This window comes from Onychostoma macrolepis, chromosome 01 (assembly GCF_012432095.1).
Source record: "Onychostoma macrolepis isolate SWU-2019 chromosome 01, ASM1243209v1, whole genome shotgun sequence".
Lineage (NCBI taxonomy): Eukaryota > Metazoa > Chordata > Actinopteri > Cypriniformes > Cyprinidae > Onychostoma > Onychostoma macrolepis.
Genome location: NC_081155.1, coordinates 10351165 through 10473060, shown reverse-complemented (window position 1 = coordinate 10473060; position 121896 = coordinate 10351165). Strand labels below are relative to the sequence as shown.

Sequence of the window (121896 nt, the reverse complement as noted above, 5' to 3'; positions counted from 1 at the left end):
TGCGGAACTGTAAACACAACTCACTGCTTTACACTCAATTTCCAAATGATCAACACACTCTTAGCAAAACTATACACATTTATGGCTATTATTTACACTATTTTGCCAACTGTCTGGCACACTGCCACATGTGAAAACTGTTTTAGATAATTAGTTCACTTTGCAATCAGCCTAAGCACTATAAATAAGCTACAGGTAAGCTGTCCGTGTGGAGTACAATGGAGGGAGCATGAAGAGTGAGAAGAGTGAGAATTAGAGGAGGCCGAGGAAGAGGACGTGGAGGTGAAGAAGTAGGAGGAAGAGGAGGAGGACGACAAGGACAAGGGGGTGAAGTAAGAGGAAGAGGACAAGGAGGAGCAAGAGGAGGACGAGGAGGGGGAAGAGGAAGGGTAAGAAGAGTAAGAAATAGAATTACTGATGACATCAGAGCTACAATAGTGGACCATGTAATCAACCATGGAATGACCCTGAGGGAAGCTGGCCAACGGGTTCAGCCTAACTTGAGCCGCTACACTGTAGCAAGTATCATAAGGACATTTCGAAATGAGAATCGGTTAGTACAGTCACTTTGCACTAAGATTTGTAGCACTGCCATATTCTAATGAGAAACACAACAATACCATAGATGTAAAAATACTGAAATCGTTACTTTACAGAATTGCTAGACGACCAGATGCTGGGGGCAGAGGAAGAATGTTCATTGCAGAACAAGAAACCCATATAGTCAATATGGTGATTGCAAATAATTCCATAAGGCTACGAGAAATTCAGCAGCGCATAATTGAGGATGACACCACCTTCCAAAACATACACAATGTGAGCATTTCTGTATTAGGTCGTGTACTTGCCCGCAACAGAATCCGAATGAAACAAATCTACAGAGTACCTTTTGAAAGAAACAGTGAACATGTAAAACAGCTGCGATATGACTATGTGCAGGTAAGCTATAGTATCATTGGTACTGAATCTGGAAGTGCATACTGTAGTGCTGTGCATGGGCCTGCTGTGCTGAATTTGTTTTGTCTTGTCTAGAGAGTGATGGAGCTAGAGGCAGATGTCATGGGTCATGAGCAGTTTTTTGTGGATGAGGCTGGTTTTAACCTCACTAAGACAAGGAGATGTGGCAGGAACATTATTGGACACCGTGCCATAATCAATGTCCCAGGACAACGTGGTGGTAACATAACTATGTGTGCAGCTATAAGTCAAAATGGTGTTGTTCACCATCATGCAACCCTGGGCCCATATAACACTGCACACATTTTTACATTCCTGGACACCTTACATGACATGCTCACTAATGTTCAGAGACCAGAGCAGACCAGATACGTCATCATATGGGACAATGTTAGTTTCCATAGGGCTGCTTTGGTCCGCAACTGGTTTACAGATAACCCACTCTTCACTGTACTCAACCTCCCCCCATACTCTCCATTCTTGAATCCAATTGAAGAGTTCTTCTCTGCCTGGCGCTGGAAGGTCTATTACCGTCATCCCCATCAACGCATAGCCCTTTTACAGGCAATGGAGGAGGCATGTGGGGATATTGACCTGGATACGCCATTCCAGAAGATATTTTCCCTGGTACCTTGGACTAGAAGACATTACATGTGATGTAGACAAAATTTTGTGGCCGGACCCAGAGAGACGACACAATGTAGACTGATTTCTTTTTTTTTCTCAGTGAAATTACTATTTTGTTTTGACTTGGAAAAAACACTTGTGTTTGTTTTGATGTGTGTAAGTAAACACCAGTACTTGAAGTTTGGATCCCTCTATGTTTACAGAACTATGACAAAAGTATGACCTCAAACTGACATAGCCTACCTTGTGCACAGAGAAAGCAAAAGCCAGATGTGTTTTTTATTCATACCATCAGTGTGTAGTTGGTGCATTGTGTGCTTATTAATGTGATGGCTTGTGTTAACTGTTTGATACGAAAATACAATTTTTACGAAGGTTTGAAGAGTTAAGCAAGGTTTATTAGCTTTTGCAAGAAAACATATTTTCCTGACTGATAATAAATTGTTACATTTGAATGGATTCTGTTTACTCCGTTTACTACACGTTGTATCCTTGTTAACCCATATCTGAATCAGGTTAGTAACGGATCCGGCTAACATTTGGCATTAGTTCAAGTGTACTTCGAGTGCAAAGGCCAAAAAGGGAATTTCTATTTAGGTCAACTGAACGTTGTTCGACCAACCTAAATGTGGGTGGGCCTTACCTCTGTTTACTCTAGCTAAGTGCACATGGGAAATCATGACATGACCATACCAAAGCTACTATCAGAGAAAGTCATGTTGGTTGGCTTATATCTGTAATAGTGATCAGGACCTCTGACTAGGGATAACGTTCCTTTATTCAAGTTTATACAGATCCATGGGGACTAAATAAAAGTACTTTTAGAATGAACAAGAATGGGGTGGCTATCTAAATAATATTAGTCAATTACCTCTGTCTAGTGACCAAGACTGACAAGCTTGTGTTGTGAGTATGAGATCTATAGTGGTATAGGAATCCAAATGAACAAGTACAACATTAGAATAATCAGATGTCAAGATAAATTATCCTTTGAATGATTAATAATAATTGCATTCTAACCTAAACTCGAGGTCATAATATAATGGAGTCAGATTAGAATTGAATTGAAATTAAATTAGTTTGCGCACTGAAAAGAATGAACATGCAGGAAACCTTCAGTCATCATTGGATACCTTTGTTGGGCCAACTGGGTGGACCTTACAGTTATATAGAATAATGCTTAGTATTTTAAAATCCTTTAATGCAGCCTAAATCTTTTATGTGAATATTAGATTCCTGTTTACTATATGGCTTAAATACATTTATAAATTGATATGCGTACAGTATAAAGCTTTTTTTAAAATTATTGTGAAATGTGATACAAATATAATTGTCTTGAATTGACATTTACAGTAGAGGCAATTGGTCATTTTATGAATATGGAGAAGTTTTTTATTCAGCAGAGTTGCATACAAAACACATTTGCATAGAAACTGGAAGTTATTATAATCACTGACATATTACCTTAACTTGTCTGACATGTTTCCAAACTCAACATTTACTCTTTGTGTACTACTGATGAAAGCCACTGCGAACAAGGTATGAGAGTTTTTACATATTTAATAAAAAGCTTGTACATTTCAAATGTCAATTTCAGTTTAAGGTATGTAAATATGTGAATAATAGAGAAATATCCTTAAAGATGAGTACATCTACAACTACAAAACCAGAGTCGTACAGAATTAAATATTATCTGATCACTGTTATTCATGAAGTGTCTATGGATCTCTGACACACGATCTAATATAATAAAACTCTTTAATAGAGCAACACACAAACCTCTGTTGGACAACAAATTAATTACAATGAACAATTGATTTGATTAAGGACTATTGTGCATAACTTCACTAACACAGACTGACAGTGACTGTTACCATCCTGTATACTGTATAATAACTGTTGTTAATTAAAGTGATAGTTCACCCAAAATTGAAATTGTGATATTTATCTGCTTACCCTCAGGGCATCCAAGATGTAGGTGACTTTGTTTCTTCAGTAGAACACAAACAAAGATTTTTAACTCAAACTGTTGCAGTCTATCAGTCATATAATGGCAGTCAATGGGACTCACGGCTTTGAGAGAAGAAAAAAAAAAATAAAACAACCATACATAGACAAAACCAAATTATATATAATAAACCCTGCGGCTCGTGACGATACATTGAAGTCTAAAGACATGAAACGATCGGTCTGTGCAAGAAACTGAACAGTATTTATATCGTTTTTAATAGGGTTGTTCCGATTCCGATACTAGTATCGGAAATTCCACCGATACCACAAAAAATTCTGGCATCGGTATCGGCGAGTACTTGAACCCATGTACCGATCCGATACCATTTTTAAACAAGACCTATAGTTATGCGCACTAGCTTTGCTCAACGCTGCAAATCGGAAATCAATTCTTCTTCGCTGCTCAGAATACAAACACAGGAAGTTGTGCTGTGTTGCCGCAAGCAACCACTATTTAGAGAAGCGAAGAAGAAGTATAAACGTGCTAGCACTTTGCCAGTAAATCACTCGCATATGCGACTAAATCTTCAACCTGGGCGACTAAATGATGTCTAATATTAGCCACTGGCTAATAAATAATCAGATTTTACTCGCCAGTGTGTGAGTTGGAGGCTATGTATAAGTTTAGCACAGATATATTGTCACTTTCCGAACACTCTGACTGAGCGCTTCAGAGTTTCACTCTCCGTCAAGCGATCTGTGAGTCTTTTACATGTAGCGCGTCAATTCCGAATGGTATGTAAATGTTATTTTGACAGGAAAATACAACAAAGAATATCAGAGTTCCTTTGGAATTCTTCAGCTTAACTGCCGGGTTCTCCAGTAGTGGGCGGAGCTAATGCGCAAACGACAATCTCATTGGCTGACGCTCACCTATTATCGTCCCTGTTTTGATTTCAGCAAATCAGTTCGAGCCAAGACAACGTGATTAATATTCATGAATCCAGCAGCTCGTTAATCCTTAGTGCGTTTATATTGTTCTCAGTAGAATTCATAGTATGATTATTATTATCTTATCAGTATTATTGATAGTTTTTTCCCCATTTTTACAGAAACACAGAATGACCAAAAAAGCACCACCACCAGTCCTAAGTTCAGTTAAAATGACTAATATGCATTCATATGGTTACCAAGTTTTAATTCTAATTGCTAAAGTTCTATCATTAAATAATACTTGATTATCATAATATATTTATAATGCTTGACTGACTGATGTTAAGAGTGTACTTTTAGATATTTAAAAATATGTGCCATTTTCCAAACATTATATATTATATTTTTTGTTTACTCGCCAGACTATCTATCTATCTATGGTGAAGCACACCATAAAATAATTGTATCAATTCATACAGGGCTAGTAAGTAGTACATACAGCTGTATAACCAGATACACACCCAGGTATCGGATCAGTACTCGGTATCGGCCGATACCCTGAGCCTAGGTATCGGAATCGGTACCGGGAAGGGAAAAAGGGTATCGGAACATCTCTAGTTTTTAAGTCTGATCCGCCACACGGTCCAACTGTCCTGAGCGCATTCACACAACAGCCGGCGAGTGACGCTCTTCTTCTTCTTGCTTCTTTCCAGTTTTACGGCGGTTGGCATCCAGCATATTGATGCATTACCGCCCCCTCTGCTCCTGAGTGTGGATCAGATAATAGGTTATAATATAACAGTCTGTTCCCTTACCTACACTTACATGACACTCACTTAATCCCCTCACATACACACACATACATACCCTCACATCACACTTTAATTATCCATTTAAATCCTGTTGAAAACTCCTGCCTCCCTTAAAAATGAGATCAATATTCTATTCTGTGTCCTATTTACAGTACTTAGTAACCCTTTTAATGTGAACCCCTGCACCCCAATCTCCCTCAGCTTATACTTCATTACCTGCCTCTGTGTTTCATATTTCTTACAAGTCATGATTATGCGCTCCACTGTCTCCTCTTCTCGGCATCCCTCACACAACCCTGTCTGGTGCTTCCCCATCATCTTTAGTGTTTTGTTCAGGGAACTGTGTCCCAACCTTAACCTCGTCATCACTTCCTCTTCTCTCCTGTTCCCGATTTACACCCCATCCTCTTTAACATTTCTCTGTATTTGGTATAAGTGCCTCCCTTTCTCTTCTCTATCCCACCTCTCTTGCCACCTTTTATTGATTTTCTCCCAAATTATGCATTTTACCTCTGCTTTACTTACATTTACCTGCATTTCTACATTCTCTTTTGTTAGCGACCTTTTAGCCAGCATATCCGCCAACTCATTACCAGTAATGCCAACATGTGCTGAGACCCACATAAATTTAACCTGACATCCCTTATGACTAATTCTTGTGTTTAATTGAAGCATTTCATACAAGATATCTTGCCGGGCTTTAGAATGAAATGACCTTAAACTTACCAAGGCTGATAAAGAATCAGAGCATATCAAAACCTTTCCCTGCCCTACCTTTTCCACCCATTGCAAAGCAATTAAAATTGCCATCATCTCTACTTTATATACCCCTAATTTATTAGACATTCTTTTACTAATTTCTACTTCTTTCCCTGGAATTGCCACCCCAAACCCTGTTTCTTCTGTCTCTAGTGAATTTATACAGACGTTGCTAAAAAACCATAGTTACCTTCTACTCTATTGTTAAATATGCTTTTCAAATTAACTTCTTCCCTTGCTTTCCTTTTCTCCTCAAGCACAAACCAGTCTACCTCAGGCCATATCATCTTCCAAGGGGCAATCTCTGGAAAAACTACCGTAGGGCTTATATGCAGATTAAACACTTCTAACACTTTTGCTACATTGTTTCCAATTCGACCAAAGTTTTCCTTTAAATTTCTTCCATTCTCCCAGCAATCCTGCAATACTGCTTTTGTGGGATGAGAGTCACTATGTCCCTGCAATCCAGCCCAGTAATTAGTCATCAATTGATTCCTTCTTAATTCCAGTGGCAATTCTCCCATTTCCACTTGTATGGCAGGCACTGAAGACGTTTTAAAAGCACCACAGCAAATTCTTAAAGCTTGATTCTGAATAACCTCCAACCTTTTTAAAGCCCGGTACACACCAAGCCGACGCCAACAAACTAGTGGCGACGAAAGCAGACTGTGGGGTCGGCTCACGTCGGCAGCATCTGGGTCCAAAGTTGCCCTGACACACCAAGCCGACGCTCGACACCCGAAGGCCAAGTAGCACGTCCGTTCTGCGCCTTTCTCGCGCACTGGTTCGCCAGCTGAACAGCCAATCAGAATGATCAGATGGCCCGACTGACCGACGAGCTCCGACGCCGATTCAACATGTCGAATCGGCCGAAAAAAAACGATGAGGACCAACTTCAGCCGACGGCGCGGAACACACTGAGAAAACTTAGTCGGCCGATGAACAAAAACTGCCCGACGGCCGACCGTCGGCTTGGTGTGTACCGGGCTTAATAGAGACTTAGCTGCGGACCCAACCACTATACTATCATAATCCAACACTGATCTTATCAGAGCCACATATATACTTTTAAGAGATGAACGACTGGCAACCCACTCTCTTCCCGTCAAACATCTCATCACATTAATTACCTTTTTGCCTTCTTCTTGCTTTAAGGCAGATCGCAAACTTATAAGTGCATTACTGCCACCTATCTCTCAAATGGACCATTGACACTCCTAACTGAGATTGTAGATAGAGTGTCAATGGTCCATCTGAGAGATAGGTGGCAGTGCGGCACATCAAAGGTAAAAACCAATATAAATACTGTTCAGTTTCTTGCACAGACCGATCGTTTTGTGTCTTTAGACCTCAATGTATCATCACGAGCCACAGGGTTTAATTTGGTTTTGTCTGTGTATGTTTTTTTCTTCTCTCAAAGCCGTGAGCCATTGACTGCATTATATGACTGACAGACTGCAACGGTTCAAGTTAAAAATCTTTGTTTGTGTTCTACTGAAGAAACAAAGTCACCTACATCTTGGATGCCCTGAGGGTAAGCAGATAAACATCAATTTTTCATTTTTAGGTGAACTATCATTTTAATCTAATTTGTTAGGCTGTGAAGATTGCAGCGGTGATAATGGACAGAATGACTCTTTCTCTTCCTCTCATCTTTCTGCTCATGATTTCTGGTGAGTGACAGTTGTTACAGCTTCACTTTAATTTTATTTATTAATTTTTTTTGCAATAGCAAACATAATATCCCTTGTAGCCCCTATTAGGCAGCCTGACTTTTTTTTTATTTTTTTAGCTGCAGAGATGCTCTCAGCCTGTCAGTCACTTTGCATGTTCATAGTTGCTGAAATTAGGAAGGCTCACATGTCTTTAGAGGGCGGGGTTTAAAAGAGAAAACGTGTGGTTGAAATTAGTTGAAGTTAGCAAAACGGGTTGGATTTCTTTGATAATATAAACTTGTTTATTGGGTTAGTTGGGTTTTATATTTTTGCCTGCATGTTGATGTGCTTCTTGTTCAGTTTTTCTTCATCATTATGATAATTAGCTTTTTTTAAACACCTTCCACACTCATCTGCCAGACTTTTAAAACACTTCTCACTTCATAACTTATTGACATGGTTTAGCTCCATGTGAGAAAACAAGAAAAAGTTTTGCCACCAAAGTTCTGTTTTGTGTTTCAGGAGTTTTTGGACAAAAATTGGAAGGGTTTTATAAACCTGAATCAATATGTGCTCTTAAAGGATCCACAGTAAACATGTCATGCGTGTATAAATACTATGATTGGTATGAATTAAATGACACATTCTGGATCAAGAGATTGGATAAAGAGATGAAAAGTTTAAAAGCATATCCTGAGTATAAAGACAGGGTTGAATACATTGAACATAGACAAAACCAAACTGCTGTCCTCAGACTGCACAACATCACTGAAAATGATGAGAGCGAGTATTGTTTCAGATTAATAACTGGAAAATATAAAGAAAGATGGATTGTTCAACCAGGAGTTCAGCTTAATGTTTCTGGTAATCCACTTCACTCCTTCATTTCTGTTAATAATTTAATTTCTTGGTCCTGGTTAGACAGATGTGTTTCTCCAGCTCTTCAGGTAAAGGCACCGCAGCTGGTGCTGGAGAAAGAAAGAGTCAATCTGACCTGTGAAACCACATGCAGTCTGACAGACGGATTCATCTGGTACAAAAATGGACAGGCTTTAAAGATCCAGAGCGAAACACTCCAGCTTCAGTCAGAGCGCAGTGATTCTGGCCGTTACAGCTGCGCCGTCAGAGGACATCAACACCTGCCCTCTCCTGCTGTCAACATCACTGTCATGTGTGAGTAGATACTTATTCACTCAGATTTTTGAAAAATGATATCAAACAACAGAGTAAATATTCCTGAATATCATGCGGTTGCTGTTGAAAGTTGATCAGAGACAGTCTCAGCCCATCAAAGCAATGTAACTGTACGTACACCATCTGATGGCAAAATACATTACAAATATTTTATCGTAGAATAGATGTTTTTCCAGTTCTTTTTGAGTATTAAGTATTATTAGGTGTATGATCTTTAGATATTAGACCTATTGTTTTGAGTCAGTCCACATAAAGGTAAAAAAAACAACAAAACCGCTAAAATGGATTGCAATCACAATCAATTAAAATCTAATTCTCAGCTGTGGTGTTTTGTAATGAAATGCAGTTGTTAGTTGTTGCAGTACTAGATGAAATTGCAAACACTAAGAAGGGAAAGTGAAATTGTTCAACAAATTATTCAGCAGTTTTTTCTTTTTCTTTTCCCCCCAGCAAACCAATATAGATGGCATATGAATAAGATTACCTTGCTGTTTTACCTCTAGATCCCCAAAGAGTGTCTCTGTGTCCATCAGTCCGTCTGGTGAAATAGTGGAGGGAGATTCAGTGACTCTGAGCTGCAGCAGTGACTCAAACCCTCCTGCTCTGATCTTCAGCTGGTTTAAGGAGAATCAAACCTCAGCTGTTGGATCTGGACAGAGTTTCATCATCTCCAGCTTTAACTCCAGTCACAGTGGACGCTACTATTGTGAGGCTCAGAATCAACATGGATCTCAGAGATCAGCGTCTGTTTCAGTCTCTGTCAAAGGTAGAGCAGTTTGTTTGCTCGGATTACTCTTTCTAAACTGAAGCAAATTAATTTAGTTATATGTTTTACTCTGTTATCTCAGTTGTAGGACATTTGGTGATATTGTACATATTCATTGGAGTGATTTGTGGAGCTGCAGTTGGCATTGTGATATTTCTAATTTGGTAAGATGTCCAAAATCTCTCACATGAAGTATTCAAAAACTTTTATTTACTAATAGATTGGTTTTCAAACCTGTCCTGGAGGACCCCCTGCCCTGCACATTTTGTATTTTGTCTCCTTAATCAGACACACCCAATTTAGTTCTTGCAGTCTCAACTAACGAGCTGATGAGTGGAATCAGGTGTGTTAGACGACAGAGACATACAAAATGTGCAGGGCAGGAGCCTCCAGGACAGGTTTGAAAACCCCTGTACTAATATATACAGTCAGGATTTACAGAGAGTCAGTAAAAAAAAAAAATGAAAAGGCATGGACACATGGTCTTGCAGCAGTTTCCCTTTCAAATGCAACTTTTATGGGAGGAGAGTATTTAAATGAATCATGCAAGGTTATTTGCTAAGTTTGGGGTAGGTAGTTTACTGGTGTTTGCAGCACTATTTAATGCCCCAAAGTCATGTCTTATCCCATATAGGTAGATCTTGGTCATTATGAAAATACATTGTAAGTTTCCACTCCCATCAGCAGTTTTCTGGAATTGCACTCTAACACTAATCTGCCCCGTTTAGTAAATCTGGCCCCAAATATTCTGTTTGGTTGCATTGATTCATTTAAGGCTGTAATCGTTGGGCAGACAAATTGCTTGATGCTGAAAACATGTCACATCTGCTCGGGTCATAATGATATAATACAGACATTTGTTTACCACTGTTTTTATAGTCAGCTGTTTACACTTTGTTCTATGATAACATATTATATATCAGGTTTTCTCAAATCTTTCCCTGGAGGACCAATCTGCTGCAGAGTTTAGCTCCAACCCTGATCAAACTCACCTACCTGTGATTTTTCTAATGATCTTGAAGACACTGATTAGCATGCTCAGGTGTGTTTGATTAGGGTTAGAGCTAAACTCTGCAGGAGTGGGCCAGAATTGAGGATGCCTGTTATATATTCTACATATTCTACTCAGAGTGATATTCATTGTTTTAAAGGAGAAGCAGGTGGATGAAAAAGCGAAATGATTCAATGGAATCTCAGGTCAGAAACGAATTGCGTTATTGATGGTTTATTGATCATGGAAATGAACTGGCAACTCAAAAAGTTGATTTCAGACATTAGTTATTTATGATCTCTCTGTTCTGTTTTAATGGCAAAGAGGAATCATCCCAGACCTCATCATGACAGACATAAAGCTTGTGATGTGACTGAACCTGTGTATGAGAACGTAACGGTAAGAGTTCCTCCTTTATGAAAGATGAAACCTTCCTCACCTTTAGCCAGAATGAATAAAATGCTCTTCCTTGTCAGTGTGAAAATGTCAAATGTCTTGTATGGAGATTCATATAACCCAAAAAGCTTGTTTAAAAGGTTTTCAAATTTGGAAACAGGCAGGATTTAATTTACTGTTGTCAGTGGTGGTTCTAGCCGACATTAACTGGCAGAGGCCACTTGTGCTTTTAGTGGCCCACCTTAACCTTTACCTTCAACATACCTTCAGGATTATTTCAGGTCATTATTCACTGACATGTATCAGCTGCAATCTAGTCGGAGGGTAAACCAACTCCAGGGAAAGGCTAAATTCCATCTATTAACAACGCACATCATGAACTCATCTTTTTAGGCAAGCATCAGATATGGGTGTCATGTCATAACATTTTAATACAACTAAAAATTTTGATTTGGTAAAAAAATAAAAATTAATTAACAGATTGTAAGGTAATAATTTATTTGTTTAAATAATCATGGCATTATAATTAGTAAAAGAAGCTAAGAGTGCAGTAAACTGTAAAATAGCGTGTGCTACAAACCAGTGTGTTCATAATTAATATAATATATTACAACAATATGGTGAGACACACTAGTTTGCAATATCAAGCAGCAAAATGAACTGTTTTGTACAGCTAAAAATAGCTGAAAGCGGATGACACTGAAAGCCAGACACATAACATTTAGAAATGGCCACAACCACACTTACAAGGAAAAAAAAAGATGAATACAAAAAGCGAGAAAAGAACATTTACATGATGAAAGAACTGACTTATCACTGACAAGCGTAGCACTAGTTTAAGCACTCTCAGGAAAAAAAAACCAAGAGAAAAAAAAGATATAACTGAATCGGTTTACACTGCGAAACCAATCTCTTGTATAGTATGTACATCTGCTCTTTGTTGTTTGTTTATCATGAGAGAAATGACAAGAGAGCAGAATTCAGTCAGCGAACAAAACTCCGGTGTTTCAACTCCTCTGAACGCTTCTGATTGGTTGTTGCATTAATAAGCTCAACAGAATAATGTGTGATTTTGTTCTACTCCGTGCTGTAAAAACGTATAAAAAAAGAAAAGAAAAAGTAAGCAGGTGGATGAAAACGATTCAGTTGAGTCTTGGATGAGAGAAAATTATTTTGGTTTGCAGTAGTTTACTGATCATGGAGATGCATTTTTATTTATGATCTCTCTATTCTGTTTTAATGGCAAAGATTACTCATCCCAGACCTCATCATGACAGACATAAAGCTTGTGATGTGACTGAACCTGTGTATGACAATATAACGCTAAGAGTTCCTCCTTCATGAAAGATGAAACCCTCCTCACCTTTAGCCAGAATGAATGAAATGCTCTTCATTGTCAGTTATTCAGTAGACATTTGACATTTTCATACTATGGAAATTCAGTGATACACAAGCTTGTTTGAAACGTTTTCAGATTTAGAAACATAACATGGCGGGGTCGGATTTAATTTTCTGTAACCATAAAATAAATCAAGTTATTTTACACCAACCAGAAGTTTGAACTATATTATTTAAGGAGAAGCAGGTGGATAAAAATGAGCAACGGTTCAGTTGAGTCTTGGGTGAGAAAATAGAGTTTGGTTATCAGTTGTTTACCGATCATGGAGATACACTGGCAACTCAAAAATTCATGATTCACGTTGTTTTCAGACACTAGTTCTTTATGATCTCTCTGTTCTGTTTTTAATGGCCAAGATGAATCATCCCAGACCTCATCATGACAGACATAATGCTTGTGATGTGACTGAACCTGTGTATGAGAATGTAACGGTAAGAGGTCCTCCTTCATGAAAGCTGAAACTCTGTTCACCTTTAGCCAGAAGAAATTAAATGCTCTTTAAGGTCAGTGTGAAAATGTCAAATGACATAGAAAACTTTTCAATGTGTTACTTGAATTTCCAATTTGGAAACTAAATTTCAGTCCTGCCCCACTGCCTTAGAGCTACTTAGCTATACTTTTGGACAGAGTAACTAAAGTCATTTTACACCAACCAGAAATTTGAAGTATATTATTTATGAAGGTTTTAATTCTCATTTTCTTTGTTTCTTTCAGCTTGATGGGAAGAGGCTGTAGAACTTGTGAGCCTAATAAGATACCAAGATGCATGATTCTGTAAAATCTTATAAGTCCTTTAATGCAGCCTAAATCTCCTGTTTGAATCTTAGATTCCTGTTCACTAAAGACATTTATACATTAACATACATGTGAAGCTTCTTTAAAACAATTGTGAAATGCCAGACAAATAAAACGGTCTTGAATTGAGTTTACTTGGGCTCTTGACCATCAAATTTTAATCTTAGCTTTTTTTCTGGCTGCTGTAACTGTGTTTGTAAAGCACATTTGTTATAGCATGAAAAGCCAGGACAATGTGTGATTACGTGCTTTTGATTAATCAAGCCACTATAATGGTTACATCATTATCAATAATCAAAGATCAACCTCTGAATGAGATCAGTGAAAGACATGGTGTGGATTTTTTTTTTTTAACTGTTAGTTTGGTGTTGTTTACAGCTGCTATATGACCCTGAATGAGATGACAAACTGCTACTGAAAAATTTTTCAGTAGCAGTTTATGCACAAAACTTTTAGTACTACGGCAGCAATTAGACACACACAGACATCATTGTTGAGATTCATACACTGATTCTTGGTGACAATCAAAAGCTTAATGCTGCAATTCATGCTGGCTACCAGCACAGTACAGAACTCACCCATGAATCCCAGCATGCATTGCGGCATGAATAAATTATGCCACTGAATTGTCCACTTATTGTCTTTAATTCTTACTATGTGCTTTTATTTTTTGTTGAGTTTTAGTAGCATGTTTTGTGATGTTCAGAGATGATCTGTTTATTTATTTTGTTGATTTGTCACCATTGTTGAGATTCATACACTGATTCTTGATGTCTGTGTGTCTAATTGCTGCCATAGAAAATGTCTTCTGCACAAAACTTTTAGTACTAAAACTTTTCAGTAGCAGTTTGTTGTCTCATTCAAGGTCATATAGCGATTGCAAACAGCGCACACACACACAAAAAAGATATCCACACCATGTCTCTAAAGATCAGCCTCTGAATGAGATCAGTGAATCAAGCCACTAGATAATGATTATATCACTATCAATAATCAATCAAAAGCACGTAATTACACATTTTTCTGGGTTTTCTTGCTATAATAAATGTGCTTTACAAACACAGTTACAACAGCCAGAAAAAAGCTAAGATTAAAGTGTGATGGTCAACTAAAGCAAACCCTGATCACCACAATGATGAGGTCAAACTAAACGTTTTCAATAAAACGACTATTTCTGTCATATGTCTAAACTTCTGTTAATTCTCAAATCATTTTTATAAAGTCAAATTGTAATGTGTGAAGCTGGTAATGCTGTTTGTGGAGTTGTTTAATCAGATCTTGAGAGATTTAATGATGTCTTGTATTTCAGTTGAGTTCATCTAAGGCTGTGGCTGAAGTCAGTTGTAGTTCTTGTTTCTCTTTCATTCAGTGATTCTGCTTGTTAACAGCAGGTGTTATCTATAAGGAGAGTAAATATTTAACTGAACTGTATTATTTTGCACAAGAGACCTATTAGTTTAATTTAGTTGTGTGAGTCACCATTGTGGTGGAGAGTAGAGCCTGTGCTTCAGTCAATGATGAGCCACAAACACTGATGTTCTGCTGCTTTATTTAAAGACAGTAACTGTAGAGTTGTTGATACACTGATGATCTCTTTAAGTGATTTACCACATGCATGTGTGCTATAGCTGATGATAAACTGCAACGATTTGAGTTAAAGTCATGTTTTTAGTAACTTTAAAACTGCAAACACTTAATTTGTAATAGTATATTAAGAAATGTTCCTTCTTAGTAGAATCAAATGAAATAAGTTTACCAAATGTTTACACACCATCATAACAATTTTACAGCATGCAAGAGTTTGCTGTATTTTTTACAGTACAATTGTAAATTTACAAGAGTACTGTAAATCAATAGTCTTACTGGCAACCAAAATTGCCAGTAAGTTACTGTAAATTTTACAGCAATTTTTTTTTACAGTGCAGGCACCACAGCTGGCAAAGGGACATGTCTGACTTTGAAGACCAGCAATAATAATTTTCATTTTGATAACATTAAAGTAACTTTACATAATAATGGCAATATATACTTGTCAGTGATAATGTACAGTATTTGCACCAAAAAAATGATAAGGATTTATGCTGATGTCATCCAAAACCACACTTTGCCAGGGGTGTTTCCAAACTTGGAGGACAGTGTATGTGTATTTTTATTCTCATCCTATTTTTTTATTGTCTGTGTGTTGTCTCTGCTGGAAGCCTGTGACACTAAATCAAATTCCTTGTATAAGCAAGAATACTTGGCAATAAAGCTCTTTCTGATTCTGAGAAATGTGTATTGCCTATTTGATATGTCATGGAAATAAATTATTATTTTTTTAGTATTCTGCTTATGTTTCATATTGTTGTGATGCTCGTTGTCTTCTGCTGGTCCTTTATGTGAATGTAGTTTTTAAAACCACACTTGCATTTGTGAGGGAGAAATAAATGTGACATTTTATATTTTGATAGTTATCTACAAAATGCTTACAAGGCCTAAAATGTTTATTTCCTAATTAGGATGCAAGAATGCTAAAAATAATATTTTTTTTTCTGGCCAGGAAAACTTTACCAGACTGCAGCAACAGTGTACTTTGAACAAGCTTTGGAGCTGTTTGTTCCACCGTATAAGATTTGAGCTGTATATATAGCTGCATTTCACAGTCAACTAAATGCAATAAATATGCCAATCCCCATGGTGTAGTGTGTTATTTGGAGTGTGCATAATCCTACCTGCAAAACTTTAATTTGCAGGTAGGATTGTGGATGGACCTTCAGCACCACATATGTGGACAGCGCCATGTCATACAAACATAGCCAAGTTCATTTGAGGTTTAAAGCTTAGCAGTAGTATATTCAGTAAGTTTAGAGAAAGACGTTACAGACCATTTTTTTATTTCTACCATCACTGTTTTCTGTGGGGTTCTCCTTTGACACAACTTCCAGTTCAATAGCTTTAAGGAGGCACACACCATTACAGAAAAAGTTTCTAAATATTTAGCTGACCCTTTTCAACATATCAGAAGTCTTTAAAGTACACAGTAAAACCTCCAGTGTTAAATCAACACTCCCAGTGTATATATAATCCACACTCATAGTGTTAAAAAAGTAACACTGAAGCAGTGTTAAAGTTAATGAGATAATTAGTTTAGTAATTGAGTGATGATTGAGCATTAATGAAGAACACCTGCTGTTAACAAACTGAACCATTGAAAAAAAGAGACGAAACAAGCAGAAAAACAAGATCTGCAACTGACTTAAACCACAGCCTTAGATGAAATCAACACAAGATAAAAGAAGACATTAAATCTCTCAAGATCTCAGCAGAGGATGATTAAACAACTCCACAAACAGCATCACCTGCTTCACACGTTACTAACCAGATTGACTTTAGATGTTGATGTTTTAGTTTTGTTTGAATTACCATTATCGAGGTCAGTGTTTGCTTTAGTTGGGCTCTTGACCCTTGACTTAAAACACTACAGTTCCTTTGGCTGCCATAACAGCGTGTTTGTTTAGACATGTTAGTTATGGCAATCAGGTCTCGTTGGTTTGACTTCGATAAAGAAATCACCAGCATTTAGTGATGCACATAACTGGTTTCATGCAGAGCATTGTCACTGAGTGATTAAAATTTATTTTGTTCACATAAAATATAAAGCTTGATCCATCAGTTTTAAGATTAATCTGAAAGACTTTTGAAGGTAAATCGGCACTGAAAGATTAAAACTGCATTATCATACAGACATCAAGACTCAGCGTATGAATCTCAACAATGGTGACAATCAACATATTCAGATAAACAGATACTCTGTGAACATTACAAAACAAGCTACTAAAAGTCACAACAAAATAGCAAAACAAAAGGAAATGGTAAGAATAAAAGAAAATACTAAGGCAACTGCATAATTTATTCATGTCGCATTGCATGCTGGGAGCCATGGATTAGTTTTGATTGGTGCTCCCAGAATGCACTGCAAAATGGAGCTTTATGTTGATTGTCACCATTATTGAGATTCATATGCTGATTCTTGAAGTCTGTGTGATGAAGAAAAGTACATTTTCAGTGCAGAATAAGTCTCAAAAGTCTTTCAGATTAAACTTTCAGGTCGTTATGTACAGAATCTCAATAACAAAGTTAACTAATAAATCTATCAGTGACTATACTCCAAATTAATTCAGTTCCTCAAGCCACTATACGCTGATTACATCTTTATAAATGTAACCAACTCCTGATCACATTTTCTATTGGCTTTTTTTCTTTTCGCCATAACTAACATGTCTAAACAAACACGCAGTTATGGCAGCCAAAGGAACTGTAATGTTTTAAGTCAAGGGTCAAGAGCCCAACTAAAGCAAACACTGACCTCGATAATGGTAATTCAAACAAAACTAAAACATCAACATCTAAAGTCAGTCTGGTTAGTAACGTGAAGCTGGTGATGATGTTTGTGGAGTTGTTTATTAATCATCCTCTGCTGAGATCTTGAGAGATTTAATGTCTTCTTTCTTGTGTTGATTTCATCTAAGGCTGTGACTGAAGTCAGTTGTAGTTCTTGTATTTCTGCTCGTCTTGTCTCTTTTTTTCTCTTTCTTTCAGTGATTCAGTTTGTTAACAGCAGGTGTTCTTCATTAATGCTCAATCATCACTCAATTACTAAACTAATTATCTCATTAACTTTAACACTGCTTCAGTGTTACTTTTTTAACACTCTGAGTGTGGATTATATATACACTGGGAGTGTTGATTTAACACTGGAGGTTTTACTGTGTACATTAAACTAATTTTAATACTTGTTTAAAAGTTACAAAGTTCTTTTTCAAAGAGATATTGAAGTCTATGATATGGTTCATTTTAGGTAAACAAAGCAAACATTGAAAAGAAAACAAACCTTTAGTCTCTTCAGAAAATTGGATCATACTCTCTCAATATGGCCATGGGTGTGCATGTTGTGCCAAAGAACCGTCTTTTTGAATTTTGCCATCAACTGATCAGTGTTCATAAAATTCTCAGAAATCAGTGAACTTCACATGTGGCTAGGGTTCGGTATTGTTTGAATTTTATCCAAATTCAGATTCTGATTCTGCTTATTGATTTCAATTCTTATTGATTCCCAGTTTAGATTCCAAAGTTTTAATTTAGCCTACTTTTTGATCATTTGTTTGCAAAAAAAATAAAATAAATATATATATATAATATATGTATTTATATGCAGTGTTTTGACAATAAAATAATGTTCAGATTTAAATACTTCCCTGACCAGTTTTTAGCAGCAATTTACCAGTAGGCCTAAGTTTATATATAGCATATATATATAAATATACAAATACCACAGTTATGGTTACTATAGTAAAAACATGGTTAATTTTCCAAAGGGCTTTAATGAGTTAATACATGCCTTTTTAGAGCGCTTTTAGCTGTGCAGTAGCGCAGACGCTTACATTAGTTTAGTGGGGAAGATCCCGAGGTTGCCAGATTTGTGTAAATAATATCAGCCAAATGTCCATTCAAAGCTAGGAGGAAAACTGCAGGCTTAGAAAAACTGTAACACTTGGCAACACAGGAAGGTCCTGGCAGATCGTAGGCCGGATTTTCGCAGAAAAAAAGGGTTCAGTGAATCTGAAAATGCACACACTGTAAAAACTGCTAAATATAACGACTTTCTACTTGGGGACCTTGATATAAATGTAGTTGAGTAAAAAGTACGATATTTGTCTTTCAAATGTAGTGAAGTTAAAGTCCCCAGTCAACACGTGAGATCACGCGATGATCACAGTGACATCACACCATTCTCATACGGTGATCCTCACAGTGTGAGTAATATATGAACTCATTGTGAATTCAAAATGTTGAGCAGGTTGAGAGGAAGCAGCTCAAATATCAGTCGCTGGGGGACATTCTACTTCCTGTTTCTCAACACTATCACAGAGATATCACAGTGGTGTCACATGATGAGCTCATGAGTGCACGCCCAGCTAACAACTTTCTGTTATAAGAACCTTCTCCAAACATACAACTGACTTCCAGACACAGCCTTCGATGAAATCAACTTAAATAAACAAATCCACAGCTTCACTCATTATTCACTCATGATGTTTTATTGTTTTGTTTGATGTTACCATCATAGTGATTAGTGTTTGCTTTAGTTGGGCTCTTGACCCTTTACTTTATAACATTATATTTTTTGGGGCTGCTGTAACTGTGTTTGTAAAGCACATTTGTTATGGCAAGGAAACCCAAAAAGAGACTGCAACCAGGTGATATTGGTTTGTTATTGATGATAACAACACAGTCATCACCTAGATTCCACATGCAGTCTTGGGAAGTTGTGGCCTAATGGTTAGAGAGTCAGGCTCTTAATCCAAAGGTTGCGGGTTTGAGTCTTGGGCAGGCAAGGATTGTAGGTGGGGAGAGAGAATGTACAGTGCTCTCTCCACCCTCAATACCATGGCTGAGGTGCCCTTGAGCAAGGTACAGAACCCCCAACTGCTCCCCGGGCACTGCAACATAAATGGCTGCCCACTGCTCTGGGTGTGTGCACTTTGGATGGGTTAATTGCAGAGCACAAATTCTGAGTCACGTCACTTTCATAATCATTTATGGAGAATTATAAAAGCATAAGACACAAACATTATTAACTACTCTGATTCTTGATGTTTCTCTTTGTGTTTAAATGACAGTGTATGAATCTCAACAATGGTGACAATCAAAAGCTTCATGCTGCAATGCATGCTGGGTACCTAGTCTCTGTGCAGTGAGTGCACTTTGACCTCACATTAGTATGAGCACACAGTGAGGGCGCTGTGAGGTTACACTTTTAGCTCACTGTTACCTCACATTGTGACCTCATCACGAGTATCCTGTGAGATCATGGTGACATCACTGTGAGATCAAATTGTTGACTGGGTCGCAAGTTTCCAGAAAAAATAATACTCAAGTAAATTACAGATACTCAAAAAGTGTACTTAAGTACAATACTCAAGTAAATTTACTTCGTTACTGTCCACCTCTGTATAGCATATATATAAAAGTATAAATAAAAATGTTGCAGAGAAAATTAACATTTATTGCTTAAATACGCACTAAAGCACATTAATAATAATATTTGCTGTAGGTCAGATTTAATAACAGCTGTTTTAGTAAACAAAAACATTTAAAATAGGCCTATATGCTAAATAAATAATAAAATTAAATAAAATTAAACTATATAGTTTCAGCAAGGTTTTTATTCCCATTATCCACACATAAGACCCCAGTTCACGCTGATGGACTATTTGGTATTATTGTCTTATTTGTCACCGCAGTTGTTCTTTCAAATAAAACCATTTGCGGGTTTGTCCTGTGTCTTACTGAACTACAGTGAATTATCATCATGTCCTACGTTATTGCTTATCCACCGATCCTAAAATAAAGAATATAGGCTACATATAAATATACATTATACAAAACAGCTAAATCTCAAACAGTGGATCATTTTTATTAACATCGCCCAGCTAAAACTGCTCAATGTTTAAGTATGTCTGCTTCGTGTACAGTGAAAGGTGCAATAATATCTGACTTCATTTAACGTGCAACCCACCTGTTGAGATTGAGGACCACTATTTATGTTCATCACACAGAAACATAATTAATATTTCTCATAGGTGAGGCTATTTATAGCAGGTATGACTATATCATGGCCACGAATTAAGAATTTGTTCCCCAGACTGAATTCGTGAGCCGCTCATATTACACAGCTCTGTTCTGCCCGAAGTACTCGGAGATGCCGCCACCAAGAGTTTGATAGGAACTTAATAATTCATCATAAGTTTAAAAAAAAAACATTTGCTAATTGATTCTAACTAAAATCACTGTTGTTAACACTTAATATTTCTGTAGTACAGCCAAACAGCGTAGATCATTCATAAAAAATTTATATAAAGGAATGCTCATGCGCAAACGTCTACACCAATAAACTCTGCTGTATTATAAACCAATGAAATTGAAGGTGGGCGGAGCGACACGTGTCACCCCACCTTAATGTATTGCCCCGCCTCATCGTCCAGGGTGCACTCTGGGGCTACTCAGTCAATCCCAGTTTCTCAGTTTTTGGGAATCATTCAATAGATCTGTTTTGAAGAACATCAGTATTATTTTTGCTGTATCTGTCATTGGTCTGGTAGCATTAGTGCTTTTGTTGTCTGTCAGAAACTGGCATTGGCCCACTTAAACACAATGTATTTGCTCATGATTTTGGTAAATGAGATTTTGGTGCACCACCGTTCGATGTGTTAAACACAGAGTTTAAATCAGAAAGAGGAAGTGAAACTTATCAAGCTTAATCTTTTAAAAACCTACTCAGATGCTCCTGCAGCCATAATGAGCATCTTTACACAGTTCTTTCTCAAAGCAAACATTTTTCACATGTTCTCTCACAAAGATTTAACAATAGTGAACTCTAAAGCTTGTTATTTGTTTGGATCTGGAGACTTTTCGAGTTGTTCTTGTGCAGTTGAGATGGCGTCACACATATCCAGAAACAGGAAGATGAACATTTTATCTGCACTTTCTAAAATGTGAAAACTGTAGCTGTTTGACACTTAAAGCTGCAGATATTTTTGTCATTTGGGCGTTGACACTCAGACATTGACACTGCAGCACGGTAAGACTATTTTTACCAGCATTTAGCATTAGATAAAATAATTCTGTAGGGCTGAAATTGAAATTGTTTGGTGAATGTTGATTTGATTAATGGATTTTAATTCCAGAAGCTCAATATCTGTTGTAGATACATATTAGTATGAAGTATGTAGATACATACTGTGTGAAGCTCTTTAGGCACGGCAAGTTTATTTCATACACAATACCAATTCAAAGTGCTTGACATAAAAATAAATTAAAATAATCATAAAGCAGAGAATAAACATTTTAAAATGATTTAAAATGAATGAAAACAGTTAAGAATAAAAAATGAGGATACTACACAAAATACAGTGCAATCACTCGGATGCAGCACAGTGCTCATTCAGTAATTGCTCAGTGAAATAGATGGGGTTTGAGTCTGGATTTAAGCGTGGCTGCTGTTTTAGCACATCTGATTGTTGTCTTTGCTCAAACTAGCTAAAGACGCTTAATTAAATCAGACACTAGACAGGATGTTCATAAACACAACTCATATCTTTACTGGTCGCTCTCCATGCGTAATGACGTGGCACATATTACACTTGATACGTGACATTTCCCCTTTGCTTAGAATTAAACATGCATTTTAGAAACTATCCAGAAAAAATTGTGAACATATTCAACACAATACCACGTGAGGTCACGCGATGATCACAGTGACATCACACCATTCTCATACGGTGATCTTCACAGTGTGAGTAATATATGAGTTCATTGTGAATTCAAAATGTTGAGCAGGTTGAGAGGAGGCAGTTCAAATATCAGTTGCTGGGGGACATTCTACTTCCTGTTTCTCAACACTATCACAGAGATATCACAGTGCTCTCACATGATGAGCTGACGAGTGCACGCCCAGCTAACAGATTTCTGTTATAAGAACCTTCTCCAAACATACAACTGACTTCCAGACACAGCCTTTGATGAAATCAACTGAAATAAACAAATCACCAGCTTCACTCATTATTAACCAGACTGACTTAATTTCTGTCAGACATCTACAAAAGCGCTTACTGAGAATTAACAGATTTAGATGATGATGTTTTATTGTTTTGTTTGACGTTACCATCGTGGTGAGTAGTGTTTGCTTTAGTTGGGCTCTTGACCCTTGACTTTCTAATGCTATATTTTTGGGGCTGCAGTAACTGTGTTTGTAAAGCACATTTGTTATGGCAAGAAAAACCAAAACGAGACCGCAGCCAGGTGATACTGGTTTGTTACTGATCATAACAGTGCGACCATCACCTAGATTCAGTATGCAGTCTTTGTGAGGAGTTATTAATTATTATTAGTTTTTAATAATAGCTCTGTGATTATACAGTATTGTGGTATTGTGATTATTTTGGTTTGTTGTTGATGTCCTCACCTAGATTCAATATGCAGTCTGAGGTTATATTAATCTAAAGTTTTTTAATAGAATGCTCTGTGAACATACAGCACAGAATCCAACAATCTCATAATAAATTAAGAAGGATTATAAAAGTATAAGACACAAACATTAACTTTTCTCTCATTCAAACACAAAGAGAGAATCACAAGAATCAGTGTATGAATCTCAACAATGGTGACAATCAAAAGCTTCATGCTGCAGTGCATGCTGGTTACCTAGTCTATGTGCACTGAGTGCACTTTGACCTCACATTAGTATGAGCACACAGTGAGAGAGCTTCAAAGACGGCCGTTGTCACAGTCCTGCGACCAAAGATAGCCTGCGATCATTTTCTGACCATGCCAGAAATTCAGCACTGTGTGTTTGCTGCTACGACCCACGTTTATTGACCAGCCAATAAAATTGCAACATGAAATTGTGCAATGACGCTAAAATTTTAAATTGCATACCTCACTCTAAAAAATGCTGGGTTAAAAAGGGACGAACCCAGCGGTTGGGTTGTTTTGACCCAGCAGTTGGCAGAGGTATAAAGTCCAGGGGTCAGAATGTAAAAGTCCTGCCATATGTTTGTTCCACCCATGAACTCTGCAGCTGATTTCACCAGAGGAGGAACCAACTCATTCCTTTCAAGTCACAAACGAGTCTCGACTCAAATGCCAAGTCCTCAAAGAGTTAAAGTTAATGAGATAATTAAGTGACTAATTAAATGATGATTGTGGATTAGTGATGAACACCTGCTGTTATTGAGAATCACAGAGGATCAGATGTTGATGTTTTATTGGTTAAAATGCTGCCACCATCGTGGAGAGCAGTGTTTGCTTTAGTTGGGCTCTTGACCCTTGACTTCCACTCTTAGATATTTTTCTGTAGCAATGCATGTGGTGTTGTAAAGCAGACAGATCAGTGCCACGCAATAAGCAGATGTTAGCTGGTTTCATATGATAAGGTAGTCATCACGAGTCTGCCTGGTTACAATCAAAATAACTTTTTTTTTTCATTTATATATTTAGGTTTTGCTTAATCAATTCTGTGAAACTACTGCTTGCAAACGAAGTGCTGTTCAAGTAGTCAAAGTGAAATAATTTTAAATCTATTTAACTCATATACAAACTTGAACTCTTGTGCTATTTAGACACACACAGACATCAAGAACCAGCATATGAATCTCAACAATGTGAAAATCAACAAAGTGCTTCATGCTGCAATGCATGCAAAACTCCCATCATGCACTGCAGTATGAAAAATTGTCACCACTGTTGAGGATCATATGATAATGTGATGAATGATGTTAATGAATGCCTATTAATAAACTAAAGAGAAACCACTTCATGATGTTCATTTAAATGAGTTTTTCTGTTCAGTGAAAGCTATAGGGGACTATATTATAAGAAATAAGCAAAAATTGCTAGCCAATGTAATCAATAAGTTATGGAACATACCAAATGTTCCTCCTTTTGATATGGTCCTGAAAACTGGTTAATTCTTGGAAGTGTTTAAAGAACAAAGGGTAACAAATCGATTTAATTATATGGTTGTAAGACATGTATTCATGAAAGATTGTTTCTTTTTGGTCTTGTAATGTGATATAAAGGAAATAATAAAATAATATATATATATATATATATATATATATATATATATAAAGTTTTCCTATTCAGAAGCTGAAAGCAAAAGTTAATCTGCTGCTTCAAGGTTTGTTTCAGCAATGCACAAATATTTGCAGTGAAACAATATTGCAATTTCATAGAAGCAGGGGCGGATCTGCCACCCTAAGAAAAATCTGTGCCACCCCAGAATTGTCACAGAATAAAATATAAATGTAAGCAGTGTTTCATGTGCTGCTTTTCAGCTGCGGCAATGACAGCGCACGATGGTTGCACGCGCCCAGTGTAGTCGGCTTCATTAACAAATGATTCTTATGAACCGGTTCTTTTTGAGTCAAAAATACAAAGCACAGCCCATTCACTAACGAATTGCTTTTACATTTGTTCGTGAATCAGATACTGCTTCTCGGTTTATTCAGAAGTCCTCTGAGAAAACTAATCCCGTCCGGATATTCCCCCGACCGCTCGCTCCACTTTCATCATGGATATAGAGGCCTTTCTGCCATATTGGTCAAAACAATAACATGGAATCAATAAGAAGATGACGATCACGAAAACTAATAGCAGAGTTAGGTAAGAATCTTGTATTGCATTTTTCTCGATTGTTAACATCATATAACTGATTTTAGTTGGCCATTTTCCCAAATAATTCAGTTCTCAAAACACATTTCTCAAAAAGTTTAACAATGAGTAAGTTAAACATTAGGCAGCACAACTGATGACACCAATCAGAATCTCTGCATCCTAACAACGGAGAGAGGAGAGAGCTGAACGAATAATATACATGGGTTTTATACTTACACATTCAGTATAATTACAGTACAGTACCAGTACACAGTAAAAAAAATTGCTGTAAAATTTACAGTAACTTACTGGCAATTTTGGTTGCCGGTAAGACTGTAAATTTACAAGAGTACTGTAAATCAATAATTACAATTGTACTGTAAAAATACAGCAAACTCTTGCATGCTGTAAAATTGTTGTGATGGTATAAAAATTTGGTAAACTTATTTCATTTCATTCTACTAAGAAGGAACATTTCTTAATATACTATTACAAATTAAGTGTTTGCAGTTTTAAAGTTACTAAAAACATGACTTTAACTCAAATCGTTGCAGTTTATCATCAGCTATAGCACACATGCATGTGGTAAAGCACTTAAAGAGATCATCAGTGTATCAGCAACTCTACAGTTACTGTCTTTAAATAAAGCAGCAGAACATCAGTGTTTGTGGCTCATCATTGACTGAAGCACAGGCTCTACTCTCCACCACAATGGTGACCCACAAAACTAAATTAAACTAACAGATCTCTCTTGTGCAAAATAATACAGTTCAGTTAAATATTTACTCTCCTTATAGATAACACCTGCTGTTAACAAGCAGAATCACTGAATGAAAGAGAAACAAGAACTACAACTGACTTCAGCCACAGCCTTAGATGAACTCAACTGAAGTACAAGACATCATTAAATCTCTCAAGATCTGATTAAACAACTCCACAAACAGCATTACCAGCTTCACACATTACAATTTGACTTTATTTCTGTCATATGTCTATAAAAATTATTTGAGAATTAACAGAAGTTTAGTTGTTTTATTGAAAACGTTTAGTTTGACCTCACCATTGTGGCGGTCAGGGTTTGCTTTAGTTGACCATCAAACTTTAATCTTAGCTTTTTTCTGGCTGCTGCAATTGTGTTTGTCGAACACGTTTGTTATAGCAAGAAAACCCAGAAAAAATTCTGATTATGTGCTTTTGATTGATTATTGATAATGATGTAATCATTATCTAGTGGCCTGATTCAGTGATCTCATTCAGAGGCTGATCTTTAAAGACAAGTTGTGGATTTTTTTATTTGTTAGGTTGGTGTTGTTGTGACCCTGAATGAGACGACAAACTGCTACTGAAAAATTTAAAAAATGTTTTATGCACAGAACTTTTAGTACTACGGCAACAATTAGACACACACAGACGTCAAGAATCAACGTATGAATCTCAACAACATGTACATGTTTTTACATTGTGCTTATATTTTTAAAAATACATATGTAATTACATTTGTAATTACACTGTTGACCCATTCCTTACACCTTAACCCACCCTTAACCCCTTAACTGTCACCCACAGTTTTGAACAGAGACATTATAGTGCACTATCCAAACTTAATTTTTTATAATTCATGAATGAAAATATTTTGTAACATGATTTTAATGTACCATTTACATGGTAATGCAATGTCTGATTTTAAAATGGGTTTCAAAGGATGAATTTTGAAATTTTAAGTTTTCTACTGATAAATAATTTCTTATGATTTCTAATTCGTGATAGAGAAAAAGGCAACTAAGAAGACTTTCTGTGACAAAGGTCAGAATTCATGTCATGATGTAGATTTTTTTCAGGTGCACTCTTGTCATAAACAGAGGTGTCAAATCCAGGGTCAGAAAGTAAAAGTCCTGCCATGTGTTTATTCCACCCATGAACTCAGCAGCTGATTTCACCAGAGGAGGAACCAACTCATTCCTTTCAAGTCACAAGCAAGTTTCGAGAACCAAATCCCAAGACCTCAATGAGTTGAGGTAATTAAGAGATAATTGAGAGACTAATTAAATGATGATTGTGCATTAGTGATGAACACCTGCTGTTACTGTGAATCACAGAGGATCAGATGTTGATGTTTTATTGGTTAAAATGATACCACCATCATGTAGATCAGTGTTTGCTTTAGTTGGGCTCTTGACCCTTGACTCCTGTGTTAGATCTCTCTGTAGCAATGCATGTGCTGTTGTAAAGCGGAGAGATCAGTGCTGTGCAGTGAGCAACTGTTAGTTGTTTTCATATGATGAGGTAATCATCAGGTGCTTACCTGTTTGCATCCAATATACTGTGTGTGTATATATATATACACATACAACATTTTTCATTTTTTTAATTTATGTTTTGCTTTTGAATAAACAACTCTGTGAAACCACAGTACGCAATGAAGTTACTGCTGTAGCAGTTATAGAGAAAGCATTTTAAGTCTAATGCATTTAAATATTTAAACTCCAGTCCTACTCAGACACACACAGACATCAAGAACCAGCGTATGAATCTCAACAATGGTGACAATCAACAAAATGCTTCATGCTGCAATGCATGCTGGGTAACACCACAGTATGAATAATTATTGTCACCACTGTTGAGGATCGTATGATAAGTGTTCATGTCTAAAAGCCTGAGCAATATAATTCTTAATTTTTTCCAATATTTAATATTACGATGGCATTTGTTTAATAGTAAATTCCTGCAGTTCTGTAACGGCTGAACGTCAGTAAATAAACCAAAGAGAGACACCTTCATGATGCTCATTCAAGTGACATAAAAGCCAAAAGTGTAAGCTCATCTGCTTCCTCAAGCTTTTAATTCAGCAATGTGCAAATGTTTGTTGTGAAGCAATATTTCAATTGCTTAAAAGCAATCCATTCTCAGTTACTAAAAGGGTCAAGAGCCCAACTAAAGCAAACACTGATCTCCATGATGGTGGCATCATTTTAACCAATAAAACATCAACATCTGATCCTCTGTGATTCACAGTAACAGCAGGTGTTCATCACTAATGCACAATCAACATTTAATTAGTCTCTCAATTATCTCTTAATTACCTCAACTCGTTGAGGTCTTGGGATTTGACTCGAAACTTGCTTGTGACTTGAAAGGAATGAGTTGGTTCCTCCTCTGGTGAAATCAGCTGCTGAGTTCATGGGTGGAATAAACACATGGCAGGACTTTTACTTTCTGACCCTGGATTTGACACCTCTGGTCATAAATTAATCTATTACTTTTCCTACATAATTTTTTAACAGAAAAAGTGGTAAAATACCTATTTAGGAGTCTTAGACCTTTCCAACGATATATAGTTTGTCATGATTAGATTAGGATTTAATTGTAAAATAGTGAAGTAAAGGTAGGCGTCCCACAGGGTGGACGGTGACAGTTAAGAGGTTAAACCTGGTATGGGTATACCACCAAACCTATAGCCCACCTATATAGCAGTAAAAGTGTTTTGCAATACAATATGAGCACAATAAGTACACTGTACTTATTTTTTGATGTAAGTACATGGGAGTTAAGGCCACCTAATATAAAGTATGACCCACTCTTCTATATGTACAGTAAACTGTAGCACATGTTGTACACCTTCAAACGTGTGACTGTCAAATTTTATTTGTAACCATCTTTTATGTGTACTGCATGTTTGCAGAACTGAGAAATTACTGCCTTGAGATATAGTCTCGTGTCAGGAGACCAGGAAACTGCTATAGTACTGTACACTGTAATGAAATCTGACCAAATGTGCAGAGGATGCTGAATTTACTTCTTATTTTATACTGTACTGTATTGTGTTGCATACCAAGTTCATATACAATTCTTTGGTATTTGAACTTTTCTAGTGTTTTTCATCTGCAAGATTACTTTACAGTAGTAAAATGAAAATGATCTGTTCCCAAAAGTTAATTGCTGAATTATTATTATTATTATCTGTAATTTAATTTATGTTGTATACTGTAATAGACATTGAGCAGCAAAAATAATTACTGAATCCTAATAATTGTTTTTTGTTAAGTGTTATTGATCTCATGAGTTTTCACTGGGCAGGAAAGTCATCTGTGTATTTGAATTGTGTGTAAGCATTTAAGAATACCTGTAATAACTAGATTAAAAAGTTTGAAAGACAATTTTATGCTGGCTTGTCTTAAAGTCTTGTCTAAGAAACATAAACAGTTTGGTCAGTTAGATGCTAGTTGGTTGCTAGGATATTCTGGATGGTTGTTAGGCTTTTGCTATGCAGTTGCTGGGGTGTTGCTAGACTGTTGATAGTGTTCTGGGTGATTACAGACATTCCCACCTCTGGTAATAACAGAATGGCCGTTTCTCAATATGTGTTCTTGTCTGTACTTGTGTTCTTATGGACTTGTGAAACGTCATCAGTCGTCGCCCAAGTACTGTTCCAATTCAAAGTTTACATCGAGCCAAGTACAGTTCAAATCCCCGGATGTGTTCTTGCTCCGCCCCCTTTATCAAGGATGCATCCAGAGGTGACCTGTGCAAACTTGAGGCAGCCAGGTATCCCAGAATGCATTTCGCACCCATCAGCAAGCGTTAATGGGGAAAACTAAAAATTTTCAAAATATTACTGTTATTGTGTCATGAAATGCCGTTCTAAGAGTATTTAAGCATATAAACCTCTGTTAATTCTCAATAAGAGCTTCTCTAGAAGTCTGACAGAAATAAAGTCAATCTGGTCAGTCTGATGCTGTTTGTGAAGCTGTTTAATCAGATCTTGAGAGATTTAATGTCTTCTTTTATTTCAGTTGATTTCATCTTCAGCTGTGGCTGAAGTCAGTTGTAGTTCTTGTGTTTCTCTTTCCTTCGGTGATTCTTCTTGATAACAGCAGCTGTTCATCATTAATGATCAATCATCACATAATTATCATCTTAACTCCAGCACTGCTTCAATTCTACTTGAACACTCTGTAGTGTGGAAACACATGAACACTGAGCAGTGTGGGGACTTTGCTGTGAATTATTACATAAATCTTACCTGTTTCATTCACGTATGACTGATGCATATGACTCACATTAAGTTTATTGATTTGTTTATGTTAAAACTATGTAATCTAAATGGATGGAAAATTGTTATGCAATTGAATTACATAAAATGTCAATTTAGACCAAATCATTTTTTTGAGTGAGGTTAAGCTGAGCTACTCTAACACTGACCAATAGGAATGCAATGACATTACCACTAACTCTCTCACATAGGCTACTATGCACTGAGGAAAACAAAACGTCTCAAATGCATTAAACAGCACAGATATATTCACTGTTTGTCATGGTGGATCGATTTGATCCATGATTGTGTGAATTTACATGGTCGTTTATAACCGTTTTAGCCCCGATTGATTTGTTAGGTTATTTCAAGTCAGGTTTTGGACTTTAATCCCCGCTTTTCCTCAGGTCTCCGTAGTGTTGTTGTGATTCGCCATATTCACGCGCAGCTGGAGAGAGAGCAGGCGCAAATCCTGGCAGTGGCAGGTCGCAGCGCCACTTCCGGTGGCATCCCCTGATGCCAAGGCAGCTGCCAGAGTTCGTGGCAGCTGCCACTGGTTGTTCCTGGCAGCTGCCACGGTTTTTCTCGCTGTTTTTGCTGTTTGCTCGGTAAAAACTACACTGTTCTCAGTGGCGTGTGGTGGTGTTTTAAATGATGCAAAGTTCCCACAATTGTATTACTATTATTATTATTATTATTATTATTATTATTATACATTTTTATGTATCAGCTGTCAGAGTTTGTGCCAGGAGTCACGATCGTTTGTCGCCATTTCTGCTGTAAACTACAGTTCTATTTTTAACTAAAATATTTGATGATGCATATTATATAGGCTACCAGCAAACAGATGCGATCAGAATATGAACCCAATAAGCTAAATTGCATAAGTAATTTCCCATAAAGAACATACACACAGATAAGGAGTGCCCAGCTGCCGCTAGCCATTACTGTATACGCACATACGCGCGCGCATACACAAACATTTATTTTTTTATGTATTTAATGTAACACTTTAGTAGTTTAGTTATTAACTAGTTGCTTGCATATTAATATATTAGCTGTTTATTAGTACTCATAAAGCACATACTATGCCTTATGCGTGATTCTACATCTTACCCTACCTGAACAGAAAGGAGTTTATTGAGGCAAAAGTCAATAGTATGGTAACAGTGAGAATTGGACCCAATATATATGCACATACACACACACACACACAATATATATATTAAAATAATCATGAGACCATTTTAATTGAGACACTTAAGTTTTATTGATTTTTTTTATGTATTTTTATCATTAACTGATTTTTTATTTATGATCCTGAAGGATCTTTATTCACTCTTTATTAATCATTTCCTTTGGACTGTATACAGTGAACTGTTGGATCCTGAAGGATGAAAAATTCTTAATCAAATATGGCGACAGTAGCCCACTTGTTTTTATCCACAAGTTCTGTCCAGAAGAAGAAGAAAGTATGGTCAAAATATTTGGTGTATATAATAATGTTACAATTAATGCCTCAGACTTGTAGGCCTAGAGCATTTACAGTACATGACATAAATTATCTTTTCTAACAATGAATGCTTTCTATAAATATTATAAATGTATTACTACTGTTTTTCATTATTAAACAAACAGTAAAAATTGTTTGCAACAAAACGAAAATTACACATGGTTTTGCAACGCATAAAAAAGGTATTAAAGTTAAAACATTTTGCTACACTCACCATAGTTTAAGCATGCTATTTGTAGTAAAACCGTGGCTATTCAAATTGTAATAAAAAACATTTCATTTCTCGGTGATCCCACATTTGCCCATTTTCATTTTTGTAGCTATTACAAAAATGCTATACTTAACTGAACTGCCCAATTGCCATTCATCACTTTATTAATTTGCATGCATGAAATGAATGTAAAATAACCTGCCAAAATTTACATAACCTCAAAGCCGCAAGGATAAGATTACTGAATTTCTGATGTTTGTGTGTTGTACGGCTTTGCCTGCCATCAGTCAAGGCAAGGGAGGCAGAGTCTCATTAGAGAAAAAAAAAATGGATGCGAAAATTACAAAAATAAATCAAAGCAAGTATTACAAAATGTGACATTATAAAAACTAGTGACTTTTACACTTTTTAAAGTAATTCTGTCCAACAGCGACACCCGCTGGTAAAGTTAAAAAGAACAGCTGAACATCAGTTGACAAATAAAATGTTTGTATTGTTACTGCCCTTTGTTATTATTTTGGAATGAATGTAAAAATACGTAAAAACACTAACATGATGAGATTTATTGATTTGATGAACAGAATATTACACAGTGTAAAAATACAAAATATAATTGTATTTGGCCTTTTTAATGTAATGTTTATTTAACCAATGTGACAACATTGTGACAACAGTAAGGTTATATATATATATATATATATAAGTCATACACAAAGCCGGAAGGTGCAGAAAGTGCAAGACGAACTCATATAGAAGTAATAACTTACAACTTACCAGGAAATCCCTAATATGGACAAAAGCATCCAGCTATCACTGTGTTTTCTGAATAAAAGGCAGAAACCTTTGGAAACGTGAAGACATTAAAAACACGATTGCCACAATATATGGTTTATTTGTGCTTTTTTCAATCATCTCCAGGTAATAAATAAAGTATATGAACAATTCAGTGCTACTTGACATAACATTTATTACAGAAACTATTCTGCCTTATATGTGATAAAAATGAAAAAAAAAAATGTGTTTGTAGTACATTAACAAATCATTTATTGGTTATTGTCCAACAGTGTATCTGATTTCTAAGCCAATTAAAAGAAAGAAATAAGAGGAAAAAATAAAGTTTCCTATATTCCTATATACAGTATGTATATGTATATATATATACTGTATATATGAAGTGGTATGAATACTTTTGCAAGGCACTGTGTGTATGTGTGTGTGTATATATATATATATATATATATATATATATATATATATATATATATATATATATATAAAACATTTATGTCCGCCTCACTTCTGAAATGATGGAGTACGCACCTGTATATAGTATACACGTGCTTATATACTGTCTACAGCTAAGCACTCCTTATGTGTATGTTCTTTATGGGAAAGTGCTTATGCAATTTAGCTTATTGGGTTCATATTCTGGTCGCAGCAGAAGTGGCGACAAACGATCGTGACTCCTGGCACGAACTCTGGCAGCTGATACATAAAAATGTATAATAATAATAACAATAATAATAAATAACACACTTGTGGGAACTTTGCCTTAATATTTTAAAACACCATCGCTCGTCACTGAGAACAGCGTAGTTTTTACCGAGCAAACAGCAGAAACGGCAAGAAAAACAGTGGCAGCTGCCACGAGAAATATGGCAGCTGCCAGAAACGACCTGGCAGCTGCCTTGGCATCAGGGGATTATTGTGTATTTTTAGAAGATTATAACGGCGCATGCAGGCAAGGATGAAACACACACGCTTAACGTGACTGCTTCGTTTTTACTCACATGTGTCAGAGAGGTAACAACGGAACATTTCCGGAAACACATGTAACAACGCGCATCATAGGAAATGTAGTTAAATAACAGCGTTAACAAAATACACAACATTTCCTCCCCTCTTACTCTTTGAGGTATAACACAAAGATTACAAATTAAACTGTGCCAACTTAAATCATGAATTCATAAAATTCGGTTCCTCTTTCAACATATCTATAAACGGAGACATTTTTTTTTCTTCTTTTCAACTTAGAACATTGAGTCTTTCATGTTGAATTCTTATATAAAATAACATAACTATTTCCCTGGGAATGAGGGTAGACTACCTCAGACCCTAGCTTACCCTTAGGGGATTATTCTGCCCCGAAGCAATAAGGGTAGCCCCTAACTAAGTGTAATCCAATAAACGCTGAGGCGGACGCCGCTCCCTTACTGGATACCGGCGACCTATTAAGTTTTCATTTTCTGTCAGAACAACCGGTGGTTCCTCAACACATGGAAAATTTGAGGTCATGATAGGCTCAGTGGTGGAGACTACTGAAGTTGGTGAAATGTCATCTATTTGCTCGGTGACATCAGTGAAATCAGGACGATCTGTGACTGTGATGGCTCCACCCAGCAACTGATCAGTGTGTCTCCTCCAGGAAAGATTGTCAGCAGTCTTGACCTTATACGACACTGGGCCTGTCTGGGCCTCCACAGTAGCCGGAACCCATTTCGGACCATAGCCATAGTTTCGGGCCAGCACTGGTGAGCCTGTTGAAAAGGTTCTGTCCTTGGCTCGCAGGTTCCTTCGCTGTACCTGACTCTTTTGTTGCCGCAAGACAGTTTCTTTGAGTGTTGCTGGCTTAAGCAGCTCAAAGCTTGTTCTGAGCTCTCTGTTGAACAACAAATACGCTGGCGACACTTTGGTAGTCGCGTGCGGAGTACTGCGATAGCACAGCAAGAAGCTATGAAGGCGTTGATGAAAAGTGCCCTGTCCGAGAGAAGCTTTCAAGGCATGTTTCATGGTTTGGACAAACCTTTCTGCTAACCCATTTGTTGCAGGATGGTAGGGTGATGACGTGATATGTTGTACACCATTTGCTACTAAAAATGTGGCCATCTCATGGGATGTAAATTGGGGGCCATTATCTGAGACAATCTGCACTGGTGATCCAAATCTACTGAAAATTTCTCCCAGTTTCTCAATTGTCTTCTCAGCTGAAGTAGATCTCATAATGGCCACCTCAGGCCACTTACTGTGTGCATCCATGACCACCAACAGCATTTTCTCCTCGACTGGGCCTGCAAAATCAACATGAATGCGATGCCATGGTTTTTCAGGATACTCCCACGGGTGCAGCGGTGCAAGTTGTGGTACATTTCGTATACGCTGACATGAGGTACACGTCCTTGATTTTTCCTAAATTTGGCCATCCACTCCTGGCCACCAGAAGTAGCTCCTGGCAATCTCCTTCATACGGACCATTCCACAGTGTCCGACATGTAGCTGTTTAAGCACTGGCTTACGCAAAGCCGGGGGAATAATCACTCTCCTTCCCCACAATAAGCAGCCTGACTGCACTGAAAGTTCATGATGTCGAGAGACGTATGGTTTTAGCTCCAGGTCATCGCTCTCCCGTTTGCCTGTCATGACCATATCCATGACTTTTGACAGGACAGGGTCATTTCGTGTGCCCTTGCGTACTTGCACAGCTGTTACTGCGGCCCTTTCCACCTGGCTGAAGTAAAAAATTTCAGCCACCTGTGTCTCCTTTACCTTGTCCGCGAGAGGCAATCTGGACAGACCGTCCGCATTCCCATGCAATTCCGACTTCCGGTACTTGATGTCATAGGTGTGAGCAGATAACAACAAAGCCCACCTTTGCATCCTACTGGCAGCAAGAGAGGGAATGCCATGGTGTGGGCCAAAAATTGCAGTGAGTGGGCGATGATCGGTCAGCAGCGTGAACTTCCTTCCGAAAATATACTGATAAAACTTACGCACTCCAAACACAATGCTCAATGCTTCTCGCTCAATCTGAGCATAGTTTGCTTCTGCTTTGCTCAGACTCCTGGAAGCAAACGCAATTGGCCTCTCTTGACCATTAGGCATGATGTGGGACAAGACAGCTCCCACACCATATGGGGAAGCATCGCAGGCCAGCTGGATAGGAAGAGCAGGGTCAAAATGAGTGAGGGCATTTGACCTTAAAAGTGTCTCCTTAGCTCTTATGAATGACTCCTGGCATTCAGAGGTCCACTTCCAATTATTCTCATGACAACAATTTGTGCAGAGGTTTCAGTAGCGTAGCGATATTTGGGATGAAACGTCCATAATAATTAAGTAAGCCGAGGAAAGACCGCAACTGGCTGACATTTTTGGGCACTGGAGCATCCACGATGGCCTTAACTTTGGATGGTGACGTATGCAGACCAGAGGCATCAATGACATGGCCTAGGTACTCAACTGAAAACTGGAAAAATTCACATTTATCCTTGCGCACTCTCAATCCGTATTCTTTTAGTCTCTCAAGGGTAGCATCCAGGTGCTGTAAGTGCGACTCGTCATCCGTGCCAGTCACTAGAATGTCATCTAGATAACACACGACTCCTGGAAGCCCTGCAAGGATCTGATCCATCGCTCGCTGAAAAATGGATGGAGCCGAGGTAATTCCGAACGGTAAGCATTTGTAACGAAATAGGCCTTTGTGTGTATTGATGGTGAGAAGTTCTCTGGACTGTTCCTCCACATGCATCTGTAGGTATGCTTGGTTGAGATCGATTTTGCTGAATTTTTGTCCTCCTGTCAGTCCAGCAAAAAGGTCATTAATGTGAGGCAAGGGGTATTGTTCTGCAGACAACACTGGATTTACAGTGACTTTAAAATCGCCGCAGATCCTTATGCCTCCATCCTTCTTTATAACTGGAACAATGGGTGTTGCCCACTTACTCATACTGACTGGTTCCAGCACACCATTCTTCACAAGTTCAGCTAAGCTCGCGTCTACTTTAGGTTTGAGTGCATATGGCAGGGCCCGGGACTTTAAGAACTTTGGCTGGCTTCCTGGCTCCACAGTCAATTTCACTTTGATTCCTTCCATGCTGCCTAGCTCCTGTTTGAAAACTTCAGTGTGTTTTTGAAGAACACCATCAAGATCCAGTGTTTTAGGTGTCATCATATGTATGGCCGGCCAGTCCACCTTGAGTTGCTCCAGCCAGGAACGACCCATCAACGAGGGGTAATCACCCAGGACCACATACAATGGCAGTTTTTTTGTTTGTCCATTCAGTTCAACTGCTACTTGGGTGAGTCCTTTCATGGTCACTGATTCCCCGGTATAAGTTTTAAGGACCACATCAGGTGGTTTGAATGGCAAGTGGCTCAGTATTTCGTTGTATATCGCATCCGACACCAGCGACACAGCTGCACCAGTGTCGATCTCCATTTTCACTGGTTGTCCTTCCAGCAGTGCTGTGACCTTATAAGCCTTGGTTCCACCTGCGACAGTGAGCACATGCAAGAGAAATTCCTCATCAGATGTTTCCGTACCCTCTTTGTTTTCCTGCCCGACTGCAAATATGCGTTTCTTTTGTTTCCTTCTGAATATTGGTTTCTGCTGCATTTTTTTCTTTTCTGTTTTATTTCTACAAGCACGCTCAATGTGTCCCTTTTTCTTACAGCTGCGGCATTCCATATCCTTAAACCAGCATGAAACAGGTGAGTGTCCAGTCTTACCACAACGGAAACATGGGCCTTTATTTTCAGTTTGTTTTTCAGTCTCCATCTTGTACACTTTATTGTTTGAGCTCAATTGCTGGGCTTCCTTAGCAGCCAATTCCATAGACACACTCAGCTCAATTGCTCTTTGTAATGTCAGGTTGCTCTCGGTTAACAGCCTTTTCTGTATGCCCTCGCAGCGGAGTCCGCATACCAATCTGTCCCGAAGTGTATCGTTGAGCACATCACCAAATTCGCAGTGTTCAGCTAATTTTTTTAGCACTGCCACAAACACTGTCACAGTTTCCCCTTCTAGCTGATTTCGTCTGTGGAACCGAAATCGCTCTGCAATTACTAAGGGCTTTGGGGAGAAATGTGCTTTAAGTGCCCACTATTTGATCATAAGTTTTCGCTCCAGGTCTTTCTGGTTGCAGGAGGTTACGCAGTAGTGTATATGTCTTTGGACCCATCACACTTAAAAATGTGGGTACAACTTTCTCTTCATCAATAGCATTCGCTGCTACAAAGTACTCAAATCTTTCTGTGTAAGAACTCCACTGTTCACTGCTTTCATCAAAAGGACCAATATTTCCAAAAACTGATGCCATTTTTGCCGTTCTCTGTCATTTAACGATCAATTCAGTCACTTATCTGAATCGTCGTCTTTCCTCCCCCTTTTTGAGTTCAGACGTGGATTAGCAGCAGACTCGTATTATTTCGCGTTTTTCAGCGATCTCGCCGTCAAGCCGCTTCATTTCCTCATCTTTACAACACACGCGGAATAACGAGATCCTCGTCGCCACTTTATTGTGTATTTTTAGAAGATTATAACGGCGCATGCAGGCAAGGATGACACACACACACGCTTAACGTGACTGCTTCGTTTTTACTCACATGTGTCAGAGAGGTAACAACGGAACATTTCCGGAAACACATGTAACAACGCGCATCATAGGAAATGTAGTTAAATAACAGCGTTAACAAAATACACAACAGGGATGCCACCGGAAGTGGCGCTGCGACCTGCCCCTGCTGCGCAGCTGTGATGAGAGAACGCGCTTGAGAAACAGTTTCGAGAGGAGAAATCAATCTACATATAAAATATTGGTCACAGATTATTGGTCACTTTCTAAACAATAAAAGGGTAGTGCATCCACTAGTTATTATACATAAATAAGTCGTTTTTTACCGATGCAAATATGTTAGAAACGATGCATCGCGATACAAATACCAACCTGTATCCGATGCACAATTTTTAAAACGATGCATCGCATCGTTAACTTTTTTTTTTTGGCGATGCACCTAGCGAATCGGGGAATCTTCACGTCCCTAGTGCAGAGGGCTTCGGGCAGTTTGATTTTTCGCTTTGGTTTCATTTGTGGAGCTGCACCACCATCTAGTGGCGTACTCTGGATTGGCTGTTTATTAGAACGATGTATTCCTTTTATATTGCGTTCCACCCGAGTCCTCAATGGTCACAGAATTTCCTTTCCTGGACTCAATAGTGTATGGGACTGGGCTAAATGTGGTTATTAGTTTGTCTGTCTTTTCCTGTCTCCCTCGTCCAGCTGAGAATTCTTTGCCCTCGGCAGTTATCATCATAAAGCTTTCTTTTTTTCCCTTTTTGCTCAGCATCACGATCCCTTACTCTTGGTCATTTCGTGGCATGGTAAAATTGGGCAGTTTTCCCCTGATTTTCTGAATAAAAAGCATCTCATGCCTCTCCACCTTGCCGTTTGCCTGTGCCCACCTACTCTGCAACTACTTGGTGTAGTTTTCACGTGCTGGATACCATTCATCTCACAGAATATTTCAAATTGAACAGACATAAACTTTATTCCACAATCTGATCTGAGGGTGCATCCCTGCTGGAAAAACCAGCATAGACCAGCAAGCTGGTCATACCAGCAAGACCAGCATATGTTGTGTTTTGGTGCTGGTATTATGCTGGTGACCAGCATGGGATGCTGGTGGTATGCTGGTGACCAGCATGGGATGCTGGTGGTACGCTGGTGACCAGCATGGGATGCTGGTGGTACGCTGGTGACCAGCATGGGATGCGGTTGCCGGACTCTTGTGAATTACGGGAGTGAATGACGTGCTAGAATCGGTCCGAGTACGCTGGTCTGAGTCCGGTTGCCGAAACTGAGCCGACACTGCCGGCATCAGGCCACAATCACGCCAGCATAGATTATACAATTAGTCTGGATACCAAATGGAAATGTATATGAAATACAAACCAATATTAATTTAATTAATAACAACAACAACAAAATTTACCAAAACAATATTATATATATATATATATATATATATATATATATATATATAGCCTACATGGAAAAAAATCTGTTCATGTAATTAATTGGTTCTCTAAAAACTACAAAAAATGTATTATTAAAGCCAGTATTTTTTTTAACAATGTTGTTTCCACAAATATTACACACACCATAGAATGACACCATATAAATGTAAAAACTATGAGAATTTATTTGAATTTATTATTGAAAATTTGACATCAACAAATGCATAAAAAACACTTTAGAACCTCTAAGAACTCCCAGGACCTCAGGTTTATCCTAAAAGAGGACAGAAAAAAAGGAAAGAGAGATAAAGAGGGGATACATATAGACACAGTTAGTCAGATCTCAGTGAACTCAATGGTAAATGGTAAATTTGGAGCATACCTTAAGAAGAATTTCTTTGTTTTAGGACCTGCTCTCTTCTTCCATGCCTTCTGTTTATAAACTTCTCAGTTTCTCCATCCAGCACACTGCAGTATTTGCAGAAAAATAAATAAATATATATTTATAAAAAATATACATCAGAATCAGAAAGAGCTTTTATTGCCAAGTATGCTTGCACATACAAACAATTTATTTTAGTGTCAAAAGCTTCCAGTTCACAGAGACAACAACAGCACACAGACAATAAAAATAAGATGAGAATAAAAGGCATTTAACTGTTCTGTAGATTTATTTTTGGTACTTAAGTACTTTTAAAAGCAAGTACCTCTGTGCTTTTACTAAAGTAAAATTCTGTCTTTACAACTTTCACTTGTAATGGAGTAATATTTGACCAGCAGTATCTGTACTTTCACTCAAGTAATGGAGTTGTGTACTTCGTCCGCCTCTGGTTTCCATGCGTGACGAAATTTCAGACTCTGTGTGCAAAGACCTTAACAGTTAATAATATTTTATTTCAATATTTATTTTAAAATTCCAGTTAAAGTTTTAGTAATTTTGTTGTGCGTTTATATATATATATATATATATATATATATATATATATATATATATATATTATTATTATTATATTTTTTTCATTAAGCTTTAGTTGTTATTATAGCACTTTAACAAACTTAATTTTGAGCTTAATTTTGTTAAATGTTTAGTTAAAATTTGTTGTGCGTTTTAGTCATTTTATTATTTTTTATATATCTATATAGTTTTAGTGTTTAGTATAAGTTAATGTTTTTTAAGTAATGAATTTGTTTATTTTACTTTATTGTATTTTTAAATGTATTTTATTTATTTATTATTATTATGTTTTGTTTTTGATGTGAAGACAAACTCCTTCATTCTGGCACATTCATACATGATCCTGTCGATCATTCATTCACAATGACTTGGATTGGAGTGATTATAACTTGGCACTATTGAAAGAAAAATAAATATGTATTTAATCATATTTGAGTGATGCATATTAGCAGGTACAGGGTTTATGCAGATTTTATGAAGGTAAAGAAAATGTAAGATTTAAGGGATAAACTGAATGCAGCATGTCAATATGGTCTCTAAATGCAAATTAATAACACTTCAAAGTTTGAAAATACAACTTTCAACAGATCTCCATTACTTTTCATTCTTTTAACAAAGTGTGTAACTAAATAACATTTACTGAACCTTCTGATCACACTTCAATAAACCGATGCTCTTCCTCAGTATTTCTGTCTTGTTTTGCAGTGCACTTTATACAAAGTCTTGTTTTCTGAGAAACTGATCAAAATAAAGTGATTTCACGATCAAAACAAACAAATATCTGCCAATGGGCTCAGAAAAATCTCATTAATTCAAAGGGAAAAAACTTCATTTTGTTCAATTTCAAGGAAAACAGGACTTAATATGTGACCCTGGACCACAAAACCAGTCATAAGGGTAATTTTTTTTAGATTATTTTACATTTAACTATTTGACAACAACTATTTGAAAATCTGGGGAAGAAACTGTTCTTGTGCCTGGCTGTCCTGGTATGTGTGTGTGTGTGTGTGTGTGTGTGTGTGTGTGTGTGTGTGTGTGTGTGTGTCAGTCTGGTATATGTGGCACAAGTTTGCCTATTTAAACATGAAGCTGGTTTTCCTAACTTAGCATAAAGACCAGGTAGGAAGAAAAAGTAATCACAAAAATATTAGAAGAAATGTAGCAGGAACATTATTACACTATTCACATAATATGTTGTGTAATTAAATAATTAAAATTCACTAACAAACTACAAAATACATAACTTTTAAAACAGATCAGATAATGCAAGCCTGTTAAATAAATAAATAAATAAATAACTGCTGCATGACATATATTTAATGAACCTAAATAAAAAAAAATTGAGAAAATGTTTGACAGTCAGCTTAAAATATATACTTACAAAGCCAAAGCCTGTGCTGTGCTGTGGTGTGCTGTGGAGCAGCTACTGACACACAAACAAAGGGGAGCAAAAGAAAAAGCCTCACTCAATATCAGATAATGTTTGTACAAACTGAACATGGCAAATCCAAGATGCAGGATGACTGCTTGACTGATCACTTACAACAATCGGATGACAATCTGAAAAAAGAAAGAAAAAAAGAATAAATATTTTCATTTTTGAAAATAATTATAACTTTACTTGAATATGACTTTTATTTCTTCCCTGGTGTATACACATGCATACAGGTTTTACTTTTATAGTAATTATTTGTTATTAAAAAGCAGAAATATTATTATTTTTACTATTATTATCTCATAAGGATAGGCTACATTGGCTTGTGTGAGTCTTCTGTCTCTCGCTCGCTCTACCACACACGCTGAGAGAGAGAGAGAGAGAGAGAGAGAGAGCGTTCAGTGTGCGTCAGTGTCGCGCGCTCTCACTCAGACAAATCTGTGGGACAACACTGCTTAAATGTGAAAATATTCATTGTAAATGGCTACGTTTTTTTAAACTAACGTTACCTTGACCGACATGAATGTGAAACGAAAGGAGGTTTTCTCAATTCTAGCAGATCTGCGCAAATGACGTCACACAGAACGGCATTAACGGTAATTAACGGAGCTGAAGAGCGGGCCGTAGAAAATAAAGACGGAAAGACTCGTTTGAACAGTGAACAGTAGGCTTATGGTACATTTAAATAACAGGCCGTCGATTTTATACTTGTGTACACAAAAAATACTTTACCTCTTGGAAGCTCTCCCATCAGGCGACGTCCACTCAGAGTCCGGCTGTGCGCGTCACGTGACGACCGCAGCTTATATAACCTCCGGTTCTTTCGCGGGCTTTGCACGTGAGGTGTCAAATAGTTAAAGTTACATTTATATCTATTGATTTTTTTTTTTTTTTTTTGCCAGGAAAAATATAACATGAGGTAATGATTGTAGCCTACATCTTAGATTATTTAAAAAAAAAAAAAAAATTAAATTAAATTAAATAAATTACACACACACACACACACACACACACGTTTGTTTTTGTGAAAAGTGGGGACATCCCATAGGCGTAATGGTTTTTATACTGTACAAACTGTATGTGCTATTGTCCTACACCAACCCTACACCTAAACCTACCCTTTACAGACTTTCTGCTATTTCAGATTTTCAATACACTCCACTCTGTGTGATTTATAAGCGTTTTGAAAAGTGGGGACATGGAGTAATGTCCTGAAAAGTCACCTTCTCCTTGTAATACCTGTCATACCCTTGTCATTATACACATCTATGTCCTGATTTGTCACAAAAATGCAGTAGCCCTTCACTGCAGAACAAAGGCGCATACACACACACACACACACACACACACACACACACATATATATATATTGTTACAGTTATTACAGTAAATAATAATGGTGAATATAATAATGCTGATGACCAGCATGGGATGCTGGTGGTACGCTGGTGACCAGCATGGGATGCTGGTCACAGTAAATAATAAAGTTTCACTCACTGATTTCAGAAGATTTGCTGTGGTACTTTTATTTGGACATAATAAAATCACTATTATAACATCTGAAATCATATTTTGTAAAAGTTTACCACTTCTTACTGAGGTATCAGTTTTTGCAATCGCACACAGTCAGAAAGTGTCAATTTAGATTAAGGGAACATTTTTAAATTACAAGCAAAGTCCATTTGAGGTCAGCCTAAAAATTAATAGAAATATTAAAATAATAATAAAATTGAATAAATAACTTTGACAGGCAAAAGGTTTACAACTTTAAAATATTTTGTTTAAAAATATATATTTTTGTAATTTTATAATTCAGCCTAATTGATTGATTGTGTGTGTACAGTTTTATTATTTTTTATTTTTAATTGTGGGGACCAAATATTCAGATAAGGAGCAAATAAGGAGTAAAACTTGAATTTTTGACATTTTAGGACTGTGACTTCTGGCCCACAGTCGGGCTGAATGTGGCTAAATGTGCCGTTTCTCAACCAGAATCGGGCCAGATCCACAGATCCACAGATCCAAAACCTAGCCAAATCTGGCAACCATTACTGTGCCAGGCCGGACCTGGCTCAATTCTGGCAAGCCGCTGCCGAGTGAGCCGACACTCAGCCGCATTCGGCCTGATTCCGATGCTGAGATGCTGGTGACCAGCATCACCAGCAAGACCAGTAGACCAGCATCACCAGCAAGACCAGGCTGGTTGACCAGCATCACCAGCAAGACCAGTAGACCAGCATCACCAGCAAGACCAGTAGACCAGCATCACCAGCAAGACCATGCTGGTAGACCAGCATCACCAGCAAGACCAGTAGACCAGCATCACCAGCAAGACCAGTAGACCAGCATCACCAGCAAGACCAGTAGACCAGCATCACCAGCAAGACCATGCTGGTTGACCAGCATCACCAGCAAGACCATGCTGGTAGACCAGCATCACCAGCAAGACCAGTAGACCAGCATCACCAGCAAGACCATGCTGGTAGACCAGCATCACCAGCAAGACCAGTAGACCAGCATCACCAGCAAGACCATGCTGGTTGACCAGCATCACCAGCAAGACCAGTAGACCAGCATCACCAGCAAGACCATGCTGGTTGACCAGCATCACCAGCAAGACCAGTAGACCAGCATCACCAGCAAGACCAGTAGACCAGCATCACCAGCAAGACCAGTAGACCAGCATCACCAGCAAGACCATGCTGGTAGACCAGCATCACCAGCAAGACCATGCTGGTTGACCAGCATCACCAGCAAGACCATGCTGGTAGACCAGCATCACCAGCAAGACCAGTAGACCAGCATCACCAGCAAGACCATGCTGGTAGACCAGCATCACCAGCAAGACCATGCTGGTTGACCAGCATCACCAGCAAGACCAGTAGACCAGCATCACCAGCAAGACCATGCTGGTTGACCAGCATCACCAGCAAGACCAGTAGACCAGCATCACCAGCAAGACCAGTAGACCAGCATCACCAGCAAGACCATGCTGGTAGACCAGCATCACCAGCAAGACCATGCTGGTTGACCAGCATCACCAGCAAGACCATGCTGGTAGACTAGCATGGTCTTGCTGGTCCACCAGCTAAACCAGCACCAAACCAGCATATCCCAGCACCAAACCAGCATATACCAGCATAGACCAGCATAAACCAGCATGGGAATTACGTTGGTCTATGCTGGTTTTTCCAGCAGGGATGGCAGACCATGATGGCTAAAAATCTCCTCCAAACAGTCAATGATCTTTATCAGCTGTGGTAGACTTGAGTATTCCGTACTAATAATAGCAGCTGTTATAGCCAACTACCTCTAGTATAGATTCTCCAGCTGGCAGAGAATCTAATATGCCGGTGGCTAGATCCTGCCAAGGAGTTTCGGGTAACTGTGCCATTCTCAGTGGCTCTGGTTTATCAGGTCTCATCATTAATTGGGGTCTGTAACATGATTTGACATGCCTCTCTGCGTCCTTATCCATGGCAGACCACCGCACTTTACTTCTAAGGTTCTGTTTGGTGACTGCTATGCCCTTGGAGTGACTGCTGTAACACAATGCGTGTAACCCTCAAGACTATCTGTCCAATCATACTTAGCTCATTGGCAATGGTGGCGTACGACTTGCATTCATCAAAAGAACAGTGTATTTAATTCATCATCTTCTGCTGATGCTTCTTCCACAGTTCTCGTCGTAAGTGCCCTTGGAGTATCATTCACAGCCACGAATCTCACACATTCTTCAGCTTCATGCTTATGTGTCTGTTATCCCTTCTTTCCACAGACCAGACACGAAAGCGGGTCTGCAATGTTTTACTCTCCGGGAATGTGGACAACACGAAAGTCATACAGTTGTAGTCTTAACACCCATCTTTCGATGCAAGCACATCGACCGCAGGCCATAGATAGTCTCCAGTGGCTTATGATCTGTGATCAAGTCAAACTTTTGTCCATATATTTAGTCTCTCGCATGCCCATACTAAAGACAATGCTTCATGCTCCATTTGTGAGAATCTTTTCTCACATTCAGTCAGGACGAATTGCAAATACTCACATTACGGCAATTAAGTAGTTTCATAGCAGTTTAAAAATGGTGTACTTTTACTTTAGTACATTTTAAATGACGAATCAGCACTTTTACTCCACTCTTTTCTCTCCATTTGTGGTCCTTGTGGTTGTTGTTTATGTAACCCCAGTAACAATTACACCTACATTAAAGCTGGGGCCTGGGTAAGTATTAGTATCTGTGATAATATGTTTTAACTACAATAAATCACTTAACTGGTTTCCCTCTCGCAGCAATAAAAACGGAAAATTCAAAAGCTTGTGTTTTTTATGTATCTGCTCAAGCAAATGAATTAATTAAAGCAAAGCAATGTAAACAAAATTTTAAAATTTGCAATGAAGTAAAAAGTCAACTAAATTCCTTTTAAAGGAATAACACTTGGAAATAAAACAAACTCCCCAGTCAACAATTTGATCTCACAGTGATGTCACCATGATCTCACAGGATACTCGTGATGAGGTCACAATGTGAGGTAACAGTGAGCTAAAAGTGTAACCTCACAGCGCCCTCACTGTGTGCTCATACTAATGTGAGGTCAAAGTGCACTCACTGCACAGAGACTACACTGAGAAAAGTGGTGAAGTAAATGCTACATAAAAACAAATGTAATTTCTACATTAATTTTTTTTTATTATTGCCTGAACTAAATTATTTAAAGTAAATTCTATATTATTGCTCAATTTAAGCTTGTAGAAATTAAAGTTTGAACTTCTAAGTATATTTTACTTAGAAGTGTTTGTTATGTTTACAAGGGTTCTTCAAGTTATGATCCCGTTTTTCCCATCATGCACTGGGGCATGAATAATTAAAAAGGTAAAATTTTTCACTGTTTTCGAGTTGTATTTACACTATTTTATGGTTGCTTTTGTTGTTAGGTCTAGTATCTTACTGTTTTGTGACATCTGGAGTTCATTTTCTACTCAAAAATGACCCATTCATACTCAAACACTATCCACTGATTGTTACCGTCATTGTGTATGGTGTACCAGGTATTGAGGTCTCCCTGTTCATTTGGGTAATAATTAAATTGAGGGAACATATTTTAAAAGGATAATAAGCTGTCTACTTTCTTATTTACATGTTTATAAGTGAATCACATGCATTAATAGCATGTTTTTTTCCCAGTGCTTCATTGTTTAAGTAAATTTTATAAACTGTGACTGAGTGAAATGTAGAAATCTAAGCAGACCAATAGTTGAAGATCTAAAATAAGTTAAAATGTTGTTTTGCTTCAATTTATATTTTTAATATAAATGAGTTTAAATGTTAAATTAACACAACTTGAAGTTACTTAGTAGATTATATCATGTTGCTTGTTTTAAGTAAAGAATGTTGAGTGAACTCAAATATTTAAATTCATATCAAAAATTATCTTGTTTATTTTAAGTAAAATTGTTCCAAGTTGGGTTTACTTAAAAAGTGTGATGCAAAAATGGTGCATATATATTTTAAGTAAATCTAACACATCAGTTTTACCAGTGTAGGTACCCAGCATGCATTGCAGCATGAAGCTTTTGATTGTCACCATTGTTGAGATTCATACACTGTCATTTAATCACAAAGAGAGACATCAAGAATCAGAGTAGTTAATAATGTTTGTGGCCTATGCTTTTATAATCCATCATAACTGATTATGAGACTGCTGGATCCTGTACTGTATAATCACAGAGCTATTATATTTAGAAACTTTAGATTAGCAAAACATCACCAAAACTGCATATTGAGTCTAGGCGATGACTGTGTTATCATCAATAACAAACCAATTTCACCTGGTTGCAGTTTCTTTTTGGTTTTCCTTGCCATAACAAATGTGCTTTACAAACACAGTTACAGCAGCCCAAAAAAATACAATGTTATGAAGTCAAGGGTCAAGAGCCCAACTAAAGCAAACACTACTCACCACGATGGTAACGTCAAATAAAATAATAAAACATCATCATCTAAATCTGTGTTAATTCTCAATAAGCGCTTTTGTAGATGTCTGACAGAAATAAAGTCAGTCTGGTTAATAATGAGTGAAGCTCGTGATTCGTTTATTTCAGTTGATTTCATCGAAGGCTGTGTCTGGAAGTCAGTTGTATGTTTGGAGAAGGTTCTTATAACAGAAAGTTGTTAGCTGGGCGTGCACTCGTGAACTCATCATGTGAGAGCACTGTGATATCACTGTGATAGTGTTGAGAAACAGGAAGTAGAATGTCCCCCAGCAACTGATATTTGAGCTGTCTCCTCTCAACCTGCTCAACATTTTGAGTTCACAATGAGTTCACATATTACTCACACTGTGAGGATCACCGTATGAGAATGGTGTAATATCACTGTGATCATCGCGTGATCTCACGTGTTGACTGGGATAATGTCATAATTGTTTGTTTTATGATTGCAGAAATCACTATGGTGGTGTCACTCGTAACGTCTCTTCCTCTGATCTTGGTGATCATGACTGCAGGTGAGTCTTCAGCTGCGGTCACTAAACAAACACTTTAACACTCTTGAAAAGCTAATTGAGCTCTTCACATGGTGTAGCTCTCAAACTGACTGAGTGTTTTGCTGTCAGCTAACATATAAAAACAACCTAGGCTCATTGGAAACACATGCCTCTACATTTTTGCAAAACTGAAAAAACTTACCTATATGTACGATTCACTGCAGTTACCAGTTGAAATGAACACTAGAGGCAGTAAAACTCAGATAACTTTGATTCCTTTTCACACAAAGTATGATTTACAGATACAGAGATTTGATAAAGTCTAATTTTCACACAATTACGTGAAGAATATTATGTTATGACTTCAAAACCATTTTAACATCCTGCACAATTTGAAAACTTTTGAACATTGTCGTCAGATATACAGCTTCATATGCATGAGTTTTATAAATCAGTAGATTTGCTCGGTTGCTCATGCACTTGAGAGGTAAAGAGCTCTGGCACGAACCCTGTGAAACTACGGTTCGACAAAACAGCTCAAATCTGCATAAGGAGGTTAAAATAGCATGGCTGCATCAACTAATGCGGTTTTTTTTATATCACTTTTGTTAAAGGGATAGTTCTCCCAAAAATGAAAATTCTGTCATTAATTATTCACCCTCATGTTGTTCCAAACCTGTAAGACCTCTGTTCATCTTTGGAACACAAACTAAGATATTTTTGATGCAACCTTTGGTGATTCTGCTTGTTAACATCAGGTGTCTTCAATAATGGTCAATCATCACCTAATTATCTCGTTCGCTTCAGTGTTCATATGAGTCCAGTGAGTCCACACCCAGAGTGCTAAATTAACACTGGGGATTTTGCTGTGTACTCATGATGTGGAGGAAAGAGTGTTCAGTGAACAGCCGAGAGACAGAAAGATAGAGATGCCGAATAAAAAACAAAAGAGGAAAATGTCTGCGGAACGATAAGGCAAGAAGTAGGACCCGTGTAAATATCAGATCAGCTTTCAGAGCTGGAGAGAACTCCGATCGGACGTCGAGGTTGCTTTGGTTCTTGGTGCCGCAGCTAAAGTCTGCCTACACTGGATGTGAAGCGACTGTTGAAAATCATTTGAAGTTTTCTATCAGGGATTTGTCGTGTCAAACCACGCAGCATCCAGTGTAGACAGCATCACTGATTATAATAACTTCTATAGTATTTTGGTGCGCCGCTCACGTCCGGTGTGGACACGGTGTAACATTGGTTTTGCTTTGTTTCACAGAAGTAATTGTTGCCTGGGTTGCGTAGGCTACGTATGTGTGGGGCGGAGCTATCAAAATAGGGGTGAGACCCTTTTGCGTTAGGGGCGTGTTTGTTTTGGTGATTTCAAATATCAACATTGGCTTCCAGAAATCGCCCACCTTACCCCACCTTTAATGACAGAATTTTCATTTTTGGGAGAACTATCCCTTTAACACTATCGGGTAGGTTTAGGGTAACTTTTCCAACATGATAGAGCATTAACCTTTAGTGACTCTCACTGGATATATGAATTCTGAACAGCCGCATATATAAGTACCCAGAGGTGGACAGTAGTGAAGTACATTTACTTGAGTATTGTACTTAAGTACACTTTTTGAGTATCTTTACTTTACTTGAGTATTATTTTTTCTGGAAACTTGTGACTTTAACTTCACTACATCTGAAAGACAAATATTGTACTTTTCACTCCACTACATTTCTATCAAGGTCCTCGAAGTAGAAAGTCGTTATGCAGCAGCTTTGAAAGTCAGTGAGTGTTTTTTTTTTTTTTTTGAAAATGTGATTTTTTGACAGCATATCAGTAATCACTCTTGTTGGGTTACGTAAAGTGATTTTTCCAGCATTTTCTGAACACTGACCATTTCCATAACATTCTAAAAGCTCTTTATTCCAAAGATACTATAAGTTAGTCAGTGTATTCAGTAGGTATAATGCATTGTAAGTTGCTTCAGAGGCATAAGGTATTGCAAGTACACAGTAAAATCCCCAGTGTTAAATCAACACTGCTTCAGAGTGTATTTGGTCCCACTCCAAATAGTGTTAAAGGAACACTGAAGCAGAGTTAAAGTTGATGAGATAATTATGTGATTAATTAAGTGCTGATTGAGCATTAGTGAATAACACCTGCTGTTAACAAGCAGAATCACTGAAGAAAATAAAAACACAAGAACTACAACTGACTTCAGCCACAGCCTTTGATAAAATCAACTGAAATAAAAGACATTAAATCTTTCAAGATCTCAGCAGGGGATGATTAAACAACAAAAAGAATCACCAGCTTCACTCATGATTGACTTTATTTCTGTCAGATGACTACTGAAGCTCTTATTGAGAATTATCAGAGGTTTAAATGTTGATGTTTTATTGGTTAAAAACAATGCCACCATCATGGAGATCAGTATTTACTTTAGATGGGACTTGATTTACTGTATTTGTTTTTTCTTTGCAACAGTACATATGTTGTGAAGCAGAAAAGTCAGTGTAGTAGATGCATCTATGTTATGAAAAAATCATTGTGAACTAGCCAAATGGTGTTTTGTTGTATCTGATTTTACAGATTTAGAGTTTGCCCGACTAATCCTCCGATACTACAGTATTAGAATGAAATGTTACAGCCAACAGTTATTGTTAATGATTTTAAATCAATGTGCATTTTTTTCTTTTGAACAACTGAATCATGTAGACACACACAGACATCAAGAATGAGCATATGAATCTCAACAATGGTGACAATAAAAAAATACGCTTTACATTGCAATGCATGCTGGGTAACACCATAGTAAAAACTCCCATCATGCTCTGCAGTATGAATAATTATTGTCACCACTGTTGTGGATCGTATGATGAGTGTTCATGTCTAAAAGCCTGACCTGAATCTGTTCATTATTGAAGTATTACAGTATCACGTATAATAACTTTTTTTGGCTGTTTATTAGTTGATGCATTTCAGTCAATAACCAAAGAGAAAGAAACCATTACGTCTTCACTTGTCTCATGTTTTATAAGCAAAAAGTGTAACCTGTTATATCAAGCTTCTGATTCAGCAAAGATCAAGCATTTGCAGCTAAACCCTATTATAACTGCTTAGAAGCAAATTATTTCATCACCACCATGATGGTGGCATCATTTTTTGACCAATAAAACATCAACATCTGAACCTCTGTTAATTCTCAATAAGATCTTCTGCTGATGTCTGACAGAAATATAGTCAGACTGGTCAATAATGAGTGAAGCTGGTGATGCTGTTTGTGGAGTTGTTTAATCCTCCTCTGCAGATATCTTAACAGATTTAATGTATTTTATTTCAGTTGATTTTATCAAAGGCTGTGGCTGAAGTCAGTTGTTCTTGTGTTTCTCTTTTTCTTCAGTGATTCTGCTTGTTAACAGCAGGTGTTCGTCACTAATGCTCAATCATCATTTAATTAATAACTTAATTATCTCATTAGCTTTAACTCTGCTTCAGTGTTACTTGAACACTATTTGGAGTGGGACCAAATACACTCTGAGCAGTGTTGATTTAACCTCTTAACTGTCACCGTCCACCCTGTGGGACGCCTACCTTTACTTCACTATTTTACAATTAAATCCTAATCTAATCATGACAAACTATATATCGTTGGAAAGGTCTAAGACTCCTAAATAGGTATTTTACCACTTTTTCTGTTAAAAAATTATGTAGGAAAAGTAATAAATTAATTTATGACCAGAGGTGTCAAATCCAGGGTCAGAAAGTAAAAGTCCTGCCATGTGTTTATTCCACCCATGAACTCAGCAGCTGATTTCACCAGAGGAGGAACCAACTCATTCCTTTCAAGTCACAAGCAAGTTTCGAGTCAAATCCCAAGACCTCAATGAGTTGAGGTAATTAAGAGATAATTGAGAGACTAATTAAATGTTGATTGTGCATTAGTGATGAACACCTGCTGTTATTGAGAATTACAGAGGATCAGATGTTGATGTTTTATTGGTTAAAATGATGCCACCATCATGGAGATCAGTGTTTGCTTTAGTTGGGCTCTTGACCCTTTTAGTAACTGAGAATGGATTGCTTTTAAGCAATTGCAATATTGCTTCACAACAAACATTTGCACATTGCTGAATTAAAAGCTTGAGGAAGCAGATGAGCTTACACTTTTGGCTTTTATGTCACTTGAATGAACATCATGAAGGTGTCTCTCTTTGGTTTATTTACTGACGTTCAGCTGTTACAGAACTGCAGGAATTTACTATTAAACAAATGCCATCGTAATATTAAATATTGGAAAAAATTAAGAATTATATTGCTCAGGCTTTTAGACATGAACACTTATCATACGATCCTCAACAGTGGTGACCATAATTATTCATACTGTGGTGTTACCCAGCATGCATTGCAGCATGAAGCATTTTGTTGATTGTCACCATTGTTGAGATTCATATGCTGGTTCTTGATGTCTGTGTGTGTCTGAGTAGGACTGGAGTTTAAATATTTAAATGCATTAGATTTAAAATTCTTTCTCTATAACTGCTACAGCAGTAAATTCATTGCATACTGTGGTTTCACAGAGTTGTTTATTCAAAAGCAGAACATAAATTAAAAAAATGAAAAATGTTGTATGTGTATATATATATATATACACACAGTATATTGGATGCAAACAGATAAGCACCTGATGATTACCTCATCGTACGAAAACAACTAACAGTTGCTCACTGCACAGCACTGATCTCTCCGCTTTACAACAGCACATGCATTGCTACAGAGAGATCTAACACAGGAGTCAAGGGTCAAGAGCCCAACTAAAGCAAACACTGATCTACATGATGGTGGTATCATTTTAACCAATAAAACATCAACATCTGATCCTCTGTGATTCACAGTAACAGCAGGTGTTCATCACTAATGCACAATCATCATTTAATTAGTCTCTCAATTATCTCTTAATTACCTCAACTCGTTGAGGTCTTGGGATTTGACTCGAAACTTGCTTGTGACTTGAAAGGAATGAGTTGGTTCCTCCTCTGGTGAAATCAGCTGCTGAGTTCATGGGTGGAATAAACACATGGCAGGACTTTACTTTCTGACCCTGGATTTGACACCTCTGTTTATGACAAGAGTGCACCTGAAAAAAATCTACATCATGACATGAATTCTGACCTTTGTCACAGAAAGTCTTCTTAGTTGCCTTTTTCTCTATCACGAATTAGAAATCATAAGAAATTATTTATCAGTAGAAAACTTAAAATTTCAAAATTCATCCTTTGAAACCCATTTTAAAATCAGACATTGCATTACCATGTAAATGGTACATTAAAATCATGTTACAACATATTTTCATTCATGAATTATAAAAAATTAAGTTTGGATAGTGCACTATAATGTCTCTGTTCAAAACTGTGGGTGACAGTTAAGGGGTTAACACTGGGGATTTTACTGTGTAGTACATAAAACAATAATAAAACAGTGCATTGACATAAATAAGAAAATTTACTTTACAACTTGTGTCTTTACAACTTTCACTTGTAATGGAGTAATATTTGACCAGCAGTATCTGTACTTTCACTCGAGTAATGGAGTTGTGTACTTTGTCCGCCTCTGTAAGTACATCAAGCAGTGCAATAAAAACGCTGCAATACGTGCCTGTATCAACGAAATAAAAATGTACCACAGTCACGTATTAAATGTGTGTTTTAGCGCCACTCTCTGGAGATTCCACTTTGAAACTGCCGCGAAACATACAGTAAGGTACACAGTAAAACCTCCAGTGTTAAATCAACACTCCCAGTGTATATATAATCCACACTCAGAGTGTTAAAAAAGTAACACTGAAGCAGTGTTAAAGTTAATGAGATAATTAGTTTAGTAATTGAGTGATGATTGAGCATTAATGAAGAACACCTGCTGTTAACAAACTGAATCACTGAAAGAAAGAGAAAAAAAGAGACAAGACGAGCAGAAATACAAGAACTACAACTGACTTCAGTCACAGCCTTAGATTAAATAAACACAAGAAAGAAGACATTAAATCTCTCACGATCTCAGCAGAGGATGATTAATAAACAACTCCACAAACATCATCACCAGCTTCACACGTTACTAACCAGACTGACTTTGGATGTTTTAGTTTTGTTTGAATTACCATTATCGAGGTCAGTGTTTGCTTTAGTTGGGCTCTTGACCCTTGACTTAAAGCATTACAGTTACTTTGGCTGCCATAACTGCGTGTTTGTTTAGACATGTTAGTTATGGCGAAAAGAAAAAAAGCCAAGAGAAAATGTGATCAGTAGTTGGTTATGTTTATAAAGATGTAATCAGCGTATAGTGGCTTGAGGAACTGAATTAATTTGGAGTACAGTCACTGAGAGATTTATTAGTTAACTTTGTTATTGAGATTCTGTACATAACGACCTGAAAGTTTAATCTGAAAGACTTCTGAAACTTATTCTGCACTGAAAATGTACTTTTCTTCATCACACAGACTTCAAGAATCAGCATATGAATCTCAATAATGGTGACAATCAACATAAAGCTCCAGTTTGCAGTGCATTCTGGGAGCACCAATCAAAACTAATCCATGGCTCCCAGCATGCAATGCGACATGAATAAATTATGCAGTTGTCTTAGTATTTTCTTTTATTCTTACCATTTCCTTTTGTTTTGCTATTTTGTTGTGACTTTTAGTAGCTTGTTTTGTAATGTTCACAGAGTATCTGTTTATCTGAATATGTTGATTGTCACCATTGTTGAGATTTATACGCTGAGTCTTGATGTCTGTATGATAATGCAGTTTTAACCTTTCAGTGCCGATTTACTTTCAAAAGTCTTTCAGATTAATCTTAAAACTGATGGATCAAGCTTTATATTTTATGTGAACAAAATAAATTTTAAACACTCAGTGACAATGCTCTGCATGAAGTCAGTTATGTGCATCACTAAATGCTGGTGATTTCTTTATAGAAGTCAAACCAACGACACCTGATTGCCATAACTAACATGTCTAAACAAACACGCTGTTATGGCAGCCAAAGTAACTGTAATGTTTTAAGTCAAGGGTCAAGAGCCCAACTAAAGCAAACACTGACCTCGATAATGGTAATTCAAACAAAACTAAAACATCAACATCTAAAGTCAGTCTGGTTAGTAACGTGTGAAGCTGGTGATGATGTTTGTGGAGTTGTTTATTAATCATCCTCTGCTGAGATCGTGAGAGATTTAATGTCTTCTTTCTTGTGTTGATTTCATCTAAGGCTGTGACTGAAGTCAGTTGTAGTTCTTGTATTTCTGCTCGTCTTGTCTCTTTTTTTCTCTTTCTTTCAGTGATTCAGTTTGTTAACAGCAGGTGTTCTTCATTAATGCTCAATCATCACTCAATTACTAAACTAATTATCTCATTAACTTTAACACTGCTTCAGTGCTACTTTTTTAACACTATGAGTGTGGATTATATATACACTGGGAGTGTTGATTTAACACTGGAGGTTTTACTGTGTACATAATTACGGTGTTGCAGAAATGTATGCAGAGGCACGTATTTCCAGTGAGCCTGGGTTGCATAAAAATGGTCAAAATGAAAAGATAATTTATATACATAGGTTCAAGACACCTGAAAAACCACCTAATTTTCTAATTTCTGTGTTTCAGGGGTTGATGGTCAGCAGTATTGGGCAGTGAATTATGGTCCTTCATATGTTTGTGCATTAAAGGGATCAATAGTGAAATTATCCTGTGTTTTAAACTATCCACATGATCATGAGCGCAAAACAGCCTTCTGGACCAAAACTGCTGTAACTGATGGAGATCCACCGAACCTGTGTTCAGACCCAGAAAACAGAGGAGCTCAGTGTGACAGTGAATATAAAGACATTTACAATATCACTTTGACTGATGTAACAGAAGCTGATAAACACATCTACTACTGCAGATTCACTACAAACAGAGGAACATGGACAGCGATTCCTGGAGCTCAGCTGGACGTCACAGGTAGAGCTCAGAAAATACACCACGCACGCACGCACACACACACACACACACACACACACACACACACACACACACACACACACACACACACACATACATACATACATACATACATACATACATATCAAGCACTTTATCATGTAACTCCATCTGCCGTATGACATTCTTTCTTTTGAATACAAATAGAAAAATATTAAATAAAATGTTCTGAGTACTCATTCATTTAATGACTGTAAAAGGTTCATGCTTTAACAAAAAAAGATGCAAAACTGTAGAGAAATTACATGATTTTTGACTTACATTCCAAGTATTCTGATAGGGTTCATCAAGAAACAAAGCAGCAGACTGAAATGTGATTTCTTATTTAGCAAAAACCTTGACCTCGCAGCAGCTCTTATCATTACTCAGGTGTGCACTATTTTCATGTTTTCTGGTTCTTCTAAAAGTTTTCTACACACCAGAGTGAAGTGCTCTTCTCATACTCTCATGAATGCGTAAAGCAGAGCAACAGGCAAAGTTTAAATAAATTGCTTTACAGTTTTTTATCATCAAAACCAGTCATATATAATATACAATATGAGTTGCATGAGACTGTTTTTAAAACCTGAAGATGGTCACCTTTCACATTTGCATTCACATACCATTTCATCTGTTTAACCGAACATGTGACTTAGAGCTGTATTTTATTGTTATATGATATTATCTTTTGTTGTCAGACGAGTTTAGTTTTTGTCTTGACACAGTCACTTGTGATTAGGAGAAACTAAAGAAAGAGATTATAGGAAGTAATGCTAGATTCGCTGTTCATTTGGGCCCAAAGACATTGTTTCATTGAAACAAAAATTGGCTGTAAATCAGCTTTGAAATGTTTTTCTGTTGTGAAAAGTGCTATACATCCCAGTGTAAGGATCCACCCGCTAGTCCAAACAACGGAATCCAGCGGCCTGGTCGAAGGTTTAATGCGCATTCGGTCTTTTACTTGCGCTTCTGAATTTATCAGGCTTTAGTTTCAATTTTGATCTAGCTCCAATTCTGATCTGACTCCAATTTCAAGTGATCATCAAATTTAGACTGTACTTCTAATTAAAATCTGATCACAAATATTGCTTATATATTAATTTAGATATTTGATTATCCTCGACATACCATACTTTCAATTATCTGTTCACCGGGGACCTAATGTCTCTTTTGAGCCTATAGCGTCGGCCGAAGGAGCCGGTCTCACGATCACAAACTCACCAGTCCGATGTTAGTCAGAGGATGTAGGTAGACTAATACCCAGTTGTCTGCCGCCAACTGCTTGCTTATGACAAAAAGTGTAGTTTACTTAGTCTTTTCCCATACAACTTGCCAACATCAGCGATAGACAGAAATCTGAGGTCTCCGATGACGTGCCTACTGCTCCGTTCATTCACGAGCCTTCAGTTTGATCTATCCTGGCCGTAGATTTGCAGTAACAAAAGCCTCCTCACAGTCTAATAGTCATAATGATTTCAGGACGGTTCAGAATAAACCAAATATAACAATTTATTATTAGTCAGGTAAACGTGTCGTGCCAAATACATAAAACAATAAGAAGCCAATTTAAAAATAAGAAAATACATAACATCAGTTGTTCAAAGATGAATCTAAGAGTAATGTTTAACTGAATTCAAGAAGAAAATACATAGTACGGAACATATTAAATACCCTCCACACTACGGGCTGATCTGACTACAGACTCATGATGACTAATTTGCAACTTAGCCTTAAATACTACCAGAACAAAAGGCCCATAAACATTTATTCTCTGCCCCAAAACAGATTAGATCTGTGTATGGGGGATGAGAAACCTCAGTAGGAGCTGTCCTCGTGCCCCAAATGGTCACACCTGTAGAGCAATGTTTATCAGGTTTTGAAAGGAGTCCGCCCCCACAACAGAGGTACAGAGTTCACTTAAGTTTCCAATATTTCCCATAATATAAGCAGGGCTGGAAATGGGTGGGACGCGGGGGGACAGAGTCCGGGGAGTGAATTTCGAGGGGGGATGGGGTTTCATTTCCAACTGGTTAGGTTTATTTGGAAATTAAAGTGATTTCTATATTTTATCCATTCAAAAGACTACAAAAGTGATACCAGTTCTGTATATAAATGTAGCGCTGTGTTTATGGTTCGCTGCGCAATGCCATCTTTTGCCATTTAATACCTGCAGACTGCAGCCAATAGAAATGCTGCTCTATCGCTGCGCGTGCTGCTCCTCACAGCGCAGACCGTGAAGGCAGACTGCAGTTGGTGTCATTCATTTTAACAAACAAAGTGTAGAGAGATGTAAATAATATATTCAGTGTAGAGAGCTTCATTCATTAAAATGGAAGTTTGTGAGATATCGATGAACGGAGGGTAACAGCTTTTTAATGATTGAGAGTTTGCAAATGTGAGATTTAATTTATACAACAGTTTATACATTTTTGATTTTATACAAAAGTTAATATTAAGTGACTTACATTTTAGGAACACTGTCTATTTTGCTCTATTTTGTCAACAAAAATATAGTTCAAAAGCAAAGTCACAGCTGAGCCTCTACACAAGTCTTTGATAGCGTTGTTTCGTTTATGAATGAATCTTTGCTTTTAAACAAATCTAGTGAGTCAATGATTCAATGACCCATTCAATGCACAGAATGAGCACTGTATGACATCAAAGTACCGCGAGAGTGATAAGAGAGCAGACAGATCCTATGCATTCAAATCGCTCTCGCGGTACTTTGATGTCATACAGTGATCATTCTGCGCAGCGCTGCTTCAAGTCCAACGCATCGATTCAATGACCCATTCATAAAGAGAGTCACTTGCTTCGTTCCTAAATGAATCAGCCGTTTGAACGAATCAATTGAATGAATGATTCAGTGACAAAGACAGTGACTTGCTGCCACCTACTGGCAGTTTCTGTTTCATTTTTAAAGTATAAATTGAGTGATTTAAATCATTGAAATTTCTATATTTAAAACATTAATCTCATAACATTGTTATTATGAGATGCATTAATGCCACCTCTGAGTCTTGTCAAAAATGTCTTAAATTCTGTAAATATTCCTGATTGTCATGCAAAGATGAATTTTTGATGCTGATTTCATTTGACTGGAAACTTATTCTTCCTGATTGTATCTTATTATTTTAAAAACAACAACAACAACAACAAAAAACTTTAAGGAGTCAAATATCAGTAGGAAGGTTAATTTCTGGGTCATTCCTGGGATTCGTCAATATTTCAGTCCCGCAGAGTTTCTAAAGTGGTGGTTCACCAAAATGAATTGTTAGAAGCTTTTCACAAAACTTTGGGATGTCCATTCTAATTAATAAAAATAATTACTGCATTTTTATATTTTTAGCATAAAATAATGTCTTATATCTATCTTAAACCAAGCATTTTGTAATGTCCCTGAGATTGTACTTAGAAAATTATTAACAAAATGTGCATAGTGTCTGTGATTTTTGGCAACAATGTAAGCATTTACTTGTGTTCCTTTCTTGTAAAAAATATTTTTCTAAAAATATTCAAAAATATTTGATAAAAAACAGAAATTAAAGTTATATCCCTCAGTCTGAACTCAGCCCCGTCACACTAACCATTCTACTCCCATAATAATTTAGTCTCCACTCATATGTGACTTCATTTACGTGACGTGACACCATTCAGGCCTCTTTAATAGTGGTGCAGAAAATGGTTAGTGGTATCATACTTTTTATTCATATTTTTGAGGCATGTTATGGTCAGGTAGGGTACTGTCAAGCTTAACAACTCAACCCCGTCATATAAAATTAAGATGGAAAAGTATTACTTTTTCAACATTTTATTTTAATTCATAAGTATATGCAATGTGTTTATTTTATTGCTGCCATATATGGTCTACTCTCCTACACTACATGAGGAGAAGTGGCCATTTTGTGTGAAAAACCACAACCCCGTCACACTCAACCCCATCACAAATATACATATTTCTCATTGTTACAGGGTTGTAAACTTGTGACAGGGTTGAGTTATTTGCTTCATTTATTAATAATTTTAATGAAAAAAATTAGTGGTGGGCATAGATTAATTTTTTTAATCTAGATTAATCTCACTGTAATCTTGGAATTAATCTAGATTAATCTAGATTAAAATGGCTCATTTGAATTCTGCCAAGTAGATAAGTAAACAACTAGCTGTCATCAAGAATTTAATATTGATAATAACATTGAAGACATTGTATGATTATTCCTTAAAGATAAGGTTTTAATAGTTTTAGTAGTAGTAGCAGCCTATTACGTTCTGCCCAATGTCTTCAAGTGAAACCGAACTTTTATTTTGACGGGTTGCCGTGAGGATAGTTTTTCTCAAATGAAACGCTCGAATGCTCATGAAGTGACTCTCAGAGCAGTTCTGGAGATGTTGTTCATGTATTTATGTCCTCATTTAGTGAGACGACAGGCGTTAATATCGCCGCAAGCGTCACGCGGCTTCTGTATGAGTAGTGAACAAACCCGTGCGTCCTGCGCCATACATTAACACAGAGACACACAGAAGTCATATTTAGATAGACGTTTTGCGGCTTAATATTTACAAATAGGAGTGGGAGTGTGCTCACTTGTGTGTGCGCTTACGTTTGTTTGTTTGTGTGTGTGTGTTTGTGCGAACCGGGGCGGAACTCCGCTGTGCGCGCGATACAGAGAGCGCTACCATGTAACGTAGAGACAGAAATGACTTGCCGATTTCCATTGGGAAGCTTCATAAAAATTAATTTTCCCTGAAGCAAACCCGGCGGCTTCATAGCTGCATCCATGTTAGCACGCATACACACAGGTTCGAAGGCTCGTTCTCGCCCCCTACAGTGCAATTCGGCTAGGTATACATCCGCGCTAAAATATCAAGGTGAAAGTCATCATAGCTTGCGTAGTATAGACCCAGCTCCCAACCCAACTTTGAGAATAGATTAACGGCGATATTTTTTTTATCGCCCGATAAGAGTCTCACGTTAACGCAGCACGTTAACGCAGCACGTTAACGCCGATAACGGCCCACCACTAAAAAAAATACAAGTCATGGTTTCAGTAAATATATATACTCCAAAATCATGACAATTCATATTTTTTCATATTCATAGAATTTTTGACGTAATATGTCCACTTAAACATTGACAAACATCATACATCAGAAATTGTGCCCACATTTGCAGCAGAAAGACAATGTTGTCCATGCAGATATGTTGACCCAGAAACAAGGGGACAATATGAGAGAGAAACAAAACCAAAAATTTAAATTTAAGGCAATGTATCCCTTCAAATGTGTTACAGTCTTCAACCCTGTCACACCTTGTCACATTAATATTTTTAGAAAAATATAGGGAAGACAATTAAGAACAAAAGTATTTCTTGCTCATTACCATCTGATGTTAAGGGCTAAAACAATAAAATTGTGGTTTTAGTTAAAATTTTAAATAAAAAATATTTTTTTACAAAAATAAAGACACCGTAGAGACACAATTTGTGTATATTTAGCTTCAGTCCTATAAAAATGTGAAAATGATGATAAATGTTATCATTAAATTGTTATCAGGGACACAAGAGCAGTAGGTAGATGTTTGTTTTATAACGATTTCTGTGTAAAATCCTTTTTAAAACAATCCCATTTTGTCCGTTACGGGGTTGAGAAAAAAAGGTGTATAAAGCTGAAAAAAACCTGAAAATAATAAAAGGTCTTTAATGCCTGAGGTGGGAAAGTATGATTTTTTGGAGGTTTGATATGTGCCTAATGATGTGGGGTATTTAGAAGTTGAATCACATGTAGTTGAAAAACATGTATATTACAAGTTGAAATGTTACTGAATCCCAGGAATGACCCTCCTGTCATTGATCAGAAGGTCTGTTCCTATTTTTTATTTATTTATTTATTTTATTAAGTAGGAGCACTAGTGCTCCTGAAAAGAAATGTAAGCATAGAGTCCTTAAGAATGTAATATTAAAAACTAACTGCAAACGTTTTTGCAAAGTAATATGTGCAAATTCGCACACTACATATCTTTAATTTGGCCAGAATTGCAGGTGCTTGTCTAAAAATACAAGAAGGTTTAGAGAAAATATTAAATAATTTGTTAATAAATGTTATTATAGATTATAAAGTGTTTTATAATTAAATGCACCCAAAAGGTCACCTAAAATGACCATTATTATCCCCCGCCCCTTTCCAAGCCAGAGTCCCCCCAGTGAATTCTGGCCATTTCCACCACTGAATATAAGTGACTACTGTGAAATTGAGACCATTTTACCAATCGCCCAGAGACCTTTAAAATGATACCAAACATGAAGTTGAAAAACAACGGGTTCACAAGATATATGATATATGTAAGGGATAATCAACGCCTAGCTGTGCATTAAACGATTTGAATGCACGACGTGGAGGCGAAGAACCACCCGACGCGCAGCGTCGACCAATGCCATGGTTATTTCCCAGCATTCACATATTAAAGATGTTAATAATATTTGCGCTGCAATATTTGACCGGAACGATAAAAATGACAGTTATTTTCATCTGTATTACTATTCAACTGTAACTGTATGTTACTATGGTTACCAATTAACCCCAGGCATAGTATGAGCAGTGTGAAACGTGATTACACGTTTAACCCAGGATTCCACTTATCCGGGGTTTAGGATGACCCAGGGTTAAACAATTTCAAGTGTGAAAAGCCCTAAAGAGATAAGTTTGGTGTTCTCAGTCAACACGTGAGATCACGCGATGATCACAGTGATATCACACTATTCTCATACGGTGATCCTCACAGTGTGAGTAATATATGAGATCATTGTGAATTCAAAATGTTGAGCAGGTTGAGAGGAAGCAGCTCAAATATCAGTCGCTGGGGGACATTCTACTTCCTGTTTCTCAACACTATCACAGAGATATCACAGTGCTCTCACATGATGAGCTCATGAGTGCACGCCCAGCTAACAGATTTCTGTTATAAGAACCTTCTCCAAACATACAACTGACTTCCAGACACAGCCTTCGATGAAATCAACTGAAATAAAAGAAGACATTAAGTCTCTCATGATCTCAGCAGAGAAAGATTAAACAACTCCACAAACAGCATCACCTGCTCCACTCATTACTAACCAGACTGACTTTATTTCTGACGTCTACAAAAGCGCTTATTGAGAATGAGATGTTTTATTGTTTCGTTTGATGTTACCATCAAAGTGATTAGTGTTTGCTTTAGTTGGGCTCTTGACCCTTGACTTTATGACATTATATTTTTTGGGCTGCTGTAACTGTGTTTGTAAAGCACATTTGTTACGACAAGTAACACCAAAAAGAGCATGCAACCAGATGTTGTGTTGTTGTTGTTCATCACCTAGATTCAGTATGCAGTCTTTGTGAAGTGTTATTAATCTGAAAGTTTTAATTATAACAGCTTTTTGATTATACAGTGTAGGATTAAACGGTGTAATTGATGAATGATTTTAGAAGCATAAGTCACAAATATTTTGAACTACAGTGTCATTTAAAAACAAAGAGAGACATCAATAATCAGTGTATGAATCTCAACAATGGTGACAATCAAAAGTGTCATGCTGCAATGCATGCTGGGTGCCTAGTCTCTGTGCAGTGAGTGCACTTTGACCTCACATTAGTCTGAGCTCGCTGTGAGGGCGCTGTGAGGTTACACTTTTAGCTCACTGTTACCTCACATTGTGACCTCATCACGAGTATCCTGTGAGATCATGGTGACATCACTGTGAGATCAAATTGTCGACTGGGTTTGTTCACTTTGAAGATCTTTTGTTGTCTTTGGAGATATCTTCTCCAGGTTAGTTTCATGGCTTTATTGCATGGCATCTGTCTTTGGGAGAGTTCCCATTCATACACTGATTCTTGATGTCTCTCTTTGTGTTTAAATGACAGAGTAGTTAGTAATGTTTGTCTTATGCTTTTATAATCTTTCATAAATGATTATGAGACTGCTGGATCCTATATTGTATAATCACTGAGCTACTACAATTAAAAACTTCATAGCAATAAAGCCTCAAAGACTGCATTTCGAATCTAGGTGACGACTGTGCTGTTATCATCAGTAACAAAATATCACCTGGTTGCAGTCTCTTTTTGGTTTTTCTTGCCATAACAAATGCGCTTTACAAACACATCTACAACAGCCCCAAAAAACATAATGTTATAAAGTCAAGTGGCAAGAGCCCAACTAAAGCAAACACTACTCACCACGATGGTAACGTCAAACAAAAACATTGTAGATGTCTGACAGAAATAAAGTCAGTCTGGTTAATAATGAGTGAAGCTTGTGATTCGTTTATTTTAGTTGAGCTCATCGAAGGCTGTGTCTGGAAGTCAGTTGTATGTTTGGAGAAGGTTCTTATAACAGAAATCTGTTAGCCGGGTGTGCACTCGTCAGCTCATCATGTGAGAGCACTGTGATATCTCTGTGATAGTGTTGAGAAACAGGAAGTAGAATGTCCCCCAGCGACTGATATTTGAGCTGCTTCCTCTCAACCTGCTCAACATTTTGGGTTCACAATGAGCTCACATATTACTCACACTGTGAGGATCAGCGTATGAGAATGGTGTGATGTCACTGTGATCATCTCTTGACCAGTGAGGTATATAAACAAGAACTGAACTGCTATTAAATGGACAATGACAAGCAGGGCATTTGTAAACATGTTCTGAAAAAGAAAGAAGGCCATGTGGCTTTAAAACAACATCAGAGTGATAAATAAAATTTTGAAGTGGACTATCACTTTAAACTGACCCAGTCAACAATTTGATCTCACAGCGATGTCACCATGATCTCACAGGATACTCGTGATGAGGTCACAATGTGAGGTAACAGTGAGCTAAAAGTGTAACCTCACAGCGCCCTCACTGTGTGCTCATACTAATGTGAGGTCAAAGTGCACTCACTGCACAGAGACTAAGTACCCAGCATGCATTGCAGCATGAAACTTTTGATTGTCACCATTGTTGAGATTCATACACTGATTCTTGATGTTTCTCTTTGTGTTTAAATGACAGAGTAGTTAATAATGTTTGTGTCTTATGCTTTTATAATTCTCCATAAATGATTATGAAAATGACGTGACTCAGAATTTGTGCTCTGCAATTAACCCATCCAAAGTGCACACACCCAGAGCAGTGGGCAGCCATTTATGTTGCAGTGCCCGGGGAGCAGTTGGGGGTTCTGTACCTTGCTCAAGGGCACCTCAGCCATGGTATTGAGGGTGGAGAGAGCACTGTACATTCTCTCTCCCCACCTACAATCCTTGCCTGCCCAAGACTCAAACCCGCAACCTTTGGATTAAGAGCCTGACTCTCTAACCATTAGGCCACAACTTCCCAAGACTGCATATGGAATCTAGGTGATGACTGTGTTGTTATCATCAATAACAAACCAATATCACCTGGTTGCAGTCTCTTTTTGGGTTTCCTTGCCATAACAAATGTGCTTTACAAACACAGTTACAGCAGCCCCAAAAAATATAATGTTATAAAGTAAAGGGTCAAGAGCCCAACTAAAGCAAACACTAATCACTATGATGGTGACATCAAACAAAACAATAAAACATCATGAGTGAATAATGAGTGAAGCTGTGGATTTGTTTATTTAAGTTGATTTCATCGAAGGCTGTGTCTGGAAGTCAGTTGTATGTTTGGAGAAGGTTCTTATAACAGAAATCTGTTAGCTGGGCGTGCACTCATGAGCTCATCATGTGAGAGCACTGTGATATCTCTGTGATAGTGTTGAGAAACAGGAAGTAGAATGTACCCCGGTGACTGATATTTGAACTGCCTCCTCTCAACCTGCTCAACATTTTGAATTCACAATGAGCTCACATATTACTCACACTGTGAGTATCACCGTATGAGAATGGTGTGATGTCACTGTGATCATCGCGTGATCTCACGTGTTGACTGGGGATGAATCAGTGAGTTGTTATTGTTGTTGTTGTCAGATCTGCAGGTGGAGACACAGCAGAGTGTGAAAGAGAGAGATTCAGTCACTCTGAGATGTAAAAGCAGCTGCTCTCTGCCTCAACAAACAACATTCATCTGGTACAGAAATACACAGAGATTAACTCCAGGAATCATCTCAGAGAATCAGCTTCAGCTGCAGTCAGTCAGTCGTCATGATTCAGGAAACTATCAGTGTGCTGTTTCAGGATATCAACATCTGATCTCTCCACCTGTTAATCTCAAAGTAGGATGTGAGTACAAACTGATTCATTAACATTAGTGAAATATTCACACCATTCTTTTGAATTGAGTTTGTAAAGTTAGACATCAGCTGAAATCAAGAAGAAAATGAAAGATTCATGTGTTTGAAAGCCTAATTATCTTTCTCATTTCTGTGTTTTGTGTTTCAGGGGATGTTGGCCAGCAGGATTGGGGAGTGAGTTACAGCCCTTCATATATTTGTGCATTAAAGGGATCAACAGTGAAACTGTCCTGTACTGTAAAATATCCTCATAATCATCAGCTCACATCAGTCTTCTGGACCAAACCTGCTGTAGCTGTTACAGAAACCCCTGACCTGTGTTCAGACCCAGTAAACAGAGGAAGAGTTCAGTGTGTCCGTGAATATAAAGACACTTACATAATCACTTTGAAGAGTGTAACAGAAGCTGATAAACACATCTACTACTGCAGATTCACTACAAACACTGGGGGTGGAAAATGGACGGGGGTTCCTGGAGCTCAGCTGGACGTCACAGGTAGAGCTAGTGAACACAGACACAAATACACCACAGAAATATGCAAAACACATTATGCAACATATAAAACACACATTGTGTCACCTGTTATTCCAGGAGCTCAAACAGTAGAACATGGCACTAGTAATGCCAAAGTCATGGGTGAAATTCCCAGGAAATACATGCACTGAGAGAGTGTTTACCTTGAATCAATTCAAGTTACTTTGGATAAAAGCAAATGCATAAATGTAAACACTTTATTCTTTACTAGTTTCATCCACTTAAAGCTTCAATTGTTATAACATTAAGCTAGGTTGGTGAAACTATAATAGTGAAACAGAGTTATTGTTCTGTCAGATCTGCAGGTGGAGACACAGCAGAGTGTGAAAGAGAGAGATTCAGTCACTCTGAGATGTAAAAGCAGCTGCTCTCTGCCTCAACAAACAACATTCATCTGGTACAGAAACACACAGAGAGTAACTCCAGGAATCATCTCAGAGAATCAGCTTCAGCTGCGGTCAGTCAGTCGTCATGATTCAGGAAACTATCGGTGTGCTGTTTCAGGATATCAACATCTGATCTCTCCACCTGTTTATCTTAATGTTGAATGTGAGTTCAAACTGATTCATTAACATTAATGAATTATTTCACAGATTATTCAAAGATTTTCAGAATTTAGTTTAGATTTGTTTGATAAATTCAATCTGTTCATACTGAATGCATGACATCTTTTATTATTAGACATGCTTTACATTTACTAATGTAATGATATGTAAATTGAGTGTGAATCAAGAATCTGTGTAGAGACCCTCTTCATTTGTTTATAAATCAGTACATGTACCTTTCTGATCTCGTCACTCAGATAAAATCTCTTTCAACTTTTGCTTTCGGATACACTTCAGTATTTGTCAACAACCATAAGTTGTTCACGAAGTTCATGAGATAAATAAAGTAATTATTCATCATTTATATTTAATCTAGATCCTCCAAAGAGCGTCTCTGTGTCCATCAGTGCGTCTGGTGAAATAGTGGAGGGAGATTCAGTGACTCTGAGCTGCAGCAGTGACTCAAACCCTCCTGCTCTGATCTTCAGCTGGTTTAAAGGAGGAAAGTCTGTAGGATCTGGAAGAATCTATAACATTTCAAAGATCAGCTCTGATCACAGTGGAGAATACAAGTGCATATCCAGAAATAAACATGGAGAGAAAGACTCTGATGCTGTGACTTTAAATATCACGTGTGAGTGTATTATATAGCATAAGATACTGATTCTCTGTTTGTTTGATTGTATCATTTGTATTACTAATTTTAAAAATACGTAACAGGTTTTGTCAATGAAAGATTTCTTTTATTTTTTAGACAAACCAAAGAATGTCTCAGTGTCCATAAATGGATCTGCTGAAATAGTGAAGGGAGATTCAGTGACTCTGAGCTGCAGCAGTGACTCAAACCCTCCTGCTCTGATCTTCAGCTGGTTTAAGGAGAATCAAACCTCAGCTGTTGGATCTGGACAGAGTTTCATCATCTCCAGCTTTAACTCCAGTCACAGTGGACGCTACTATTGTGAGGCTCAGAATCAACATGGATCTCAGAGATCAGCGTCTGTTTCAGTCTCTGTTAAAGGTATTCTGTATAAACAGACTCTTTGAGTTTCATCTGTCTCTGGCGTGAAATGATCTTCATGAACATGTTGTTTCAGGGGCTCAGAGAGCTGCTCTGCACACAGTTACTGGGATTGTGACGGGATGTGGAGGATTGATCTTCATCATCATCATCATTGTGTTTATTAAGTAAGCTCCTACATATTTCACAAGTTAACACAAATGCAGGATTTGTTAAACTTATTGCAAAATATTAAACATTACTTGCAACATATTACTGTTCAGTAGTTTGTAACAAAACTTTTTTTTTCCAGGAAAAAGAGGAGAGATGGTGGCGCTAAAGTTGTCGGACAAAATCAGGCAAGTTTGATAATACATACCTGAATCTACAAAAACAGCAGGATCATGATATAGATATTATATTTGACTATAAAAATTACTTACAAGCTCATCTACTGTTACTTGACACATACCTGTATTTGACATCATGTTTCAGATTGATCTTTTAATATCTGTGATTATGTTATTTTATAAAACAGCAGGATGATCGTGCTGGCAGATCAGCAGAAACGGCTTCGACCGATGACGTTCCAGTGTATTCACTAGTATCAGCCAATCAGGGGGATGATCTGTATGCCAACATTAAAGCGAAGAAACCCAAACGCTCTGGGAGAGATCAAACAGAAAAAGACTCTAGAGATGTTGAAGACATTCAGTATGCCAGTGTCCATCAGTTCAAGAAGAAAGACATGAACAAGACTGAAGAGACCATTGAGATGCAGTATCCGTCTGATGCCAACAGGTGAGAAATTATTCATCTGAACCCAAATGAAACATATTCAAGGCTTAATCAGACCTCTTGTTTTGTGTTGTCGAAATGATGGATTGTCACCTGCTGGTGGCACATTAACATATTCCTTTCCTTTCTCCCCAGATCTGAGGATGTGATCTACAGCTCAGTCAAATGAAGAACATGTGGTCAAGCCGCGTCACTGATGCTCATGTGAGACCTGGATTTGAGTCCAGCCCAGGTCTTGTTCCAGCTCTGTCTGCGCTTGATTTCACCCATTTACACATTTATGGGACTGTTCTGCTGTTTGGACATTAATGGCTTTCAGTTTAAAATCCACTTGTTTATGATCTTAATTGATTGTGAATATCACACACACTGCCTTCACTCCACACTCACACATGAACACCGCTCAGACCTGTAATAGTAAAAGGCCTTTTAGCTCTCGCTTTGTACAGTCAATGTAGAACAAATGTTTTATTTTTTGTGTTCATACTGTGTGATTTTATTGCTAAATGCATTCAATTTTAACATTGTCAGAAAGTGTCCATTATGACATCATTGTTATGACAATTTAGCACATTTTACATTTAACTGCTGCTCTGGTCTATTTGCCTATAAATAGCCTAACCAAGTTCTAATAATTTCCAGCTACCTGCTTATAAGACATATTTTTTTCAGATATCTATTATTATTTTGTTATTGGGACACACACATGTTTGTGGCAATCACCTGTAACCAGAATTTTAACCATTTAAAATGAATTAAAGTTGCAAAAAAATTACAATAGAAGGCAACAAGCTTTACACGGTAAATTGATGAGTTGATTTACCTGCCTCTGGTAATAGAGCCTTTTAGATGGATGCTGAGGCTTTTTACGTTGGTTAGAATCTGCAATCTCTGACTCAGCGTATTGCAGCCATGGAACCCATTAAACGCACTGTGTATGCCACCAATTGGCAACCTGGGGTGTCGAAATACTATTGGGTAAACTGGCAGTGTGTGGAATCAAACAGACCAAAACAAAAAAAGACATTCCGACACAGAACCAGTGCTGCCAAGTCTACAGTATTTCGGTGGAATTGGGCTAGTTTTATACTGCTGCCATGGGTTTTTTATTTTTTTATTTTTTTTTGTCCATGGGTTGAAGCAAAGGCCTTCACTCCCCAGGAATGTGATTTTGACCAAGGTGGAACCCTGTGTTGTATACAAACAGTCTTTTCAGCATTTCATGGGAATGCTCCAGGTACTAACATAACCTTGGGTTGAAATAACGGTAATGAGCATTGCGTATACAATGCTAGAGGTTAAACTCTGTTTTCTCAGAATACTGAAGCATGATTTGTTAATGTTCTTGTAGCCATAGGCGGATTAACCATATGGGCAATTGGGCAAGTGCCCAGGGGCACCACGCAAATAAATTGATTCTAGGAGCATACTGTGTGGTGTCGCGCAACTCCCGTCTCTTCAACTGAAATGAAACTGCCTCACTCATGGATGTGTGAATCCGCTACGGAGCGTCGGCCTTGCGCTTTCACATTGTACTTTGCAGCCATTGGCAATCAAGAAAGGGGTTAAGTGTAAACAAGTTTTATTTTCAGTTCAAATCCTCACAAAACTATGTAGCTATAGTGTTTAACAAATGTATTAGACCACCCGTCAAAAACTTGTTTTACTAAAAATTGTATGGTCATTAACCTCTTAACTGTCACCGTCCACCCTGTGGGACGCCTACCTTTACTTCACTATTTTACAATTAAATCCTAATCTAATCATGACAAACTATATATCGTTGGAAAGGTCTAAGACTCCTAAATAGGTATTTTACCACTTTTTCTGTTAAAAAATTATGTAGGAAAAGTAATAGATTAATTTATGACCAGAGGTGTCAAATCCAGGGTCAGAAAGTAAAAGTCCTGCCATGTGTTTATTCCACCCATGAACTCAGCAGCTGATTTCACCAGAGGAGGAACCAACTCATTCCTTTCAAGTCACAAGCAAGTTTCGAGTCAAATCCCAAGACCTCAACGAGTTGAGGTAATTAAGAGATAATTGAGAGACTAATTAAATGTTGATTGTGCATTAGTGATGAACACCTGCTGTTATTGAGAATTACAGAGGATCAGATGTTGATGTTTTATTGGTTAAAATGATGCCACCATCATGGAGATCAGTGTTTGCTTTAGTTGGGCTCTTGACCCTTTTAGTAACTGAGAATGGATTGCTTTTAAGCAATTGCAATATTGCTTCACAACAAACATTTGCACATTGTTGAATTAAAAGCTTGAGGAAGCAGATGAGCTTACACTTTTGGCTTTTATGTCACTTGAATGAACATCATGAAGGTGTCTCTCTTTGGTTTATTTACTGACGTTCAGCTGTTACAAAACTGCAGGAATTTACTATTAAACAAATTGCATCGTAATATTAAATATTGGAAAAAATTAAGAATTATATTGCTCAGGCTTTTAGACATGAACACTTATCATACGATCCTCAACAGTGGTGACAATAATTATTCATACTGTGGTGTTACCCAGCATGCATTGCAGCATGAAGCATTTTGTTGATTGTCACCATTGTTGAGATTCATATGCTGGTTCTTGATGTCTGTGTGTGTCTGAGTAGGACTGGAGTTTAAATATTTAAATGCATTAGATTTAAAATTCTTTCTCTATAACCACTACAGCAGTAAATTCATTGCGTACTGTGGTTTCACAGAGTTGTTTATTCAAAAGCAGAACATAAATTAAAAAAATGAAAAATGTTGTATGTATATATATATATATATATATATATATACACACACAGTATATTGGATGCAAACAGGTAAGCACCTGACTATTACCTCATCAGGTGCTTACAACTAACAGTTGCTCACTGCACAGCACTGATCTCTCCGCTTTACAACAGCACATGAATTGCTACAGAGAGATCTAACACAGGAGTCAAGGGTCAAGAGCCCAACTAAAGCAAACACTGATCTACATGATGGTGGCATCATTTTAACCAATAAAACATCAACATCTGATCCTCTGTGATTCACAGTAACAGCAGGTGTTCATCACTAATGCACAATCATCATTTAATTAGTCTCTCAATTATCTCTTAATTACCTCAACTCGTTGAGGTCTTGGGATTTGACTCGAAACTTGCTTGTGACTTGAAAGGAATGAGTTGGTTCCTCCTCTGGTGAAATCAGCTGCTGAGTTCATGGGTGGAATAAACACATGGCAGGACTTTTACTTTCTGACCCTGGATTTGACACCTCTGTTTATGACAAGAGTGCACCTGAAAAAAATCTACATCATGACATGAATTCTGACCTTTGTCACAGAAAGTCTTCTTAGTTGCCTTTTTCTCTATCACGAATTAGAAATCATAAGAAATTATTTATCAGTAGAAAACTTAAAATTTCAAAATTCATCCTTTGAAACCCATTTTAAAATCAGACATTGCATTACCATGTAAATGGTACATTAAAATCATGTTACAAAATATTTTCATTCATGAATTATAAAAATTAAGTTTGGATAGTGCACTATAATGTCTCTGTTCAAAACTGTGGGTGACAGTTAAGGGGTTAAGCAAATAACTAACTATAACGACTAAATAGTCTTTATTCACTCATAATAACCAAAAAACTAATAAACCAAAAAATATATATTTTATTTTTATTTTGTATGGCCTCCTTTGGCCTTGATAAAAGCTTGCATTCTTGCTGGTATCATTTTTATGCACTTTTCCACAGTCTCTGTTGTTACTGACTTCCAAATAGTTTCTAGTTGTTCCCAAAGACCTGCTTTTGATTAAACTTTTGTGCAATCTATCTTCGAATCCATTCAATCCCAACAATAATTATATTTTAGCATTAGAAACACTACTGTTACTAAAGCTCTTACACATACTGGTGGATTAACCATTACAGAAACATAAAACAATGATTTTGGTAATCACCAATACACCACTACTTATAGGGCAGCTGTGGCACAAACCTAACATTGGGCGGTGGCCTAATAAATTTGTTAAGCGCTATATAAGTAATTGCAAACTCATTGTCGCATTTCTGAAAACACTCTTTTTACACAAGGGAGTAAAACATTAGAAAATTATTTTGTAAATTAAATATAAATAAATGAAAAATGAGCTGAGGACAACAATGACTCTAAAAAGACTATCCACACTTTCTTTGTTGGCCATAGAGTCTGACGCGATTAACAGATTGGATTATTATACCTGTAACAGTTGGCTTCACTAGTTATAAAATTTGCTGCATACAGTTCAGATTTATATCTCATCATAGAACAGATTACACCTGTAAGAGGTGGGTATAAATAATTTATCAGAGTACACTGTAAAAAGTGGTAACCTGATTTTCTAAGGATTTTTGTAGCCTTGTTATCAGATCAGTTTATTAATATAAAATTTTGCAAAAGTACAAACAAAAAAAAACTGTTCATGTAAATTATCACATGAAGCACATTTCATTCATTCATTTATCCATTTTTTTTTTTTTTTGTGGCGTGGTGGGTGAGGAGGGGGGCACTCTAGGTGTCATTGCCCAGGGGCACCAAAATGTCTTAATCTGCCACTGCTTGTAGCTACACAAACCAATGGAATTTAAGTTCGAAAACGAACAGCAATTGATGGCAATTGTAGCCCTACTGAGACATGGGACACGAGACCCGGAAAGTTAGTGGAGATCTCTGTTGCGTTTTGAATGTTATTTTTACACGAGAGAGAGAGCACTACACACTGTAAAAAATGATTCACTATATTTACTCAATAAAATTGTGTCAACAGATTACAAGCAATATTATTAATTAAATTCAACACAAAACAATTAATTAGAATTAATCAAATGAGATGCTTATAAATTATCCATTCAAAATGAGTAAAATAGCACAAACAAATTAAGTAAAATTTAAACAAAAATATTGGTTTCATTGGACAAAAAACACTATGCTAGTGATACTATGTTATGCATGCCAGGCCAGTAGTTGGCGATCAAGAAACACTGCGCAAAAACGTAATATGCATGCACATGACGTCACCTTTTTCACAAATTCATGTTTTTGTTGTTTACATGGAGATGATACAGGCATCTTGTTCAAAAGCTTGTGTTTCCAGGCCCCCAAAACTGAATTATTGAAGACACCTGATGTTAACACAGAATCACTGAAGGAGAAAATCATGTTTTACCATTGGGTCACCATCACGGTGGTCAATGTTTGCTTTAGTTGGGCTCTTGACCCTTGACTCTTTAACATTAGATTTTGTTTGGCTGCTGTAACTGAGTTAGACAACAGTTAAGACAAGCCAAGAGAAAAGGTGATCGGGTGGTGTTGGTTATGTTTTGACATCATCATCATCATCTGACCTGTATCTCTGAGTTGGATTTACCGTATCGGTTTCTGCCATCCTGTGATTGTACAGTGTAATGAACCTCAACAATGGTGACCATCAAATGCTGCAGAGCATTCTGGGTGCCACCAATCAAAACTCATCAATAGCTCCCATCATGCATTGCATATTTTTAGTAGTTTGTTTTGTGACGTTCAGAGTTGATCTGTTTATCTGAATATGCTGTTTATCACCATTGTTGAGACTCATACTCTGATTCTTGATGTCAGAGTGTGCCTAAAAAACAATTTTTAAGAAACCCTTTGGGTTATACTGAAACTTCAGATCTTATACTGTAGAATTACAGGACTGCTGCAATCAAAGTAAATCTAATTCAGAGATTCAGGTCAAATGATGATGACAATACATAATCAGCACCACCACACCACCTTCTCATTTGGCTTGTCTAACTGTTGTTTAACTCTGCAACAGCAGCCAAACAAAATCTAATGTTAAAGAATCAAGGGTCAAGAGCCCAACTAAAGCAAACATTGACCACCGTAATGGTAACCTAAAATTCAGATTTTCTCCTTCAGTGATTCTGTGTGTTAACATCAGGTGTCTTCAATAACTGTTTTTGGGGGCCTGGAAACACAAGCTTTTGAACACAATGCCTGTATCATCTCCATGTGAACAACAAAACATGAATTTGTGAAAAGGTGACGTCATGTGCATGTGTATTACATTTTTGAGGTGTTTCTTCATCGCCAACTACTGGCCTGGCATGCATACTATTCATTAGCATAGAGTTTTTTGTTTTGTTTTTTTTGCCAGTGAAATCAATATTTTTGTTTAAATTTTACTTAATTTGTTTGTGCTATTTTACTCATTTTGAATGATTAATTTATAAGCATCTCATTTGATTAATTCTAATTAATTTTTTTGTGTTGAATTTAATTAATAATATTGCTTGTAATCTGTTGACACAATTTTATTGAGTAAATATAGTGAATCATTTTTTACAGTGTAGCATAGTGTTTTTTGTCCAATGAAACCAATATTTTTGTTTAAATTTTACTTAATTTGTTTGTGCTATTTTACTCATTTTGAATGGATAATTTATAAGCATCTCATTTGATTAATTCTAATTAATTGTTTTGTGTTGAATTTAATTAATAATATTGCTTGTAATCTGTTGACACAATTTTATTGAGTAAATATAGTGAATCATTTTTTACAGTGCACTGTAAAAAATGATTCACTATATTTACTCAATAAAATTGAGTAATCCACTATATTTACTCAATAAAATTGAGGTAACAATTTGCACTTAATTTTTTTGAGTAGATTCTATCCTATATATTGAGTAAAGAGTACCTAAATTTTACAGCTATGACAAACTAAAAGAAATTAAGTAATGTCTACCTAATATTTTTCATTAAATTACATAACTAATTACTTATAAAAATTTAGTAACATTAACTCTATTGTTAGTAGGCAACAGTTCATCACTGTAAAACCCAACAAGTTAGGGTAACAAACCGTTTGAGTAAACCGACTGCCTTAAAACATTTAAGTTTTTAAAACTAACAATTATGAGTGCTCTGAACTTATTTCTGTCAGACATCTACAGAAGAATCTCATCTTATTGAGAATTAACTAAGGTTTAGATGTTGATTTATTGTTTCAATTGAAGCAACCATGTTAGAGATCAGTGTCTGCTTTAGTTGGGCTCTTGACCCTTGACTTCTGTGTTAGATGGGGTTTTTTTTTCTTTGGTTGTTGTAACCATTTGTTCCTCAAACATATTTGTTACAGCTCAAAACCCAGAGGAAATGATCGGTAGTTGGTTGTCATATGTTTATAATGACAGTCATCTGTAAGTGAACTGATCTCATTGAAAGTGAGCACAGACTTGTTGTGTGTCTAATCTCTGGTTAAGTGAATGTTGCATTGCTTATAGTAAAAGTGTTTGTGACAGTCAGTTAACAAAGGAGTTTCTAAACAGTTTGTCCACAAAAAGTTTCAATCTATGGCAGTAACTGGACTCACACAGACATCAAGAATCAGCTTATGAACCTCAACAATGGTGACCATTAAAAGAAAAGAAAAATCATGCTGGGTACTAGCATAGTACAAAACTCATCCATGGCTCCCAGCATGCATTGCAGCATGATTTTTATTTTCTTTTCTTATGCAATTTTTTTATTTGGCAGATGCTGTGATAACCAACTTCCCGGCAGCAACAAAGTTGGACTTGAGGAATGCCGTTGGGAAGCATTTTAAACAAGAAATAAAACCAATAATGAATAATTTCCTTTAAGTTCACTGTTGGTTGTTTTATTTGTTAAAATAAGTAAACCAACAAAAGGGTTAATTTAGTTTTTTATGTTGCCATTCATCCGTAATGTTTTAATGTTATAAGTGTGATAACATGCTCTTGATTTGCTCATGCTCATTTTTTATATTTTTATTATCTCAAGTTGTTAAATTTCAGATTTTTTTATCATAATATCTATATTTAAGTGTATTGTATTTATATTTTATTTTGTCATGAATTATTTTGTATTTTTATCATTTTGTATTGTCTAAATTGTTAAAAATGATATTTTCCTTAATAAAAGCTGTATATTTCATTTGTTTGGATGGATTGCCATTTTGTTGTCTATTAGATGTATATACAGTATGTAGCCATTCATTAGCTGTCTAATTGATGACTAGTCTATTCTTGGGATATGGTTAGACATCTATTAAATTTTCACTGACAGCCCAAATTCAGCCTTGTTTTAGCCTAGACCCAAATTCACCGTCTATTAGACGTATAGGCCCATATGTAGTTGTTCAATAGCGGTCTAATTGATGACTAGTCTCTTCTTGGGCTATGATTAGACATCTATTAAATTTTCACTGACAGCCCAAATTTAGCCTTGTTTTAGCCTATATGTCTGGGTTGTGTTTGGATGGCTATTAGACGTTTATTAAACTGAAAATTGCTTGCTGGGATTGAACTCGTGGCCACAATAAAAGTATGTCGTTCCCTCAACATAAGAAGTCGTGGCCACGAGGAATGGATGTCGTTCCCTTAACATAGCATCTCGAGGCCATGACATAATATCACGTTCCCATGAGTTAATATGACATTTCCACGAATTAATATCTCGTGGCCACAACATGTTATCATGTTCCCACAAGTTATGATATCGTGGCCAAGACAAAACTAAGTGAACCGACCATGTCACTTCGTGGGCACCGCAGGAAACACTTGTGACACGCCCCGATGCTTCGAATCACCTTAGTCACGTGATATGGGTGTTTCAAATCACGCTTCAGAGCAGTGTTTCGAAACATCTGCACTTCGGGATCTCGCTCTGTGGAAGATCTGCTGAGATCTTCAGAGAGTTAATGTCTTTTATTTGCAGTTGTTTTGCAGGCTGTGGCTGGAAGTCAATAGTAGCTGTTGTGTTTCTGCTCGTCACTTTTTTCTTAAGCAGGTGTTTGTCACTAATGCTCAATCAGTACTAGATTAATCACTTAATTATCTAATGAACTGCAGTGCTGCTTCAGTCTTATTTTTAGCACTCTGTAGTATGCATACTGAGCAGTGTTCATTTCATTGTTTCATCTGGGCTGACCCATGTGGGGCCCTCATGGAAACCGAGGACAAAACTGGCTGGGCCCCAGTTAAATAGCCCAGGTGCCACCCATCTGGGCCCCACATACGATTGCTGGCTGGGCATGTCATCTCCATAAGAACGATATGATTGCCAGAACAAATTTACCGGGATTTTTGAAAAGGTCCTTTTCACACGTGATCTCTTAATGGTAACTTACCGGTAAATTACCAGTAAAGACTGTATGTGTGAAAGGGGCTAAACTCTTCCTCTGCATATGCTGTGAATTTGAATTGCTTTACGTTCATCTGGGAAAACAATGTGTATTATCTCACTAGATTTGTAACGTAAATCATTTATAAACCTTTGCCAACAGAGGAGAATACATCAACCTGTGTCTAAATATGCCATGTATTGTACATCGTGATTTTAAAATAAAAGTTTGAGTTTGCATGTGGCCAAATATTGAAATGTAATGGATTTAAACATTGTTTAATCACGCTGTAAAGTGAAACGTCACCAGGCCGTTGGCACCCTCTGCAGATATTTGTTATAATACTTAATGTACTTAAGTTGGTTATGTTCATATTATGTATATGCATATTACATTATGTATTTTAACAGTGTTGTTAAATAAAACCATGCAGTTACTTGGTTTTGATATTTTATTTGAGCCAGTTATTATTGCCTCATCGCACTAGCATAGCCAGAAATGTTTAAGAGGGTGGGCCTACATAAAACTGGGTGGGCCAGGTGTGTAGCATATGAAAACTGCATGTAAAATTGCCAACAAAAAATACAGCACCAAGGTTCATTACACAGTACTTCTAAAGCATGCATTAACAGTAATTTATGTTAATGTTCATTTCAAAATTTACTAATAGGTCATTATTCAAATTAAAAGTTGTATCTGAGCTGGTTAACATAGATGAATAAATACTGTAACAATTGTTTTGCTAATGTCTCAGACTTTCAGCCACGTTTCTTGCAGTTGCACCAGTTGTTTCACCCCGTTCTTTGTTCTGAGCTTGGGTTCAAAGTTGGGGTGTCTGTTTTTATCGGACAGAATTAAGTCCATCCTAGTCACTGTCTGACCCAATCACATTGTCTCTGTAGGGCGGAGCCCTGCCCCACATGACTAATATTTCGTGCATACATTATCTGCTCATAAATATGTCACCTGAGCCACAATATACTAGCAGATTTCTACAAAGTGTTATAATCATACCTTGTGAGGCTAAAAGTCAACATTCATCTATTTCAATGTACTGGAATCAGCATAACATGAAATTTAATACCAAACATGAGATAGTTATATATTGAATACCTATAATTTTACCTACTAAATTGTTTAAGTCACAGATTAAAATATCCTAAGTTCTGATAACTACAGTCAGATATATGAAACATAAAATACCACATTCGTATATGTATTGTCTCTTGGATATATTGCTTTTAATAGCAGCAGTCTTTTCCAAATTGTGCTTTTGAAAGAAACTCTGTGTGACGAGAGTTTCTTTGTGGTCCGAGCACAAGAGGCGGCATCGTCTTGGAATGCAACTTGGAAAAGGGGGTTTGCTCTGGGGTCACCAGGATGTCTGTGCTGTAGGTTTGTTCAAGTCTGGTTAACATATATCTGTCTTTCCTTGTTGATACCATCATTGAATTTTGGTCAAAAAGCAGTCGGGATTTAGGGAGGGCCTGAGCTGGAACATATCCAGATCCCACGTGCTTTGTACTGTCTGTTTATTTGACTTTATTTATGGTAAACTGGTCAAGACCAACATTGAAGATCCTGTGCTTCAAAGAATGGCCAGATGTTCTCCTCCCAGCTTCATGAGATGATAAGGAGAACAGACAGGAAGCTTAGTCAGATACTGTGAGCGTTGGGTTGGTCATTTGTCACTTTTACGAGCTGATGGAGGAAGGACTCAGGAATGTTCTTGAGTTAAGATTAAGCGTGTGCGTTCTTTTCGACCAGGTTCTACACAAGTATCTGTAGTATGTCTCATCTCGTGAGCTAAATGTTTTGTCACACCCCTTGTGTCGATAAGCGGTGATATTGCTCATAATTTTCCACGTATATGATATAGCTTTCATTCTTCAGGTCAACCATATATTCATAAAAAAAAGAAAAGAAACGCATGGATAAGGAAAGCAATAACTTTGCCATAGTATCCTTTCAAATGTTTAAGTTGCCACAGTCAGTGTATGCTTTGCATGTGCTCCCCACCACCCCTCCGCAGTGTGAAACGTGAAGCAAGTTAACCAGTTTACCTGGGGTTTAGGATGACCCAGGGTTAATTATTTCAAGTCTGAAAATCCCTATTGTCTGTGAACAAGGTTTTTTCTTGTGAAAGCTGAGACTTATTTGCATAGAGACAGGAAATGTTATCATTTATACACCGTTGCTTAACCACCACCAATGTGCAGCATCCACTTGGATGATGCGACGGCAGCCACAGGACAACGGCGCCAGTGCGCTCACCACACACCAGCTACAGGTGGAGAGGAGAGAGAGATAGAGCCAATCAAGTGGATGGGGATTATTAGGAGGCCATGATTGACAAGGGCCAGTGGCGGGAATTTGGCCAGGACACCGGGGTTACACCCCTACTCTTTACGATGAGTGTCATGGGATTTTTAATGACCACAGAAAGTCAGGACCTCAGTTTTAACGTCTCATCCGAAAGACGGTGCTCTTTTGACAGTATAGTGTCCCCGTCACTATACTGGGGCGTTAGGACCCACACAGACCACAGGGTGAGCACCCCCTGCTGGTCTCACTAACACCTCTACCAACAGCTACCTAGTTTTCCCAGGAGGTCTCCCATCCAGGTACTGACCAGGCTCAGCCCTGCTTAGCTTCCATGGGCAACCGGTCTTGGGCTGCAGGGTGATATTGATCATGCTCATTTCCCAAAATGCCTTAATTATTACAGAGAAGAAGAAAGTCAACAGTTATGTTGTTTGTAGACCATTTGGGATGATTTCTTACAGTCAGCTGGGCAACGTACGAAGCAAGCTCTCATTCCCTTTTGGAGTTCTGTGACTTTTACTATTATGCAGTGCCTACTCCAGACGTGAGCAGTGTGACACAGCAAAAGCCAATAAAACCCATTGTAATCAGTGATATTTTCCACACTGGATGTGGCACAAAACGATGTGAAATGACAAATCCCGAACCGTAAACTGATGCCATCCAGTGTAGACACGGTGTTAGTATGCTAAAACATAATAATCTGATGTTGCAAAAAGAAAAGACAAATGGAAAGGCCAAAGGAATAGACTTAAGCTTGTTCGAGACTAATTTTTAACATGGTGTGAGCAATGTAACCACAGTTAGCAGTGCAAACCTCCACTTCACCCCTGAGCTTATCGGTCGTTTGGGTGATGGCGAGTCACAAAACGGTTTCTGATTAGCAATTGTGCTATTAAGAATTGTTCCTTTGTACCAGAGATCCTCAAATTTGGCTCGCGAGATCCACTTTCCTACAGAGTTTAGTTCCAACCCTGATCAAGCTCACCTACCTGTGATCCTGAAGACACTGATTAGCAAACTAAGGTATGTTAATAATCTCAGCTTGCCAATAATTTTTCCTGATGTGGGGTTGGCTGACATGTAGAGGGCAGGGCTTGAATTCAGCACGTTTAAACGGATGATGTGTTCAGTTTGTACAGTTTTATGTCGGTGTGATCACTTCTGCTTTTCTGCAACACCCTCCTACAGTCCTTTTTACACTTTTCACTCCAGCAACAAATTATTATTATTCAGCTACATGTATAAATAAGCTTTTCTGCTCTGTGTTTTGTATTTCAGGAGTTTTTGGAGAAAACTGGAATGTAATTTATGAAACTGAATCAATATGTGCTCTTAAAGCAGGGCAGAGTTTTGTTCCAACCCTAATTAAACACACCTGACCAAGCTAATCAAAGTATTCAGGACTATTTAAAAATGATGAACAGGTGTGCTGGATAAGGGTTCACAGCAAAAAGCCCAGTGATAAGTTAACTCTCCCGGGATTTTATTTGTCCACACTCCAGAGTGTCAAATTAACACTGAAGCACAGTTAAAGTTAATGAGATAATTAGGTGATTAATTAAGTGATGATTGACCATTATTGAAGACACCTGATGTTAACAAGCAGAATCACCAAAGAAGAAAATCTAAATTTTTATGTCACCATTATAGTGGTCAGTGTTTGCATTAGTTGAGCTCTTGACCCTTCATTTTTTAACATTAGGTTTTGTTTGGCTGCTGTAACTGAGTTATAACAGCAAAACAAATCAGAGGAAAGATGATCGTGTGGCCTTGATTATGTTTTAACATGACCTGCATAACTGAGTTAGGTTTTCTTTGATGTAGTGATGTGTCTTTTGCAAATGAGCCGGCTCTAAGAGACAATTTTTTGTAGCGAACGAGAAGAGCCGACTCCCATCAGGGAGAGCCTAATCTTCAGCCGGAGCCTTCTATTTTAGCCCAATTTAGCAATTGTGAATGGTTTATGTGTAAGCAATTTTTATTCAGTATTTCCATGAAAGCCTTATTTAATGCATTTTTTCATTACAATAAAAAATACACATGTGGCTAATCACATGGGAGGATCGACTAGGATCATACCATTATAGGCCCTTTCGCACCGCAGGAACCTTTTCATAGTACCCGAACTAATTGTGGAACTACCCACTTTTTGGCGTGTTCGCACCGTGGGAACTAGGAACTGTTTTAGTTCCCGGAACTCCGTTTGGAGGTACTAATTAGCTCCTACTTTAGAGTAGGGTCTAAAACAGTTCCATAGGAACTATCGTGACGTAAGTGTATGCTGATTGGCTAAACGCGTACGAAAACGCCCTCACCCGCCATGATTTAAAACGCCGTGTAAACACATACTGTGTAAACACATACTGTGTAAACATTGCATCAACTTATATTTCGCAAGAATGGAGAACAGCGATAGATGGACGGACGGACGCTGAAGTGCAGGCACTTTTGAACATTTTGAACTCCTTTCCGATCTTTCAGTCGCTTGACGTATAAGTTACGTAGACATTCCATGTCCATTATTGTGAACCCCGCAAGACACAACAACAACACAGCTCCGATCACAGCGTTCTCCATCCTCCTGTTGTTAATGTTGTTCTTCTTTGTTTTCGTTGTTGAACGCCGCGCACAAATGACGTCGCTGTCGACCGGCTTACGTCACTTCTTAGTACCCACTGTCGGTGCGAATGCAACCCTTTAAATGGTACTGGGAAATAGTTCGCGAAAAATCGTCCCAGTACTTTAGTACTCTACTTTTAGTTCTGGAACTAAAGCGGTGCGAAAGGGGTTTATGTGAAAGAAGGAAGGGGGACACACACTCTGAAGATAGCGAGTGTAGTGTTAAAGGCCAGGTACACAGAGCGACAGAGAGAGGCGGGGGAGCTGGATTTAAACGCAAGCGCACTGGTTAAGGTAGGAAGACACTGCATTGTTGCAACATCGATCCCCTCAGAGAGAGTCTTCTCATAAACAGGGCAAATAATCATAGAGAGAAGAAATCTGTCACCGGTCGGGGTGGGCACGTAAATAGCTGGCCGTCACCCCTGACTTGCACACCACCATGAGGAGCTGCACCACAGGACACAGCAGGAACAACGGGTAAGTATAAAAAAAAAATCTCTTTATTCACTTAAAAACATCTCTTTAAAACGATTACTGTAGTGGCTTCAACATTCTCTTCAGCAGGATCCAGAGGGAGGGGGAAGTACATGCGTCGCAGCTTAAGCAGACTTCTTCACAGGCTCCTTCACCAAACTCTCACAGCTTTAGCAGGCTCTTCACTGGACTCAGACAGAGAGAAGGGTACATCTACCTCGCAGCTTTAGCAAGCTCTTCACTAGACTCAGACGGAGAGAAGGGTACATCTACCGCACAGCTTTAGCTGGCTCTTCACTGGACTCAGACGGAGAGAAGGGTACATCTACCGCACAGCTTTAGCAGGCTCTTCACTGCTTTTAGCATTTTCTGCAACTGGATTCGAACAAAGAGAAAGGCGAGTATTTTCAACCACATCAGCGGGCCTTCACAGCTTTTAACATCTTCTATAACTGGATTCAAACAGAGAGAAAGGGGAGTATTTTCAACCACATCAGCGGGCCATCACAGCTGTTAACGCCTTCTACGACTGGATTCAAACACAGAGAAAGGTGAGTATTTTAGATCACATCAGCGGGCGTTCACAGCTTTTAGCATCTTCGGTTACTGAATGTAAACACAGAAAGATGAGTGCGTTCGCTAGAACCACCAATGTCTTCCGCAATTCAATCCCACACTCGTGTTTCACTTCAGCCCACACAGGTAATCACACATGAATATATATATATATAAAGCACTGCAAATCTCACAACTCACAGAGAAAGCGCAGGCATGGGGTCTCGTCCACCACTCGATGATGTGAAGCTAGATAGAAAGCGACTTGCGAAGCGTAAATCACTCAATGCAGCTATAAATCCTCCACAAAGTTGCAATCGTCATACGATTCCATACATTTCACAGGGACATCAATTGTTCCAGAATCCGACTAGAGTTCCACACGATCTCACTCGCCCCAGATGCTGACCTCACTTCAGTTCCTCACTTCTTCCTTCAGCCCGACCTTCTCCTTGCCTAGATCCACATCTCTCTCTTCTTCTTCACGAATACTCAACCGCTTCCGAGTGCTTCAAGCCCTCCGACTACCTCCAGCCTTCAAACCCTCCGAATCCCTCGACCTCAAGCGCTCCGAACCTGAATCACAATGCCCTCTTATACTCCCCCACTGCAGCACACGCCCCAATCACCACTCTATTCCTCTCACTCCCACACCTGATCGCAATTCCTGTCATCAATTCCGTCATCCGCCCATACACCAGGAACCGGCAGCCTCCTCGGTCCCCCACCGAAAGTGTCCCCTGCGGAAACTCGGGCTCCATTTCCAGTTCCTGCCTGTACGCGATTCGTCACCCGTGACAAATCGCATCAGCACATCCAAACTGAGGCATCTGATATGTCTGAATGCCAACCTGCACTAAAGAATAAAGTGTCTTAATGTTAAGACTTTAGCCTTCATTTGGTTTGTTTGCTGTGGTTCTGTGTTCAATTGTTCAATTACAGTTTTATTTAAATGTTAAATAATAGTAACTGTATAAAGACAACTGCATAAAAATAAGGCTATTATAAAAACACTGAATAAAAAATTGTTTACCAACACACAAACCTTTCACAATTGCTAAATTGGGCTAAAATAGAAGGCTCCGGCTGAAGATCTGGCTCTCCCCGATGGAGACATTTGTGTAATTAAAAGGATGGATAGTTAATAGTCTCTTACTGGCCTGTTTACAAGCTCCCCATAAAATAAACAAAACAAGTCCTGCAAATGAATAATTATTTTAAAAAAGCACAAATTATACAGACACTTCATATTTAATGGTATTTTTTATTTATTTTTTATTTTAATTGCATTTAATAATTATACTTTCAAGAAAGCATTTGCATTAGGTTTGTAAAAGCTGTTTTTATGCATTTTTTGGCTTGTTTTTTTGTTGCATTTACACAGTTTTGACCAGCAGGCGTCACCAGCGTGTGGTGTTCTGAGTGATTCGAAACAGTGAATCATTTTGCGAAGCAACTGGTTCAATTGATTTGAAGCTTCAAAAAGGTTTGTTTGTTCGATCACTACATTTAAGTGCAGTAGTGATGGGAAGTTCGGCTCTTTTCAAAGATTTGGCTCTTTTGGCTCCAGGTCTTGGCTCCCAAATGGCTCTTCATTTAGTATCACTCAGAACCTTCTATTTTAACCCAATTTAGCAATTGTGAATGGTTTGTGTGTTGGTAAGACATTTTTTATTCAGCGTTGTAATAAAATACTTATTTTTATGCATTTTTTTTTTTACAAAAAAACAAAAACAACAACAACAAAGAACAAAATACAAAGTTACTATTGTTTAACATTTTAATAAAACTTTAATTAAACAATTGAACACAGAACCACAGCAAACACTTTTGGAGTTCATCACCCTTCAAATCCAGAAGAACTCTAACATCACCAAACCTTCAAACCATCAAAACTTTCATCCGAGACTGCATTTGGAGACTTGTTCAATGACCAAGGCAATGCAAGTATCGTACATTTAACTAAACGAAACAGAGGTTTAGTATAAGCAGTAGACCCTGTTGTAAAACGGCACTGATGGCTTTTAACTCAGGTGGTTCTGACTCATTTTCCATAACTGCATTCTCTGGTTTCTCTAATAGCTTCATTCATCCACTTTAGCTCCCTTTTGTATGTGCGCGTGAGTGTATGTATGTTTGTTAGACAAGTTTGTGTTAGTGTTTAGTTAATAAAACTCTTGTGCACAAATTACATGAGTTTCTAATTCTGCCTTGCAAATTAATGTCCCTTTACGATTTTGATCTTTGCTACATGCTCTAATGCATTGATACTGTATGAAAGTATTTTCTGTGGCCACGAAAATATCCGTTCCTGGAGTTGATATGAACTTACACTGAATGTTCGCTGGACGATCAGATTAGTAATTTAATTCTGCTACAGTTACTACTGGCATCTGATATAAATAATTGTAATTAATCAATTAATTTTAATTATTTATATACATTTCCCTTTTGAGCTGATTTGCTACACCTCCCATGTGATTAGCCGCATGTGTATTTTTTATTTATTTATTTTTTTTGTAAAGACAAAATGCAGAAAAATAAGGCTTTTATAAAAACACTGAATAGAAAATTACTTACCATCACACAAACCATTCATAATTGCTAAATTGGGCTAAAATAGAAGGTTCCGGCTGAAGATTCAGCTCTCCCCGATGGGAGACGGCTCTTCTCGTTCACTACAAAGAATCGACTCTTAGAGCTGGCTCGTTTGCGAATGACAGCTCACTAAATTGCAGTATTAATAAATGAACCTGAACATAGAGAACACGAGGAACAGGAACATTGTGACAAACATCTGACAAAGCACAACAGAAACACAAGGACTGCACATCTGCTCGCTCAGTGTTTCCCACTGTTTTATAGTTCTGCAAGAACATATTAATTCTTCCTACTGTTATATTAATTGTTTTTAAGGAGAAGCAGGTGGATGAAAAAGAGAAGCGATACAATGGAGTTCTATTTTTTTTTAAAGAATGGCCAAGATGAATCATCCCAGGCCTCATCATGACAGACATAAAGCTTGTGATGTGACTGAACCTCTGTATGAGAATGTAATAGTAAGAGTTTCCACATTCATAAAAGACTAAACCCTCCTTATCTTTAGCCAAAATGAATTAAATGCTCTTCAGTGTCAGTGTGAAAATGTCAAATGTCTGTATCTGAATGGAAATTCAGATAATACAAAAAGCTTGTTTGAAAAGATTTTAGATTTATAAAGTGCAGCTAATTTGGCAGGGTGGGTTTTAATTTAATGTCACTATAAAATACATTTTCTTTACAGCAACCAGAAATTTGAAATATATTATGTATGAATATTTTAATTCAGACTTTTCTTTTCTTTCTTTCTTTCTGCTTGACAGGAAGAGGCCATAGAACTTGTGAGACAATACACACCGAGTGTTTCCACATCTCACTGAGGGAATATGCAGGAAAATGCCTTTCTCACCTCTCATATTTCTTCCTTTTCCCCCACTAACCCCTTCACTCAGCTCACTCACAATGGTCAACAGCATAATATAATGTTCAACATGAATGCAAGTGACAATTAGAGACATGTTTGGTATCATTGGAAAGGTCTCAGTGCAACTGGCACAATGACCTCAATCTTACAAGAAACAGACTAAAACGTAATACAGATCGTCAGAGTTAAGTTGCTTACTGTGGAGCGTGTGACATTCCCCAGTGTCTTTCATGCAAATTACCATCTTTCCCCAAAAGGTGCTAACTCTCACGTCTAGGACCTGATTGATGCAAATTCCAATCATTAGTTCCTGTCTCCATTTGAGGGATGTTTGTCTCGGTCTGACTACTGCAGGAAATGTTGCAAGAAGATCGGCACGAATCTGTAGCCAGATGAGTCTGTCCACACACTCCATATTATGTATTTTTCTGAAGTCAGGTATTAATATTTTACCCTTAGATGTATCTTTGAGAATTTGATGTCTTGTATTGATCTGATATCTCTGAGTTGACTATGTAATTGGCATAAAACATATTTACCTGACTGATAATAAATTGTTACAGTTGAATGGATTCTGTTTACTCTGTTTACTACACGTTGTATCCTTGTTAACCCATATCTGCATCAGGTTAGTAACGGATCCGGCTAACATTTGGCATTAGTTCAAGTGTACAAGGCCAAAAAGGGAATTTCCATTTAGGTCAACTGAATGTTGTTCGACCAACCTAAATGTGGGTGGGCCTTACCTCTGTTTACTCTAGCTAAGTGCACATGGGAAATCATGACATGACCATACCAAAGCTACAATCAGAGAAATTAATGTTGGTTGGCTTATATCTGTAATAGTGATCAGGACCTCTGACTAGGGATAACGTTCCTTTATTCAAGTATATACAGATCCATGGGGACTAAATAAAAGAATGAACAAGAATGGGGTGGCTATCTAAATAATATTAGTCAATTACCTCTGTCTAGTGACCAAGACTGACGAGCTTGTGAGTATGAGATCTGTATTGTTATAGGAATCCAAATGAACAAGTACAACATTAGAATAATCACGTCAAGATAAATTATCCTTTGAATGATCAATAATAATTGCATTCTAACCTAAACTCGAGGTCATAATATAATGGAGTCAGATTAGAATTGAATTGAAATGAAATTAGTTTGCGCACTGAAAAGAATGAACATGCAGGAAACCTTCAGTCATCATTGGATACCTTTGTTGGGCCAACTGGGTGGACCTTACAGTTATATAGAATAATGCTTAGTATTTTAAAATCCTTTAATGCAGCCTAGATCTTTTATTTGAATATTAGATTCCTGTTTACTATATGGCTTAAATACATTTATAAATTTATATGCGTACAGTATAAAGTTTTTTATTTTATTTTTTTAATTATTGTGAAATGCGATACAAATATAACTGTCTTGAATTGACATTTACAGTAGAGGCAATTGGTCATTTTATGAATATGGAGAAGTTTTTTATTCAGCAGAGTTGCATACAAAACACATTTGCATAGAAACTGGAAGTTATTATAATCACTGACATATTACCTTAACTTGTCTGACATGTTTCCAAACTCAACATTTACTCTTTGTGTACTACTGATGAAAGCCACTGCGAACAAGGTATGAGAGTTTTTACATATTATTTAATAAAAAGCTTGTACATTTCAAATGTCAATTTCAGTTTAAGGTATGTAAATATGTGAAGAATAGAGAAATATCCTTGTAGATGACAAACATTTTTATTTACTCATCTTTAACTACAAAACCAGAGTCGTACAGAATTAAATATTATCTGATCACTGTTATTCATGAAGTGTCTATGGATCTATGACACACATGATCTAATATAATAAAACTCTTTAATAGAGCAACACATAAACCTCTGTTGGACAACAAATTAATTACAATGAACAATTGATTTGATTAAGGACTATTGTGCATAACTTCACTAACACAGACTGACAGTGACTGTTACCATCCTGTATACTGTATAATAACTGTTGTTAATTAAAGGGATAGTTCACCCAAAAATTAAAATTTGATGTTTATCGGCCCCAGGGCATCCAAGATGTAGGTGACTTTGTTTCTTCAGTAGAACACAAACAAAGATTTTTAACTCAAACTGTTGCAGTCTATCAGTCATATAATGGCAGTCAATGGGACTCACGGCTTTGAGAGAAGAAGAAAAAAAACAACCATACACAGACAAAACCAAATTATATAATAAACCCTGCGGCTCGTGACGATACACTGAAGTCTAAAGATACGAAACGATCGGTCTGTGCAAGAAACTGAACAGTATTTATATCGTTTTTTATGTCTGATCCGCCACACGGTCCAACTGTCTTGAGCGCATTCACACAACAGCCGAGATTAAAGTGACAGTGACGCTCTTCTTCTTCTTTAAGGCAGATCGCAAACTTATAAGTGCATTACCGCCAACTATCTCTCAAATGGACCATTGACACTCCTAACTGAGATTGTAGATAGAGTGTCAATGGTCCATCTGAGAGATAGGTGGCAGTGCGGCACATCAAAGGTAAAAACCAATATAAATACTGTTCAGTTTCTTGCACAGACCGATCATTTCGTGTCTTTAGAATTCAATGTATCATCATGAGCCACAGGGTAGAGGTCTGCATTCCCGATCAGATTTCTTGCGACGCGGGATTAAATTCCCGAATAAAACGCGGTTGCGGTCGGTAACTCCATCTCCAGCTCTTCAGGTAAAGGCACCGCAGCTGGTGCTGGAGAAAGAAAGAGTCAATCTGACCTGTGAAACCACATGCAGTCTGACAGACGGATTCATCTGGTACAAAAATGGACAGGCTTTAAAGATCCAGAGCGAAACACTCCAGCTTCAGTCAGAGCGCAGTGATTCTGGCCGTTACAGCTGCGCCGTCAGAGGACATCAACACCTGCCCTCTCCTGCTGTCAGCATCACTGTCATGTGTGAGTAGATACTTATTCACTCAGATTTACTCACACAGAGTAAATATCATGCGGTTGCTGTTGAAATCAAGTCGATAAGAGACAGTCTCAGCCCGTCAGTAATGTAACTGTACCTACACCATCTGACGGCAAAATACATTACAAATATTTTATCAGGTATATTATATTATATTATAACCGGTGTATGACAATGTAACGGTAAGTGTTCCTCTGACTAAACCCTCCTCACCTTTAGCCAGAATGAATTAAATGCTCTTCAATTTTGCTGTGAAAATATCAAATGTCTTTTTGGATAAGTTTAAAGGGTTAAAAGGTTTTTAAATTTAGAAACAGGCAAGATTTAATTTGCTGTTGTCAGTGGTGGTTCTAGCCCACATTAAACTGGAAGAGGTCACTTGTGCTATTAGTGGCACACCTTAACATTTACCTTAACATACTGTAGTAAACAACAGTCAAACTGGCATTCCAAGGACCAGTTTATGGCAGGGCCCCTCTCTAACTGCCGGTGTGGAGGGAGATGTGCCCCACTGTGATTGGATCTTAGTGGAGGAACATAAAAAGATGTTCAGAACCATCAGATGCCAAGACAACTGCCAGACACCTCTAACAGGACAGGAAGGGAGACCTTCTGCATCCACGACCACCTAAGAGAGGACTTCTCATTGGACTACGGGCTGACCCTCACCATCACACTCAATCCTAAGGTTTAGGAAATGACTACCATAAAAATTCCTCCAGATCTCTGGATGCAACAGCAGTGGCTGAAACAAAGAAAGGCCACACAGATCTATCCATATCCATTCATACCCATGTTTGGAGACCTTAAATGGATGCAAACTGCAAGGGATCACTTCATCCTCAGATGAAGTACAGTTTATGTTGATGGCCATTGACTGTTAACACAACAGTTCTTGGAAGCAGACCTATTAACATATTATGGTATGAATAATTGATAGTTCAACAGTTTCCTATCATGTTTGGACTCTTTTTGCTCCTCATGATGCTGATAATAGTTTGAAAGAGGTTTGGTAAAGAAATATTGCATGGGTGAAATGTTAAAGACACTGTTTAACTTTGTACTCCACTGTATGCAAATGAGTTCCACACTAGGGCGGGCAACATCATGGCCACCTTGGACACAAGTTGCCAATCACATTCCTGGAACGGAGAGGCACCAGATTCCAATCTCCTCATCATCAAAAAGAGATAGAACTTGACCCTTGAGAGATAGACCCTTTGTGGCACAACAGCAGTTCAGCATCCTCCAGGTCAGCGCATTGACAGCTACCGGAACGTAACTCTGTGCCCTCCCCACTGCACGCAGTCTGCATCACCAGTGGAAGACGTCTCTAACGCCGGACTGATCACCTGCCTGTGGAACGTAATTATAACCTTACCAAACCTCTTTCCTAAAGACCTTGGCTTAGTTTATACCTGCAGCCTGTGTTTCTCTAACCTGTTTAGATAACATTTACTTGTGGTCAGCATTACGAATAATAGCTATATTATTTGTTCAGAGATAAATAAGCAGTTATTTATCATTAATTCCACCAGAGCCATTAAGTGGTTCCCATAAGCAACATTTCCATAGAAATCTCTTCCATTGCTACATTCAGCTCAACAGCATTGCATTCAGCCGTTCTGTGTTCATTCCATTTATTTGTTTATGCGATTTACTCAGTATCTTCCTTCATATTAATTTGTCTATTATTATCTATTAGCAGTGCATATTCACTTATTGGTATCATCACTAGTTGTTGTATTTACTCTTGCATATCTATTGTTAATAAATTTCATTTATCTTATTACAATTGTGTCTTCTTTGTGTTGATGATCCAAGGCTCTACTAGCTAGCTAAATCACCAATCTTTCAAATAAATCAGCTGATCAGCTCCCTCCGATGTATGCAATTCAAATTATTGAACAGCTTGTGGGAAACACGCCCACATTGCCAAATTACCAGTCTTTGACTGGTGCACTAAACTAAGTGAGGTGGGAACTGGTCATCTGATATACTCATAACCGCACCTTGAGTGACGTGTGACCCAAAATCACAACGTCTTAGGTGACGTGAGTCTAACACACTACAATAAATTCAGGATTATTTCAGGTCATTATTCACTGACATGTATCAGCTGCAATCTAGGCGGAGGGTAAACCAACTCCAGGATAAGGCTAAAAGTAGCCTAATGTTAATTAAATCTATTAACAACACATATCATATCCTGTCTTTTTAGGCAAGTATCAGATATGTGATATCATAAAATATTTTTAATACGAATGAATTTTATTCAACAAAATCACAATTTAATAAGAAAACATTGTAAGTTACTAATTGTAAAGCCATGAATATTTAAAAAGCAAATAAAGTCCACCTTATTCTTCAACATGGAAGTAAGCCATTTTCTGTGAAAGTGCGATACTTCCGGTTCAAAAACCGCTGTTGTCAGACTTTTGTCCCTGTGTCTTGTGTTTCCACGTGTTCCCAGTGTTTCCATGTCCTTATTTGGGTTTTCCTGTACCTGTCCCCATTCAGTTCATTTAGTCCCAGCCGTGTCTGATCTGTTTCCAGGTGTGTCTCGTTTTGCCCTCATTAGTTCTGTCTATTTATAGTGTGTTCTGCCCCTTGTTTGCGGTCTGCTGTTGTATGTCATTCATGTGCATTATGTCTCCTGCTTTCTCCATGTTCCTGTATTCCTTGGCATTTGGTTTCTATTAAAGATGATGTGAACATTATCTCCTGAGTCTCCTCGCTCCTTGCTACCAGCAAAATGTGACAGAACAGCGGACCCAAAAAACATTTACCTCTGTGCCAGTTTCCCGTTTTTTTTGAAGAGTTTTTTTGTTGTTCATCGCCCTTGCCTGCCGAGATCTCCCCTTTGTCGAGTATTCCCAAGTACTGCTCACTGCAGAGCCAAATGACCTCTAGCTCCCCCTCTCTGGAGGTAATGGGTGGAGTTTGACCCACTCCAGCTCCACCTCTGTGAAACTAATGGGTGGAGTAATGTTTAGCGGTAGGGTTAGGTGTGTGTTTGGGGTGTCTACCTCTACCCATTACCTCCAGCGAGGGAGAACTCCAGCTCCTCCCATTTGGCTCTGCAGCGAGCACCCTCTCAGTATTCCTGGGAGTTCTGCAGGCTAGCGATGGCACTCGATGACGCCACCATCCTCTCGCTGTTCTGGCACGGGGCCAATTCCCATCGTCCCGTGGACCTCCCAGACACCACAGGACAGAGCTGGATCCTCCGGTGTCTGGAGAGTGTCCTGCCCCGAGCCAGAACCAGCCCGCCGCCTGATCCTCAGCCAAGCCCGCTGCCGTTCGCAGCTCCCTCAAGCCCGCCATCCACGGGGAACTCTATGCTGCCGTCTTGCAGGGAACACAATGCCGCCGTCCACGGCTCCCTCAAGCACACCGCTGTCCACGGCTCACCCAAGCCCGCAGTCCGTGGGGAAATCAACTTTAATTTCTATTAAAGGGGTGGTTTACTGCTTTTTTTTCTTTGCTTGATTGTGTTTTTGGGGTGCAATATAACATGCCTTCGTGTTTCATTTGTTAAAAAACGCCTTATTTTTCATATATTTCACCTTTATTGTAAGCCGCTTTCTCCTCTGTCATTTGAACGACCGGTTGACTTCCTGATTCTGTGAAACCACTCCCTCAGAAACAGGCAATGGGCTTAGATTGGTTAGTTGGGCCGGTGTGTTGTGATTGGCTAAACTGCGTACTGCACGTTGTCCGGAAACGTTCACTCCCATTACCTTCACGGGTGACAGCTGCATGCGCTCCGGTCAAATGTAAATAATGGTGTCAATATTGCCGTATCAGTTTGAGCCAGAATCAGACCCAGAAAGCGGTAATGAAGAGAGTCAAGCAGAACTTCCGCAAGCACGGCTCTTACAAACGTTTCTGAATGGAAGTTTGCTGTTGTGATTACATATCATTTTTTGAAGTTCGTACACGTTTGTCTTATACACACAAAATAGCATCGAACTAACTGGCTACTAAAACCAAACAGCGTTGGCTTGTGTTTACGTTCTTGATCAAATCGAAAAATTACGTCATAAAGTATACATGGAAAATACATTAACAAAATTAGTACATAATTACAAATTCGGGTCCAAAATGTTTGTACGCGTTTGTCAAAGACACACGAAACATCATTTAACTAACTGGCTACTAAAGACAGCGTTGGCATTTGTTTACGACCTTGATAAAACTAAAACATTACGTCTGAAATTATACATGCAAACACATTTAAAATTATGAAGTCTTACTTACAGGTTGTGGCCCAACAACTGCTGCCTCTGTTTTTAAAGTTGGAACCGCTCCATGTTTTAGTAATAGTTTCTGTGTGAATCCAGCATTGAACTCGTGTAGATTCTGGAAGCTCTTCCGTAAAATGCGCAGCACAGAGAGCTAAATTAGGATTGTAATTGTCAGGAACATGATCAAACATAAATTTTAACCATTGTTGACGAACTACAGCATCCGTAGCAAGCCCGAACATAGAAGACCTGACAGCTGGGTGAAAATAACACCGTTTCGACGGCATGGCTACAACTCCGCAGAACATGGCCTTGCCCCCTTTTTTGCATGTTCCGGAGGGAGGGGTTGATGGGTTTATTTCGTATGCAACCCGGGAAGTATCTCGTTGTAGTCCCATATGAGTCGTTTTTGTAGGCCTGATTTTTAAAAGACGATATCTCCGCTTACGTTGAACTTTCAGTGCAGCAACTTTGCAGATACTGTTCATGCACCAACAGCAACATTATACACTATTTAAAATGAAAAAAGTGAAATCGCAGTAAACCACCCCTTTAAAGATGATGTGAACATTATCTCCTGAGTCTCCTTGCTCCCAGCAAAACGTGACAGAACACCTGTCCCCATTCAGTTCATTTAGTCCCAGCCGTGTCTAATCTGTTTCCAGATGTGTCTCGTTTTCCCGTCGTTAGTTCTGTCTTTTTATAGTGTGTTCTGCTCCTTGTTTGCGGTCCGCTGTTGTATGTCATTTGTGTGCATCATGTCTCCTGCGTTCTCCATGTTCCTGTATTCCTTGGCATTTGATTTCTATTAAAGACATTGTGAACATTATCTCCTGAGTCTCCTCGCTCCTTGCTCCCAGCAAAATGTGACATCTGTAGGGAAATAACGAGAAGAATAACAAAGTAAACAGTAAAACTGCTTGTTCTACAAACCATTGTGTTCATAATTAAGATGATATATTAAAATAATATGATAAGACACTAGTTTGCAATATCAAGCAGCAAAATGAAATGTTTTGCACAGCTAAAAATAGATGGAAGTGTATGACACTGGAAGCCAGACACATACAATTTATAAATGGCCAAATGGCCGTGCCCGCTCTTATGGGAAAAATAAGGTGGATACAAAAATCGAGAAAAGAACATTTACATGATCAAAGAACTTACTTATCTGACTTATATGTCTAGCACTAGTTTAAGCACTCTCAGAAAAAAAATCCTGTTATAACAACTGAATCTGTTTACACGAGTCGCCCCAGAGTACAGTCTGGACGATGGTCCATTGGTTTCTAAAACAGCAGAGCTTATTGGTATAGACGCTTGAGCACGCACATTCTTTTATGTACGTTTTTATGAATGATCTATGCTGTTTGGCTGTACTACAGAAATATTAAGTGCTAACCACAGCGATTTCAGATTTTTATTTTTAATTTAAGACGAATTGGTTAATTAAGTTACAAACAAATGCTTGGTGATGACATCTCTGACTACAGAACAGAGCTGTGTAATATGTGCTGCTTACGTCTGGTTTTTATTTTAAAGCACAACCGTGGTGACAAATAAGTCATATGTGTATATATAATGTGTGTGTATATATATATATATATATATATATATATATATATTAATCACAGTAAAGGTCTCTTTTACTCCTTCTTAAAAGTGCTCACGTAGCTACCTATTGCACAGATTTACAACAATGAGGGTGTGGATACATAAATAATTGGATTTTGAATACCTTAAAGTAAAGTCTCTTATCTTTGTGTTTGTCCATTCCTAAAATACAATAAATTATCATCATTTGCGTAAAATCCCAACTTTGTGCTGATCCACTGACTCTCAAGGAAATCCCCGAGGTGCTGTCACTGAGTGTTTATTTGTAAACAATAACTTCACTAGCTAAACTTACCACTTAACATGGCTACTAAATAGGTAAAAAGATACAATTCTAGAGTTAGCACCAATATTTCTGTAATATGGCCAAATCAATTACAAAATCGCACACAAAGGAATGTGCATGCTCATGCTTCAAGGGTCTACACCAATAAGATTTGCTGTTTTATAAACCAATGGAATTGGGGGTGGTGTGTGTGGCCCCACCCCATTGTCCAGGCTGCACTCTGGAGTACTTGGTTAACACTGCGAAATTAACCTCTTACTTGCATAGTACGTACATCTGCACTTTGTTGTTTATGATGAGGTTAATGGCGAGAGAGCAGAATTCAGTCAGCGAGCATGCTCACTGAACAAAACACCGGCATTTCAGCAATGACTCATCTGAACGCTTCTGATTGGTTATTGCATTAATAAGCTCAACAGATTCGTGTGTGATTGGTTATGCTCAATGCTGTAAAAAACACGTAGACGCAATATGAAGCAGGTGGATTAAAAAACGATTCAGTTGAGAAAAATGATTTTGGTTAGCAGTAGTTTACTGATCCTGGAGATGCATTAGTTTATAATGATCTCTCTACTCTGCTTTTCAATGACAAAGACGAATAACTCCAGACCTCATCATGACAGACGTAAAGCATGTGATGTGACTGAACCTGTGTATGAGAACGTAACGGTAAGACTTCCTCCTTCATGAAAGACTAAATCCTCCTCACCTTTAGCCAGAATTAATTAAATGCTCTTCGGTGTCTAAAATGTTAAATGTCTATTGAATAAGTATTGAAATTCAGATAACACAAAAAGGTGTCCTTTAAAGTTTTCAGATTTAGAAACTGTGTAACATGGTGGGGTGGGATTTAATTTACTGTAACTATAAAATAAATCAAGTTATTTTACACCAACCAGAAATTTGAAGTATGTTATTAGGTGGATAAAAAAGGAGAAATGATTCTGTTGAGTCTTGGGTGAGAAATAAAGAGCAATGGATTTCTGATCATGGAGATAAACTGGCAACTACAATTCATGACTCAAGTTGTTTAGACATTAGTTATTTATAATCTCTCTACTCTGTTGGCCAAGATGAATCATCCCAGGCCTCATTATGACAGACATAAAGCTTGTGATGTGACTGAACCTGTGTATGAGAATGTAACGGTAAGAGTTCCTCCTTCATGAAAGATGAAACTCTGTTCACCTTTAGCATGGAAAAAATTAAGTGCTCTTTAATGTCAGTGTGAACATATCAAATGTTTATTGAATAATATGGAAATTCAAATAACACACAGAGCTACTTTGAAAAGTTTTCTTTTTCTGATTTAGGCAGTGGGGCAGGACTGAAATTTACTTTTAAACAGAGTAATTCAAGTCATTTTACACCAACCAGATATCTTTATGAATGTTTTAATTCACACTTTCTTTCGTTCTTTCTTTATTTCAGATTGATGGGAAGAGGAACTTGTGAGCTTAATGATTTTACATAATAATAAAAGTCCTTTAATGCAGCCTAAATCTCCTGTTTGAATTTGTAGTGTCTTCCGCCACTCGTTCGAAGAATCACGCTCAGTCTTGGAGTTTGATGCCAGAAGATAGACTTTATTATCTATCTAATGAGAATAAAGCTGAGGCCCCTTCTGCAGAAGAGTCTCTCGAATGCCTCTGGGCTCTGGTATACAAGTTTGTGAGGCGAGTTCTTATACATTTGGAGTTTCACTTATGTATGCAATTTTATATTTCTCCCTAAGGAGAAGAGACCTCCTAGACTTGTTATGGTAAAGGAAAAAGCCCCCCTATATTTTTCCAGATGTTGTCTTGTCTGCACCTTTTAGCCACATAGGCGCTTTTTACACAGTGGCCTTCGAACATAATGGAAGATTAAATAGATATATTAATCAAGATTTACCTTGATTATACTGGATTAATTTAGATCTTTAACAATAAAAATCTTCTTCAAATGTTAGATTCCTGTTGGAATGTATTGGCATACATGTAAAGCTCCTTTAAAACAACTGTGAAATGCTAGACAAATAAAACTGTCTTGAACTGACATTAACAGCAAAGGAAGTAGATCATTTTACTAAATATGGAGAAGTGTTTTTTTATTTATTTATTTTTACTTCAGTTGAGTTACATACAAAACGCATTTGCATAGAAACTGGAAGTTATTATAATCACTGACAGATTATTTTAACTTGAGTAGCATGTTCTAAACGCTACATTTGCTCTTTGTGTACTACTGATGAAAGCCACTGCGGACAAGGTATGAGAGTTTTTACATATTATTTAATAAAAAGCTTGTACATTCAAATGTGAATTTCAATTTAAGGTACGTAAATATGTGAAGAATAAAGAATGAGATGAAAATAGATGAAAATAAACATTTTAGATTCCGGACTTTAACTACAAAAGAGTACAAGAGTCATACAGGATTAAATATTGTCTGATCACAGTTATTCATGATGTGTCTATGGATCTCTGACACATGTGATCTGATATAATAAAACTCTTTAATGGAGTAGCACAAAAACCTGTTGGACAACAAATGAATTGCATCAAATGAATGAGTTTATTAAAAACAAATTACCTGCTATAATGTGCATAACTTCCCTAACTGACAGTGATTGTTACCATCCTGTATACTGTATAATATCTGTTGTTAAATAATCCCATTTGTTAGGCTGTGAAGATTGCAGCGGTGATGAAGGTCAGAATGACTCTTTCTCTTCCTCTCATCTTTCTGCTCATGATTTCTGGTGAGTCACAGTTGTTACAGCATCACTTTCAAATGTTCTCTGCAATAGCATATAAAAAAAAATCTGTAATATTTTGTCCCTGATTTTTTTTTATATATTTTTTTTGTGCCAGTCTCAGCCTGTCAGTCACCTTGCATGTTCACACATGCTGACATTGGCTCACATGTCTTTAGAGGGCAGGGCTTAAGTGTGGTTGAAGTTAGTGGAAGTTAGCAAAACAGGTGACATTTTGAAATTAAATGATGGTGTCCTTGTCTCCTGTGATCACATCAACTTGTTGTCCTGGATTAAGATGGATTTAATATTTTAGTCTGCATGTTGATGAGCTTCTTGTTCAGTTGTTTTTTTTTTTTTCTTTCTTCATTTTTGCATTATGAAATTTGTGCTTTTTTGCAACACTGTTCATACTCATTTGCAACATTTTGAATGACTTCTCAGTTCAGCCCCACACATGACATGCAGGAAAAAAATAGTAGGCTAAATCGTGTGCACAATTTACTATTTTGTTCCCTCAATTTATAAATTGTGCACACGATTTAGCAAATCGAGGGAACGAAATAGTAATCGTGTGCACGTTTTAGTAAATCGTGTGCACAATTTATTATTTTTTTTCTTGCATGTCATGTGCGGGGCTCCGTACACAACAATTGATTTATATTGTTAACATTTTCAAAAACTCAAGTTTCACTGCTGTTCTTCAATATGTTTGTATTTCAGGAGTTTTTGGACAATGGAATGTGATTTATGAAACTCAATCAATATGTGCTCTTAAAGGATCCACAGTAAACATGTCATGCTCGTATACGTACCCTCAGCAGTATAAATTGATTGATACATTCTGGATAAAGAGATCGGATATGAAAAGTTTAAAAGAATATCCCGAGTATAAACACAGGGTTGAATACATTGAACACAGACAAAACCAAACTGCTGTCCTCAGACTGCACAACATCACTGAAAATTATGAGAGCGAGTATTGTTTCAGATTAATAACTAATACTGAAGGACAAAAATGGTATGGCAAACCAGGAATTCAGCTTAAAATTTCTGGTAATCCACTTCACACCTTCATTTCTGTTAATAATTTAATTTCTTGGTCCTGGTTAGACAGATGTGTTTCTCCAGCTCTTCAGGTAAAGGCACCGCAGCTGGTGCTGGAGAAAGAAAGAGTCAATCTGACCTGTGAAACCACATGCAGTCTGACAGACGGATTCATCTGGTACAAAAATGGACAGGCTTTAAAGATCCAGAGCGAAACACTCCAGCTTCAGTCAGAGCGCAGTGATTCTGGCCGTTACAGCTGCGCCGTCAGAGGACATCAACACCTGCCCTCTCCTGCTGTCAACATCACTGTCATGTGTGAGTAGATACTTCAACCAGACAACCAATCACAAAATCTCTCTGCATTTGAATACAAGGGGTTTTGCATATGAGCCCCTGCTGGTGAATTATGTAACTACACAATCTGTCTGCAAAGACCAACTTTCACGCTTGAAAGCCATTCATAGCATGTGCTCTGATAAAACAATTATTTGTGTGTGTGTGTGTGTGTGTGTGTGAAGACTTACGAAATGGTTGAATTGCGTGAATTTTATTCAAAATTTTATTATAAACTGTTGTTAAAATGTAATTGTTTGTTGCAATACAAACAAAATATACATAAATCATTCAGAAACTGGCCCAATTTACAAATGAAGATGGAGATCAGACTTGTTCTGCAGTAGTCTGGTCTCTTTCTACCCAGACTTCGGTCCACATATTCTCAGTCATCTTCAATCGCTGATTGTCCTTGTTGATTAGTTTTATTAATAACAGTATGTAAGAAGAACCTTTTCTGAATAGATAAAATGTTCGGAAAGGTGAAACTTCTCTTTAAGATTTGCGCTGATATTAAGGTGGTACTGATAAGAGACCCTCTTGAAAATTGTGAGATAAAAAAATAAAACCCATACAATTTTTCCTCTAGATCCCCCTCAAAATGTGTCAGTGTCCATCAGTGCGTCTGGTGAAATATTGGAGGGAGATTCAGTGACTCTGAGCTGCAGCAGTGACTCAAACCCTCCTGCTCTGATCTTCAGCTGGTTTAAGGAGAATCAAACCTCAGCTGTTGGATCTGGACAGAGTTTCATCATCTCCAGCTTTAACTCCAGTCACAGTGGACGCTACTATTGTGAGGCTCAGAATCAATATGGATCTCAGAGATCAGCATCTGTTTCAGTCTCTGTTAAAGGTATTTAAACAGACACTCCTGTGCTTGTCTTGTTTAAAGGTCTGTCCACTCCCAAACTATATCTATCATCCCTATGTTTAAATACTTTAATAAAAATAAACAATCTTGTCATTGACTTTCCTTTTAGGTGATTGGAATATCTTGTATATGATTGCTGTCTGTGTCACTGCTGCAATTGCAGCTGGATTTGTGCTCTTGTTTCTCATCATCATTGTGCACAAAAGGTCAGTGAGCAGAATATTATTATTATTTTTTTTTTTTTTTCAGAAACATGACAGATTCTCTAATTTTAGTGAATCATATATCCTGTCAAAATGGTCTTTTTCAGGTATTATTAGTTCTGAGCAGTGAAAATAGAAAGGGACTATTTTAAAGTAACACTGTTTATCTAAAAATGTATCTACAAGTATATTTGGCAATGTTTTAGCCTTTTTTTTTTCTTGACATCTTTTACAGTTTTAAGAACTTTTACGTATGCATTTGTTCTCATATATTTAACAACAGGACTAAGAAAATAAATAATGACTCTAAGGACACTCAGCAAAAAAAGGTGGGTAAGTCACTTAGATTCTACACTGTAAAAAAAAAAAAAAGAATGTAGAAAAACAGATAATGTCTTGGTAGTAAATTACCTGTATTTTCTGTTAAATAAACATTTTCCTTTAACTTTAACACACAAACCAATGCAATGCATAATTCAAAATATGAGTAAAACACCTGAAAAAAAATCATGAATTGACATTAATTTATATGAAGTTCTGAAGGTAGCATGTTTCTTATCATACACTTTCAAACGTTACAAATGTGCAGAGCTGAATGTTCATGAATTGCAGTAAAATCACAAAAGAAGTTCCAGTTTATGTCAGAATGATTCTGTTGCAGACGTCTGCAGGAAAGGCCTCTGAATCCGGAGATGCTGAAAATGCTTCTGTCCAAGATGACAGAGATACAGACACAAAGAAACCTGAAGAGGAGGAGATTGAGTACGCCAGCATTACAATTCACCATCCAGCTACAGAAGCCAAGTGAGAAAACATCAATTATTCTGTCTTAACAACATAAATCATTATTTGCAATTGCTTCTTATAGAAAACCACGCCATATAATAAACCAACAGATCACATCATTGTTTCATGGGACATGCATTAAAAGTCATTCTTTGCAAACCAGCTTTAAAAGTCTGTTTAGCTTCATCAAGTTTAATGCTTTGTGATGATCTCACTCTCATATATGTATTTGTCATTTTTGCAGATCTGCTGCAAGCCAAGAGACGGATTTATCTGTGATTTACAGCAGCATCAGATGATCCAGACTAATCTCCAGACCATAAACATACTTTTTCTTTTACTTTTTTGTTTAATTTAATCATGTTTTTGAGTGTGCATTGTTTATTAAGCATCCGCAGATCCAATTCAATTCAAAATTCTGTTTCTCTCTCTCTCTCTCTCTCCATATCTAGACATTTAAAGGATTTGCTGTTTTGTTTCTCATTCAAGTCACAGCATAAATGTAATTTTGCAAAGTAGATACATAGGCTTTTACTTAAATCAAGACCAGACAGGGACATGAACACCTGTGCGACATGTTGATCAAAGTGAGAGTCGTCACATCTGCTCAGCTGGGGGCAAAACTCACCTTCACAGAATGTATTGCCATATTTCATGTGCTAATAAAAAGGTACAAACACTTCAGTGATTTCAGAGTCTTCCCTTGTATTTAAGGCTGGGCAGTTAATAATATCACGTACTTCTCACACGTTTAGTAAATTGCTAAAACTATATGTGAAAAATAAAACTACCGTAATAATACTAAAGCTAAAGAGTGTGGCAACTAACCCCATGCTCCAGAAATCTAGATTTGGGGTGATCTCTTTTCCTTTCTTTTCTGTCAAAACTCAGTAAACTGCTGTACTGTAAACTCAGCCACTAGGGGGAGCTGAACCAACCGAGCACGTGACAGGTGGATTTGTAACTTGCTGACTCAAAGCGCGCGAACGTGCTCTGTAACGCGTGTCATCATAACACGTCTGTTCTGTAAAATGCACCATTTGCACTTTATTGGGTACTGCTGGTGAAGAAAGCTAAGGTATGAGTGTTCATACATATTATCTGAGACAATTGAGAGTGCGTGGATGTTCAACACATCTTATTTATAATGCATTATGTTCACCTTCTCTCTTCTTCTCATGTCTACTGATATACCTTCATCTGATTGACTTTTGGATGTATGCTTTACTGCATATGATATCACACAACCCTGTGATTTTGCAGGGCTGACAACTGTGGTTGTTAAAACAAAACAACAACAACAAAAAACTTTTGTCTGACAGCTAGACATGCTTAGTAGTGAACGATATGACTGGTGCTATAGAGTAATACTGCAAAACAAATAACTTTTCTTTGTTGTTACACCAAACTGCCACAAGATGGTGCTAAAAAATAACAAACGAATGCATGACATGCCAGTCAGTGTGATCACTCCTGCTTTTCTGTAACACCCTCCTGCAGTACTTTTCACACTGTGTGCGTGTTTCTCTACAGCAATGAATGATTCATATTATTTATCTATATCTGCAAATAATTCAAGCTTTGCTGCTCTGTGTTTTGTGTTACCAACTTAACTTAGTAAACATGTCATGCTCGTATACATACCCTCAGTATCTACTGAATGATACATTTTGGATAATGTGTGAGAAACAGAACAAAGACGCAGACTGCACAACATCACTGAAAATGAAAAGAGAGTGTATTGTTTCAGATTAATAACTGATACTGAAGGACAAAAATGGTTTGGTCAACCAGGAATTCAGCTTAAAGTTTCTGGTAATCCACTTCACTCCTTCATTTCTGTTAATAATTTAATTTCTTGGTCCTGGTTAGACAGATGTGTTTCTCCAGCTCTTCAGGTAAAGGCACCGCAGCTGGTGCTGGAGAAAGAAAGAGTCAATCTGACCTGTGAAACCACATGCAGTCTGACAAAAATGGACAGGCTTTAAAGATCCAGAGCGAAACACTTCAGCTTCAGTCAGAGCGCAGTGATTCTGGCTGTTACAGCTGCGCCGTCAGAGGACATCAACACCTGCCCTCTCCTGCTGTCAGCATCACTGTCATGTGTGAGTAGATACTTCAACCAGACAACCAATCACAAAATCTCTCTGCATTTAAATAATAAGGGGCATATGAGCCCCTGCTGGTGGATGGTGTAACTACATCATCTGGCTGCAAAGACCAACTTTCATCCTTGAAAGCCATTCATAGCATGTACTCTGATAAAACAATTATTTGTGTGTGCGTGCGTGCATGTGTGTGTGTACTTGTTTATGCTACATTGAGGGGACCAAATGTCCCCACAAGGATGGTAAAACCTGAAATTTTTTGACATTTTGGGAACCGGCCTAAAACAGTTACAGCTGCGCCGTCAGAGGACATCAACACCTGCCCTCTCCTGCTGTCAGCATCACTGTCATGTGTGAGTAGATACTTATTCACTCTCTGCCTGTCAGACCGATGGCTGAAAGGTTTGGCTGATCAGTATGGTCCCTTCAGCCTCCTGCTGGTCAATGCTGTAACTACACCATCTGCCTGACAACAGCATCTTTGTCCATTGACAGCCATTCAAAGTTAGTCATGTATTTTGAATTTTTTTTTTTTTTTTTTTTTTTTTAATGTACGTGGCTTTCTCCAGGTATTAGACTTCCTAGTGTAAATCAGGGCGTGTGGCTAAAGATAACGAAATAGCTAATTACACTTACATTCATTCATTTATTAATATCTAATTCCAAACCATTGTTTTGTGGCCAATACTGGTATCTTGAACTTATTTCTGAACAGAAATTATTCCAAATAATCTTTATACTTTTAGATCCTCCAAAGAGCGTCTCGGTGTCCATCAGTGCGTCTGGTGAAATAGTGGAGGGAGATTCAGTGACTCTGAGCTGCAGCAGTGACTCAAACCCTCCTGCTCTGATCTTCAGCTGGTTTAAGGAGGATCAAACCTCAGCTGTTGGATCTGGACAGAGTTTCATCATCTCCAGCTTTAACTCCAGTCACAGTGGACGCTACTATTGTGAGGCTCAGAATCAGTATGGATCTCAGAGATCAGCGTCTGTTTCAGTCTCTGTTAAAGGTATTCACTATAAACAGACACTCCTGTGCTTGTCTTGTTTAAATGTATTAAGGGTGAAGTCTATCCACTCTCAAACTACATCTATCATCCCTATGTTTAAAGACTTTAATAAAAATAAATATTCTTGTCATTGCCTTTCCTTTTAGGTGCTTGGAATATCCTGTATATCATTGGTTTGTATGCCACTATTGCAGCTGCAGCTGGATTTGGGATCCTGTTTCTCATCAGATAATTTCAGTTCTGAGCGGAGAATATTAGAAAGATATGGTGACACTGTAAATTTGTATATTTAGCAACAGATATTTCAATGTAAATATTTATCAAATTGCAGCAAGAAGAGTTTTAGTTTTTTTAAATGTACTGTATCAAACTTTGATTAAAAAAAGTTGCTCATACTTTAACAACAGGAAGAAGATAAAAAACAATGATTCTCAGGACACTGACAATCATTTAAATGGCTTTCAGGACATTGAGCAAAAAAAGGTAAGGTTGATCACTGATGCCATTATTTCTGAAACACAGAAATATTAAATCTTACATAAATAATAATAATAAAATATATAATTGCAAGAATAATAATGTGACATACATTTCATGGGCCTGTATGTGAATTGATATGTCACATATTATGACACTTTAAAAACTTTTGCGATGTGGGGAGCTGATTTATTTTTATTTTTGGATTGCTTTAAATTAACAAAAGAAGTTGAAATAATACACTGTAAAAAAAAAAAAAAAAGAAAAAAAAGTTGAGCCAACTTAAAATTTTAAGGTAACCAGCTTCAGCAGATTTTTGAGTTTTCTCAACTTGTCGTTTTAAGTTTATACAATACAAATTTGAGAATCTCCCACAAAAATAAGTTGAGCAAACTCAAAAATTTAAGTTGGCTTAACTTCTTCTTCTTTTTTTTTTTTTTTTTTACAGTGTATGATCACTCTATTGCAGACATCTGCAGGAAATGCCTCTGAATCTGGAAATGATGACAATATACTCTATGCTTCTGTCCAGTCTCAATAAAGACACAAAGAAACCTGAAGAGGATGAGATCCAGTACGCCAGCGTTACAGTTCACCAACCTGCTACTGAAGCCAAGTGAGACATCATTATTTCTGTCTTTACCTTTATGACCTTGTGTGGCCTCTATTTAATATAATACCAATTTACGCTGCTAAGTTCAGTTTCTACAGACATTAAAAGCCAGTCCTTGCACAGCAGTTCTAAAACATCTTTTCAACTTAAGTTGTATGCAATGTGTTGATCATATGTTTTCTGTTTACAGATCTACGGCGGGTCAAGAGAATGATTTGTCTGTGATTTACAGCAGCATCAAAAGATCTACATAACTATGGGATTGAGTCTTGAAAAAACATCTAAACCAGGCCATAATGAGAAATAACTTTCTTGCTTTAGTGTTTGCATTTTATTTAATCATGTTTATTTATTTTTTTGAGTGTGCATTATTAAACATCTGCTTTAGTTAAATGCATTGCAGCCCTTGTAAACCAAAGCCAACTAAATAAACAAACCAACACCAAACACAGAGTTTGGTCCAAGTACCATCTGATAATAGGTCCTGTATATACATATACATGTATATACATATGTATGTGTGTATATATATATATATATATATATATATATATATATATATATATGGGTTGTTGATGTGACATGGCATTTTCACTGTCCCACAAGATAAAAATGAATATAATTAATTGTCGTTATTTAAAATGCAGTAAATCGTTAAACATTTCCTATATCTTATATGGACCTGTTGTTATAAAAACCGCAGTGTTATTATATATTTTTTTTTAATTTTCGAGCCAAATCTCAAAATTGTCCTATGGTGTGACTGTCCCAAGCATGGTTCAGTAAATTACAACTTTTATAAATGAAAATGAAAAGCATAAAAATGTTAATAAATACCTCTGGCATAATTGTACAAGTGTCTATTTTAGTAAATAGCAATAATTTGTTTCATCCATATATTTCTGAAAACATAGGAAATTGATACATTTTGTCTCTGAAAACCATGTCCTCTGGTGTGACACCATATCCTGATTTTAAATTGGCCAATTCAAGAGAAAACTTAATTAGTTGAAGGACCCCATTCATGGTTGTATTACATGGTTGTAGCCCCCTGTGAAGCCCATGACATGTGCAGATGGTCAATTTTTGTCTCAGAATTGTTCAAATATTTAACTTTTTTGGAACCACTACAGAAGTGTTACGTTTTGTTGTGCTTTGGTGTGACACCCCTAAATTATATTTTTTAATTAAAAACTGCATGCTAAACTACATAATCATGGAAAATTATGCAAATGTGTCTTGCTTACCGCTAATGACAGGTTAGCTTGGAATAGCAAGGTCATTAATTGACAGAAAAAGGCTGAAACCGTCCTATGGTGTGACAGAAAATGTCCTCCGGTGTGACGCCTCTACTGTCACACCACAGGACAATTTGATTGAAATGCAAGCAACGGCACTATATGCGCGAGCTGTGTGTTTCTGAGCGTGCTTTCTGCAATTGGGTCGGATCGAAGCCGGTTCATATTCACACCTTAAACAAACCGTACCAGAGTTTGTTTGGAAGCGGACCAAGACCACCTCTTCAGCTGGGTCTCAGTGTGGTTGTTTGGTGCGTACCAGAGTGCGATTGCTGTATTCACACCTGCCCAAAAGGTCCACACCAAGAGGGGAAATGAACTTTAGTTCATTTCAATCGAACAAAACAAGACAGGTGTGAACACACCCTAATAGTTTTTTTTTTTCTTAATTTTTGATATGTCACATAGGACAAATTTATGGTACAGTTCAGTAAAAATGTAAAAAAAAAAAAAAAAGCAGTGAAAGAATTGACAAAGTTAGTGACTCTTTATATTTTCTCAAAGATCAGACTTCATACTACATAAATATATGCATTTCTTTTTCAAAAAAGTTCTTTTACAAAAAAAAGAACTGCCTATTTGTCATCTACCTATATATATATATATATATATATATATATATATATATATATATATATATACAGTATAGACATTTTACTTCTCATTCAAGATGCAGTTCAAGCGAGTAAAGTAAAACATAAGCTTTCTACTTTTTTACAATGTAAAATACACACACTTTTATTTCTACCAGTACTTAAATCAACCCTAGAGCACTGCAGGAACATGAAGACATGTCAGATATAGTGATCAAGGTGAGAGCTGTGACATCTGCTCAGCTGTGGGAAAACTCTCTGTACACGTACAGAATGTATTGCCATATTTCATGCGCTAATAAAAAGGTACAAACACTTCAGTGATTTCAGAGTCTTCCCTTGAATCTAAGACTGGGCAGTTAATATCACATTCTCACGTGTGTAGTAAATTGCTAAAAATAAATAAACATGCAACAATAATACTAAAGTAATTGTGGCTAACTAAGCCCAGCCTCATCTGAAAAGAAATCTGGATCGATTTGTGTTGCAAATGTTTTTTTTTTTCTTTTTTTTTTTCTAATAATAATAATAATAAAAGCTTAGTCATAGTTATTATAGCTCACATTCTCTTGTCATTTTATAGCCTTTCCATCAAAACTTAGTAGTAACTGCTGTACTGTAAACTCAGCCACTAGGGGGAGCTGAACTCGCCAAGCGTGTGAGAGCTGGATTTGTAACTTGCTGACTAAAAGCGCGCGAACCACAGTTGCCAAGTCTGCGTATTATACGCGACTTTGGGCTTCTTTTTTTGTAAAGTTGCGGGAAAAAATCCCTGGTCGTGGGTTGCGGTTTTTTGGGCTTATTTAAAAAAATATGGTCGCTTGTTATGGAAATCTGACAAGCAACTTAGCTTTTTTATTTATGTTCGCCTGTATTCTCCAATGCATTGATTGACACTCTGTCTGCTCGCAGTTAATAGCCAACTAGTGCAATAATATAAGTGCTGTAGCGTAATTTGCCATATGTTCCGCCCCCTCATTGGAGAAAAATCACATTCAAAAAGACGACACTTGACGCTGTAATCCAAGCGATGACAGAAGTAGAAATAGAGGAGTGGGATGACTTTCTTTTAGCCTAATTTTTACAATGTTTTGTAATGTATTAATTATCACGGCCTGTAATAAAAAAACAAGTAGTCATATCCTAATACTGATCAATACATTTGGTTCAAATAGCCTGGTATGGCAAGATGTCTTAAAATGTATTTCTTTTTTTTAAACATTTAAACCACATTATTAGATTACCTTTTGACTTCACGAATACACACATGACAGCTTAATGATTTTTTATCTTTTTTTTTATAATATTTTTTAATATTATTATATAATATTTTCTTTTTAATATAATATATAATATAATTTAATATATAATTTAATATATTTTTTCTATAATATTTATGTGGCATTTTGTTTTTTATGTCATTTATTTGATAGTTATGTATACATTATTTTATTTTAAATGGAAGAAAAACCTGTTTTTGACCTCAAAATAAAGCACTTTGCCGCTGTACATGGCTGTGGGGATGAGCAGTTTTGTGGTGCTTGGAATTCTTTATAATTAATTTAAAAAAAATATTGCGACATTGATGCCTCAAGAAGGTGTAATTGTTCAAATAACACATTGTTTCATTTTAAAATATATATATTTTTTAAATGTAACCAAGTGTTTTTCAAGTGTAATATTTCTGTAAAGGCTATAGGGACAGAAAAATTGACATTTCCATAGAATGACCCCTATATATTTTATATACAGCTCCCCTTTGAAGCTCTTGTGCTTTTCTCCTTTTCCATCTCTACAGTCCTATTCTGCTCACAGGTGATTGGAGACGAGTTTTGTTCCCACTTTTGTTGCAGTTTGCTAATTTTTGTAAAATAGCTTCTGTTTTTGCTTTTCAGATAAGAGAGTGGTTTCAGTTTAATATGTTGCAGGCTCATATATTGGTAATAAATAATTGATAATAAATAATATTGATGATAATAAATCATCCAAAAAATATTGGGCTTGTTTTGGGCTTGTTTTTGAAGCTGCGGTTGCTTATTTGTCTCGCGAGAATTGGCAACTGTGGCGCGAACGTGCTCTGTACAAAAGAAGAAACACGCGAACGTCCCTCAACAAATCACCAGTGTGAGGAAGGCAATGTGTGCTGTCTTTCCGTTTAAAATGACCGGTTTTGAGTTTCATAAAACACAATATTATTTTTGAAATTGTTTAATATCATTTTAAAATGTGTGTTTATGAAGTTTCATCACTAGATGTTGAGGATGATGAACTGAGTACAGAACTTGAAACTATCTGAACAGGTAAGTGTGATTGATGAATACTGTTTTCCAACCCCTTCTTTAGTATATTAGGAACAGTGTGTGTGTGTGTGTGTTTTTTTTACACTATCCTCAGGCTAGTCCCGGGAAAACGGACACTGGCCTCTTCACTCTCCTGAGTGTAAAACAAAAGCAAGCAAGTGTACCTGAATTCCTTTATGAACAGTGAAATGATCGTGAAGCACCGTGGAAGGCCTCCTGCAGATCCTCGTCCTGCGCTGTCCCCGGCGGCCGATGTGGGTCACACACCCCAACGCAGCCAGAAGAACCCCAGACCCCACGGTGATCTGGGGCGCTATCTGGACTCCCTCGGGTTGATTACATGACAAATACACGAAGATTTCAGTCCTTTTGTCCGTTCTTGAAAGTTATTTTTTTAGATAACATGAAGCGCTCTTTGAGAGCTGATTACCAGCGAATGAAGTAACGTACATGGAGAATTCAAACATAAACAACAGAATTAACTCAACAACTCGTGTATACGCACGCAATATACACTTAAAAGTATTAATACGATCTATTGATTAATTTACAGTATTTTCTGCAATCTGTCAGCTCAATCACTCCAATCAGCTCTCTCCTCTCTCTCCTCCCCTATTAATAGTTCTTAATATTAATAATAATTTGTCAGCCAAATAATGTTTTGCATTATCCACACTGGAAAAAAACAAAAACAACAAAAAAAGTTGACCTAACTCAAAAAATAAGAAAAACTATCACAATCAACTTTAACCTCTTAACTGTCACCGTCCACCCTGTGGGACGCCTACCTTTACTTCACTATTTTACAATTAAATCCTAATCTAATCATGACAAACTATATATCGTTGGAAAGGTCTAAGACTCCTAAATAGGTATTTTACCACTTTTTCTGTTAAAAATTATGTAGGAAAAGTAATAGATTAATTTATGACCAGAGGTGTCAAATCCAGGGTCAGAAAGTAAAAGTCCTGCCATGTGTTTATTCCACCCATGAACTCAGCAGCTGATTTCACCAGAGGAGGAACCAACTCATTCCTTTCAAGTCACAAGCAAGTTTCGAGTCAAATCCCAAGACCTCAACGAGTTGAGGTAATTAAGAGATAATTGAGAGACTAATTAAATGTTGATTGTGCATTAGTGATGAACACCTGCTGTTATTGAGAATTACAGAGGATCAGATGTTGATGTTTTATTGGTTAAAATGATGCCACCATCATGGAGATCAGTGTTTGCTTTAGTTGGGCTCTTGACCCTTTTAGTAACTGAGAATGGATTGCTTTTAAGCAATTGAAATATTGCTTCACAACAAACATTTGCACATTGCTGAATTAAAAGCTTGAGGAAGCAGATGAGCTTACACTTTTGGCTTTTATGTCACTTGAATGAACATCATGAAGGTGTCTCTCTTTGGTTTATTTACTGACGTTCAGCCGTTACAGAACTGCAGGAATTTACTATTAAACAAATGCCATCGTAATATTAAATATTGGAAAAAGTTAAGAATTATATTGCTCAGGCTTTTAGACATGAACACTTATCATACGATCCTCAACAGTGGTGACAATAATTATTCATACTGTGGTGTTACCCAGCATGCATTGCAGCATGAAGCATTTTGTTGATTGTCACCATTGTTGAGATTCATACGCTGGTTCTTGATGTCTGTGTGTGTCTGAGTAGGACTGGAGTTTAAATATTTAAATGCATTAGATTTAAAATTCTTTCTCTATAACTGCTACAGCAGTAAATTCATTGCGCACTGTGGTTTCACAGAGTTGTTTATTCAAAAGCAGAACATAAATTAAAAAAATGAGAAATGTTGTATGTGTATATATATATATACACACAGTATATTGGATGCAAACAGGTAAGCACCTGATGATTACCTCATCATATGAAAACAACTAACAGTTGCTCACTGCTCACTGCACAGCACTGATCTCTCCGCTTTACAACAGCACATGCATTGCTACAGAGAGATCTAACACAGGAGTCAAGGGTCAAGAGCCCAACTAAAGCAAACACTGATCTACATGATGGTGGTATCATTTTAACCAATAAAACATCAACATCTGATCCTCTGTGATTCACAGTAACAGCAGGTGTTCATCACTAATGCACAATCATCATTTAATTAGTCTCTCAATTATCTCTTAATTACCTCAACTCATTGAGGTCTTGGGATTTGGTCTCGAAACTTGCTTGTGACTTGAAAGGAATGAGTTGGTTCCTCCTCTGGTGAAATCAGCTGCTGAGTTCATGGGTGGAATAAACACATGGCAGGACTTTTACTTTCTGACCCTGGATTTGACACCTCTGTTTATGACAAGAGTGCACCTGAAAACAATCTCCATCATGACATGAATTCTGACCTTTGTCACAGAAAGTCTTCTTAGTTGCCTTTTTCTCTATCACGAATTAGAAATCATAAGAAATTATTTATCAGTAGAAAACTTAAAATTTCAAAATTCATCCTTTGAAACCCATTTTAAAATCAGACATTGCATTACCATGTAAATGGTACATTAAAATCATGTTACAAAATATTTTCATTCATGAATTATAAAAAATTAAGTTTGGATAGTGCACTATAATGTCTCTGTTCAAAACTGTGGGTGACAGTTAAGGGGTTAAAGGGGTGGTTTACTGAGATTTCACTTTTTTCATTTCAAATAGTGTGTAATGTTGCTGTTGGTGCGTGAACAGTATCTGCAAAGGTGCAACGCTGAAAGTTCAACGTAAGCGGAGATATCGTCTTTTAAAAATCAGGAAGTTTAATGCCTACAAAAACGACTCATATGGGACTACAACGAGATACTTTCCGGGTTGCATACGTAAAAAACCCATCAACCCCTCCCTCCGGAACATGCAAAAAAGGGGGCAAGGCCATGTTCTGCGGCTTTGTCGAAGAGGAAGAGTTATAGTGGAGAGTTGTAGCCATGCCGTCGAAACGGTGTTATTTTCACCCAGCTGTCAGGTCTTCTGTGTTCAGGCATCCTACGGACGCTGTAGTTCGTCAACAATGGTTAAAATTTATGTTTGATTATGTTCCTGACAATTACAATCCTAATTTAGCTCTCTGTGCTGCGCATTTTACGAAAGACAGCTTCCAGAATCTACACGAGTTCAATGCCGGATTCACACAGAAACTATTACTAAAACATGGAGCAGTTCCAACTTTAAAACCAGAGGCAGCAGTTGTTGGGCCACAACCTGTAAGTAAGATTTCATCATTTTAAATGTATTTGCATGTATAATTTCAGACGTAATGTTTTAGTTTTATCAAGGACGTAAACAAATGCCAACGCTGGCTTTAGTAGCCAGTTAGTTAAATGCTATTTCGTGTTTCTATGACAAACGCGTACAAACATTTTGGACCCGAATTTGTAATTATGTACTAATTTTGTAAATGTATTTTCCAAGTATACTTTATGACGTAATTTTTCGATTTGATCAAGAACGTAAACACAAGCCAACGCTGTTTGGTTATAGTAGCCAGTTAGTTCAATGCTATTTTGTGTGTATAAGACAAACGTGTTCAAACTTCAAAAAATGATATGTAATCACAACAGCAAACTTCATTCAGAAACGTTTGTAAGAGCCGTGCTTGCGGAAGTTCTGCTTGACTCTCTTCATTGCCGCTTTCTGGGTCTGATTCTGGCTCAAACTGATACGGCAATATTGACACCATTATTTACATTTGACCGGAGCACATGCGACTGTCGCCCGTGAAGGTAATGGGCGTGACGTTTCCGGACAATGTGCAGTACGCAGTTTAGCCAATCACAACACACCGGCTCAACTAACCAATCTGAGCCCATTGCCTGTTTCTGAGGGAGTGGTTTCATAGAATCAGGAAGTCAACCGGTCGTTCAAATGACAGAGGAGAAAGCGGCTCACAATAAAGGTGAAATATATGAAAATAAGGCGTTTTTTAACAAACGAAACACGAAGACATGTTATATTGCACCCCATAAACACAATCAAGCAAAGAAAAAAAGCAGTAAACCACCCCTTTAACAAAGTTGACTCAACTAGCAACCAACAACTTAAAAACTTTAGTTGAATAAAAGCAGTCTACTCAAATATTGTTTATTCACATATTACAGACTTTGTGACAGTATAAAGTGGATTTAAATTCACTGAACTTACCCTTTAATATTTGTCTGTTTAACTGAACATGACATTGAACACATAACTTATCTTAGAGTTACTGACATATACATTAATTTGTTGCCAGAAGATGCTCCCCATTGAGTCACAGTCACCTCTGGCTGTTGATAGGATTTTTATTTTATTAAATTTTTTTGTCGAAACTTACATTTTCTAAAGCTGCTTTGATTGCGAAAAGCATTGTACCCTTACAACAGTTAACCATGTTTTTACTATGGTAAAACTAGTAACCATAACTGTAGTAATCAGGGTTTTTTAGTTTTTCTCAAACTAAGGTTTTGATATCATGGTTCTACAATAGTAATATTTTAGTAATGCTGGAGTAAAACCATGGTAAAGTTTGTAGTTACTAGGTTTACTACTATGCTGTAGTAAGACCATGGTTATGGTAGTTACTGTGAATTTACTACAACAATCATAATTAAACCATGGTTAATTTTGTGGTTGACTTTTGTACGGACATATGTGAACTGAATGCTTCTATTTGAAACTCACATTGGATAAAACCATCTTATAAGTATGCATTTGTACGTTTAATCTGTACACTGAAAATAAATTTGCAATTGCGATTGTACATTGTTTTTGATCCATTATTGCGTGCAAGGATATTTTGGTTAGCGTAATCAAACTGATTATACTGACCGACCGTGGACCGCCAGCAAAAGTAATTATAAATCAGCGGCTCGTCAACGGATCGCTGTCGGAAAAGCCTTCTTTGATCATATTTGCCAAGGGTACCAACAATTCTGACCACGTGTGTATGAAGCGTTAGACTCCATTAACATTTCAGTTCTGAATGAGAGACTAAATTACACAAACAGTAAATGAAGCAACATAACCCGCTACATTTTAGAATTATATTCTAGTGGGTTATATATGCTATCATTACAGTTTTAAGTGAACTGCACTTGCTTTTGTTTTAGGGTGCTTTTCACTGCGTGAGAAAATGGACGTGTGGCCCGAGAGCGTGAGAACAGTGGCGATTGAGTTTTGTGGTAAATGCATGAGAGTTGGCAGCTCTGGCTTTTGATTCCATGATAGATGAAATAAAAAATAAAATGCTGTCTGAAAGTAGCATTTGGTAGTCAGTTTGAAATGAATGTTTTTGTCCAACTCTTTCCACTTTGATTTAATTTCTACAGATAAATTAACATCATAATAATGAATATTAAGACTCATTTGAATAAAAAAGAGGAAGTGATATAACCACTGCCAATTCTGCTTAACTTGTCTTTTCTGTCTTCAAACTCATTATTTGCTCTTTGGGCACCGGTGAAGAAAGCTACTGAGAACAAGGTATGAGAGTTTATTTGATAATGAGTGTGCAAAATGTAGGGATGTGAAAGAGTAGAAAATGATGTAAGCTTTTGGGACTAAATGTCTGTGTTTATGGGTGGGCCACTCTTACAGTTGAGTACTGAGTTATACCATACAGGACCTTAGTGAAACCACCAATGACATCCTTACTGTTTGTCCCCGCTGAAGACGAGCCTTTTTGTAAACAACAGATGGTCAGATCAGATGAATTATGTGAAAAAATATTGTTTCTTTAAAAATACCATGACATCCAGAAAAAAAATATCCAGAAAGTAACTATGAGGTTCAGATCAAATTTGAATGAAGCAACCGTTTTGATGTTATTGGCACAGTAGGAAAGTTTAGAAAAAACAATTAGATGTATTTTGATAATTTTGATGTGAGTGAGTGAGAAGACGTGTATAACATCACCATTGGTGTATAAATGCTTCTTTAAGTATGGTAAATAATTTCAGGAGACACCAATTCATTTAATTCATTTAATTTTTATTTTTTTTGTGTGTGAATTTAAATATAAAAATTACATTACGATATCAGATGATCTGCACTACTGATTAAAATATCTGTAGATATTCACTGTTGGTCTATTCATAGCCTACAGGAGACAATTGAATTAAGTGGTTTTGAAAAATTAATAATACACATTAACATTACACATTTAACTAGTGAATTAACAAAAATTAATGATATACATGTTTAGATCAAACGGACAATGCAATGTAATGATACATGATCTACTGTAGCCTAATTATATGGTTTTATATATACAGGAGACTGAGTGATATATATATGTTGTTGTGAATTTATATATAAAGTTACATTTAGATATTAACCATATTTACCCATCAGAAACACAGTCAAGTCAAGTCACCTTTATTTATATAGGGCTTTTAACAATACAGATTGTGTCAAAGCACTTAACAGTATCAAATTAGAGGATAGAGTGTCAGTAATGTATAATGATAAGATTAAACACTCAACTGAGCAAGCCAGAGGCGACAGCAGCTAGGAACCAAAACTCCCTCTGTGACAGAATGGAGAAAAAAACCTTGGGAGAAACCAGGCTCAGTCGGGGGGCCAGTTCTCCTCTGACCAGACGAAACCCACAGTTCAAAAGTTTATATTTCTATTTTTTATTTTGTTGCAATTTCTAACAATAATAGTATTATGTAGTTAGGTATTTTATTATATTTTTAGTTATTTTGTCGTATTTATAGTTTTATTGTATTTAATCGAGGTCATCACTGGGGATATATCTCTGGGGGTCATCTGGGTGTCCTGGTCTCCGCTGACGATCAGGGCTGTAGACATCATCTCTTGGTGCTGATCCACCATCTGATCGGATACGGACTGAGATACAGAATAGGAAAGAAACAGACAAATATTAGCGTAGATGCCATTCTACTTACGTTGTAACGAGTACATCGTGTGTTATGGGGAGTGTTCCCGGTTCCGGTTGATCTAATTAATGCAGCCTAACAATCCTTTAACGGATTTGAATAATAGAAGCGTATTAGTGTGTTATGTGTAAGCCAGGCTAAAGAGATAAGTCTTTAATCTAGATTTAAACTATAGTGTAATCATATGGACATCAATTAAATATTCATTTAATATATATTTATGCTTTAGTATTCACTTCTGGTTGTTCACAAAACTAGTGATTACAAAATTTATATAATTTTTAAAAAGGTTTTTATTTAGTGAAAAATTAGCCTTATTAAATGAACTATTATTTATAAGGTTTTTTCCTTCTGGGGCCTGAAATGGAGTAATTTTGGTCAGTATTGATAATTAAACAATATTTTGCTGAATATGTTTTTGTGCTGGCACCTTGGCTGGTTTAGGCCTGTCATGGATAAATAATGATGACAATAAAACATCCAGTAGGTGGCAGCAAGTCCCTGTTTTAATAATATATTTATTGAATCATTCAAATCAAACAATTCGTTCAAAACGGCCGATTCAATTAGAAACGAAACAAGCGAGTCCATCTGAATGGACCGTTGAATCACTGGCTCACTCGATTCATTCAAAATCTGGTTCATTGAAGGAACGAAACACTGTGTTGCTCTGCACTGTTGTATAAAATTAATAGCACATTTGTGCTCGTGCACATGTGCTGACATTCAGAAAAGTACATTGCTTGTGCGATGAATGTAAAAACTCATAGATGGGTATTTTTTTCTTTCATTGCTTTATAAGGGCATTCTCACTTCATTCTAATAGGCATCATCACGCAGTGAATGCTTTTGGACTCTCAAGTCTTTTTTGCCAAGTTGGATCATGTAAGCTCTCCTGTCATCTCTCAGTCCCTCACAGTCACACATAAAGCACAATAACATTATGTCAGGGGAATGTTTTTAAATTCTAATCAAGGAAAATCATACCTTCTGCAGTCTTCTTTTAAAAGAACTTCAAAAGTTGCGCTTGTACCATTTTGCGTGAAAAATGGCTAAAACTTGCTTCCGCTTGTGCGCAGCTTGTTACAGTACCCAGTTCTGATTGGCCAGTCACCGTTACTTAGTTCGTAAATTATCATAAGTAGAAAATTTTAACATTTCATTTGCATGATAAGTTTTACGTAATTACACAAAATTAATAATCCAAAAGGGGATGGGGTCAGGGGGATGGTGGTTTTACAGAGGGGATGCTTTTTGTAATTTTTTTTCAACCAGGGGGATGCTATCCCCTCGCATCCCCCTCAATTCAAGCCCTGTTTATAGGATCCCTACAGTACCTTATATGTGACCCTGGACCACAAAACCAGTCTTAAGTCGCTGGGGAATATTTGTAGCAATAGCCAAAAATACATTGTATGGGTCAAAATTATTGATTTTTCTTTTATGCCAAAAATCATTAGGACATTAAGTAAAGATCATGTTCCATGAAGATATTTTGTAAATTTCGTACTGTAAATATATCAAAACTTAATTTTTGAGTAGTAATATGCATTGCTAAGAACTTCATTTGGACAACTATAAAGGCGATTTTCTCAATATTTTGATTTTTTTGCACCTTCAGATTCCAAATTTTCATATAGTTGTATATCGGCCAAATATTGTCAGATCCTAACAAACCATACATCAATGGAAAGCTGATTTATTTAGCTTCCAGATGATGTATAAATCTCAATTTCGAAAAATTGACACTTATGACTGGTTTTGTGGTCCAGGGTCACATATGTAAATGACAGGTCCTCGCAAAAATTTCTCCTCAGCCTCCAAGTAACTCAAGTACACTGAAATCAGTACAGAAGCTGTGTTCGGAATGGCATACTATCATACAACTCCTACTATACTGCAGTATGCTGTGTGAATACTGTGAATAGTATGTGAATTTTCTGTATGCATGGAATGCCCGGATTACCTACATTTGCTGAAATTTGATGTATGCATCTGAAGACGCTGCATGGGATACTGTTTCCCAGAAAGGTGGAGGGGGGAATTTTTAGACTTATACAAAAATATGTAATTAAATGTTTGATCATGCTGTGTATTTTTGTTTTTACAATGGGGCAATTGTTGAGCGTGGATGAGCACACAGTCTCTGGTTTAAATACTGGCCAAGCTTAACAAAGAAATGCAAATTATAAACTTTAGTGACGATGCATGTAAACTGCATGCATAACTCCTGTGTCAAGCGTGCAGTGTGCAGCTTATAGTACAGACGCGATGTGGTGATATGAGGCTCTCACGGCAGACGCGTCATCAGCTTGAGATCGGTTTATGAGAACAGCTTCTAATTCGCCATTAACACAGAAGTACGGAGATAAAACAACACACGTATCGATAACAGTATTGTTTGTCCTGAAGCTTATCGGTAGTCCGGTATTGACCCAATTACGCACTGGTCCAAAAAAATGCCGGTTCTCGATTCCCATCGGAAGAAATCGTGTTCCGCGAGGCCCCACGCAATTGCGTGGTGCCTAAACACGCTACTGCTGATAAAATGCAATTTTGTGTTTGTGTGTAAAGATTTACCAAATGGCTGAATTGCTTATCTGTAATTTAAACTATAAACCATAAACTATAAATAACTATAGATACTAATTAAATATACACACATTATTCAGAAACTGGCCCTTGTCTTTACTAATGAAGATGTAGATCAGACTGCTCATACTTTGGTCCACATATACTCGGTCATCTTTATGTGATTTATTGCTGATTGTCCTTGTTAAACAGTAATATATACTACTACTACTACTACTACTAATGATAATAATAATACTATACAATAAGAAAAAAAAAAAACTGAAACAGCCTAGGCAGTCACCTTTCCTGAAAAGATAAAATGACATAGCCTATAAGATGAAAGTTATTTTTAAGATCTGCAGTGATCT

At 37.3% G+C, this 121896-nt stretch overlaps 3 protein-coding genes, 2 long non-coding RNA genes and 1 pseudogene across 9 annotated transcripts; 4 read left to right on the top strand and 2 right to left on the bottom strand.

The window, feature by feature from the left end:
- Positions 1–729: 729 nt before the first annotated feature.
- Positions 730–13652, top strand: LOC131543577 (Fc receptor-like protein 1). Its single transcript, XM_058781066.1, has 10 exons — positions 730–939; positions 1033–1177; positions 8615–8864; positions 9367–9653; positions 9736–9817; positions 10805–10850; positions 10969–11043; positions 12289–12363; positions 12796–12870; positions 13154–13652. The coding sequence occupies exons 1-10, from the start codon at positions 730–732 to the stop codon at positions 13172–13174; spliced, it is 1266 nt and encodes a 421-aa protein (XP_058637049.1). The 3' UTR covers positions 13175–13652.
- Positions 13653–21803: 8151 nt separating this feature from the next.
- On the top strand, positions 21804–71830 carry LOC131546534 (sialoadhesin-like). Its single transcript, XM_058786153.1, has 12 exons — positions 21804–21854; positions 48805–48867; positions 56495–56833; positions 66814–67065; positions 67225–67572; positions 67909–68160; positions 68533–68790; positions 68911–69174; positions 69251–69341; positions 69467–69512; positions 69692–69954; positions 70087–71830. The coding sequence occupies exons 2-12, from the start codon at positions 48813–48815 to the stop codon at positions 70118–70120; spliced, it is 2202 nt and encodes a 733-aa protein (XP_058642136.1). The 5' UTR covers positions 21804–21854; positions 48805–48812; the 3' UTR covers positions 70121–71830.
- LOC131546527 (uncharacterized protein K02A2.6-like) lies at positions 33478–38509 on the bottom strand (annotated as a pseudogene).
- LOC131546596 (uncharacterized) lies at positions 40084–43205 on the bottom strand. Of its 2 annotated transcripts, none has more exons than XR_009272755.1 (5): positions 43094–43205; positions 42470–42486; positions 42308–42352; positions 40354–40439; positions 40084–40245 (listed from the first exon to the last, which is right to left on the bottom strand). It is a non-coding gene; the product is annotated as an uncharacterized LOC131546596 (long non-coding RNA). The 2 variants fall into 2 exon arrangements; XR_009272754.1 differs by having other exon boundaries at positions 42308–42349; positions 43094–43200.
- Positions 71831–91286: 19456 nt separating the features above from the next.
- Positions 91287–109584, top strand: LOC131546588 (uncharacterized). 2 transcript variants are annotated; one of them, XR_009272750.1, is made up of 8 exons: positions 104623–104743; positions 105416–105480; positions 105556–105770; positions 106062–106126; positions 106520–106783; positions 106930–107266; positions 107709–107876; positions 108064–109584. It is a non-coding gene; the product is annotated as an uncharacterized LOC131546588 (long non-coding RNA). The 2 variants fall into 2 exon arrangements; XR_009272751.1 differs by lacking the exons at positions 104623–104743; positions 105416–105480; positions 105556–105770 and adding an exon at positions 91287–91519.
- LOC131546555 (B-cell receptor CD22-like) lies at positions 99927–104298 on the top strand. Of its 3 annotated transcripts, XM_058786199.1 has the most exons (9): positions 99927–99935; positions 100353–100428; positions 101146–101478; positions 101554–101787; positions 102395–102658; positions 102786–102882; positions 103163–103208; positions 103541–103683; positions 103910–104298. In XM_058786199.1, the coding sequence occupies exons 2-9, from the start codon at positions 100374–100376 to the stop codon at positions 103962–103964; spliced, it is 1227 nt and encodes a 408-aa protein (XP_058642182.1). In that variant the 5' UTR covers positions 99927–99935; positions 100353–100373; the 3' UTR covers positions 103965–104298. The 3 variants fall into 3 exon arrangements, 2 of the variants coding, with proteins under 2 accessions (XP_058642182.1, XP_058642172.1); XR_009272744.1 differs by lacking the exons at positions 99927–99935; positions 100353–100428 and having other exon boundaries at positions 100442–101478; positions 103163–103212; XM_058786189.1 differs by lacking the exons at positions 99927–99935; positions 100353–100428 and having other exon boundaries at positions 100444–101478.
- Positions 109585–121896: the final 12312 nt, after the last annotated feature.

What these genes read in the sequence shown, in the direction of transcription:
- LOC131543577 (XM_058781066.1), top strand. Translation starts at nt 730, where the DNA reads ATGGTGATTGCAAATAATTCCATAAGGCTACGAGAAATTCAGCAGCGC. An exon ending in TGTTTCAGTCTCTGTCAAAG is followed by an intron (nt 9,654 to 9,735) that starts GTAGAGCAGTTT and finishes CTGTTATCTCAG; the next exon opens with TTGTAGGACATTTGGTGATA. An exon ending in CTGTGTATGAGAATGTAACG is followed by an intron (nt 12,871 to 13,153) that starts GTAAGAGGTCCT and finishes TGTTTCTTTCAG; the next exon opens with CTTGATGGGAAGAGGCTGTA.
- LOC131546534 (XM_058786153.1), top strand. Translation starts at nt 48,813, where the DNA reads ATGGTGGTGTCACTCGTAACGTCTCTTCCTCTGATCTTGGTGATCATG. An exon ending in AGCTCAGCTGGACGTCACAG is followed by an intron (nt 67,573 to 67,908) that starts GTAGAGCTAGTG and finishes TTGTTCTGTCAG; the next exon opens with ATCTGCAGGTGGAGACACAG. An exon ending in TGTTTCAGTCTCTGTTAAAG is followed by an intron (nt 69,175 to 69,250) that starts GTATTCTGTATA and finishes ATGTTGTTTCAG; the next exon opens with GGGCTCAGAGAGCTGCTCTG.
- LOC131546555 (XM_058786189.1), top strand. Translation starts at nt 101,046, where the DNA reads ATGTCATGTGCGGGGCTCCGTACACAACAATTGATTTATATTGTTAAC. An exon ending in AATTCAGCTTAAAATTTCTG is followed by an intron (nt 101,479 to 101,553) that starts GTAATCCACTTC and finishes GTGTTTCTCCAG; the next exon opens with CTCTTCAGGTAAAGGCACCG. An exon ending in TGTTTCAGTCTCTGTTAAAG is followed by an intron (nt 102,659 to 102,785) that starts GTATTTAAACAG and finishes CTTTCCTTTTAG; the next exon opens with GTGATTGGAATATCTTGTAT.